This window comes from Onychostoma macrolepis, chromosome 24, assembly GCF_012432095.1.
Source record: "Onychostoma macrolepis isolate SWU-2019 chromosome 24, ASM1243209v1, whole genome shotgun sequence".
NCBI lineage: Eukaryota > Metazoa > Chordata > Actinopteri > Cypriniformes > Cyprinidae > Onychostoma > Onychostoma macrolepis.
This window is the reverse complement of record NC_081178.1, coordinates 4411159-4555337: the sequence shown is the minus strand read 5'-3', so window position 1 is coordinate 4555337 and position 144179 is coordinate 4411159. Positions and strand designations below refer to the sequence as shown.

At 34.4% G+C, this 144179-nt stretch overlaps 6 protein-coding genes and 2 long non-coding RNA genes across 18 annotated transcripts in view; 4 read left to right on the top strand and 4 right to left on the bottom strand.

Moving 5' to 3' along the window:
- LOC131532978 (uncharacterized) overlaps positions 1 to 6543 on the top strand; it is an 11422-nt gene extending 4879 nt beyond the window's left edge. For both annotated transcript variants that reach the window (XM_058764915.1, XM_058764914.1), the window contains exons 5-15: positions 524 to 658; positions 810 to 939; positions 1015 to 1143; positions 2274 to 2378; positions 2459 to 2622; positions 2781 to 2931; positions 3495 to 4217; positions 5397 to 5488; positions 5572 to 5686; positions 5762 to 5868; positions 5956 to 6543. In XM_058764915.1, the coding sequence (XP_058620898.1) occupies positions 524 to 658; positions 810 to 939; positions 1015 to 1143; positions 2274 to 2378; positions 2459 to 2622; positions 2781 to 2931; positions 3495 to 4217; positions 5397 to 5488; positions 5572 to 5686; positions 5762 to 5868; positions 5956 to 6159 (2055 nt within the window). In that variant the 3' untranslated portion in view covers positions 6160 to 6543. The remainder of the gene's footprint in view (positions 1 to 523; positions 659 to 809; positions 940 to 1014; positions 1144 to 2273; positions 2379 to 2458; positions 2623 to 2780; positions 2932 to 3494; positions 4218 to 5396; positions 5489 to 5571; positions 5687 to 5761; positions 5869 to 5955) is intronic.
- LOC131533029 (uncharacterized) lies at positions 4231 to 6079 on the bottom strand. Its single transcript, XR_009269029.1, has 3 exons — positions 5943 to 6079; positions 5418 to 5494; positions 4231 to 5179 (listed from the first exon to the last, which is right to left on the bottom strand). It is a non-coding gene; the product is annotated as an uncharacterized LOC131533029 (long non-coding RNA).
- Positions 6544 to 6634: 91 nt separating the features above from the next.
- On the top strand, positions 6635 to 10468 carry arf2b (ADP-ribosylation factor 2b). The gene is made up of 5 exons (XM_058765001.1): positions 6635 to 6758; positions 7619 to 7774; positions 8005 to 8115; positions 8210 to 8334; positions 9443 to 10468. The coding sequence occupies exons 2-5, from the start codon at positions 7627 to 7629 to the stop codon at positions 9602 to 9604; spliced, it is 546 nt and encodes a 181-aa protein (XP_058620984.1). The 5' UTR covers positions 6635 to 6758; positions 7619 to 7626; the 3' UTR covers positions 9605 to 10468.
- A 1321-nt stretch (positions 10469 to 11789) lies between these two features.
- On the top strand, positions 11790 to 21829 carry grb7 (growth factor receptor bound protein 7). Of its 2 annotated transcripts, none has more exons than XM_058764956.1 (15): positions 11790 to 12090; positions 14628 to 14775; positions 15525 to 15666; positions 15981 to 16137; positions 17219 to 17340; positions 17461 to 17535; positions 17617 to 17754; positions 17862 to 17972; positions 18682 to 18780; positions 18864 to 18944; positions 19084 to 19203; positions 19916 to 19973; positions 20073 to 20160; positions 20241 to 20334; positions 20415 to 21829. In XM_058764956.1, the coding sequence occupies exons 2-15, from the start codon at positions 14633 to 14635 to the stop codon at positions 20559 to 20561; spliced, it is 1575 nt and encodes a 524-aa protein (XP_058620939.1). In that variant the 5' UTR covers positions 11790 to 12090; positions 14628 to 14632; the 3' UTR covers positions 20562 to 21829. The 2 variants fall into 2 exon arrangements, with proteins under 2 accessions (XP_058620939.1, XP_058620938.1); XM_058764955.1 differs by having other exon boundaries at positions 11791 to 12090; positions 14631 to 14775.
- Positions 21830 to 24943: 3114 nt separating this feature from the next.
- On the top strand, positions 24944 to 89881 carry srcin1b (SRC kinase signaling inhibitor 1b). Of its 9 annotated transcripts, XR_009269014.1 has the most exons (23): positions 24944 to 25225; positions 47301 to 47541; positions 52386 to 52409; positions 58887 to 59088; positions 60630 to 60955; positions 62520 to 63298; positions 64537 to 64620; positions 64802 to 64842; positions 66420 to 66443; positions 67286 to 67446; positions 68546 to 68721; positions 68821 to 68951; positions 70444 to 70591; positions 70685 to 70905; positions 71516 to 71748; positions 72276 to 72564; positions 72694 to 72836; positions 74864 to 75040; positions 75280 to 75399; positions 78815 to 78958; positions 86910 to 86981; positions 87522 to 87638; positions 88827 to 89881. XR_009269014.1 is itself a non-coding variant. In XM_058764911.1 (22 exons), the coding sequence occupies exons 2-22, from the start codon at positions 47350 to 47352 to the stop codon at positions 87543 to 87545; spliced, it is 3711 nt and encodes a 1236-aa protein (XP_058620894.1). In that variant the 5' UTR covers positions 24944 to 25225; positions 47301 to 47349; the 3' UTR covers positions 87546 to 88057. The 9 variants fall into 9 exon arrangements, 6 of the variants coding, with proteins under 6 accessions (XP_058620894.1, XP_058620896.1, XP_058620890.1 ...); XR_009269015.1 differs by lacking the exon at positions 86910 to 86981; XR_009269013.1 differs by having other exon boundaries at positions 86910 to 87638.
- A 52-nt stretch (positions 89882 to 89933) lies between these two features.
- On the bottom strand, positions 89934 to 114279 carry fmnl1b (formin-like 1b). Its single transcript, XM_058764607.1, has 26 exons — positions 113735 to 114279; positions 106714 to 106797; positions 106213 to 106293; positions 106003 to 106076; positions 105133 to 105216; positions 104465 to 104587; positions 103533 to 103620; positions 103373 to 103449; positions 103196 to 103289; positions 101632 to 101706; positions 100687 to 100797; positions 100025 to 100174; positions 99502 to 99603; positions 99199 to 99433; positions 98307 to 98417; positions 98012 to 98136; positions 97116 to 97318; positions 96806 to 97040; positions 96161 to 96229; positions 96009 to 96089; positions 95364 to 95493; positions 94308 to 94471; positions 94118 to 94219; positions 92697 to 92795; positions 92499 to 92613; positions 89934 to 91177 (listed from the first exon to the last, which is right to left on the bottom strand). The coding sequence occupies exons 1-26, from the start codon at positions 113879 to 113881 to the stop codon at positions 91077 to 91079; spliced, it is 3060 nt and encodes a 1019-aa protein (XP_058620590.1). The 5' UTR covers positions 113882 to 114279; the 3' UTR covers positions 89934 to 91076.
- A 1450-nt stretch (positions 114280 to 115729) lies between these two features.
- LOC131533028 (uncharacterized) lies at positions 115730 to 116470 on the bottom strand. The gene is made up of 3 exons (XR_009269028.1): positions 116283 to 116470; positions 116024 to 116077; positions 115730 to 115884 (listed from the first exon to the last, which is right to left on the bottom strand). It is a non-coding gene; the product is annotated as an uncharacterized LOC131533028 (long non-coding RNA).
- Positions 116471 to 133399: 16929 nt separating this feature from the next.
- On the bottom strand, positions 133400 to 138830 carry LOC131533009 (uncharacterized). Its single transcript, XM_058764987.1, has 3 exons — positions 137775 to 138830; positions 134530 to 134609; positions 133400 to 134407 (listed from the first exon to the last, which is right to left on the bottom strand). The coding sequence occupies exons 2-3, from the start codon at positions 134542 to 134544 to the stop codon at positions 133493 to 133495; spliced, it is 930 nt and encodes a 309-aa protein (XP_058620970.1). The 5' UTR covers positions 134545 to 134609; positions 137775 to 138830; the 3' UTR covers positions 133400 to 133492.
- Positions 138831 to 144179: the final 5349 nt, after the last annotated feature.

Below are 144179 nucleotides of genomic sequence, written 5' to 3'. Positions count from 1 at the left end.
TTAATGTTTTATATATATATATATATATATATATATATATATATATATATGTGTGTGTGTGTGTGTGTGTGTGTGTGTGTGTGTGTGTGTGTGTGTGTGTGTATAAAATACATTTTGCATTTATTCAAAAAGTATTTTAAGACTGAAAATTCCAATTTCCCATTGTAGTATATTTGATAATACATTTCAGCATTTAAAGGTGTTTTCAATTTAAAAAAGCGGCACTGTTTACAGCTTATATTTAAAATACATTTTAGTCAGAAATAAATATATATATTTAAAAATGTAATATATATTTTCAAATAATTGTAATATCATCATTTTATTAATTATTATATCCATATTTTATTATTGGTGCATTCCTCACTCCGTGATCCAGTTTTAACAAAATTACAAAAAAAGGTTCTGATTTTATTTACTTATTTTTGGTAAATCTTAGGCAACTAAACTATTCTATTTTATGTATATATTTCCAATAAACTCATAATTTACTGCAGTTTTCATGGTGAACATCATTTCTTAGTTCCTCCAGGTCAAGAACTCAGAATATCGAGAGGGTCGTGAATATTCATTTCTCCGTCACATTCAAAACGGCTCATATGGAGACGTCTTCAGCATTCGGGACAAACAAACAGGATTTACATGTGCCGCCAAAAAGGTGAATATCCATTTCTTATCCAAATAATTAATAAGCCTAAATATTTCTGCATGCACATCTCTACATATTCTTGCATGCAAAGTTGTTGAAAGAAAACCTGTGACTCTCTGATTATTTCCTAACTGATCCAATGCATTGCTCTCTTGTGAAGATTCCCCTTTGTAGTTTTAGGTGGGAGGAAGTGGAAACGTGGAGCAGGATGGAGTCTCCTCGTGTCCTCCAGTTGTATGGGGCCGTGAGAGAAGGACCCAATGTGATTCTCTTCATGGACCTGAAAAGAGGTGATTGCTTCTACCAATGGATGCCTCAAAAAGAAAATCAAATCATATTTGAACCAATAAATTCTCTCTTTCCAGGTTCTTTAGCTCAGTTGCTGAGAGTGAAGGGTCGTCTGTCTGAAGAGCTGGCTCTGTATTATCATTCTCAGGTCCTGCAGGCTCTCCAGCACCTGCACAGCAGACACGTCGTACACCTGGATGTCAAAGGTCAGCGGCATGGTCATTGTCATGGATTTTCATCACAAAAAAAATCACTAATTGTGCCACGATATCATTTGTGTGTTGATATCTGTAAAATTTTTGACTGGAACAATATATAGATGTATAATATGTGTGTTTTCAAGAGTTTTGGTGCTCTTACCTTACCTTTGCCATGAAATGCTTACTTCAAATTGATAAATTTACTTGTAGCATTTAAACTGATTTTCATTTTTAATGTTTTATTTTTCATTTCGATAGCCCATACTGGAAAAAATACTTTCATTTATTTTTTTAAAATATATTTTAAACTACTAAAATGCAAATACAAAATATGATTATAATATGAGTACAATATATTAAAAATATATTGCTAATATAATATAAAATAATCATATTTATAAATATTTGTAATATATACATTTATATTTATAAATATATAAATAAAAACATTTCAATAGACATTTTTGGTACAGTTAGTTATATATTATCATATATTTTTGAGCAGCGTTTATTATCTTTATGTATTATGTTTTATTTAGTTTTATGTGTCAATTTTTATATTGTCTTAAATATTTATTTAAAAAACATTTTGCATTTACTCAAAATATATTTAAAGATGAGAAATGTCTTTTCTTGCCCATTATAGTACATTTTGTAATATAATTTGGCATTGCAAATAAAATTACAAATTGTAAATGAAAATATTTTATATTTGAAAAAGCTGTTTCCAACATATATTTCACATTTTGACCAGAAATACAATATTTTTTTTTTAAAAACATCATTTTAATATCGTAATATATATTTTTAAAGAATTCTAATATCGGCCATTTATTTATTATCAATTATTTATTGACTGTTGATTATATCCATGAGATTATTATCAATGCATCCGTCGCTCTGTGACCCAGTTTTAACAAAATTTCAAAACAACTGATCAAAACCAATTTCACACCTTTAAACAAGGGATTAAGATCAAAATTCAATCAAAAATAAAAATTCAATGTCCAAACTGCCACAATATATACATGTCGCATGCGTAATGTGTGTGTTTTCAAGAAACACCATTATTATGAATTATTTAATCACAAAAAAAAAACACTGATATCATTCATACGTTGATTTCATGTGTGTAGTTGACAACGTGTTGCTGTCTGAGGATGGCAGACAGTGTTTCCTCTGTGATTTTGGACTCTCTGAGACACTCAATCAGGGTGGATACAGCACCAAAACCTTCAGAGGTGCCTATACACACACACACACACACAGCATGCATGTCTACTATGAAGCGTGATTTATGGTGTGTGTGTGGTGTGTGCAGGGAACATTCTGCGTGGCACTGAGTCTCATATGCCGCCGGAGGTGGCGAGGGGTGATCCTCGCTCTGCTAAAGCTGACGTCTGGAGCAGCTGCTGTATGTTACTGCACATGCTCAACGGACACCAGCCCTGGACGCGATATTACCCTCATCCTCTCTATCTGAAGGTGAAGTGAGCGCACAGTCTGTGTGTGTCACTTTAGATACACTATCAGCCAGAAGTTTCCCACACCTCCTCATTCTTTATGAGGACTATTTTAAGGAATAGGACTGCTTTTGACTCTACTGTGTATGTCTACTGTATGAAATGTGTTCTGACTGTCAGATTGTGAGTGAGCCGCCTCCTTTATGGGAGATTCCATCTGACTGTGACCCGCTGACCTGTGATGTCATCAAAGGGGGACTGGTTAAGGAGCCGAGAGAGAGACATTCGGCATCAGAACTGCTTCAAAAGACTGTGAAAGCACTCAGAACAGGTGCAAACTGTTTTTGGATGGTTAAAAAATGTGATGAAATGTGTATAACATAAATAACACTTTACAATGCTATTTGAATGTTTGGGATTGGTACGTTTTTTTTTTAATATTTACATGAAAGAAGTTTCTTATGCTCAGCAAAGCTGCATTTATTTGATCAAAAATGCAGTAAAAACAGTAAAATTGTGAAATATTATTACAGTTTAAAATGACAGTTTTCTATTTGAATCCTATGATCAAAGCTGAATTTTCCAGTTTTCAGTATCACATGATCCTTCAGAAATCATTCTAATATGCTGATTTGCTGCTTAAGAAACTTTTCTTATTATTATTAATATTGAAAATAGTTCTGCTGCTTAATATTCTTTGGAAACCATGATCACTTTTTTTTTTTTTCAGAATTCTTTGATAAACAGAAAGTTCAGTTTAATTTGAAATAGAAATAATATGCAACATTATGACTTTACTGTCACTTTTGATCAATTTAATGCTTCCTTGCTGAATAAAATATTCATTTGAAAATCTTACTGACCCCAAACTCTTGATTTTGTGCATATATATAGTATGTGTGCTCTCTGGTCCTGAGGAATCAGCTAAACAGCATTCAGCATCTGCATTCGAGGACTGTCCGGATGTGAACCTGCATGAGACGCCTGTCCCATCCATCACGGAAACTCCAGTGAAAACAAGTCCTCCAGGCTTCCCAGAAGACCTCTCAGCACCCACAATCCACTGGGTGAGCACATGGAGGCAGACGGCACCAAACGAGGATGATTCTGACTCCACGGCGGAGGAGAGCGAGTGGGATGAAGATGCAGATATGAACAGACTAAGAAGAGACAAGATGAGCAGCTGGATGGACAGATACTGGGGTGAGGAGGAAAATAACGAGGAACAAAACTTTTCAGAAGATGACAGAGCGCTCGAATCTGATGAAGACACATCGCAGATCAGTGAAAATGTCAAAGTGACAGATCAAACGGTGGCTGAAGAAAGCAAAACTGATCATTTCACTGAAAAAAGAGTTGTGTTTGGGGGATGCGGTGAATATGACAGAAGTCTTTTAGAGGAATCAGAGAGCTGGGATGGAGAGATCCGAAGCGTTGTGGACGATGAAGAGGTGGAGAGTGATTTGGAGAGCCTTCGAGAGCTTGGCAGCGATTGGGCGCAGGAGTGGGAACCGTTTCTACAGCTCCAGACACTTTATCGCCCAGAAGAAGCTGAACTGCAGAGCGAAGACAGCTATTCGGAGTCTGAAGAAGAGTCGGTCATGCTGAGGGAGAGTGGTGAGTTGTTGTTTGTTGTGTGTGTGATTGATTTGATTCAAACTAAATATCTGTCCATTTCGTCTTTGATTTCTTTCTTCTATGCACTGAAATAAAGAATGTGAAATAAACAATGAAAGTGAATGTGGAAAAGCAGCAGTCCACATGACTTAAAAATAAAGGTTCTTTATTGACATCTATGGTTCCATGAAGAACCTTTAACTTTCATGGAACATTTCCATTGGACAAAATGTTTTTTATAGTAGGAAAAAGTTCTTCACACCTAGAAAAAATGTTCTTTTAAGAATGTTTCACTGAAAGGTTCCTTGGGGAACCAAAAATGGTTCTTCTACGGCATCACTGCAAAACCCCCCTTTTGGAATCTTTATTTTTTTAAAGTGTATATTCCAAGTCTTCTAAAGCCATACGACAGTGACTGATGTACATCCAAATGAAACACCAAAAAAAAAAAAGTTAGGGCGGGACTTGGTTTTATGCATTAGTTTTTCGATTGGATATCGAGATGGGGGCGTGGCAGTAAAAAATGAATTCAGTAGATTGTGGAGGGGCGGGGTTTAAGCAAACTAAATGATTGGAGAAATCCGTCATACATCACCAGCGGTGTGTAAATAATGTTATCTTAGTAACTCGAGGACCATGATTTTGCCACGTCGGATATGTTCATGGATCAACATCCTTGATCAACAACACTTAAAAATAAAGGTTCTATGGCATCTATGGTTCAACGAACAATCTTAAACATCCATGGAACATTTCCATTCCACAAAAGTTCTTTATAGTGTAAAAAAAGATTCTTTGGGTTTTTAAAAGTTCTTCACACTAAGAAAAAATGTTCTTTTAAGAACTGTTCAATAAAAGCTTCTTGTTGGAAGCTAAAATGGTTCTTCTATGGCACTGCTGTGAAAACTCCCTTTTGAAACCTTTATTTTGACTGTTCAGCATTTCCATTTACCAATCTGATTCTGTGGATAAGGAAAATAATAGGTTTAGGTGCTTGAATAGGTTCTTAATTTCCCTCAGTTTTTTTCCCACCAGGATTTTGCTTGTGATTTACATACACTTTTGCAGCATACTGTGTCTCAAACATTTTAGGAAATGCATCAAACAGCAAATGTAGCTTATACAGAGTTGCGTGAATGTCATGCACTTTTTATGCATTTTTTTTTTATTTCTCCACAGAACAAAAAGGCACAAGTTTACCTGATTCTCATGGACCTCAACCTTTCACCTGCACCATCTGCTGTGACTCTGAGCAAGACCTTAGTGATGAGGTAAACCTGCAGACAGAATCATGAGTTTTATGAAGGTTATTGTGCCAGAACATCAAATTACACCCAATGTTCTTGTTTTAAAGGACTCTGATGATTTAAGCTCGGGGGTCTTTTCCTCCTGTAGCACCGCAGATAATCAAAGCTTCAATGTGGATTGGTCAGTGTCAACTGATCAGACGCCTTCTTGCTACTTTGAAGGTAAGTTTCAACAGTATAGTAGTGTAATTTCAGGTGCTTATGTGTTTGTGAGTATTGATTTATGTATGTGTGCAGGTCTTGGCGTGGATATATGGGTTGAAGATGTAAGCGGAGAGAGTTTAAAGATCAGAGAGAGGCCACAGGTGAAAATCGGACACATTGCTGTGGGAATCAGTGAACAGGTGAGATTTCATAATTATACATAATTAAGATTCATGTAAGCAGAGAATAAACGGCGCATCAAAACAGCATTTACTTCTTTATCACAGATATCTTTGAGGACCTTCAGTTTGGCCACCCTAGACGGGCGGCTGGTGTCTCCGGACACAGAAGTGTGCGAGTCGGGCATGTGGTTGCAGTGCGTTCCTGCTCCTGACGGCAGTCCCAGCTGGGATTGGAGGGTCAGAGACGGAAAGCTGGAGCTGCAAGAATATGATGAACATTCAGATACCTGCTCAACAGTGGCACTCTAGCAAAAGTGACCATTACAAAGAAACATAACTGAGTTTTATACATCTCATTCCATTATTTTTGAGCTTTATGAGACCCACTTCATTAGTAACTTGTGTTTAATTTAATTTAAATTCTCTCAGTTTACTAAGCTTAATCATAATGTTTCGAATTGTACAGTAATTTTGATGCAAATGTACATTGTAAATTTGTTGTGTTGATAGTTTTGTTAGGAAGACAACACTGTTTATCTTCAATGCTATACATAATATACACTGTATAAATACTTTTATATAAAATCCATAAATATATTTTGTGCATGAAAACAAACGCTTATTTCAATGCTATGCAATGTAAACTAAGGCGTGTACAGTCACTACAATAAATCGGAAGTTGCTACTTCCTCATTTCCCAAATCCAACCGGATCTGTCGATCATTCTGATTGGATCTCACTCGTAGAAGGCGGGATTATGTATTGTTCTTCTAATCCGATTGGACCGTTGTTGGTGATGGGCGGGTCTTGCCAAGCCGGTGCGTTGAGTTGCGATATACGCCATTTTGCAGTGACAGCGGTGCGCAAAAGCAGTGGAGACAGAAAGCTCGAGAAGTCCCGGTTTAGAGGTAATTTTATTTCTCTGCCTTCATGATAAACATTCTCACTTGTTGACGGTTACGTTAAGCTCGTTAGTCATTTATTAAACCGTTTTCAAATGACAAAATCCGTCATTTGAAGTGCCAGCTGGCTGCTTTTATCTTGTATGTAGCTAGTCGGCTAATTTGCTAAGGTTCATTGGTTCATAAAATCTGATTATTTGAGAAAAACACAGCCTTACATTTCTCAAATATATGTTTTAGAACTTAAAAATGTCTGTAAGGCATCTTAAAGAATTGTTCGTGGTCAATGGTGTGTAGACAAAGCTAGCCATCCTGCTATTATGACAGAAGTTACATGCCAATTAAAATTTATTTTGAAAATTAACGTTAATCTTACTTTTATGTCGTGTAGTAAACTAATTAAACTTTGGATTAAATGTGAATGCCCTGCCGTTCTGATAGTATTTGTCCATTTTATTAGACGGTTATTTACAAAAACACTAAATGTGCCTTATATTTTATAATAAACAGACATTTAAATGACATAAAAAAAAATTTAAGTTAATTTGAAGTGTCTATCCCAGTATCCAAGACAGATAATGATGGTGTTTGTCCTTGTATACCTTGATTTGTAAAAAAAAAAAAGAAAAAAAAAAAGTTCTAGTATCAGACCATTTTATTCTTCCCGTGAACTTTTATGAAAATGTATGACTTTGTATATTTAAAAACGTTGCATTGTCATTACAAGGTCTTGTTTTCTAACCCAGCATTAAATAGGACTTTTGAATTGAAGTCAATGCACTGACATGCATGTAGTTCATGCATCTTATGTGCTGTATAACCTCTTTTTTAAATTGCTAATATGTTTTTAACTCTTATTTTTGCAGTGTAAAGCATGGGGAATGTCTTTGCGAACCTGTTTAAGGGTTTGTTTGGGAAGAAGGAGATGAGAATTCTCATGGTCGGTCTTGATGCCGCCGGTAAAACCACCATCCTGTACAAACTCAAGCTGGGAGAAATAGTTACCACCATTCCCACTATTGGTATGGCCGAAGACGTCATCTGTTATTTGTTTTTGTCAGTGTATGCTATCTTGAAAACACATTCAAACACTTTGTCAATCTGACTATCTCACGGTTTGACCTTGACTTGTGCATCACGGTGCACAAAAGTCTTTTGTTCAGACCATCTGCTGTGCTTTGCTGTATTTGTGTTGAATTTGTATCTGTAATGCCCAAGCTTTAAAGTTATTTTCATCTTGTGTGTGCTGCAGGTTTTAATGTAGAGACGGTAGAGTATAAGAATATCAGTTTCACAGTTTGGGATGTTGGTGGCCAAGACAAAATCAGACCTCTTTGGAGGCACTACTTCCAGAACACTCAAGGTATGAGAGCCAAAAACCATCAGGATGAATGTTTTGCAGTGTAAATGTTCAATGATTATTGTTGTAATGATTTTCCTGATGTTCCTGGTGCCAGGTCTGATCTTCGTAGTGGATAGTAATGACAGGGAACGAGTTAATGAAGCCAGAGAGGAATTGACGAGAATGTTAGCAGAAGACGAGTTGCGTGATGCTGTCCTTCTTGTTTTTGCAAACAAACAGGTGAGCATCACTTATCTGAGGTATCTTACCAACATTAAATGCAAATAATAAAAGTAACAGATAAATTGACTTGTTAACTTTAAAATGTAGAAGGAAATGTCTACATCAAAAGCAGTATGTGCAAACAAACTCTGCAGAATTTTGGCACAATTTGAATTGGTTTTAGACAGATGCCAACATGGATAGGTTGCATGACATGAAGGAAATATGACTCAGACCACAGGTTAACCCTCAGAGATCCAGAGCTGCAGAATAGCATAAATAAAGCAATAAAGTAATACCTGACTTTCACTAAGTATGGGTTAAACTACATAACAGTAGCTGACACTATGAAGTTTTGGTGGGAAAAATGCATATCATCATGCTAAAGTCAGCCAGATGATAGTATTCCTAACACTTTTGGAACAAGTTTATCTAATTACAAAGTACATTTTTCTATGTCTAGAGATGGGAACAGGGTATTAAATGGGAAAAGCCTGGAAATTTTAAACATGCATAAATGTGTGACCATTGTTTGGGCTGTGCATTAAGTGTCAAACATTTAATGAAGTATTAATGCTTGGGTTAAAGTGATATTTAATGTAAAATCCTGGTGTGCTTTTAACGGTCATAAAAACCCTACTCAATGCATGTTCTGCAAGATTCCCCTTTCTGACTTCCCCTTTCAAACATATTTTATTGGACTGTCCTTCTTTTAATGTATGTAGAAAACTATTTTATGATGTAAACTCACTTAGTTTAGTATAATTTTGCCAGAAAAAGTTTTGGAATTTTTATCATGTTAATGTCAAAAATCTTGTGTAATATAATTTGTTTGTTTGCTGATATTTATTGTATTTGTTATACTTGTATTTTTTAATCGTTTTTGCCATGAAAATAGCCTAAGATGCTGTCATGGCATTAAGTAAAAGTATACTACTTCTCACAGTCATAAAAAAAAAAAAATCAAGTTTTACTTCTTAAATATCCTGTTTCGCTTGAAGATGTCACGTTACATAAGTAAAATGGATTGTGAATGCCATTTCACGATGATTTTCTGTGACTGATGCGCATGTTGTCTGGCTGGTTCTGAATCTCTGCAATTTGATTTGTCTCTTGTTCATCACAGGACCTTCCCAATGCCATGAACGCAGCTGAGATCACAGACAAACTGGGCCTTCACGCCCTCCGTCATCGTAACTGGTACATCCAGGCCACCTGCGCCACCAGCGGAGACGGGCTCTACGAGGGGCTGGACTGGCTCTCCAATCAGCTAAAAAATCAGAAATGAGCTCGTCTACCGCCTCCAAATCTGTGTGTGTGTTGTCGTACGAATGGGTAGGTGTGCGTGATGTGTGCGTGTGTCTGAGAGAGCGAGACACACACAGCTACAGTACTGACCCAGACTTTGACTGAACTCAGTATCCCATGTTCCCCTCTTTTGTTTAGGTTTGGGCATTGCTGATTCAGACTGTGTTTGTGTGTGCATATGTGCATAGTTTATCTTTATTATGCACGTTAGCAAGAATGTATCGTTTCTGTGTGTTCATGTGTGTATGAAGGCTTCTCTGTCTGTTTGCTTGGTTTGGGAATGACCCTGGCGTGCCTTTTATACACACACATCTCCTCTTATCGTTCCACCTCACAAACTGTAATACGACTCATTGTTTTTGCTCCATACTGCACCACGCGTGGTTTTCACATGGCGAAGAAAGAACCAAGGTTGGCATAATGAACCTGCAATAACCTAGTATTCCATTATTACAGGCCTGCTAAATATACAACCTGTACAATTTTCCTTATAGCGTTTTAAATTGAGATTAAAAACCTGCCCTGTATCTTTAGGTAAAACTGTGTTGTAACCTGTATCAGGTCAGGATCGATTCGCTCAAATTCCCCCCAAAGCACCACTATCCTTGATCGTTCTTTTGAGTCATTTGAAAATCAGGCCGTTTTATTTTCGGCTCTTCAGCTCCATGTTTTAATTTGTGTCCGAATGTGGATAGTGGAGTGATGGGCAGATCTTTGGTTTCCTACTGTACACTACCTGTTTCCAGCCGCCACACAGACCCCAAGCACAATCACAGACTGCTGAACATTCCCCCTACCACCAAATTGTTGGATTTGATTTGAATTAAAAACATCATATATTACATGTTTCCTTATGTTCATTTCCTGTGTCCTGGAGAATCTTGTGGGTTGTAAAAATGGAAGGATTCCAAAGTCCAGAGTTGAGATTAATCCAGTGTTCTTAAAGATTATTTTGGATCAAAATAAAACACTAGCTTCAGTCAGTTTTGGGTCATATATGTATATATTAAGGGATTAATGTTTATTCTGCGCACACAAAAAAAAAAACATTTTAAATGGAGTATTCTTCTGCTCACCAAGACTGATTAAAAAACATAGTAAAAATAGTAAATTGTGAAATATTTTTTACAATTTAAATAACTGATTTCTATTTTAATATTATTTTAAAATGTAATTTATCACTGTAATCAAAACTGAATTTTCATCATTACTCCAGTCTTCAGTGTCACATGATCCTTCAGAAATCATTCTAATATGCTAATTTGCTGCTCAAGTAATATTTCTTCTTATTATAAATGTTAAAACTAATTATTGAGGAAAATGTGCCATGATTTCTCCAAAATACTTAAACCTGCAAGTGTTAATGCAATTAGTAAAGCTATACTGGGTATTATTCACAAATAGCTATAATAACTTTGATATTTTTCTGGGAAATATATGATGGTAAATGTTTATAAAGGAAAATATGAGTCCCCCCCTTAATCTGGTAAACCTGTGATTGAGAGATGCATATGAGAAAAAAGGTAAGGATTTATTTTGTAATTCAAAATAAGTTTTCTTCATAGCAGGTAAAATAAATTTGATATTGAAACTAATGTGTTGTTATAAAAAAATATAGCTGACTACAAATTATCGGTGTCTTTTTCTCAAAATTACAGCTGTGGGATCAGATGCTTACAGGTAAGCCACGACGAAATCTTGAAAATTGTTTTGCAGCATTGACATATTGTTAGTTTGTCAAAATAATAAGCAGGAAATATTACTAGTTGTTGCTCAATCATTGAACTTCCCTATGACTTGACACATTTACCGCTAATGTGGGGCAAGGTGTGTCATTAGACCATTTATTTTTTTCACATTTTATGGCCCCATGTTATAGATGTTTTGTTCTAACTTCAGTTGGCAACAGACATGCTTAAATATAATTAGTATTAACCTAATTTCTTCTTGTCTAATGGACAATTTAAAGGGATTATTTTGATTCCCCAAAATAAATATGTCATAATTTAAAAGCCTTCATGTCGTTCACATTTTTTTCGTCCATACAAATGTCAATGGAGTCCAAAACAACACTGGAACGACATGAGGGCGAGGGAATAATGACACAATGATCATTTTGGGGTGAACTGTCCTTTTAAAAAGTTTTAACACAATTGAAGCTCGAATATATGACCTATAAGCAGTCTGTTACGTATGAGTAGAAGCACATGGGCTGTTGTAGAAAAACGAGCATGAATGCTCCCTGTCTGTAAGCTGTAGGCGTGCACCTCCCTGCGCTTCTTACACCTGTGCATTCATGAGCTCCGCCCACGCGTCAGGTGTTTCAAACGAAACTCGGCTGAAGTAAAGAGGATGTTACTCATCCCGACAGGACTGGATGAAACACTCCACAAACACTCAAACTTCATCTTGTGTCACCTTATATCGATACCAGACATCAACAACAACTGGACTGTTTACATGCAGGTGAGCTCTATACATTTATATAGGCATAAACGGCATGACTTAAATTAAACTCCTACTTCAACATAGGCTATTACTAGAACTGAAACTGAACTGTCAACCGTAAGAGACTATTCATGATCTAAATGGACCCTGAGCTGTTCATACACCGTGTCCAAAGGTTAGTGTCAAGGAATAGCCTATGTTTTGTTTCATGAGTTTGAACTACACAGCTGCTATAACACGCTTCACAAAAATGACTGGTAAACAATACTTTGATATGCCATATAGCCTTGAATGATAGGGTTAATTCTGGTCAAAAACAATCATTTCAGTGTCAAACTGTCCTCCAAATTACGCAGTTCACTCTCTAATGGTGTTTATTTTTTAGTTAGTAAAATTGGCATAAATGTCTGTTTGTGAGCATCATCTATACATCTAGGATAGTGATTCCCAAATCTGCCTTGTTAAACTTGCATAAAATGGGTAAAATGTGTTCAATGTCATTATTTGAAAGAAACAAATGTAAAACAATAGCGTGTGTGCAAGCTTTATAATTATGTGTAGGCTTAGATGTGTCTGGTTACATGATTATATGTGCTAATTGGTCATTTTTATTTAATATTAGTGACTTAGTGCTGAATAATTTCAAGCATGACGTAAAGTCAAAGGGATAGTTCACTCAAAAATGAAAATTACCCCATGATTTACTCACCCTCAAGCATCCTAGGTGTATGTGACTTTCTTCTCTCGAAAACAATCAGTTATATTAAAAATAGATCCTGGCTCTTCCAAGCTTTATAATGGCAGTGAATGGTGGTTGAAATTTTGAAGCCCGAAAAAGTGCATCCATCCATCATAAAAAATACTCCACATGGCTCCGGGGGGGTTAATAAAAATCCATATTTAAAACTCCAGTGAGAATATGGTAGTCTTGCGAGAACCGCATTTTGTTTACAGCAAAGGAACACCAGACTCCTTTTGGCTTATATTGAAATCCTAGTTTTGTACTTCAAATTCGTGACCGGTGTTTTGTTTTGCACTCTCTGCATTCGTCACTTCTCATAGTAGCTTAACGCTAAGCCTATGTCCTACGCCATCCGCTGGAACGCCATGCACTCTCTCAAGAGCGGAAGCTAGAGATTACGGTTTATAAGGATATCTTTCTTACACAAGCACATCGATTCGCTTCAGAAGGCTTTTATTAACCCCCCTGGAGCCGTGTGGAGCACTTTTTATGATTGATGGATGCACTTTTTTGGGCTTCAAAGTCTCAATCACCATTCACTGCCATTATAAAGCTTAGAAGAGCCAGGACATTTTTAAAATATAACTCTAATTGTGTTTGTCTGAAAGAAGTCATATACACCTAGGATGACTTGGTAACTGGGTAATTTTAATTTTTGGGTGAGCTATTTCTTTAATAGTAACCCAAGAAAAAAAAAAGTTGGATAAAACCGCTCTAAAATATTGAGTATTGTTTGTTTCAGTAACGTTAGACTCAACAGCTGCTTTATTAAGTATTAAAAATATTAACCTATTTAATTTTGCATGCACTTTTAATTGATAAATGGCAGTTGTTCTCCTCGTTTGTTGATGCTGTATTATACTACACTTCTTTTTAAACATCGGTGATGAAACGACATCAAAGCAGAACAAACACAAGCTTATCATGCAGAAGACGAAGCGAGAGGTGCTCGACTGCTTGCACTTTCATTTCTCCAACCTGTTTGCGTGCCACTTTGACTACCATCACGTTTGGTTTGGGGTTGTGCTGTTTAGCCTGCAGCCTCTCTGAGCTGGTCGTTTCTTGATGCATGTGTAAGAGAAACCCACGAATGCATTTTCTCTTTGAGCATGAAAATGTGGTCTGTGTGGTTTACCCTCCTTGTTATTTGATGTAAGTAGAGCCCGCAGCCTTGTACAGGGACAATAGTGCTTTATTTGCAGAGAGTGACATCACCTTTTTAATTTGACAGGTGCAAGATAGTGTTTAAGTGCGTTAGGTACAGAAAAGAAAGGATCTGTGTTATTTGTTTGTGTAGTTTCATAAATATTAGAAAGTATGATTAGTTGATTGCACTTTGTGTGTTTAGCAGACAGACTTGCTGAAAAGTGTTGACATGCATTTGTTTATCATTTACTGTGTGTTTGTTGGTTTAAAAGGTGACTGGTTGAGTTTCACTGCCAGCTTCCTGGTTCACAAGTTTGTGCGATCAGACACAGTCAACATATGAGTGTCTAGTCAACAGATCTGTTTTCTTTAGCAACAGCGAATAAAAGATTAATAACAAAAGGTGTGACTGAAAGCCTGGTTTGGCACACGTCATTGTTTTCTTCTTGTTCTTGGCTGAAAATCAGGTTCTGCCGTGTTGAGTAAAATCTATTTTTGGGAAGGGAAACTTTGTTTGCACTTAAGAAAACAAATTTTGAGTATTGTTGCGACACGTGGATGGTGTAGAGTAGCAAATAGTTTGGTATACGAGTCACACCTGGAAGGTGTCAAAATAATATTTTACATCTGGCTTTTCCAAACGGAGCTTTTGTCTCGTGTCTCTCAGCAGTGATGGAGGTGGAAGTGTTTAGGAGGTCGATGATTGAGACCGTGTCCAGACGAGATTCTGTTTCTGTGAAATGTTCTCCAGCTTCCCAAAACCTTCAGATGTCAACACCTCGATCGATCCCTCTGACCATCAGAAACACCCACAGGTAACTCATGGCACTTGGTGCTTATTGTATTATTTGACTGTGGTTGAAAATTTGCTTAAAATACAAACTGGCCTGCAATGCAATGCAAAAAAAAAAAAGCTAGCAATGCTATAATTCTTTTACATAAATTAACTTATATTTTGCATAATAGTTTTATTTAATGAAATATTTTATTTTATATATTGTATACTATAGCAATAGTGTATAAACGGCTTTCAACAGTTCCAAGTTGTAGTTTTCTATATTTTATATACATTTTATTTCTTGAAATATAATTTTTTAATCTCTTTATTTTATTTTAAACCATAGCAATAGTGTGTAAACTACTTCAGACAGTTTCAAGTTGAGTTTAAAAATGTTATTTATATTTAAACATTGTTATTATGTTTTTAATGTATAATTTATTTAATATAAATTATTTTATTTTATTTTAAACTATAGTAACAGTGTATAAACAGCTTCAAAGAGTTCCCAGTTGAGTTTAAAAAGATGTTTATATTTTAAATACATAATTTATTGAATTCAATTAAATTAAATTTTTGTTTTATTGTGATGGTTTATTTATTAATGCATGTTCTAAAAATGTTTAGTGTTCATTATTTGATCAATTTTAGCAAATGTTCATCAAATCCTGCCTCACGTTTATTCTTGTTAAATATCCTGTTTCAGTCAGAAATATGTCAGATTATGGAAACAAAATATGTCTAAATATTCTTGACTTCTTATTTTTCCTTGTCTTGTGATTTTAGCATTCCAGCTAAAAAGGAGTTTCGAGCTTCATCTGCACCTTTGATTCCCAATCCGTTTCCGGAGCTCTGCAGCCCAACTCACTCCCCGGTGCTGACTGGATCTCTCGGCGGGAGGAATCCCCCCTCCAACAGCAGCACACACGTAAGCGTGCCTGGATGGTTTAAGCTTTGACACAAATGACAGACAGTTGCCTGTGGCACATTGAATTCTCAGTAGTTATAATAGGTGACAGACGCCATGACACGGCATCCTCGGGGGGGAAAACAAGCATGCATGTACACAAACACATCACAGGGCGTTGAGTTCATAGACTTGTCAATAAAAATACACAACACAAGCACATTCTTTGCCACTCAGAAAAGTTCATGACCTTAAACTAACAAAACAAACATGTAAAGTCTCATGCATCTTAGTTTCTGAATGATTTACGATCGGATTCTTGTGTGTTTTCGTAGGTGCTTCGGGTTTTTGGGGATGCCACACACAGTCGGTCAGTGTTGGTGACGTCTGGGACGACGGCACATGATGTCTGTAATATGTTAGCGCAGAACGCACACTGTACGGACGAGGAAAGCTGGGCTCTCATTGAACATCATTCTGCTTTACGCCTGGGTAAGACTTGGTGTTATTGCACTAAAACGCAATTGCTGATACACTTCTAATACTCTCCTGTGAATTACATCTTCCATAATGTAACTTACTAATACAAATACTTTCATAATGTGATGTAAAATCGCATACTTCACCTACAAAGGAAGTCTGATCGTAATAAGGTTTGTATTGGAAAACAGTGGGTTGCTGCTTTGCATTCACTTTGTTGTTTGCATGCACTTGATTTTGCACTGCAAAACAAGTTACTGTCTAGTGTTTTTGCTTTTGACAAATCGATAATGTAATTGCACATCCATGCCTCAAAAATCCACTAAATTTCATCTCAAATGCCACCTTGTTTGCGTAGAAATAATGCTAAGACAAAAGCTGACATGTCTCATTGTGCTTTTATAATAAGTGATTCTTTGCTGAAAGAAATCAGGCACAGGGGTGTTGTGGAAAATAGCATTGAAACGAACACAACCAACGTGTTATACAGGCTTTTACAGTAGCTCTAGTTGTGTTTATGACAGGTGCTGGATTGCACGAACCTTTGGTTTTGAGGAATGACAGTTTAATTAGTATTTAGCAACTTTTCATTAAACCTAGAGACATTTAATTTAATGTTTAACTGACTGTAGAATTTTTAATTTAAATTAATGTTAAATATAATTACTTTAAATTTAATTAAATTAAATTTATTTAAATTAAAAAAATAAAATTGTTATTCTATTTTAGTTCAATTTTAGTAAATGTATTTTTAATTTAGTTAAACCTAAAAAATGTAATTTAATTTAAATTTAATTAGAATTTAGTTCAATTTTATTTGAATTCCGTTTCAATTTAAATGAAATTAAACATTGTTTTTAATTGAAATAAACTTTAAAAATGTAAGTAATTTAAACTTTAATTGTTTTAAATTAAAGTAAGAAATTTTATTGATTTCATTTTAAAAATGAACCATATATATCTTCTTAATAAAAGCTTAAATCATGTCATCCTTTATGAACTATTTAGTTTAAAGACTGTAGGTAAGTGCTTTATGAGTCGGAGCATTTGCATTGGAACTTTTAAAACGTTTATGTTTTTTGTTTTTTTTCAGAGCGCTGTCTGGAAGACCATGAGCTTGTGGTGCAGGTTCAGTCATCCTGGCCTGTAGAGAGCGACACAAAGCTGATCTTCCGCAAAAACTATGCCAAGTACGAGTTCTTCAAAAAACCTGTGGTATGAAAACCTATTTGTATAGAAATGTTCACAATCCTTTTAACTTAAGTGATGTTACAACTAGCAAATGTAGACATTTTTAGTAATATTTTGTCTCTCTTTACCCCCCCTTTTATGCAGTTATTTTTCCCGGAGCACATGATCTCTGACAGCGCTGATGTCACTAAAGGCATAACATCATCAGAGCTGGTGCAGGTATGATGATCTACAGCTTTTAAAAACATAAAAATGGCAATTTTATTGTCTTCATAACACTAGTAAATGTCTGTCTTGTAGAATATGGTGAAGAGCGGTTCCTGTCCAGAGATTCAAGGCTTTCTCCATGTGAGAGAAGGCGGGAAAAAGTCTTGGAAGAAAGTCTATTTCGTTTTACGACGCTCTGGATTGTACTGCTCCAACAAAGGACAATCCAAGGTGCCACATACAAAACAAAAACACATTCATACTCACCCACAAAGTGCAAAGTGTGTATATACACATAAGCATACATATAAAATCTGGATGCGTATGTATGTTTGTAGGAACCTCGACACCTGCAGTTCGTTGGAGATCTGGAAGATCTGAATGTGTTCACTGTGTTCAATGGCCGTAAACTTTACGGGGCTCCGGGAGAGCATGTCTTCTGCATTAAGGTAGCCAATAGGAACAGAGTATCAGTGTTATTTTAGTATTAATTTTATCCTATTATAGTACTTATCAATGTTTTGAATTAATTTGTATTTTTATATTTTCGTTTTATTTATTTATTTTTAGTTTAAAAATATTTGTGCTTTTTATTATTTTCTTTTAATATTTGTATTTAGCTTGTTTAGTTTTAGTGTTTAGAATTTGTTTGTTTTTAATCTATTATATTATATTATAGCTTTATTTCCATTAATAAAAAAATGGCACAGCATCCATTAATCAAAGTAACTTGTGCTAAACCACAAAATATTTTTTATGAAAGTGATAAATACATTTTTAGTTATTTTGTCCTATTTATTAATGTTAATATATAATATATATATTTATTTGTATTTAGCTGTAATTTTTACCTTTAGTATTTCAAGTTTCAATTAGTTGTCAAGGCAACATTCTGATTTTATATTAGATTGTATTATATTAAATCAATATTTTATTAGTACTATATTTTAATTAACAAAAACTATTTTTAATAGTTTTAGTTACAATTTTAGTGACAATTTATAAAAGCAATTCATAATGCAATTTGGTTTTCTTTAAGTGTTAGAGTTGGTCTATAATAATTGTAATTTGCTTCACATAACAGCAATAGAAGTCTAGGGTATTTCCTCATTTAGACAGCTAAATGAACATGAATGTGTGTTTGTATATGTATGGTAGGCCTCAAAAGACAGGTTTCGCTGTCAGGATTTGAAGCTGATGTGTGCTGACAGTGAGCAGAGTCGTACGTGCTGGATCACAGCCTTCAGATTGTTTAAGGTACGTGAACACACACACACACACACACACGGACTCACTAAGAAAACTAGTTCCATCTGAAACCTGCAATGTGTGTGTTTTAGCATGGGAAACAGCTCCAGTGTAATTACCAGCTCTCCCAGTCCAGCGCCAGACTTCACAAACCATCACGACCCGACTCCAAGGTACAGAAAACATCTACAAGGCTTTAAAAAAAAAAAAAAAGTCCATACAACTTGTGCACTATATTCTGAAGTCACATGTTGGCCGTGTGTGGGGAACAGACTGTAAATGTAAGTTATTCACTGAGTTTCTCATCATCAGTATACAGACCGGGAGGAGTCGATGGTGGCCATGGATTTTTCAGGGAAGAGCGGCGGTCGAGTGATTCAGAATCCACATGAGGCCCAGAATGCAGAGCAGGAGGAAGGACACAACTGGCGGGTGTGTGTGCGTGTGTGTGTGTGTGTGTGTGTGTGTGTGTGCTCAAGAGAAACTATGAAATTAATTTTTAAACAGAATTCATGCTACACACACGTGTTGTTCAGATGTTTGGGTCTGTAAAATATTTTCATGTTTTTAAAAGAAGTCTCTTCTGTGCACCAAGGCTGCATTTATATAATCAAAAATACAGTAAAAGCGGTAATGTTTGAAATAATATTGCAGTTTAAAAAGAACAATATGATGTTAATAATAATATTTTAATAATTTTTTAAATGCTTTATATATTTTTGTGGAAACTGATAAAAAAAATGTTCAGGACTGTTTGAACAAAGTTTAAAAGAGCAGCATTTATTTGAAATAGAAATATTCTGTAACATTATAAATGTGTATATATATATATGTGTATACATATAATGTTATGTACATATTAAATATAAATATTATATACATTCTATATAAATGTATATAACATTTTTGAATTGTATATATTTAATTAAAATTAAATATAAAATTATATAAATTACATATAAAAATATAAGTATATAAATATGAATTATTTACATTAAAATAAAATATGAAAATTAAATAAATTATTTATGAATTATTAACAAATTGTTATCAAAGCATATTTTTTGGTAAAAAACAAACAAACAAGTTGATTGTTTACTCGGCTGTGTAGATATTTCTTTAATGGGGTGTTTTTGTGTTTCAGAAGAGAGAAGCGTTACGTCACAGTTTACCCACCAGCGGTCACGGGTCACAGCTGTCTGGTGAGTCTCACATCAACACTGGCATCATATAAAATATATTGTAATCATCAAGAAGCAAGCTCTCATTGCTAAAAGCTTTCTATATGTGTGTGTCTACAGCGGTTCATCGGGTTCAGCCGTGGTTCCATGGGGGCGTGTCTCGAACTGAAGCTCAAAGGCTATTGGAGGAGCAGGGTCAGGTGGATGGGTAAGAATCACCGGCTTTTTTGAGTATCATATACGTTTGCCGTGTACAGTTGTGTTTATATAGTTTTCTCCTGTCTGCAGGATGTTTTTGATCCGTGACAGTCAGCTTCACGCGCAGTGCTTTGTGTTGTCCTTGTGTTATAACCTGAAGACCAAACACTACCTCATCATTCCCGTGAGTCTTTTTCTTTCTCATAGTGTGTGTTTTACAGCAGGCATTACATGTTTCATCTTGACCTCTCTTTCTCTCTGTAGTTAGAGCAAGAAGATAAACAGTACTACACTATGGACGATGGCGTCACACTGTTTACAGATCTGCTGCAGTTGGTGGAGTTTCACCAGATCAACCGCGGCATCTTACCTGTGTGTCTCAAACACCCCTGCACTTGCATTGCACTCTAAACCTTCACCTATGACCTCTTCCTCAAAACTAGGACCTAAATGACCCAGCACCAGTCTACAGACCATTAAGGTTTTCATTTTACCACTCGCAGTGGATGTCAGGACATTCACAGTTTTCCATAATCCAAAAAAGCCTAAAAAAAAAAGACTATATTTCTGTACATAGTAATACTATTTATATTTTATATACCTCTAGCACACTTTAGAGCTCTTTAATATTCTAAAAAATGCTCTTAATAGTTATTTGACTATTTGTTTACAAGCTTCTATCCGGGAATGTTTCTATACCGGAAAGTGCACAATCATGTGGCAACTTCCTGCTATTCCTTCCTTCAACACTGGCTGGCGCACTGGTGCTCTGAATGCTTTACTGTCCAGGAATTCTTCATTTATGCAATAGTCATGCAGGGATACATTAATGCATATCTGAAGTTGCAGAAGGACGTGATTTCAATGTAGCAGATTTATTATTATTATTATTAATAATATATATTTTGTTCAACAATGTCTAATTTATGGGTGTTTTTTCATAATGCTGATGTTCAAGATAATTGAGACCAGTTTACGTTTGCTTTGTTTTATATTTTTTAGTTTACTCTATTTTATCGTTGTTTAATACTTGTTCTGGTTAACAGTTGTGTTTGGTTGTGTGTATGTAGTTTAAATCTGGCCAAATCCTCAAGTTGAAGTTGTAAATAAGTAAATGGAATGTTTGTTGTGTTAGATGTTCTCTCTCTCTCTCTCTCTCTCTCTCTCTCTGTGTGTCTGCTTGTTTTTTTTCTGCATTAAACTGTATTTGACTCTCAGCAGGACCATTTCTGGAGACAGACCGTCTGTGTGTGTGTGTCCGTATGCTTCAGTTAACTTGAGATCACAGTACATCAGTTGTCGGGTCTCTACTGTGTTGTTGCCATGGAGATTATTCCTTTAATATTCACGAGAGGTCATCAGTCCAGGCAGTAGTATATACTGTAGGGTATATATGCTGTGACTGATTTGCGTGACTCACTTTGAATCTGATTATTGAATGAGATGGTAATTTATTCAGATGTAAGTGAGGTGATCACCTCACCGTAGCTGTTGATAAATCATACATTAATCCTGTATTATAAGGGTAAATAAAGGAGACTGTGATCAGTCTCTGAGTCAGTGAAGGACGCTTCATTCATCCTGACAATAATAAATATCAATATAGTGTGAAATTGCAGAGTGTAATGAATTAATATGGAATCAGTTCTGTTTTCAACTGAGTAAAAAAGGAAAGAAGTTAGCTACATAACTGTTGTGAGCATGGATGAATGTTCAATATATTAATAAAAAAAATGCATTAATGTATACATTACTATTATAAATGTTTTATTATATACATTTTATTTCAATTTTATGCTGTAAATCATAACTGAATTAGCAATTATGTATCTATAAGTGTTTATAAATGTATTGTAGTTTATTCATTATTAATTATAATATTTAATTTAATGCTTTATTTTTTATTTAATTAAAAATCTGTCATTTTAATTATATAAAATATACATATTAGTGTTTTATTATATATAATTAATGTGTGTGTGTGTGTGTATATAGATAGATATAGAGAGAGATTTATCATAATATATACTTATAATCGTAATTCAATTTGTTTTTATAATTCATTAATTATATTACTAATTATATTTGTTAGATTTCCTAATTATAAATTAGTTTTATTTATATAAAATATTAATGTATAATTTATCTATACTATAAATAATTATAATATATAATTTCAAGGTGATCTAATCGAATAGCATAAAAACTGAATTTGCAATTATATATTTATTCATAAATCATATATTATGTCATATTTATTATGAGGGTAAATAAAGGAGACAGTGAGCTTTGGTTTTCAGTTATGTATATAATTTTTTTAATTTTTTCTTTTTTTATAGTGTTTATTTTAAGCATGGTCATTATATAGTTCAGTGTTGTTTTGGCTTGTGAATTTGTGTCCCTTTTTGTCTTCACCAGCTTGCCGTAGCTCCACCTTACCTACCGCAGACACTCAACCGGTCAGTCACCCCTCTAACTTATTTATAAGGAATGATTAATTTAAGATTGAACAATGTCCCCAAACCTGCATAAAAGCTTCATCTCCACCTTTCCAATACAGGCACATTTATCATACACACACATGAACACACTCCGACTGTACCTTACTGTGCTGTTTGCAAGGTGAAGCTCTGCTGGAACTAGACCACAGAAACACAGAACAACACATGAGGCTGCTCCAAATGGGTTCAGATCAGTTTCATTTGAGGAAGATCAGGAGTTCGATTCATTGTTGCAGTTAAAGCATAAATGTGCAAGTAATTCTGAGATCTTAGAATTATCTTACCTTCCAAAATAAAGTAAGCTTTAACTGAAATGAAATTGTCCTTAGTTCTGATCTATAGCCACACACTGCACAATGCCTTGAGTTGCATTAAATTTACACACATTTCCTGTAGTTTTAAGGATAAAATGAAATGCATTTTGATGTTAGATTTGAATGGATTGGCTTATCTCTTCTGAAGCTCAAATGACACATGACTCTGAGAGTTTAGTGTGACAGAAGTGGATTGAATTTCAGCTTCTGTTTCAGTACGTCTGTCCTGTCTGAAGTGCCATTGCTGATCAGTTCATTTTTACTTGATGACCAAGATAATACAGCAAATCAAATTTAAGATGAGCGTATCAACATTTATTACAATAAAGCACTTTCATTTGCTTTTACATTCTGATTTGTCTTAAAAAGTATTTAAGAATAAATATATTTTACATATATGCATGCTACTTAAAATATAATTTAATATTTATATAATATTAATAGTAAGTAAATATTAAAAGTATATATATAATGTGTATGTATGTATATTTACATCATATTTAATTTATATTATTAAATGTGTTATTTTATAAAAAAGTTTAAATTATTTAAAAATAAATATATTTTATATAAATATACTTTTTACACTTGCTTAGATTCGGTGGCATTTGTTTATTATAATGGTTTCATTTTTGTGTAGTGTCATTAGTTGATTAGAGAAATCACTGATTAACTGATAAATTAGAGAATATATTTATTTAAAGGGGTCATCGGATGCGACATGCACTTTTACAAGTTGCACATGCAGTGTGTGTACACAACCACCCTATAATAAAAATCCACCCAGTGTTTTTTTTTTAATCTACTAAAATCATTACCCTTTCACAAATCAAGCTGTTCTCAGCTTTTTGTCTGTGTGACGTCCCACTGACAGGCCCCTCCCACGATTGTTTGATTGACAGTAGCGTTTCAGCACAGACTGGACTGGTGTCTTACCTCAGACCCGCCCTGAGTGAGCTGTCATCAGTCCACCGTTGTTTCACCGCCAGAGCAGATGTAGACAAGAATGTCTCCTAATCGATTGAGGTGTTGTTGGATGTAATAATGAACATAGCAGATAGTCATTTACTCCTGACATCTGAGCCTCTGAAGACGCAGGTGATTATTTTTGTTTCTGAAGGGAATGCGCCCCCGATCTACCTAAATGCACTTATGTTCGCGCGAATCATTCGTGATCCAGCTTCACCTCCAGAAGAAGTGAGTATAAGGTTTTTTAATGAATCTTTGCAAATCGCTTTCCTAATAACGTGCTATTTGGCAAGTTTCACCATGAATACGGCTAAAGTTTACCTTCTCTCAGAGAACGGCTCGGAAGAGAGGGGCGGGGTCAGCAGAGCTCATTTGCATTTAAAGCGGTATGCAACAATATGGCTTGCTCTGAAAAGAGCTGTTTTTGACAGGGTAAAAATGGTGTTGTTTTACACTGCCATTGAGAAATTTTAACCAAAGTATGTTATAGACGTTTCATTAAGACCCTAAATAATCATATCAACTTATGGAAAATGGGCATCTGATGACTCCTTTAAATCTATTGATTAAAATAAATATATTTAGATAATGTTTATTAGTTGGCTTATATTGAAATATTATTTTTTTTAAATAAATATATTTTACATCAGTAATACTTTAGTATATGCATTTGCTTAGAGTCTGCGTTTTATTGCGTATATTCAATGACAAATTTTTGTGCAGTGCATCATTAATCAAGTGATTAATGAATCAGTTGATCATTATCTTTATTTCAATTCTCTCCTGGCTTAATTTTTCCCAAGCTGTATATGCAAATCAGCCTCTGTAGCTCATGTAGTGTTGCCATCCTGCAATTATCCCTCGTTTATTCCCTCTTCAACCCTCCCCCCTTTCTCCCTCATGATGGTTCAATCCATGAACCTGCTGGGCCAATGTGTAGAGTATCGGTTCACTGTACCTTTAAGAGGAGGGGTGGGGGGTGCTGCTGGTGGAGTGGGGGTTATATGAATATCAGATGAGCTCGGTTTGTGCCATGCGGACCTGCACACACACACACACACACGTTCACACACACAGTCGCTCACACACACCACGCTGGCCAGCAATAGGCTGGTGCAGTCGATTCCCAGTGAAGACACGGATCTGAGACAGAGGGAGAGATCAGGATGGGTGTTACAGGAGAAATGAAGGAGGACGAGGCTGCGTAAGACAGCGCTGAGAGATAAAGCGAGGGTGGGTGAGCAGAAGGGAGGAGAGGAGAGAGGAGAGGAGACAGCACCAGCCTCAGCAGGTATGTACCGTTGCATCACCGTTATCCTCAAGGATTGAAGAATCCCATCTATTCCCATCATGAAGCAGTTTGAATGTAAAATTGATCCTTTGGGAAGCCACAAACTGTTCTGGTTCCACACTGATAGATACTGAGAGCTTTGCGTCCACGTTTTCTTGAAGCTCCAGTTTTGATTGCATTTGAATCAATATTCATAAGGCACTTTTTATTCTAGTGTTCTAGAGTCGGAGGGACAGACAGGCAGAAAGAGAGAGACACAGGCAGATGCATGTCTTTTAATGCCTTGTAATGGAGAGCTATATGAACTCCTGTGAGTGTGTGAGCGAATGCCGTGGACCGATGGGATGTGGCGACTGTCTCTCCATCATTTCACGGACTGCAGAGAGAGTGAGACCGCTGGAGAGACAGACAAGAAGAAAGAGGGATCCAAGAGGGAAAGTCTGTCCTCTGCGGGAAAATGAGGAGCAATTTTGAGACAGGAAGGTGAAGGAACTTAGATGCTTTTGAGGTGGAAGCAGAGCTCTGGAAGTGTGCAGTATTTTTGAATTGAGAGGAAATATCTTTGAGATTAATCCATGAGATGGGAGGGAGAATTATATGATGGACTGAGAAAACAGGGAAGGGAAGAGATGTGACAGCAGAGGAGGTAGAGTGAGTGGAACGAGAATTGAGCCGTGGAGAAAGGGATGAATGGATGAAGAGAAGCCTGGGCTGATGTACCCATCAATCCATGATGAATCGCCAAATAATGTTGGGTTGCATAAACGCCCAACTGATCATTTATTGACTTTCGAGGCTCCTGTGCTGAATGAAGCACATATTGATCATTTCAAACCATAATGACAGTTGGTTCAATCGAAAATAAAATTACTTACCCTCATGTTGTTTTAAAACCTTCTTTGAGAAGAAATAACATTGTACCCCACTGACGTTGAATTGACAAAAACACTGAGATGTTTTTCAAAATATCTTCTTTTGTGTTCCACACAAGAACAAAGTCATACACGGTTTTGGAACGACATGAGTGTGAGTCAGGAGGCCTTTACAAGACACCATTTTCAACTAAAAACAAAACATTTGTATGCATTTTGGCCATTCGTTTACATGACAACGCATTTTTGGGGGTCTGAAAATGCTAACTTTTGAAAACGAGTGTCAAGTTTTTGAAAATGATACTGTTATCATCTTCATGCAAACTACGCAAATGAGAATTTGTGAAAACTTTTTAGTGACATCGCCATCTACTGGCCTGGCATGCATAATACAGCATTTTTAGTTGTTTTTGCTGGGATTTTATTTTGACAATGTCATCTGTACATGAAACTTTTCAAAAATGCAAAGAAAAAACGTTTCTGTTTTTAGTGCATCATTGTCATGTAAGCATACCCTTAAAGGATAGAACTTTAATTTTTAGTTGAACTGTTCCTTTAAAACTACAAGGAAGGAATTAGATGCATGTTTTTATCCAACTACACCATTGCTGAAAAGATTTGATTTGAATCATAGATGTATAAATCACTGGATGAGTGGGGAGAACAGAATCCATTCAGCCCTGCAGTGTTTCTATGTCTCTCACTTTTACTTTTAAAGTTGATTTAATTTAAAGTTGGCATGAAATGTAAATTCTAAATTAATCTAATGATCTTATTTTGAATGATTCATCCATGCTTCATGTAATTTTTATGTTGTAATTTTTAATCAAAATGTCATAACTGGGACTTCTGGTGAAACGGCAGACTTCTCTCTGGTGACATATGCTGACTCCAGTCATTTCAACTGCTTAAACCCCGCCCCTTTCTCACAATCGACTTCAAACTAGCCGCTGCCGCTGTCCAAATAACAAGCATAGGTAGAACCAAATCCCGTCCTACACTTTTTTTTCTTTTCTGATTCCAAATCCCTTTTACTCAGATGTACTTAACAATATGGAAAAAAAGATCTGTCCCTAACAAGATAAGTATGTTACATTCTCAGTGTTGCCACAAGGGGCACTACAACGAACATTTGTGCAAACACTCTTCTTCTACTAACTATTTTTTCTTTCAGGACATATAATGAAATATCGTTAGGTAAAAGCAGGTTAGTTAAAAGTTAGTACTGTTGACTTGGCTTTTAAATTCACATTCCGTTCCTGAATTTAAATTGAATTTGAATTTGGCTAGCAAACAGGATGCAGAATTTAAAATTTGGGGCGTGGAAATGTCGCCACAATAACAGACCGGTGCGTAAAACTCTTGGACATATTTTAAAGATTCTATGCCGCAAACTATATTTCTATTACTATTTTTCACGTACTTTTGAAAATCCAATGTTTAGTTGATCCTGATAAGCGCTCGTCATCACAGTTGTAAACACGACGACTTCTAATATGAGAGGGTTTGGCATCACGGCATCTTTGTTTCCTGGTGGAACGTTAAAGTACGCAACACACACGTCTCCTGGAAATCCTAACCAATCCGATGACGACTTCGAAACTCCTGAAGTGTTTCCAGCTAAGTGTGCCGTATGCATCAGACGTTCAGCCAGCGGTCCGTGACGTCTGAGGCTGAGACTACTGTGAAGTTGACTTAATAAAACAGAAATAATATTAGTCATAAACACTATAAGTTCAGAATGTGGATCCATAAAGGGGAAGCGTGTAACTGCAGCACCACCAGTGGCAACAAACAGAATTGCAAAATAATGATTATTTCCAAATAGGTTTCTGAAAGTTCACGCTCTTTGGGAAAACCAACCTACAAATGGCTTACTTGTTTTTGAATGATAAATTGGGATATGAGAAATGGTTTCAGCTTTACAATTGTACAATACAAAGCATTAAGATGCAGATATGTGGCAGAGGGTGATGATGGAAGTCTTGGTCGACTGCCATCATTAACATCTGTCTGAGTGTCCGGATTGTAATATTAGATCCTTAAATGCATTAAACCCCCAGAAGACTTTACAGCTCCATCCGTGTCTTTTCACATGATGCATGCCCATCACGTCATGGGAATGCAACACAAAAACACCAGTATTTGTAGTTTCTGGCCCCGCTGCTCCAAGCAAGTGTTTTCTTGTTTGATTTGTACGGTTTGATTGTACATCTCGTACCTCAGAGAGTCGTGTGGCGTCTGATGGTAACGCTTCACTCATCACAACATCGTCTGTGTCTCGATGGGACAGTGTGCGTTTGGTGCTTGAGATAAAGAGAGAAAGAAAAGTTGCGTGTGCATGACGGAGCAAAAAAGAAGAATAAGGTGGATATGTTGCTGTTGGGATGTCATGAACATCTGTCTCTCTGTCAATGAAGCTTCAAAAACTGAAGCTGGAAGTAGATTGAGATACCCAGAGGAGTAAGACTGAGTGTGTTTGAGAGAGAGAGAGACATAAAAGTGGACAGACAGAATAAGAAAGAGAAAGACCTGAAAGCTAAGAATGTAATTGTTTGTGGAAAAATGGATAAAAGATCTACAGAAAAGAAATATAGATGTCATATAGATGTCCCTGTTTTGCGGATTTTGGTGTGTTTTCCAACTTGGATTTGGAAATGTCTCTCTTTTACAGAATGTTCAAAACTCATACACTGCGGAAAAGCAAGCTAACAATGTTTGAATTTAAAATTTAAAAGTTATGTTTTAAAAAAGTTGTAGTGTATATAGTATATACAAAGTAAAATATGAAATACAATTAAAAAAGTTTTTTTTAATATGCTAAATAGTTTTATTTGTCTTATGTTCACATATTTATTTTGTTTTATTCATGTAAAGTCATAATTTTGTTATATTATAGTACTGTTATGATCTCTTTGCTGTTTGCAATGTTTACGATTTACTATTTTTCAAAATGTGATTTTTGGTGAAACCAGTTTGGTTTCAAATGTCATTATAGTTATTTTTATTTATTTTAAATTAATAAAATCAGCAGAGGACCTCGAGACAGCAATCAAACTCGGGTCGCCGCGAGCACAATTACGCATGAGGCTATTGCCACCGTCAAATATCATTATAATTATTAACGTCATTAGAATTATTAGTTAGAATAATATAATATAATGCAGCCTATAACAAAAAACTAAAATCTACAAAAATGTATTTTAATTCATAGATAAGTGAGATTTCAGTGCTGTGCAGAAGTTTGGGGTTGGTAAGATTTTTAAGATTTTTTCAAACATTTTTGAAGGCTTCATTTATTTGATCAAAAATAAAATATTTCAATTTAATTTAATTTGTATAGAAAGTTTAAAAGAACATTTTTTTTTAAATATAAATATTTTTTAACATTTACTGTCATTTTTGATCAATTTAAACGCATCCTTGCTGAATAAAAGTACACATACAGTTGTGCTCAAAATTATTCATACCCTTGGTAAAAAATCAAAGATAAAAAAAGAAGGCTGTGAAAATAAATCTGTATCATTAATCCTTTTGATCTTTTATTTTAAAAATTTTCATTGGAGAATAAAAATTTGAAATGAGAAAAAAATCTCATTATGAAATAAATGTTTTTCTCTAATACACAATGGCCACAATTAATCATACCCTTTTATTCAATACTTTTCGCAACCTCCTTTTTCCAAGATATCAGCTCTGAGTCTTCACCTATAATTCTTGATAAGTTTGGAGAACATTTGACAAGAGATCAGAGACCATTCCTTCATCCAGAATCACTCCAGACCCTTTAGATTCCCAGCTCCATGTTGGTGCTTCTTCTCTTCAGTTCACCCACTCATTTTCTATAGGGTTCAGGTCAGAGGACTGAGACAGCCATGGCAGAAACTTGGTTTTGTGCTCAGTGGCCCATTTTTGTTTTGATTTTGATGTTTGTTTGTGGATCATTGTCCTGTTGGAGGATCCAACCACAGCCCATTGTAAGATTTCTAGCATGGACAGTCAGTTTTAAATTTTTTATCTGTTGGTATTTGATAGAATCCTTGATGCCATGATGCCAAAAAGATATCCAGGATCTCTGGCAGAAAAATATGCCCACAACATTAAAAATACAGCAGTATATTTCATTGTACACATGTGGGATACATTTTTTTATCCCTGTGTGCACCAAACACATCTTGAGTGTTTGCTGCTAAAAAGCTCATTTTTTAGTTTCATCTGACCATAGAAGCCAGTCCCATTTGAAGTTCCAGTCGTGTCTGATAACTGAATATGCCGGAGTTTGTTTTTGGATGAAAGTGTTTTCTTTTCTAGAATTTTCTTGAAACCCTCCCAAACAACATGTGGTGATTTAGGTGCTGTTTGATCTTTTTTTTGAGGCTTTCTGACCCCGAGACTCAACTGTTTTCTGCAATTCAGCTGTGATCTGCAATTCAGATGCGTCTTTGGCCACTCAAACTCTTCCAGGCAGATTTGTAACATTTTCTGTTGATTGGAAAATTTTTAATTATTGCCCTGATGGAAATGGGAAGGTTGAATTTTTAATGCTTTAGCTCTTTTCTTACAGCCACTTTCTAATTTGTAAAACTTAACAATCTTTTGCTGCACAACAGAAATACATTCTTTGATTTTACTCATTGTGACGGATGATTAAGGGAATTTGGCCTTTGTTTCCCCTCATATTTATATTCCTGTGAAACAGGAAGCCATGGCTGGATAATTTCATGTTCATAATCACGCTGGTGTGATAAAAAATGCAAATATGAATGGGAATATACTTAAGAGATATTTCAATCATAAGAATTTTTTAGGGGTACCAATAATTGTGGCCATTGTGTACTAGAGAAAAATATTAATTTCATAATGTGATTTTCCCCCACTTTTACCTTTTTTTTTTTTTTTTTTTGCTTAAATTAAAGGTTAGATTTTTAAAAACATTTGAATGAAAGATCAAATGGATAAACAATGCAGAGTTATTTTCATAGCCTTCTTTGATCATATTTACCAAGGGTATGAATAATTTTGAGCACAACTGTATGTATATATATATATATATACACACACACACACAAACTATATTTATTTTATTAATTTATTAGCAATATGTATAGTTCCTTTTTTTTTTTTTTTTTACATTTATTTATATTACACTTATAATACATATTTTATGTATTGTAACTATTTATTTATTTACCTATTTATTTACATGTCATTTATTTGTATTTACAAACCTTGTAACCTTGCTGTTTACCATCTCTAGTATTCAGTATGTTTGATGAATGCATTAATACATTTGGCTGATGCTTTTATCTAACATGACGTGATTGCATCAGTGTGTGTATAGAAAAGACTGGCATGCTGGCAGAATGTGTATCTGAGATAAAGAGTGAAGTGCTTTCTAAATAGATCACTTAGCTGTGTATTTAAACGCACAAAAACACACACGTACACACAATACCTTGCAGGAAAAAGCCCTCTCCGCAGTGATTTTATTAGGTTGACACGCTCAAATTTTGCTCTTGCTGACCACAGCCTCTCTCTCTTTCTCTAATGCACACACTGTAAAGCTTCACACTTGATTTAGCACATTTGCAAGATACCATCCAGAACATACCAACCACACACACACACACACACACACACGCATACACCGAGCATCAGAAACATCATTCTAGAGCAGATGAGCTCTCTGCAGTGTTATCTAGTGCTGAGGTGACCGCGTGCGTCCCGCTGAAGAGATGGGAATTAAAGAGCCACTCACTCGCTCACTACTGAGGAAGGAAGAGGAGGGAGTCAGCTAAGGAGTAAATGAGTGCCAGGAGAGATGGGGTGGAAGAGTCTGATAGGAGAAGAGAGACAGGCTCTGTTACTGTGGGTCCCAGTAGACTGCATGGATTAGGAAGACAGGCGCATGTGCAGCGGCGTGGATAGATGGATTACAGTGATGCATTGACTCTCAGCGCACAGACGTGCTGCAATACTGCCTTTCTATAAGATAATACAGTACAGAATGACTGCACAACAGTGACTTCATACAATACACTGCACAATACAATACTGCACATGTGCAACTATCTATCTATCTATCTATCTATCTATCTATCTATCTATCTATCTATCTATCTATCTATCTATCTATCTATCTATCTATCTATCTATCTATCTATCTATCTATCTATCTATCTATCTATCATTCATTCGTTCATTCATTACTTCTATCATTCTATCTATCTATCTATCTATCTATCTATCTATCTATCTATCTATCTATCTATCTATCTATCTATCTATCTATCTATCTATCATTCTATCTATCTATCTATCTATCTATCTATCTATCTATCTATCTATCTATCTATCTATCTATCTATCTATCTATCTATCTATCTATCTATATCTATATCTATCATTCATTCGTTCATTCATTACTTCTATCATTCGATCTATCTATCTATCTATCTATCTATCTATCTATCTATCTATCTATCTATCTATCTATCTATCTATCTATCTATCTATCATTCTATCTATCTATCTATCTATCTATCTATCTATCTATCTATCTATCTATCTATCTATCTATCTATCTATCTATCTATCTATCTATCTATATCTATATCTATCATTCATTCGTTCATTCATTACTTCTATCATTCGATCTATCTATCTATCTATCTATCTATCTATCTATCTATCTATCTATCTATCTATCTATCTATCTATCTATCTATCTATCTATCTATCTATCTATCTATCTATCTATCTATCTATCATTCATTCCTTCTATCATTCGTTCTATCTATCTATCTATCTATCTATCTATCTATCTATCTATCTATCTATCTATCTATCTATCTATCTATCTATCTATCTATCTATCTGTCATTCGATCTATCTATCTATCTATCTATCTATCTATCTATCGCTCTATCTATCGCTCTATCGTTCTATCTATTATCTATCTATCATTCGTTCATTCTATCTATCTATCTATTCATCTATCTATCTATCTATCTATCTATCTATCTATCTATCTATCTATCTATCTATCTATCTATCTATCTATCGCTCTATCATTCTATCTATCGTTCTATCTATCATTCCATCTATTGTTCTATATATCTATCTTTCTATCTATCATTCCATCTATTGTTCTATCTATCTATCGCTCTATCTATCATCTATCATTCTATCTATCTATCTATCTATCTATCTATCTATCTATCTATCTATCTATCTATCTATCTATCTATCTATCTCATCTATCTATCTATCTATCTATCTATCTATCGCTCTATCTATCGCTCTATCTATCGCTCTATCATTCTATCTATCGTTCTATCTATCTATCATTCCATCTATTGTTCTATCTATCTATCTTTCTATCTATCATTCCATCTATTGTTCTATCTATCTATCGCTCTATCTATCATCTATCATTCTATCTATCATTCTATCTATTGTTCTATCTATCTATCGCTCTATCTATCATCTATCATTCCATCTATTGTTCTATCTATCTATCTGTCTTTCTATCTATCATTCCATCTATTGTTCTATCTATCTATCATTCCATGTTGTTTTGTTTATCTACAGTAGTATATCAAAGGACACAAACAGTTACAAACAGAAACACATTCCTGTATTTTCTTTATTTTGCTCTTTCTCTTGTTCTATAGGAAACAGTGATTGTTATGGCAGCTATGTTCAGTCTGCTCTGATCTGTCTGACCTTCATACTTTTAACAGCTTGTATCAGAACCCAGCGGACGGCTGAAGACTCTTGCTCAAGACTCTAGGTTGCAAACACAGGTGTTGTCGATCGGTTTCTCAGCCGAGGTGACAGAGGAACTGGAGAGGATCAGCGATCAGTCTGACCTTCTCACCTTGAGCATGACTGAGCACTGATGCTCCATAAGCCTCTCTGGATGAATAATGTCCGCTAAATGGCAAGTGACTGAATAAGACTTGATAAACCGAGAGCTGGCTTTAAAGTCGCGAGACTGAACGTTTTCAACCCGTTTATCTGACATCTCAGTTCCAAAATGTCATACCTGACTCAAGATTTACAACATGCAAATTAGTTCTATCTATCTATCTATCTATCTATCTATCTATCTATCTATCTATCTATCTATCTATCTATCTATCTATCTATCTATCTATCTATCTATCTATCTATCTATCTATCTATCTATCTATCTATCTATCTATCTAAAGTGCTATTAAGCTCTATTTCCTGCAGGGATGCTTTCACATTCATGAAACCACATTTCCCCTTAACAAATCTCACAGCACCTTTTCCTAGATAAAACAAATTCTTTCCAGCGTCTTTATACCTGCGTCTCTGGAGATTCAGCCCCACACCGAGCTATTGCTTCAAATGCTAAAACGTCTTGCTGTTGGTGAAGCAGTAAAATATGAAGTGATGAGATGTCAAGAGGAAGGAGAGTGTTTACAGTCTTTTGGGTTTTGGATCGTTCCATCACTCACTAAGGGTTCAGTTCGTAAAACAGACGTTTTAGTTGTGAGTAATTGTTAAGCTGTTGCTGATTGAACACCACTGCATAGCAACAGGCTAAAATTCACTCAGAACAGCTTAGACCAGTAAAAAAAACTGTGTAATACTCACGGTTACCAGTTTCTTCAAATGACTAACCTGAAGATTGATTAAGACATCAGCACTAGATATTCTTGATGAAAGTCTTAAGTGTGAAAGAGGACGGTTGGCTATTTATATTACACAAGCGTCGTACTTTCTTCTTTCTGAATATTTTGTTTTGTTCAGACAATTATCTGACACGACAGTTTCTCCTCCCGCGAGGCTTCGCATTCTTGTCAGAAAAGACAGTGCAGAGAGGAAGACAGCGACTCTCTTTCATTTTCACCCTGTCTCTCTCTCTCTCTCATTACTGTTTGGATTATGGATTTTCATATCAGGGCAGAGTTTCCTTTGAAGGCCCCTGCAGCGGTGCTGCTGTACAGTAAGTGGGTTGCGTGCTTCTCTTCTCCATCATCCTTTTCTCCTTTTCTCTCTCTCGTTCTCTCTTTTCCCGGACATTTTTGAAGTCGCTGGCTGTTAAACGCCTCTCGAGCCGTGCAAGTATTTTTAAACGCCTAGACGTCTTGCATATACCTCACACACACATGCTCAAAAAAAAAATAAAATAAAAAATCTCTTCATGCTTTGAGGTCATGATGTGGGCACTCAAATCTCTCCATTCAGACTTTCATATGATGTAGGACAGCTGCTGCCCTGCTTCTCTCTGTTTCTCGGTGTCTCCTTCTCTGTCTAGTAAAATGAGAACACAGGAGCGTGTTTTTGAGTGAGCAATAGTATCATTAGCACTGTTGCACTGGCATTTGAATTCTTCAAGTGGTAGGTGCTAAATGTCTCTGAGTGAGCAGTCATTGTCAGTCCACAAAGAACAAAATCATGTTTTTAAGGTACGATATTATGAACAATGGGATAATAATCACTGGGTTAGATTTTTCTCTGAGTTCTCTCGATCTGTCAAATAATTGGTATTTATTACTTTTAGGAAGAAATTCTGAGCAGAAGGTCTAAACTACACGTTTTTTTCTGCATAACTCTTCACAAAGACTGCTGCAACATGTTGAGTTCTTTCCCCCTGAACGACATGTATATAGAAATGAATTGTGTTTGGTAGCCTTTTTTCTTCTTCCTGAAATAGAAACTAAGCTGTTATTGAATTTCAAGATTGAGAGACAATGGCTCCGTGGGCTAATTATGACTTACTTTCTGTTCATTACGAGAACAATACTGGAATGCTAAATAGTTGCTAAAAAGCACTTTTAGAGCAAGAGACATGGTTATTATGAATTATAATGAACCGTAGAATGTGGTCCAAAGATCCATCAGGAAGTTATCATCCAGTTCCTGTCAGGATATTTCATGTTCATAGAGATATTTGGCTGGATATTTTTATGCTGAGTTGGATTTCATTCCTACCAAAAGTGAACCGTTTGCTTGCAGCGGAATCTTTTTTTTTTTTTTTTTGTAATTCCTTACTGGCCAAAGCTGTTCAGACTGAATTTCAGCAAGTCGCTTTGTGTTTGCTAGGGTGTTTCAGATGGTTCCTTCATCTAAAAACCCCGATTCAGAGTGTTGCAGAGTTGCAACTAAATCATTTTGAAAGTGAAATTCACTGCATTTCAACAAAGTTGTGTTATGCGACAACCTACTAGCTACGCAATAAGCAGTGTTGGGGAGCAACTAGTTACATGTACAGTAATGGCGTTATGTAATTTAGACAGGCCAGGGTCTACGGGGGTGCTAGAGGGTGCTAAGCAGCCTTAAACTAAATCAATAGCACCCTCAGATAAAGCTGCAATAATAAAGCATTTCATTGCAGATTTGGCAAACTATCTAGTGCGTTATGGTTTGTGCTCTGGAGATTGGTTTCTATTTCAACATGGTTTTGCAGCGTTGAGCAACGTAGCCAATCACAGACATATCTGTTGATTTCTTGAGTGCAACAGCCAATCAGAGGCATTTAAGTTAGAATCCACTTACCGCTCAAATCGCAGGAGTTTGTTCAGGTATCACGAATCATTTCATCATATCATCATCAACTGTTGACTTATATCAGAAATCTTCCAGTTTTGTGGACGTTTACACAAAGACCAGTCACAGTTATAATTATATAATATATTATAATTACAGTCCGGTGGCTATAATTACACAGGACATTGATAGGCCACTCAGCATTTGACCAGTGGATTTACAAAAAATCATTTCAATTTTAAGAAGTTTTTCTTAACATATCAACACTGCATCAACTACTGATAAACACGTTAATTTTCATTTGAATTATCATTCAGTGGGTTATTTAACCATGCGTTTCAAATGCGTTTTGTCTTTCAAATGCATTAAAATGCACAAATTCATGTTATTTCTTATTTACATGTAATGCAGGGATTCCCAAACTTTTTTGGTATATATTTGTAACCTTTTTAATATATTTTCTTTCTCTTTGTAATTATATTTCAATATGGTAAACGATTATCCTATTTAAGCTAGTGCTGTCAAACGATTAATCACGATAAATCGCATCCAAAATCAAAGTTTTTGTTTACATAATATATGTGTGTGCTGTATATATTTATTATGTATATATAAATACACACACATACAGTATATATTTAGAAAATATTTACATTCATATAATTTATATTATATATAAATATATTTAATATAAAACATAACTTGTGTCTATTTATATATACATAATAATTATATACAGTACACACACATATATTACGTAAACAAAAACTTTGATTTTGGATGCGATTTATCTCGATTAATCGCGATTAATCGCTTGACAGCACTATTTTAAATCAATGTGATAAACAAGTTAGGACTAAGTAGTCTGATTATATTATCTAAAATGTGTAATGTAATGGATTATGTTACTAACTACAGTTTTTGTCATGCAATTTGGAATCAGTAACGGATTACAATTGGCAAGTAATCTACGCAGCACTGGTCTCTATTCAGTCTTTTTTCAGCCAAAACTGCATTGATGGCTACAGGTTAATGTGCATGCATATTTAACCAGATTTGGTCTTCTGGACATGTTTGTGATTCTTTCACACAACATCTGTAACCCCATATGTTGGCTTTGACATCAATATGCATGCTGACGGTTTTACATGCATGCTTACAAATAAAAGCGTTGCAGTTGCTGCAGGCAGCCATTAAATCTGCTTTTCATTATCGCTAGATGACACTGAGGTCAGCGTAGCATGTTTTACCGCTGATGAACCATGCAGATAGGATGGTTATTCATTTAAGACACGTCCTCCGACACCCAGCGGTGCTCCTCACGAGGGGACTGACCCTGAGAACGGCTACATTAGTGTCAATCCTCAATCTCTGACCGTTTAGAGCCTCCTGTGGGCGGTCTGTCACAAGGTCAAAGGTTAAACAGAATCCCGTCTCCGCCGAGAGACTCCTGAGAGACAGAGGGAGAGATGTTAATTAAAACATAGTGGCGAGGGGTCAGATTTTGTGCCTCATTTAAATCTACTGGTGTGAAATCTTGGTCCGCTGACGGTTTTCGTGATACGGGTTTCTCCTCGTGGCAAAATTAATTAACATTCAGCCGTCGCCGCGATGATTTAATGCTCATACTTATAATTAGATAGTTTCCTCGTTATTTTCCCAAAGCAACATGCCTGTTCGGTGTGTGCGTAATAAGTTGTGCGCTGGATAACAAGCAGAACGAGTTGGAGTTTTATTCCACCTTCCACTTTAGCATGTCCCGCTGGTTTATCTGCTAACGCTGATTAGTATCTAATCAGACGTTCACCTTCCAGCAGGTGTTTCATGTACTCTGAAATATCAGCCTCAAGTTATGATTGCTTGTTCATTTCCTCCATGACATCATCATTTCGGTATCATGATATCTTTAATTTGGGCTCATGCATATCTTGTGCCCTAATTTCCTGTGAGGAACTTGTGAACTGCACTGAGTGATTTTCTTAGTATGTTTGTCTTGTTTTCCAGTACAAATATCTTTTAAACATTTTTAAACCAAGAAACGTACACTTGAGAAGCACAATGACATATTATCAAAATTATTATTAATAAACTGTACATATATATTATCAAAATGTTTATGCTTAAAAAAAACAAGAAAAATTTCAGCCAATGAGGTAAGAAAAATAAACAAATAAAGTTTGTTTATTTATTTCTTATTTAATTTTTTCTTGAATACTTTGATATTTGTACTGGAAAGCAAGATTCTTTTTAACAAAGTATTCTGACAAAAATGTGACCCTGGAGCACAAAACCAGTCTTAAGTGGCTGGGGTATATTTGTAGCAATAGCCAAAAATACATTGTATGGGTCAAAATTATTGATTTTTCTTTTATGCCAAAATCATTAGGATAATAAGTAAAGATCATGTTCCATGAAGATATTTTGTAAATTTCTACTGTAAATATATCAAAACTTCATTTTTGATTAGTAATATGCATTGCTAAGAACTTCATTTGGACAACTTTAAAGTTGATTTTCTCAATATTTAGATTTTTTTGCACCCTCAGATTCCAGATTAACAAATAGTTGTATCTCGGCCAAATATTGTCCGATCATAACAAACCATACATCAATGGAAAGCTTATTTATTCAGCTGATTTATGATGTCTCAATAAAAATAAAAATAAAAGACCCATATGACTGGTTTTGTGGTCCAGGGTCACAAATATGAAACAGCATACCATTTTTAACATTGATAATAATCAGAAATGTTTCCTGAGGTGCAAATCAGCATATTAGAATGATTTCTGAAGGATCATGTGACTCTGAAGACTGGAGTAATAATGCTGAAAATTCAGCTTTGCATCACTGAATAAATCAAATGTTTAAATATATTCAAATAGATAACAGTTATTTTAAATTGCAGTAATATTACTGTTTTTACTGTATTTTTTTTATCAAATAAATGCAGCCTTGGTGAGCATAAGAGACTTCTTTAAAAAAATATTTGAACATTTTACTGACTTTGAACAGTAGTGTAGAATCACATCTAATTGCACATGCTTTTTTGTACACTCTCAGAAATAAAGGTACAAAAGCTGTCACTGGGGCGGTACCTTTTCAAAAGGTACACTTTTGTACCTATTAGGTTAAAATATGTACACTTTAAGTACTAATATGCACCTTTAAGGTACCAAAATGGACCCTTTAGGTACAAACATGTACCTTTTGAAAAGGTACCACCCCAGTGACAGCTTTTGTACCTTTATTTTTGAGAGTGTAAATGAGGCCCTTAGACTTCATTTGCTAAAAACATTTTCCCCCTGATTCATGTGATTTCATCAGTTTCTCATCTGATGGTGGGAAATCCCTGCTAGTGGAGCCTGATAACAGATCATGAGATTCGCTGCTGGGGTGCAGATGTTATAACAGCATAGTAAATTGCTGTCAAACAGCGTTAGGCTTCTCATATGTTCTCTGATTTTCTTTCATTTTCATTCTCTGGTTAGGGGGTCTTTAGATGAACTTCTCTATTACTGTGTACTGCTGGACTGGTTATTGAAGTCCAGTGCAGTCCAGACTGCTTTATTAAACACCTGTAGATGATGGATCATCTCTTTTAGATTTCTGCATTATGATATCATATTATTAAACTCAGCATGAATAATCCTTATTATTGCATCTTTCTTTTGTTTCTTTCTTTCTTTCTCATCTCAGCCGGTTTGCTCACTCTATGGCACACAAATGGTGTGTACAGTGTCCATGACGGTGTTTAACAGCGAGGTCACCGTCACCATGAGTGATGACCTCTGTTGCGATGTCATAATCAGAAGCACTGGACACGCCCCCCGTACGGTCAAGGATTCTGAGGCATTTCTTATTACGCTCTGAGATTACAATCAGGCCTGAAACAGTACTAGAAAAGAAATCAAAACACATGGATCCATTTCTTATTCATTTAAATTTATTTTTATTTGTTTATATACTTTCCTTCAGTTAAATTAACAAGCAAGTTGCCTAAATAATTGATTTCTTATCCCCCCCCCCCCCAATTGATACAGTGTAGATTATTTCCAGAAATATTATATTTATATTATATAATAATATAATATAAATTATGTTATATAATATTATATTTTTATTCATTCACATAATTTCCTATCGTTAAATAAGCAAAATTGATTTCTTTAATGGTCATAGATGTATTATACAGATTATTTCCAGAAATATTATATCATTATTTGTTATATTTACTAACTTTTTATTCGTTTGTGTAATTTCTTACAGTTAAATGAATAAGCAAGTTGTCTAAATAATTGATTTCCTAAACTATTCATTAATGCAATATACAGATTATTTCCAAAAGTATTATATCATGCTATATCATAATTAATTGAATTGTTGTATTTACATATTTTATTTTTATTCATTTGTATAATTTCCTGCAGTTAAATTAATAATCACACTTGTCTAAATAATTGATTTCTTCATTTTTCACTTATGCAATGTACAGATTATTTCCAAAAGTATTATATTATATTCTTGTACATTTATTTTTTATATAATTTTATTTATTTATTATATTTAAGTTTTTATTCATTTATATAATTTCCTAAAGTTAAATGAATAAGAAATGTATTTAAATAAATGATTTCTTAATTTGAAATGCCACTTATATAAATTAGTATTTAATTATATATATGTATATTGTATTTAATAAATTAATAAATCATTTTCAATTTATGGACCACTTTGTATGAGCCCCAAAATCTTACCCGTGCTTCACTTTCTCCATTATTTTTCACCCAGCTTTCCTCATCTCTCATCTGTTTCTGACACTAAACGAAGGATCATTAATCCCCAGGCCACTTTACTGACTCCCCCAGGCGAGAATACCCAGAATTCCCCGACACTTGTGGCCGATCGTTCATATGTGCTTAGAAGCGTCCGAGGCGCCGGGGTCAAACACCTGTGTCTGTCTGAGGAGTGTTAAAATTGGGTAGTAATCAGTCTTTGTGCACTCTGTCACACACAAACACATGGACACATGGGTGATGATCACTAGTCAAGTTCATTTGTCATTATAGATGATTTCATGATAACCACACTGTAAAAAATAAGTGTATTTTTAACTGTAAAATTTTGTAAAAACGCTACTGAAAAAAACTGTTAATATGTTAACAGTGAGTTCCTGTACTATATACAGGGAAAAAATTTAAAAGATCTAACCAGACATTTCATGTAATTTTACAGTAAAATGCTGTTAATTGTACAGTTTTTAGAAGTAAAAATAACAAATCAATGTATAATTTACAGTCAAAAACTGTAAACTGATATTCCCAGAATTCCCTGCGTGACACTCCACATTTGAAAGTATTTTGTTTAAATAATCATGTTTTTTGTTATCAGTTATGTACATTTGGGCTTTATGTTACATCTTCTGTTGTTTAATGAAAGTTTATTGCATTATTTAAATATCACGTGTGTTACCACGATGGTGTTTTGTGTTTGCATGAATGACTCTAGTGCACCTTCTATATATTAGTATATACTTCTACTTGCGGCGAAGCTACCTGTGATGAGCTTTGATTCTTCATGTGGCTTTCTCTTTTATCACCTGCATTATTATGGTGGTTGTCAGTATGTTAAAGGTACAAAACAGATTTTAATAGCAGTGTGTGTTGTTTAATTTAGTGGTTTACATTCAAATTTCCCTGTTTGTAAATTACAGTTTTATACTGTAAATGTTACAGTTTTGTTCTGTAAATGTGTTTACAGTTTTTTCCTGTATTTTTTACAAAATTATTCTGACAACCACAGCTGCCAGAATTATTTTGTAAAAACTACGGAATTTTTTTTACAGTGCAAGGACAGAGAATAAGCAAAGAGAGAATAGAACTAATCTAGCTTTCTAATAAACCTGTCATTAGCCATACAAATATTGTTGGCTCCGGTTATGGCATCTGCTAAATGTAAAACTGCAAGCCCTGATTGGTTCTTTGAGGGCTCTGCTAGCTGCTGATTGGTTGTCACAACTGGTATTAAATGAGCCTAAAGGTTAAAGTGTGAAACTTTTTAATATTCTTAGAATGAATTTAAATGTTGTGCTGCTTTTAACTTTGCTTTTTTTGTTTTGTTTGAGAGGAATAACATGTCAAACTCTGTCTCAACCACTGCTGTGAATGTACGGCTACCAAAAATAATATTTTCTGAACATTGGCAGATGTTGGCAGGGCACAAGGGCTGATATAGGAAGCCTGTTTGGAAATAATTATTATCATTATGTTTGGTGCAGCTAGTGGCACAGAAATTACACACTTCAGCTTTGATGGAAGTTTCTGGTGGCCATCAAGGAGCAATTGTTCCTGTCAGTCCTGGAAGTTGTTTTTATAGTTATGATACACCTTAAAAAAACCTGCCCTCTTCTTGTCTTTGTCTGTTGCTAAAGTGGAAGTCTTTGTATCAGTTTCAGGTAAGAAATGTCTTGCTTTATGTATTATTTGTTTGCATTTATTTCACAATTACATTGCAAGTATCAATATTACGATTGCTTATATTTGGAGTTCTAAAAAAAACAAAATTATTAAAATATTATTATATCAAAAACACAACAACAACAAAAAGTGTTACTTTAACTGAAATAAAATTTATATAAAAATAATTTCAGATAGCTGTTAAGGCAACATTTCTCATTTTTATTTAGTTTATCTTGATCAATTTTAACCGTAATTCATTTCCTGCTGTTTATGCTACAGACATGAATCATACTTAACACTTCTACAGCATTTACTGCCTAATACTACAAGTGCCTTCTATAGCAGGTGTATTGTTTACTTGACTCCATCCCAGTTGTTGGTTTCTTCCAAGCAGTTCGCGTTATGAATAAATGATCTGTAATTAGCATTAAATGTTAAGTAGAGCTGTGTCTGGTTGTATTTTTGTATCACATTGCTTGTCACTGTCCTTGCCTTCTGGTGGGAAAAAGTGTGTTAGCCCAGCTGGGAAGACTGTTTACACACTGACAGACATGACTTGTGTCCCTAGAAAGTTCAATCATAGTGCTCTCAGCATCAGGCTATATATAATGAGATGGAAGTGTATTTTTGAGTGCTAACTTTTCTACTTAAGCTGTCTACTTCATGACGTTATTTGCAGCTTTTAGACATCATATCTCTTTAGAAGACTTGGGACATAGTGCACAAGTTGTATGGACTACTGTAAATGTACCTGAAAATGTTCTCAATTTGTTTTAACTTGTGGCTATGCTGATTTGTAATATTCAAATATAATTCCATGCTGCAAGAGACCCAGTCACGCTCTCATTGGTCAATTGCTGTAGTCTCCACCCACTTGTCCATCTCATTAATTACAGCTGCTCTGGTGTAGAGGAGGTTTAAAGCTCTTGTGGTAGATCAGCATATGATGGACTCTGTGAATATCTGTGGATTAATCCATTCCTCTCACTCTCTGAAACGCTTTCTCCATCTGTATTTCCTCCCAGCGGTATGCTAATATAATGTTTTCTCCTTTGATCTCCCATCTCTTCTGTGGGTTTTGTTGTTTTGGGCGTCTTTATTAGTTTGGGGCCTCTATTTTGGGTTCCTCGGTGAGTGTTGAGTCTCCACAACACCTATGAAAAACATTTTTCTTTCGAGTTGTTTTGTCGCCTGTTTTTGTGACCAGATTAATTTTTTTATTTAATTTTCTTAAGCTGCAAACTGGGGCAAAAAGGGAAGGTAATATTTTAGTATTTATTTATTAAATTTTGTTTGATTTATTTAGTAGCCTATTTATTTTCGTTTTATATATTTATGTATTTATTATTAATTGAATATGTTTTAATAAGGTTTAATAACAATTTTAATAAGTTAGTTTTAAGCTAGTTTGTTTACATTTTATTTTATTTGTTTATTTTAATTTTAGTTAGTTAGTTATTTATTTAATTAGTAGTTCATACATGTATTAATTTTTAATAGTGTTCACTTTTTTCAGTTAATTGTCTTTTAATTAATTAATGAATCAGTTTCGTTTTTAGTTATTTACTTTATTTTTTAGTTGTTTGCTATTTATTTATTTTTGTTTATTTGGTTAGTTATTTAATTAGTAATTTATTTTAGTGCTGGGCAAAAATAAAACATTTTGTGTACATAAAATATGTGTGTGTTCTGTGTATATTTACTTTTTATATATACTGTAAATACACACATGCATATATGTATTTAAGAAACATATGTTATGTTTATATATTAAATATATTATATTATTATTATAATATAAATATATACACGTAAATATTTTCAAAATGTGTGTGTGTGTCTTTATATACACAATAAATATACACAGTACACACACACACACATATTATATAAACAAAAATCATGATTAATTGTTGCCGACCACTACTTTATTAATATATTTATTATTATCATCATTATTATTATTATTTTTAAATTTCAGTTAATCACCTCTTTTTTGGGGGGCAGTGCATAGTCCTCTGGTGTTAAAATAAAATGATATATTATTCCTTATTATTATTATCGCAAATAATTTTGTTGCTCTGTGTTCCTATTTTTTATTAGTTGCACTCACATTAGCTGTGTGTTAATGAAATGCAAAAATTAGCAAAATGCATCTCTCTTCGGTTGTATAATGATTTTCTGTGTGCATTCTCAGCTTAATCGTGGTATTGTGAGCGAGTCCAGAGTCTGTCGGCTGTGTGTTTCTCAGTTTGACAGGTCAGACAGCATTAGTGTTAGTTGACATGTGCTAGAGCTCACCGTGTTATATATCCTCCAGCAAAACACACGGATCATTCTTCGATCAGCACACGGTTGCCAGGCATCTGTATGACAACCTGCCTGTTTTATCATGTTCAACCTTTATCACATCATCAGGCAATTTCCGTCCCACCATCTCGCCATCTTATCTACATCCCTGATTTCCTCATCCCTCCTTTAACACGTCAGTTTTCCCTCCCGTTGGGTTTGAGAGATAGGACTGTGTCGTACATTGCTGTGTGAAGACATCGGGGTTTAACTGTATGTGAATGTCACGTCTTTACTCTCACTTTGCACGGTTGCTTCGTATATTACTGGATCAGCTTTCTCAAACATTTTAGCTATAATAATATTCACTAATGGAAGGAATATTATTATTGCTTCTTCTTCAGGTTAGTGATTTTCTCAAACGCTGCTACATGATGCTGCTACAACACGAATGGACATGTAGTAATTATAATATTCGAAATTTCAAAGAGGGAACCTTTTGACTTTTGGGGTGGATTTTCTTTGCTTACCTGGCAACAACACAGCAATATTCTAAAAACCCTTAGAACCTTAGCAAATGCTGGCATGTTTTGCATAGGTAATTTCTATTTATGATCTATACTTACATGACAAGATACACAGCTGATTTTTTTTTTCTAAAACTTAAATTATAAAACAGTTTAGTTTTGTTTGATTAATAAAATCTGATTGTACCTGTAAATGGCTGTACTAATATTTTAAATCGGCTTTTATTTTTATATTTTCAGTTTTATTTTAGTTTTAGCAGTTTTATGTGCTTTTTGTTATTTTTATGTATTTATTTATTTTTAGTACTTCAGTTTAAACTTATTTTATTTCAGGTAGTTGCCAAGCCATTTAATTTAATTTTTTTCTTTTTTAATAGTTTCACCACTGTTTTCAGTTAATTGAGTCTTTTTTTTTTTTTTTTGATAGTACATTTACATAGTTCTGTGATGGTAAAATTATTTATTAATTTATTATTATTAATTTTAGTGCTGGGCAATGATTAATCGCGATTAATTGCATCCAAAATAAAGGTTTTTGTGTACATAATATATGTGTGTGTACTGTGTATATTTATTATGTATATATAAATGTACACACATGCATGTATATATTTAAGAAAAACTTTGTTTATATATTAAATATATATTACACTTAAATATATAAATTACACATGTAAATATTTTCTAATTATATACTGTATGTGTGTGTCTTATACATAATAAATATACACAGTTCACACACATATATTATGTAAACAAAAACTTTTGGTTTTGAATGCGATTAATCACGATTAATTGTTGCCCAGCACTAATTTATCACTACTATTATTATTAAATATTATTTTGTTGCTCTATGCTAAAAAAAATAGTTTTTGTATCTAATATTTAATTTATTGCAATTTTAATTTTAATTTAATTATTTCTTTATTTTAGTTTTTACATTTTATTTCAGCTTTATTGCAATTAATGAAAATTATTTGTAGTTAACAATAATAACACATCTCTGAATCCAAGTTTACTTCTGCAAAGCGTGAGCTATGAAAAGTGTGTGTGTGTGATAGTAAAGCATGTGCTTACAACTATACAGTAAGCCAGTACACCGAAACTAGGACATACTACAACATCATCAAATTAGTCTTGGAAACACATCAGAGAAACCAGTCCTCATTTGTAGCACAAGGGGTTGTGAGTAATATTAGCATAAAAACATTCACAATACAAAATACATCGAAAATAACATACCATCCAGTCACTTTAGACATCATATTTTACAATACATTGACTTAGGAAGCTCTAATCCTAATCTTGTGAACCGTTTAGTATGGTATACTGTATATCGAACTGCTTCATCCAACATACCAGATATCCAGCTCTTGACCTTTTGCTTTCCACTGTTTCCTGTCCACAGGTTTGTGAGGGAGAACTAGAAGAAAATCTGGCGAGATAAAGTGCTTGTGATGTTGCGTGGGGATGATGCTGAATATCAGCGCCGCTATCACACTCTGGGCAGCAACACACGCCGCCTCTCCAACCCCGACATGGAGGCCTATGCTAAGCTCCACAAGAGCGGCGACATGGAGCATCAGAGAAACAAATACCCTCCGCAGCACGCCGCCACGCTGGTCAACACCAACTGCGCACGACAGCAGGTAACACACGCGGGACTGTCTGTGTGTGCTTGTTGAGCCTTGGTGAATGTATGGGAGGTGTAGGATTGAATCAGGGCCCATTTTGTCCCAATTCCACCCAGCTTAGAATTAATATTCTAAAAAATGCTGTTCTATATTTATGTTCTAACATTATTATGTTTAAATATTGAAAAGGCCTTTGATGAGTGTTTTTCTGCCTGTCATGGTTTTTGTTCTCCGTTTTTTGTGTTCCTCTTCTGTCTGTCATACTTCCTCCCACCTCTAATTATCTCTTTCATCATCCTCCTCCTCTTTGCAGTCATTCTTCGTGAGTGGTGGCTCTTGATAAGTCAACCATATATATATATATATATATATATATATATATTACATTATACTTTTTTTTTTTGACCTGGACTTGTAAGCAAGCACATAGTAACCTGTTACTTTATTTATATACTATTTTTATTAATATTTTTGAATTAGCTTTTAATTTTATATTTTCAGTTTTAGTTTAATTTGAATAATTTCATGTGCTTTTTGTCAGTTTTATTATTTAAAAAAAATAAAATTTAATATAGTTTTAAATTGATTTTCATTTCAGTTTTTGTTAGTAATTATTAATTATTAGTTGCAAGGCAACATTTTAAAAAAATCATCTAATATATATTTAATTTTATTTTTGCATTATTTCAATTAACAAAATTGTTTTAAACAATTTTAAGGTTCCCAGTTAATGTTCAATGAAATTTCACAGACAAAATCCAGTCATTATTTAAGTTAGTAATTAAACTTACAGTTAGTTACCAAAGCAATTAAAAAAAAATTTACTTAGTTTTAGTTTTTCATCTAATATTTACATATTATTTCAGGAATATTTCAATTAACAAAAATGCTTTTAATAGCTTCAATGTGCTGTCACATAACATTTACTGTTATTTGGCGAAATTTTGTGGACAAAACTGCCGGTCCAATAGGAGTTTCACATTAGGGTGAAAAAATTGAGAAATTTGGCTTATTTTCAAGTTTCCACACCTTTAGTTTTAGTTAAACATTAACAACATTCTAAAATACCTTGGAAACCGCATAGCAACACCCTGGCAACCACCCACAACAGTCTAACATCGTGACTGTGCAACTTTCAAATGCGCAATCACTGAAATTCTCACTAGGAAACGTACAAATCTAGCTATTATTTGCAGCTGTGTGCAAATCCATATTGTCATTTGCTCTTTTCTTTTAGCCATTCCTCTCTCTCTCTAATGATCAATCCCCTCTTTCTTTTTCCTCTTGGAAACTCTCCATCCTTCCTTGTATTTGCTGTGTGTATTTGCCCGTCTGGCTGCATCCGTCGTCTCAAAACACCACTGGAATGAGAAAGAGAGAGGGGAGTCTACCGTTACCATGGTAACCGAGCTCATGTAGGGAAATCAATGATATCACATAGCTAGCTGGCATACAGGGGACTGAGATCCAAAGAGAGGAAGAGCGTTGAAGGACAGAGATGTTCGCATTTCACTTCCATAAAGTGACGTATCTCCGCGTGAAATGGGAGGAAATGTAGGGCGGGACTTGGATTTGTTCTTCAGGAGCTGATTGGATCTTGCAATGCGAGCATTATGAATCCGAATGTGAGTTTTCAGTGGATTCTGGGGGTTTGTTCTCCTCCTCAAAAAGCACACTTTTGAGGATTTTTGTCCGGGACGTGGAGGCTGAAGGTCAAGTTCACCCTCCAGAGTATCTCCACGTATGCCAATGGTAACGATCTTAAAATCTGCTGTTGATTGGTTTTATTGCTTTTTACATTTAATGTTAACAGGTGTTAAATTACTGTATTAATATTGGCAAGATTTCAGAAAGGCTGCATTACCTACAACAGTAAAATAAAACTGACTAAATAGCAGCATTTAACCATCAGATGAACTTGTTTCACAGGCAATTATGGTGAGAGGTTTCTGTTGGAAAACGTGCACTGAATCGTGACGTTCACAATGAGACCAGGAGTGTGTGTTGATGTAAATGGGGTCCATAGTGATTTCATGTCAACTGTTAGCTTCAGGATGCAGAGAGAGAGACAAAATAAGGAAGTTATTACAGTCCATAGATGGAGAAACAGCAGATGAGGAGAGGAGAACTAGAAGGAGAAAGCCGGCCGACAATCGAGCTGATTAATTGGTGTCATACCTCATACCTTCTTCAGTCTGTGAGGACATGCGAAATCCACAGTGAACAGACAGAGAGAGACTGACAGCTTGATGGTATGATTGAGGATGTAATCAGGTGCAAATAGTGTGTGTGTGTGCGTGTGTGTGAACTGGCTGAATATATGGATGCTCTCAACCTGAAAGCATGACCATTCACATATTGTACCATTTTACTTCTGTATTTTGACATACTTCAGAATGAAAAAGAGTATTCAACAGGATTTTTTGCAAGCAACATCTTTCCATCCATTTTATGATTTTATTTGATTTTATTTTATTAACCATAGCAATAGTTTAAAACCGTTCCAATCAGTTCCAAGTTCAATGTAAAGATGTAACTATTTATTTTGTTTTAAAAATAATTTTAATTTAATTTAATTTAGTAATTAATTTAATTTAATAATTGTTGTTATTGTTATTTTTAGGCTTTTTGACATTTTTTCCATCTAGAACAATGTGCACTGATGAATCATTCGCAGTAAAATCAGGAATGTGTTTTAAAGGAAAGTGGAAAAGGTTTTTGAGCATTTTCAAGCAAATTTTACTTCTGTATTTTAACATACTTTTAAAAGAAACAATATTCAAGATTTTTTTTAAAACAGCCATCCATGCATTCTCTATTTTATTTATTTATTTTTTAAACTTTTTGATTACCTACTGCACAGTTATAGTTCATAAACAGATCCAAACAGTTCCAAGTTGAATTTAAATATGCAATTCTATTTTTATTTGTTACATAATTGATAATAATAATAAAAACTATTATTAATATTTTGTGGCAATCTAGAATAGCATGCACAGATCAGCAACGTTTTACGAAAGTGAATGGGGACAATTTTGATTTCATGTTGAATTTCATGTATGCTAAATTGTAGCGATGTTGTAGATGTCTGTGTCGTCATAGCAACAGTGTAGGTGGTTGTATGACATGCAAGTATAGAAGCAGGTGTGGCCTGCCGCAGTGTCTGAGTGTGTGTGTGTGTGTGTGTGTGTGTGTGTGTAAGAAACACACACACACACACACACACACACACACACAAGAGAATAATGCCTGTGTGAGAGAGACATAAACAATGAGAGGCAGAGAGAAATACTGTATGATGAGAGGCAGGTGGGCTTGCTTGTCATGCAGGTCAGGGTGGGTCTTCATCTAATCTCTGGTCTTCCTCATATACTGAACTAATGTTACTGTAACTAAAGCCCTTCTGCTGCTGTATGTGTGTGTGTTCGGACGTGTGAATTAAGTGGCTTTTGTGTTATGCTCTGATGCACACACTTCTGCTGGTCCTAGCGATTAGCTAAATAGTATCTCAAAACATAGTGAGCCACTTACCTACAGTAGACAGCATTTTAAGGCATGTTTGAACATTTAATTAGAACAATTGAACATGTCTGGGCAAAATTGTTTTGTAGGCAGTGTTTTGAGATTCACCAATATGAGAACTCAAAGAAGCACTTATGTTACCTTCTCAGGCAGTATCTGGAGGTATCAAGGGTTGCATAACATCCAATCTATTAAGATATCTACTAAGAAGCAGAGATTTGCCCTTCCTATCACTGCCAATGATATCTTACCATCCTGTGTGTGTGTGTGTGTGTGATGGTTGATTGAATGGATTGTGGCATTTAAGACAGTAAAAATACTTGCAAATTTTTATGTTCGACTTATGGTTTTATTTCTATAGATAAATAAGACTTTGAAAGTATTAAATATTTGCTTGGTTCTCTCTAAAGCTGACATTTCTAGATCAGAAAATTGATGTTGTGGTGCCTTAAAAGCCTGAACCTAACCCTTCATACAAAAATGCTGTGTTAAGCCAATGGCCTTTGGTTAAGAATATGCTTCGAATGCTTTTCTATTGGCTTAACAGCACCTGTAATTTACTGAATAGAGTTCAAGTATACTTTTTCTGTTCTATCCTGATTTTTTTTTCTTCCATAGGTGAGATAACTTCTGTTCAGATTTTTAGGGTTGTTATACTTTTTTAAATAAGTCTCTTATACTAACCAAGGCTGCATTGTTTTTGAGCAAAAAGACAGTAAACACACTAATATTGTGCAATATTAATATGATCAATTTAAAATGTTTATATGTGTCACGTGACTTTCAGAAATCATTAAAATATGCTGATATGCTGCTCAAGAAACATTTTTATTTATTATCAATTTTTGCATTTTTTTCACAGTTCTTTTATGAATAAAAAGTTCTGAATTTATTTGACAGATATCTTTTGCAGCATTATAAATGTCGTTGCTGTCACTTTTGATCAATTTAATCATCAAATAAAAGCATTAATTTCTTAAAAAAAAAAAAAAACAGCCAATCTCCCGGCAATTCGTTCAAATTTGACGAGGTGGCTAATTTGTATGAATTCGTACGACTTCACTCGTACAAATTCATACAATTTTTGCTAAATCATACGTATTTTACGAGTCGTATGTATTTGTACGAATGACCTACACCTAACCCCGAGTGAGGTCATACGAATTAGCCATCTCGTAAAATACGTAAGAATTGGTCGTGAGATAGTGTTGAGAAATAAAACAAACAAAAAAAAACTTACTGACCCCCAAACTTTTGAATGTTAGTATATGTTTAAATGGATATAAACCTGCACAACTCATGACTCTTTCCCTTCTGTCTCTCTCTTATTCTTTTAGCAGCCACATTACTGGAGTTTTAAGGTAAGACGTCTCTTCCTCTCCAGATGTTTGTGCATGCATGTTTATCTGTGTGTCTGTGTGGCTTTAATGATCCTCTAGGAAAACTTCAGATGCAAAACACCACAATACATCCACACGGTGCAATCAAACTAACAATGCATGAGACAAGAAAAGGCACTGAATGAATGAAATGTATGAATACATTAGCTGATAATGGTCTATTGTATAAATGGTGAAACGCTGCTTTTGCATAATGCCTCACAGGGAGCAACATTTAACATTAAAGTGCGCACAAAGCGTTCTGAAGGTGCATAATCCAGCTGCTCTGTAGGAGCATTTATTATGAAAACTATAAGGTGAATAATTTATTTATAGCCTCCATGAATTTCCTGGAAATCCACCTTCAAGACAAACTCCTACACAAGGTTCCAGTGCAATGACTCACCTCCATTGTAAATGCAGCCTACGACATCGCAGTCATCGAGGGACTTCTGCAGGTCTTCAAGATGTGAGACGTGAGAGCACGTATCTGTATCCCCTAGGGGTGATCAGGACACCTATCTTTGGCACCCGGGACAATGCTGGAACTCCTCCAGAGCTGAGATACCTTTCACAGGATCAAGAGAGAGAGCGAACAGGTGTTGAAGAACCCCACGGTGCATCCTGAGGCTGATTTGGTCAAGCTGTGCGCGGCCTTAATCGTCTTCTTTAACTCCCTGGAGAGCTGAACGTGACAAACCTGCGATCTGAAGTGTTACTGAAATCCTTTTGAGCAAGGAACTTGCCCTCAGCTTTTCTTCTGGCCTGCTCTGTTCTTGCATGTTGTATAAGTCGAAAACCATGAACATTTCCTAGTTTGGTGGTCAAAACATCATTGAAATATTACTTGTTGTTATATGAATTATAAAATGCAGACAGTACTTTTTTTTTTTTTTTAATTGTTTTGGATTCCATATATAACCTACCTAATATTATAATAAATAATTGTATGATGTATACTGACCCTTACTGGTTTTAATACTATTCGCCAAAAATAATAGTAATAGTAAATAATAACCAAATAGCAAACAGATCAAAACATATCACAAAATTATGAATTTACAAAAATAAAATATGAAAACATATGATAAATATTTAATATTTTTGTAGCCTATTTCATATTTTCGTTTTCACAAACTGTAATTAACACCATTTAAAAACAAAACAAAAAAACGTTTCAAATGTTACGTGTTGCATTTTAGACTTATTTTTGAGCTCAAAAGTATAGGTTTCTGCAAATGTAGATTTTTCAAGTGCCCATTTAGTTGATATTACTTTTTATTTATTCACTGACAGGAACTTTCTAGAATGTTTAACATTGTTCGCAAAACCATCCAGCATCATGTTTGGCCCATATTATATGCTACAAACAAACAGTATTACTTTCATTTAACATGAATAGTTAGTGATTATATCATTACCTTGAAGCTTGAAACCGATAACCATGTCTTTTGATAATTGATGATAATAGTGCTCTGCTCCAGGGTTGCCAGGTCTGCATAACAAAACAAGCCCATCTGCCACTCAAAACTAGTCCAATCGCATTCCGGGGGAAATTTGGTTAACAAAATCGCTATCAGTAAAAAAGAAAAAAAAAAGAAGAAGAAAAAGAAAAAGGAGGCAACAGTGTGAAAGTAGCCCAGCTGCGTGGAAAACCGTTGACTTGGCAACCCTCTAGTTAGTTCTTCATGGCTGAATTGGCGCCAATCTCGCAGCGTCCTCTGTTGGTAAAAATAATCAACACATTTGCTTTGGTAAGCAGTGCAGGTTTTTTTTTTTTTTTTTTTGCAATGTATTGTTATGAACATACTGTAAAATGAGGACATTTCCAAAGACAGGAAACTAAAACCGCCTGGTTAACCTAGATTGGAAGCTCTGTGTGGATGTGGAAATGCACGGCTCGCTTTGGTTAAATTGGCCCCAGGTGTACCGATGAGCTCACGGCACGCTGGACTACAAGAGAACCGTCCAATGCGCAGAAACAGTACTTTATTGCTGTTGGATTTGCTCACACGCATATATTAGGTCTGAATATTAATAATGGATATCAATAATGAATAGATTATGTGAAAAATTCAGCAATTTATAATTAGTTGCCATTTAGACACTTCATACTGGGCGATTAAAAATGCATTTATAGCTGGGACAGTTCTGCCCTGAAGCGTCCTGGAGTTAAGTGTCTCGCTCAAGGAGCCAGTCATCGGGCCTCGACAGATTGCACTGTTGATCCCTGAATCCCTCTTCTCTAAATTGTTTCCTGTCCTCAAGTGTCCAATCCTGTTAAAGGTAAAAATCCCATAAAATATTTTCAAAAGGAGCCAGTGTTAGTCGGGGTTGCTTTAACCTGTAAGATACACTACTGTTAAAAGATTTTTATTTTTATTTTTTTAAATGTCTCTTATGCTCTAAAAAGTCTCTTATGGTCACTTAGGCTGCATTTATTTGATTTTTTTTTTAACTGTAAAAATATGAAATATTATTAGGTAATTTAAAATATCTTATTTATATTTGAGTAGGTTTTAAAATGTAATTTATTCCTGTGATGCAAAGCTGAATTTTCAGCATCATTACTCCAGTCTTCAGCATCACACGATCCTTCAGAAATCATTCTAACATGCTGATTTGCTGCTCAAGAAACATTTCTGATTATTATCATTGCTGAAAACAGTTGCGTTAATGCGCTGCTTAGTAGTTTTGGGGAAAACATTATACTACTTCAGGATTTTTTTCATGAATAGAAAAAGTTTATTTTAGAATAAGGACATCTTGCATAAAACATTTTTGCAACAATGTGAGAGTCTGAATAGTCAGTTTGGATAAATGTAATTCATCCTGAATAGTATATGTGAGCATTATGGGTGATAATTGGAGCGTGACAAAGTTTTTCAGTCTTTTTGTTTCTTTTGCTCTCAGTAAATAATAAATAATGCTAAATAAATAAAGAATTGCTTTGTTGTGGAGCTTGCTATAAACTTAAAACGTTAGCTAAAATATAATTTTAAAAAAATGTGAATTTAATTCAAATGTAATATAATATAAAACTGAAAAAAAGGCTTGTGATGTGTAATACTTTTATTCCAGAAGAATGCATTGCATTTATCAAGTGACAGCAAAGATATTTATGAAAAATTTCTGTTGCATACAAATGTTTTTGTTTTGAAGCTTTGTCATGCAGGAAGAAATTATTTTAAATATATATTAACATTATTGTAATGTTTCACTGTTTTTACTGTTTTTTTTTTTTTTTTTAATCCAATAAATGTAGCCTTGGTGAGCATAAGAGACTTCTTTAAAAATATCTTTATATTAAATCAAGTCTCTGCTAGTGCTGTGTGTCATTGCCCAAGATGTCAGTCCTGGATTAACATTTTTCTCCTCTGATCAATCGATTAGCAGCCTTTGACCGAGGTGAAGAATTTTGCATCTGTATGACAGCTGGATCAATATTACAAGGACTGAGTTCCTCGACTTCCCACTGGATGCTGTCTGTGAATCTCTGTTTCCAGGAAGAGTGGAGCCGTGGACCTCAGTGCACACTCGGATCAGTGTGACGCACCAGAGCTGTAACTGTCTGTGTGAGGTGTTCTCACTGAACCGCACGAGTGACACTACACGGAGCTGTCACTGACAACAAACCACTCCAGTCAGAGGAGACTCATGGAAGATGCAGGCAGTCATGACGGGTTAAGAGAGGCTAGATGACTGCACCTGGAGAGCCATCTCGTTTTTGTCAAGAGCACATACTCTCAAATACTCTCAACGACATTGACATTTCATGTCCATTTAATGAGATACGCTTTTTATTGTCTTGACAGGACTCTGTGTGTGTCAGGGTTATTATAATTAAATAAAACTTAAATTAAAACTGTAAAAATGTATTTAAAATTGTTGTTACACTGTAAAAAGTGATAAGTTGATAGCTTAAAAAAATTGAGGAAACCTGTTGCCTTAAAATTTTTAAGTAAATTATCATTTTAAAAAATAAGTTAAGTGAATTGTCAAGTTCACTTAACTTTAAAAAAAAAAAAAGATTATTTACTTAAAAAAATTGAGGAAACCCGTTGCCTTAAAATTATTAAGTAAATAATAATAAAAAATAAGTTATGTGAATTGTCAAGTTCACTTACTTAAAAAAAGTTTTTTTAAATTATTTACTTAATAATTTTAAGGCAACGGGTTTCCTCATTTTTTTTAAGTTAAGTCAACTTATCACTTTTTACAGTGTACTTGAAATAAAATAAACTTTAACTGAAATAAAATATTTAAAAACGTCTTAAACTTATTTTATTTCAGCTTGTTGCCAAGGCAGTATTTCTCAGTTTCATGTAGGTTAACTTGATGCATGAACATAACTGAAACTAAAACTGAAATAAAAATTAATAAAAACTTCATAGAAATGAAAAAACTAATAAAAATAACAATTATGTGTTAGGGGAGAAAAAAAAAGAAAATTAATTTTGTTACTTTAAAAAAATTAATTTTCACTAAAATAAAATAAAATATAAAAAATTCCAGCAAATTGCCAAATCAATATTTCTCATTTCAACATTTTTCAAGTTCAACGAGATGTAGTAAAATAACCAAAACTGAAATACAAATTAATAAAAAATATATAAAACAAACAAACAAAATTACTATAGGCTAATAAAAAACTGAATTATAATTACCGAAAAAAAAAACATAAAAATGTAAAAAATAGACTTTAACCAAAATTAAATTAAATTAAAAATAAAAAGCCTTACAATATTTTATCTCGGTTACAACATTTTCAAATGTCATTTAGTTTATCTTGACACTAAAATAACTCAAACAGAAATACAAATTAATAAAAATTATATAGATAAAAAAACAAAACAGGGTTATTATAATTAAGGTTCAGGGTTATTATAATTAACTAAAAAACACATAAAAGTGTTATAAATCGATTCTAACTGAAATAAAATAAAATATAAAAAAATTCTATTTCAGCTACAACATTTTTCATTGTTATTTAGTTTATCTTGATACTAAAATAACTAAAACTGAAATATAGTGAATAAAAACTATACAGACATTTTAAAAATAAAAACTAATAAAAATGACAGAACCAAACAACACAAAATTAAAATGAATACATATAGTATATAAAAATAACTAAGTCTAAATATTAATAAAAACTATGTATCTCGGTGATACCAAAATAAATGTGTGTGTGTGTGTGTGTGTGTGTGTATTTATATAACCCAGTAACAATAAATTTACACAAATTTACACTTTACACACTTGCTTGTTGTTGTCAAGTCAATAGCAAAGCTCCCTCTCTGGCCACACAAACTCACAGCCACACTTCTCAATCAATAAGCACTGTCGTGTTGATGCTGTCATGCTAATTAATGTATTTATTAAAGGGCCCACAGAGACAGATGCCAGAATCAATGATGCTTCGATTCTCACTAGATATCTGCATCCAACTGCAATATATTGCCAAACTATTCACTTTATTTGGTTTGCAATTAATGTTTTAAACTTACAGCACATTCCTGATTACATCTCTCACTAGAACGGTATTCCAGGACTGTTAACACCAGTGGAATTTGGCATGGAGGGGCACAGCTGCAAACATCTGTCCTGTCCGTCAAGCCTAGATGCATTCTGATTGGCTAGAATGCATGTCAATCAAAACGTATTAGCCAATCAGAGGTGCAGTGTGGTCAGGTTAAGAACAATTCTTAAGGTTGCAAACTTTTTCTTTTACACACTGCCACATCTCTGACATCCACATGTGCTGTACTGAGATTTAAAGAAAGCAGATATTGGTGTGAGTAGAAAAATTTCCCTTTGTAAAAATTGAGTGTTTGCATGTAGTTTTTCCTTTCACTTTTTACAGTGTAATGATGCTGAAAATTCAGCTTTGATCACAGGAATAAATTACATTTTAAACTATCAAATAAAAAAAAAAACATTTAATTTAAAATGAAATATTTCACAATACTACCATTTTTAGTATATATATATTTTTTTTTATCAAATAGCTGCATCCTTCATGCATCAGATGGCATCAGACATCAGATTTTTTAACAATAGTGTAACACTTTAAATGAAAAGCTAAATTGAAAAATCGGATGTCTAATGTGGTTTGTCTTCTTTTGCTTCAGCGACAGCAGCAGTCGAGCTCACATGATCATGTTATCAGCATGATTTGAGAATGTTTTAGCTTGCATAGGTTTCCTTTCACCACTTTGGACACGGACACGGACACACACACACACACAACACGCACGCACGCACATCTTAATTTTCCCCAGGCGCTCTTTTGCCTTCCCATCACAGAGGTTTCATTACCCTTGCAAAACTGCGACTTCTGCAATACGGGCAATTAGAGAGCGTTCCCTCCCTCCCTCACACCCTCACACACACACACACACACACACACACACACTGATCCGTCTGTCTCTGTCTGTCTCCGTCGGTCTCCTGCAGGCGCGGACTCCACGCGGCGCTGCGGGGCTGCAGCAGCAGTCGCTGGGCGAGCAGGTAGGAGGGCGACTGTGTTATGCGTCTGCGGAGAGTTTGGAAAGCATGGCCGACGCTGAGCTGCCGCTGGGCTTCAGTCGCTCCAACATCCTCAGACAGAGTCTTCCTCTGGCACGATCGCCCAGCCAGGCTAAACTGAGAGCGCCAGGTATGACACTTCAACACTTCTGTAGCATTTTATTTCCACTTTTATTGTTAGTCAAGCTTTCGTGCACCATTTCATTCATTTAGACCGTTTTGCCCTCTCTATCTGACCTGGCTTTGTTGCTCATGAAGCTTTTATACTTGTACTGTATATATATATAAATAACCTCTGTTTTGATTGGCTAACCTCCGTATTGGGCTTAGATTACAATCCTCAGGAAGGACCATGATGCTAAATACTGAAGCTAGCTTTTGGCATGTAAATATTGGTATGTTCATGTGCTCAAAACGTACATTTTAACAAGTGTTATAAATCGGATGATATTAGAGTTTTTATTTATACAGATTTATTTAATTGTGTGTGTGTGTGTGTGTATATATATATATATATATATATATATATATATATATATATATATATATATATAAAATTCAATTCCATAATTTAATAAATCTATTTTGCTCTGTTGCTCTGCCATTTAACACTTATTTAATTGTGATTAAATACTTACCTTATTTAATACTTACTTGCTATTAATTAAATAATATTAAATACTTACTATTAAATATTTAATACTTAAGTAAATACCTTTTTATTCCATGTTCATAATTTTACGGAAGTTTAGGGTTCTAAGAAGTCATTTACGCTCTCCATGACTGCATTTATTTGATCAAAAATACAATAAAAACAGAAATATTGTGAAATATTATTCTCATTTCAAATAACAGATTTCTATCTGAATATATTTTAAAATGTAATTTATTCTTGTGATGTAAAGCTGAATTTTCAGCATCATTACTGTAGTCTTCAATGTCAAATGATCCTTAAGAAATCATTCTAATATGCTGATTTGCTGCTCAAGAAGCATTTATTATTATTATCAATGTTGAAAACTGATTTCTGCTTAATATTTTGTAGAAACGGCGATTTTCTGGATTCTTTGATGAATAGGAAGTTCAAAAGAACAGCATTTATTTGAAAAAGAAAAATATATTTTTTAAATTATAAATATTCATACTGTCACTTTTGATCAATTTAATGCATCTTTGCTGAATAAAATTATTAATATATATATATAGAAATTTGCCATACAATTTAAATGCATCAACATTTTATACATTCCTGTAGCTCAAAGCTTAGATTATTGTGCTAGCAACATCAGCGTCATGGGTTTGATTCCCAGAGAGTGCATGAACTGATAAAAATGTGTACTTTGAATGCAGTGTAAGTGAAGCATATACATAAATATAGATTTATTTCCCTGCATGAGTCAATTTTGCAGCTTAATTTCAATGAATGTTCTGGGTGAATCAGGGAGGGAGTTTTTACACTCTTAGCAGTTACGCAACCATTCAGACTGAGTCTGACTAAATCAATTATATACAGTTAGTTCTGGTTCACAAATTTGATTGGACAAGCAGTGTTCAATATTTTGTATAGCTGCAAGAGAATGTTTCACTGTTTGTATCACTCCACTTTTATACCATTTTACTGTTGTATTGCATATCAAATATCAACTAAATCAATTTTTTTTTTCTTTCTAGCGGTGCTGTTCTTGCAGTTCGGTGACGAGACGCGGCGGGTGCACATCACTCATGAGCTGACCAGCATGGAGACGCTTCACGCACTCATCGTGCACATGTTCCCTCAGAAACTGACGATGGGCGCGTTGCGTTCGCCCGGCACGGCTCTGCTCATCAAGGACGAGGCACGCAACATCTTCTATGAGCTGGAGGACCCTCGTGACATCCACGACCGGTGTCTCATCAAGATTTACTGTAGAGAGGCTCCGATACGAGACCCACACTACAGTGCTCAACACACGGCCCACCCCGTACACCACGCACACATCGCCAACGGAGACCTGCGGGTGAGTCAACACACCTGGTTAAAACCGCTAGCAGTGTAACACACATTTAATCAGCTATTTTATGTCAAATAAAACTGAATGTCATTAAATAATAGCAAAAAAGAAACATAACTATTGTTTTATTCCAATTTTTAAATAATTATTCATAAATTGTTGAAATTAATAATAATAAAATAATAATCGGATGGATTATGCTCTCTTGTTTTTCACTTTAAATTGTACAGTACATTGAATAAAATATAATTTTACTGTTTTACTGTAAAAGTGCATGCATTATCATTTTAGATATACATTTCCTCCTAAATTATAATTTATACAAAGATAATTAAGATAATGGAATAAGATATGCTTTTTCCATAAAATAAAATTTTTACACACTTTTACAGTAAAATAACATTTTGTTAAATATAATGTCAATTCACATCATTATATATCTGTAATTGTGTGTGTGTGTGTGTGTGTGTGTGTATATATATATATATATATATATATATATATATATATATATATATATATATATATATATATTAATTCACTATAAATTGTAAGGTGTTCATACTTTTATATATTATACATAAAACATAATTTTACTAATGTTTTACTGTAAAAGTACATGCATTGTCATTTTAGATATGCTTTTTTCCATAAATTATAATTTGTACAAAGATAATTCATGCTTTTTATCTTACAATAACATTTGTACACTATTTTCAGTAAAATAACCATTTTTAAATATAATAAAAATTTACTAAAAAGTAAGGTGATTCATATTTTTTTACCTTAAAAACTAAATAATGTGTATTTTCTTGTATGCTTGAAATTTATGAAATATTATGTTTTTCTCCTGTTACATAAGAACTTATACTACCAATCAAAAGTTTGGGTTCAGTAAGATGTTTTTTATTTATTTATTTGGAAATAAATGGATATTTTAATTCAACAAGGATGCATTAAATTGATAAAAAATATTTAATGTTACAAAGATTTCTGTTTCAAATGAATGCTGTTCTTTTGAACCTTCTGTTGATTAAAGAATTTAGAAAATATCTCATGGTTTCCACAAAAATAAGAAGCAGCACATGTTTTCAACATTGATAATAATAAATGTTTCTTGAGCAGCAAATTAGCATATTAGACACTGAAGACAGGAGTAATGATGCTGAAAATTCAGCTTTTATCACAGGAAATAAATAACTTTTTAAAATATATTCATATAGAAAACAGTTATGTTAATAATTTTTCACAATATTTCAGTTTTTACTGTATTTTTGATCAAATAAATGTAGCCTTTTATTTAAAAAGAGTATTTTCTAAAACGTTTAAATTGTTGTGTACAGTTAAACTATTTCCAGGCTTTAAGAATTTTTACGTTGTTTTTCTACTAGATGATAATAATGAAGAACACATCCTATCCCTTCCTCAAATCTATATTGTGTGTGTAAATGTCAGAAAACATGCAATAGCGCGGTTCTGTTCTTATATTATGAATCTTTCTTGTCATATGTCATGTGCATTTAACTTCTCCCGACTTCTTCCTCTCTCCCGTTCTCTCTGTCTCCTCCAGAGAGAGCTGGTGTACACCTCGAGGGAATCGTCTCCCACACGACGTTTAAACACACTCCCGTCTTCCTCTTCTCCCTCTGGATCTCCGTCACGCTCGCAATCGCGTCTTTCTTACACGGGTGGGCGTCCTTCCTCTTACGCCGGACCCCATCCGTCGCCTCAGCTCCACCCCTATCAGCAACACCACGCCCACCCTGGAGGCCACGCTCCCCAGCAGTCTGGCCACACCCACCCTGCATTTTGCCCCTCCCCAAGTGCCATTCTAGAACGGCGTGATGTGAAACCGGACGAGGAAATTGCATCGTCCTCGAAAAGCGTGGTGTTGCTAAAAAACGAAGCGATATACGCAGACCCTTATTCGCTAGTCCAGGATCCTCGGCTCAGCGTGGCTTCGCCGCAGGCTATGGCGTACCGCCGTGGATCTGTGCGCTCTATTGGTGGCTACCCCGCCGCGGCATTGCAATGTGAGCTCGAGGGCGCCCTCTACAGGCCTGGTGGTCCTATATACGCAGATCCATATGCTACGATGGGTTTCCGCACCTTACCTCCAGCCTCGCCTCAAAAACTGTCTGATGGCAGGGATCCGTATGGGAGCCACCCGGGACGAGGGTCCCCTGGGAGACATGGGTTTCGTAAAGATGGCACTGTGTACATAGAGAGTCCCAAGAATCGTCCAGGAGGGCCACCTCTGGAGCAGATATGCATGCTTGGGGGCCCCGGAGGAGATGGAGGGCCGATGCCAGTGTACGGCTCAACATTACCTGGTAACGAAGAGACCAGGTGAGACCAGGTTTTCTCTCCTTAAAGGGATAGTTCACCCAAAAATGAAAATTCTGTCATCATTTACTCACCCTCATGCTGTTCCAAACCTGTTTCTTTCTTCCGTTGAGCACAAAAGAAGATATTTTGAAGAATGTTGGTAACCAAAAAGTTGACGGTAGCCATTGACTTTTGACATATTTTTCTCCATTCTATGGAAGTCAATAGCTACTGTGAACTGTTTGGTTACTCACATTCTTCAAAATATCATTTTTTTGAAGAAGATAGAAACTTGTAGGTAAGTGATGACAGAATTTTTTCAAAAGTTTTATGAGAACAAATGCAGTTTTTTTCAGGGGACTTCAAAAGTTTTGCAAGAGAACTCAAAAGCATTGAAATATAGTTTTTCTTCCCACTGCATGTTATTTCCATCACAAAAGATTTCTGAGCAAATGCAAATATTTTGGGGGGAACGCAAAACTCAAAAGTTTTTTACGAGAGAACTTAAAAATTTTGTGAATGAAGTCCAAATTTTTGTATAGTTTTTCGTATGCATGAATATATATATATATATATATATATATATATATATATATATATATATATATATATATATATATATATATATATATATATATATATATATATATATATAATATTATATTTAATATATTATTATTTAATATTTATTATTTAATATTATATATTTTTAATTATTTATTATAATTTATAAATGTTATTTTAGATATTTTATTTAATATTTATTTAATTTATTTATTTCAATTATGTATTATAATCAATAAGAAATATGATATTATTATTTTAATCACATATTTATTTAATATATTTTGTAATAATTTATTATGAATAAATCTGACATTTTATTTATTATTATTTATATGTATTTAAGGGCTGTCAACGATTAATCGCGATTAATCGCATCCAAGTAAAAGTTTGTTTACATAATGTATGTATGTGTACTGTGTATATTTATTATGTGTATATATAAATAAATATGCATTTAAGAATTTTTTTTAATTTTTAGATAAAATATTTATATTTATATATTATTAATATTATATATTATTAATAACCTTTATTTTTGTTATCGTTTGACAGTCCTAATTTTTATTATATATAGTATTTTTTTTTGTATTATGAGAGAATGTACACATTCTCTGCATTTTTTTGGATGAACACTAAAAGTTTTGGGAGAGCATGTTGTTTGTATGTGTTTAATGGTATTTTGTGTTTTTTAGAGAGCGGATGGAGGCCATGGAGAAGCAGATAGCCAGTTTAACCGGACTGGTTCAGAGTGTTTTGACCCGAGGACCAGACAGCCCGTAAGAAATCTCAGCTTCAGTCCAGTTCTACTGAATATCACTATTAAACCTGAAACTTTTGAATGACTTTTGGATCTCTCAACATTCATTTTAATGTTATTTTTAACAATGCACATCCATGCAACTTATATTAGCATGTAAATGGAGTTTGTCCTTCCTGTTTCCTGTATTTGTCTTGCAGTGAGAAAGCAGAAACAGCGAGCGACTGCTCTGCACCAGAGAGTGAGTACCATACGGTTTAAGTGTGTTTGAATGTAGCTTAAGCATTTCTGGGAAATATTGTTAAAAACGTTTCAAATATGAAGACATTTTATTACACGCACTACAGATAGTCACATTTAAAAACCTAGTTGATGGAAAAAGCTTTAAATACACCCTTTCTGACAGATATATAATAAAAATGTAATGACAAATTGTGTTGTCACCTGTAGTTTTGTCCGCATTATTTAGAAACTACCATACTAACAAACACAATCAAAATGAGTACAATTAAACATAGGCCCATGAAATTAATGCTTGAACATATTAATACATGAGGTTAATAAAATAATCTTATTGATATGAAGAGGTGACGGTGATGTTCCAACAAAGCCTGAACTGTTTGTGCTTCAGAATAGCTGTTTCTAAGCTAATTATGTTCACAAGAACAATTAAGTGATGCAGAGTAGGCGTATCAATTAACAGGTCATTAAATGAGTGAATCATGCATGCTGATAATAAGACACGACTGTGTGCCGCACTGAAGGATGTTTGTCTAAATGATAGAACAGGCAGGCCAAGTCCTCGAGGACCGCAGTATGATCTTAAAATGAAGCTCATTTGATTTGGTTTACATTAGCTAATGTTTGTTTGTGTTTACGGCTGTAGTCCATGACTGAGTTCATGATTTGAGTGTCAGTAATGTAAATTAACATGAACAGAATTCTTGCTAATGCCGCAGACACATCACAATGCGCTAATTCATGTAAGATGTGCATGTTAATAAGCTATTATATTATATTATATTATATTATATTATATTATATTATATTATATTATATTATATTATATTATATTATATTATATTATATTATGTTAAATTATATATATATATATATATATATATATAATATATGGATATATATGGATATTTTATTTGAATATTTAATATTTATATTTAGATATTTTATTATAATTTATGATACATCTGATAAATTATTTGTATTATTATTATTATTATTATTATTTTTTTATTTGGTTGAATTTTATTTATTGTTATTTATAGTTGATTAATCTCACATAATAAAAAAATAAATAAATTATTTGATGACATATATATAAAACTTATTTTTATAGTCATTATTTAGGATTTATATTAATAATGTATTTATAATTTATCATTATTATTTTAAATATATTACTTCAAATAATATTATTTAGATTAATATATTATTAATATTATTTCAAAGTTATTTTTTAAAATGTGTATGTAATTTTATCTTTGTTTTGCCAACTTATAATTTATAATAAATAAGATTATATATATATATATATATATATATATATATATTTATTTATTTATTTTTCTATTGATTATTTAATATTTATTTTCATTATTTATGCATTATAATTTAATATAATAATTATTATTTTGAATGATATGTTTTAATATTTAATATTTTATTTATTATAATTTATAGTGATACATTTTCCATTATTATTTTATAATATGTGTATTTACTTATTTATTTATTATAATTTCTTGTGCACTAGTATGTATTATTTTGGGGACAGTTAACTGGTGATATTTTATATTTCAGCTGGAAGGTTTAGAAAACAAAAAGGTATATTACTTTATGTGTGGTTGTCTGTCACTTTCTCGGTTTCCCTTACGTGTGTTGCATTACAGATTGTGTTGCATTGCGATTTGTGCATTGCAATTTTGCGTCAGGAGTGTGTACAGAATGTTTGTATTGAGGGATCTCAGATCCTGGAGTTTGAAAACCGTCTGTTTATGTATATACAGTGTCTATAAGAAGAATTCACATCCTTTGACTTTTGCATTTAATTAATTTGATATGTGTTATTGAAGATTGCAGAGCACTTTGTGTTGATAAATGGCAAAATCCTGAGTTAAGTACATAATGATTAATGTAGCACGAAAAGTCGAATGAGGAGTTCGCTTTTATAGGCACTGGATATATGTGTCTGTCCTATGGATTCTTCCCGAATGTTTTTGTTGTATGGAAATTCCCACTAACACTTGAATGTCAGTGTACTAGAATGTTTTGTCTTCCTTTTCCAGTTCTTAAAAGGACCTAATAAGGACATCAGAGTCTGTTTCTGAGATTCTAACAGTGTGAATGTATATGCAAACATAAGGGTCTGAATTCGAATGTATGTTGCATGAATATACAACGTACTGTAGATGTACTGAGTTGTGTTGGGCTTGTTTTTGGATGTGACTCACAATGTACGAATCAAGACAGAATCAGAAGCCTTTTGTTGTTCTTTTGTGGTTGATATGGAAATGAGACATTTTCAGAAAGATTTAAATAGATTAGCAGAATGACTAACAGGCTTATGGATAATCAGATTTCACTATTACGCATTTTAAATGAAATTGCATGTGTTTTTATATGAGTTAAATGTTTTATGTATGACTTCTGCTCCTGTGGATTGTTAGTGTCGTCGCCGTCTGCTCCTTTGGCCCTCATGCCGCCTCCGCCAACTGCAGCATCTCAGCCAATAGCAATGTCCCGTTTCCAAATGCAGCTGCACCTGACTGACCTGCAGCAGCACACAGCTGAACTGCGCAAACAGCTGACACAACTGCGTCAGTTACAGGTGTGTGTGTGTGTGTGTGTGTGTGTGTGTGTGTGTGTGTGCGTTCGTAAGCCTCTAAAAGTAAGTTCTAAAAACATCTGTGTATTTATATACAGTAGATATATATTATGATGTATATCAATTCTGATATTATATTGTAATTTTTATTTGAAATTTATAATAAATAAAACAATTTATAAGATATATTTGTTTACATATTTATTTTAATATTTATTATATAATATTTGTATTTATTTTAATCATTTATGTATTATAATGATATGGCATATTAATAATAATAATAATAATAATAATAATAATATATTTTATTCATTATATATTACATTGTATTTTTATTCCATTTTAATGATGTGTGTTTGTGCATATATATATATATATGAGAATATATTTTCATATAGTTAAATTTATTATAAATTTAAAATAAATAATTACAAATAATTTATAATAAATAAATAAACAAATATCTATGTATTATAATATGACATTATAATAATGTTACATTATTTAAATATGTATGTTAATTTATAAAATATATGTATATATTATATAGAATTTACATAGTATATTAAATATAATGTATAATTAATAAATATGAGAGATTATTTCTTCTTATATTATAATATTTATTTTATTTATTATACAGTATATTGTTTATTTATTATCATTTATTGAGTATTATTTTGGGAACAGTTAACTGGTAATATTTTAAATTTCAGCTGGAAGGTTTATAAAACAACTAAATTATATTCCTTTTTTTTTTTCTTTTTGCTGTGTATTTAATCTTGTGCACATGTGGGAATGAAAAAATATTGCTTGATGAATAGCAAAACTTCTAACTTGGGGTAAAATGATTATAAATAATGCCTTAAAGAAACAAGTCATTTTATTCACACAAAGCTATGAAATGGCTTCAGAAGACTAGGGAAATAACACATAAATAATACATTTTTATGTTTTTGGAGCTTGACAGCCAATTGCATGGGAAATGTGTACTGTGTGAAAAACATAATTACATTTTAATGTATCTATTATTTCAGTTCATATCTAACAATATTGTATTCATATATCCAGGTCATATATCCATCTGTGTGTCTTACAGTTGCAGAATCAGGACTCTGTTCAGGCGTTACTGAGGCAGACGGAGTCTGATTTGGGGATGTGTCTGATCGAGGCGTCTCGCACGCAAGAAGATCCATTACAGCGTCAGCGTCTTCTCGTTGAGGAGGAGAGGCTACGCTATCTTAATGAAGAAGAACTTATTATACAACAGCTACAGTGAGCTAAAGCACTTACGCCTCTAAATGAGAACACATGCTGAAAAACAGTAACGCATTAGATTTGTGTTGGATGATATGTGTTCCCTTGTGTTTCCAGCGATCTCGAGCGCTCAGTGGAGGAGATGAAGACGGGGGCGGGGCTTAACCATCACCTGGTGACCGAACAGGAAATAGAACAGAAGAGTCTGGAGCTCAGGAGACTCGGAGAGACCGTCACAGACCTCAAGAGTGAGTGAATGATAACACAGTATACCATTAATGATTATTTTAAAACTTTTAAGGAGTGATTATTTAAAATAAATAAATAAATAGATAATAATAATAATCCATCATCAGATGATAGTTTGTTTGTTTGTTTGTTTACACAAAATTTGTAATGTACAGTTGTAATGAACAACTTCTCTAAAAAAGAACAGGCTAATTAGAGTCATTCATTCGGGATTCAGATTGCACTAGTTGAGCTGTATACGTTTTTGATTCACTAAAAAGAAACGTTCATGAGTCAGACTATAATGATTGTGTTGTATGTTTGTGATTCACTATAAAGGGCTGGCTCATACAAGTCATTCGTTCAAGAGTCAGATTACACTGGTTGTGCTGTACTCTGTTTTTGATTCATTTAAAAAGAACCGACTCATAAGAGTCATTCTTTCAGGAATTGGACTATACTTGTTGTACTGTATGTTTTTGATTCTCTGAAAAGAGCCGAATCCTAAGAGTCATTTTTTATGAGTCGAACTATACTGGTTGTGTTGTATGTTCTTGATTCACAAAAAAGAACCGACTTACAAGATTTATTAGCTCAGGAATCAGACCTCACTGAATGTGCTGTATGATTTTAGATTCACTAAAATGAACTGGCTTCTAAAAGTCATTAATGGGAATGGAATGGGACTAAACTTGTGCTGTATGTTTTTGATTCATTAAAAAGAACCGATTAATAAGAGTCATTCTTTCAGGAATCGGGCTACACTTGTTGTGCTGTTTGTTTTTGATTCTCTAAAAAGAGCCGACTCCTAAGAGTCATTTGTTCATGAGTCGAACAATACTGGTTGTGCTGTATGGTTTTGATTCACTAAAAAGAACCAACGTACGAGAGTCATTAGTTCAGGAATCAGACTTCACTGATAATGCTGTATGTTTTTTGTTTTTTCTACCTATTTTTGATTCACTAAACAGAACTGACTCATAAGAGTCATTCCTTCAGCAGTCGAACTACACTGGTTGAGCTGAATGGGTTTGATTCGCTAAAAGATCCAGATCTTAAAAATGATTAATTCAGGAGTTGAAATAAGTTGCACTGTGTTCTTCTGATTCACTAAAAAGAGCCAGCTTATAAGTATCATTCTTTTAGGAGTTGGATTACACTGGTTGTGTAATCCAAAAATCATATTATTATATGTTTTGATTCACTAAAAAGAATCATCTCATTAGAGACATTTGTTTAGGAATCAAACTGCTTTGGTTATGCGATTATAAATTTGATTAACTACAAAAGGGCCTCATGAGACTCATTCACTCTTTATTGGACTACATTGGTCTTGCTCTGTAATCATTACACAGTAGCGATGTTGCACCTTTGCTCAGTACATAAATTGTGCATAGTTGTTTTGTGCAGTGTTCTGTAGGCAACATGTTTTTTTTTTTTGGAAAATGTGGAAATCTGTAATTCAACTATAAGCTAATTCTATGTGTTTTGTTCTAAAATGTATGTGTTTAGATCAGTTCCCCACTTTACAAAGTAAGATGCGTGTGGTGTTGAGGGTGGAGGTGGAAGCCGTCAAGTTTTTGAAAGAGGAACCGCTAAGACTGGAGGCCCTGTTGAAACGCTGCAGAAACATCACCAATACACTCACTCTACTACGAAGGTAACGCACACAAACACGTAAACATTCACTCCTGTTCGGATACGTTCTCTAGTGCCATGCCTAAAGCAGTCCTCAGTGTGTGTTTGTGTACAGGCAGGTATCAGAAGGTGTGTGGAGGACACCCGAGGACTTCAGTAGTTCAGTTTCCAGCGCGAGTGACGCTGACTTCAGCAGGAGCTCTGATCTAGATATTCTCAACAGCCCTTCTCTAAATCTGCCCGACCTCGGGGGCACCTTATCGGCCACTGCCACTCTTTCTGCCTCCCTTGGCACTCATACCACAAATCCTGGCCTGACGAGTGCGTCTAGTATAGGTAAACACCAGTTTTACATTCTATTTGACGTGTTGATTTATTTAAGGAGTAGTTCACCTAAAAATGAAAATTTACTCACCCTCAGGTGAGTTGATGAGTTTGTTTCTTCATCAGAACAGATTTGGAGAAATGTAGCATTACATCACTTGCTCACCAGTGGATGCTCTGCAGTGAATGGGTGCCGTCAGAACGAGAGTCCAAACAGCTGATAAAAACATCACAATAATCCACACCACTCCAGTCCATCAATTATTATTATTTGTTTCTTACAAACATGCAGCTTTTCTCTTCATAAGATGTTAATTGATGGACTGGAGTGGTGTGGATTATTGTGATGTTTTTATCAGCTGTTTGGACTCTCATTCTGACGGCACCCATTCACTGCAGAGGATCCACTGGTGAGCAAGTGATGTAATTCTGCATTTTTCCAAATCTGTTCTGATGAAGAAACAAACTCATCTACATCTTGAATGGCCTAAGGATGAGTAAATTTACAGCACATTTTAATGATGAACTATTCCTTTAACTGATATATTTACAGAATAAGCTTTGGGAACATTTATTGGTTGATGCACGCTGGATAACTGATTCATTGATTTATTGATTTTAGGAGGCACCACTAGTCTATCTAACATGCTCGGCTCCACCGTTGGTGCCAGTATGAGCAGCGGTGGTTTTCCTGGCAGCACCACGCTGGGTAACTGGCTGGCTGGAGCCGGGGTAACAGATCCCATCATGTCTGAACTGGACGGCACCTCCACAGGTCCAATAAAGACCAGCGGCTTGGAAGATCTGCCTGCACGCAGAGAATCTGACAAAGGAGTGTCCGTGGAGGTCCGACTGGTAATGAACACACTTAATTTTCATATTTGTGTTTTCATGGATGTCAGAAAGAATGTGAATATTTACCAAAGGCTGGCAAACAAGTGTTTTTGAGGGTTTAAATACAAAAAATATAATTTTATTAAATTAGTAGTTTATATTTAATAGTTAATAGTTTACAGTATATAGTTAAGGCTCTTGCTTGTACATTATTATTAATAACAACAACAACAATAATAATAAAAATAATTTATTATAAAAATATATGGTGTACAATATTATAAATCTTTTAAGGTTGGACTGTTTTTTTTTTATGGTGATTTCCAGACCTGAAAGTTTTAAAAGTACTATAAATATAATCAAATTAATGTAACTTTTTCTTTTACATTAATATTGCAATTTTATAAGGTTTGAATCATTTTGTTAACTTTAGTCTTTTCCTCTCTCCAAAACCCGGCACTCTAAAAACATGCATCACATCCCTGGTTGAGATTTATTTAAAGTTTGGGAACCTCTGCGTGATAACACATGTGGGTGTGTGTCTTTAGGCTGCAGAGCGAGACTGGGAGGAGAAGAGAGCCAGTTTGACTCAGTTCAGCGCTCAAGACATCAATCGTCTGCTGGAGGAAACTCAAGCTGAGCTGATGAAGGCCATTCCAGATCTGGACTTCGCCGCCAAGCAGATCACGAAACCGGCTGTACCGCCAAAACCCCAGATGTCCTCCCTCCCAGCGCCCGGCTCAACATCCTCCACTCCTAGCTTAACACCTGAACATCAGCCCAGCAAAACCCCACCAAAACCACCCAGCAAAGACGGCATCCCACGCAGGGGATCAGGTTAGGTTACGCTATCATTGCGCCAAGAACTACGGAAACTGCCTTGTGATTTTGGCTATATTGTTTTATGATTTGACTGATCATTAGACAAATTAATAGGTTTATTGATTGATTTGATTGATTGATCAGGGGAGTTGACAGTGCCACGGTATCGTACAGAGAAGCCGTCCAAGTCTCCACCCCCTCCTCCTCCGCGACGGAGTTTCCCATCAGGCCTTGGGCTCACGACCAACAGCAGTGGAGAAGTCATCACCATAAACAAGAGTGTGAAGGTGAACCACAATTTTCAAAAGCTAAGCATTTTTGTAAAAAGCCTTATTTCTATTGAATGTTAGTTGACGATGTCTTTACATTTTTCAGGCATGTTAAGGGCATGCTGTTGATTATTTGTACCAAATTTTGTGTGGATACATTTAAAGCATTTAAAAAATAAAATAGTTTGCAACAAATTTCAAAATGGCTCACAGGCAACATTCATCCAATTCTGGCAAAATTTGTATCAATAGATTCAACATGACGCAAAGAACACAAAAAGCTCATGAAGTTATGAGCAAAAATAGCCATTTTTGGAACTCATGACCTGTAGGATTTGCTGGTCCCTAATTTGGCTCTGACCCTCAGATTATAGTGCTAATGAAGTGTGCCAAGTTTTGTTTCAATAGATCAAATTTTGTCAAGATATAGCATCTATTCTCTTCTATATATGAAGAGTTCATTTGCAAAAACCGATAACTCAGAAATCGCGGGGGTTTTTTTCTTGCGCATTCCAAGTAATATCAATCAAACTGCAGTTGGGTTGTTTTGATTAAAATTTGATTTGTTTGTTCACTGAAAGTGTTTTTTTTTTTTTTAACATAATAAAAGTTTGTTTTATAGCAAAAGCAGATAACTCCTCATTTCATGTTTTAGAGTTTAAAAACACTCGTTTAATCTTTGTAATCTCCTCAGATGATAATGTAGATGCCTGACAAACGTTACACGCAATAGCTACACGGAGCTTTTCCCTCACCATTGTAACGCGCTTCTGCAGTAAAACATGAACTCGTGATGCCTTGAAAGTGGACAATACCGGCTTTTTTGACAAAACGTGTTTAGGGTTTGCGCTATATGTGGAGAATAATGCACGGCAATCAGCTCTTTTTTTTTAAAGTGGGGTTTATCGGTTTTTGCAAATGAACTCTATATATCCTAATTTTAGGTCAAAATCATTAGACTCACATCATCATAACTTTTGAACACTGATCTCAAGATCTGTAGTTGGTGCTGTTCCCAAATTTGGCATGTACCCTCAGATCATGGTGCTGATGAAGTGTGCCAAGTTTTGTTTCAATAGATCTAAGTTTTGCCAAGATATAGCGTCTATTCCATCTATACATTTTAATTGTGGGTCAAAAATCACTAGACTCACATCATCATTACTTTTTAACACTGTTTTCAAGACCTGTAGTTGGTGCTGTTCCCAAATTTGGCATGTATCCTCAGATCATGGTGCTAATGAAATGTGCCAAGTTTTGTTTCAATAGACCATTGTTTTCCAAGATATAGCATCTATTTCCTTCTAGCCTATATATTCTAATTTTGTGTAAGAAATTAATAGATTCACGTCATCATAACTTTTGAACACTGATCTCAAGACCTGTAGTTGGCGCTGTTCCCAAATTTGGCATGTACCCTCACATCATGGTGCTGATGAAGTGTGCCAAGTTTTGTTTCAATAGATCTAAGTTTTGCCAAGATATAGCGTCTATTCCATCTATACATTTTAATTGTGGGTCAAAAATCACTAGACTCACATCATCATAACTTTTTAACATTGATCTCATGACCTGTAGTTGGTGTTGTTCCCAAATTTGGCATGTACCCTCAGATCATGGTGCTGATGAAGTGTGCCAACTTTCATTTTGATAGATTGAAGTTTTGCCAAGATATAGCATGTATTCTTTTCTATATATTCAAATTTTTGGTCACAATGATTAGATTTACGTCATCATAACTTGTGAACAAAAAGGAATATCAAAACTCTGTTCAGTCATTTCTGCTTGGTAAACTTATCATCTGAACCAGTTTGGTGATAATTGAACCATATTTCAAGGAGCAGTAGCTTAGTAGCAAATTCAAATGCTTTTGTTATAAGCAGTTACAAAGTAATTAAAATGTACTTTGCACTTGTTTGGCTGTTAAATGTAAATTAAAGCTTTATTTCCTTTGCTGCAACTGTTAATATTTCTTGTGCTTCATATCTTGCTGTGCCTGCAGATGTTTATTAGGTTGCACTTTCATACACGTCTTATTTTTGTAGAAGATGGAGAACAGAGAGGAAGCTGAAGTACCGACTCAATCCCAGACGCCTCCCGTCAAACTGAGACGTCCGTCGACCTCCGACGGGCCCCGACCGTCATCCACACCTCCGGTCATCGCTGCTTCTGGGATGAAGGAAGATGAGGATGAAGATGAGAAGATAATGGCAGAGCTGGAGGTAAAAAGCTGAGATACAGCTGTTATTCTTATCACCATGTAGTGTGTGTATCTACATATAGAATGACATTGAGGTTCATTAACTAATTCCTGATTGGTCTGTTATTCAGTAAATGGACAAGAAAGCATTTTTTTGCTTTGCCAAAATTTTAATACAGCAGATTTGGAAATAATGTGTTGTTCATTTTCCTCCAAACCTAAACATGTCAATGCACTAATCCAAACACACCAACACGACAGGCGTTTCAGAGAGCCCCAGTGAGACTGAGGGTCACTGCTGAGGCCCAAAGCCCTGCTGAGGTCACTCCTAACAATGTTGACAGGGCAGGCCAGTGGATCAGCAACTCTCTGTGGAGAGAGGTAACGTGTTAACTGCCAGTCCTTCCTCTCAGGCCTCCCTATAACGTCTGGCATTGAGGTTTTTCCTGAACCTTACTAATGCACTCTGACACAAAACCTATTAATCTGTCATCTCTTGAAGTCTTTAACCAGCTGTGCTACTGCATGATATGAGCCGGCTTGAATGAGGGCTGGTATTGAAACCCGGCTATAAAAACACATTGTGAACTAAACATGCTTTTCTAACCTTTTTAAGTGTTTCTTAACTTGTTATACGTGATATGTGAAAGTCTGTTTCCACCTCAGAGATTTTATAGTTTCTAAAAAATGGCTAAAATTTTCTAAAATATTTTTTTTTCTTTATAATATAATGTAATATAATACAATAATAAATAAAATATTATTATTGTGTAGCATTTAATTTCTTAACATTTAATTGCTTTATTTAATAATATATTATATTTGATATATTTTATATTATTATAATATTATATAATATAATAAAAGCAATTAAGCAATTAAATATTATACATATGTTATTATTAAATAAACATTAAGTTGAATATTAGTAATTAATTAATTTAGTTTAATATTATATTATATTACTATTAAGTATTAAGCCATTAAATACTGTATAATGATCATATTTACAGTAATAATAATTATAATTGATTTGTAATTAATAATGTAGTAATTATACATTTAATTCTAAATAATTATGAATATTATAAATATACACTTATAAATATACATTATGAAATGATTCAGTATTAAAACATTTTCTCAAAATTGCAAATGTATCTCTTAATTTCTTTAATTAATAATATATTATAGAATATTAAGCAATACAATTTTACATGATCTAATATGTGTTATTATTATTATTATTAATAATTTTATGTTTCACAATGTGACTATTTCTTAATTTGAACTTTCTCACAATTCATTTTATTTTTACTCTTAGGTGAAAATGAGCTTCCACACTTAATACTGGTGGGGTCAACACACTGGGAGTTTAAGATATCTCTCATAATTTTTTATGCAAAGTCACACATTTCTTCAAAGCAAGCAAAAAAAAAAGCTTAATATGTTTAAAAAAAAATAGCAACTCTGTAACAGCAAAATGTACATGCAAATAATTATTATATCTGTCATTTTTGACATTCTGACAAAAGACAGTTCACTTGTTTTCTTTTGAAGCTAAGCTGTTGGAATAAACAGCGTTATATCAGTCAAGGTCATCTCTTCTCTCTCTCTATCTTTTGTTATGTCAAGCTGTGCCTCTTCTGCACAGTGACAGTAATGTTGTGACACTGTGGTAACAAATCAATTTTAACAAGCTTAAAGTCTTTAAAGCAAAACCTTCAAGAGCCAGTAACAAACAGACAACACAAAAAACATGTCAGCTACTGCGGTCTAAATGAACTCCTGACTTTACCCGCTCATCAGTCTCGACAGCATTTCTTAACTATGTACTTGCCTCATTTTCACCTGTTCAGTTTACTGTATCGACAAGCCATTCATTACAGGAAACCATAGCGAAATTGACCAGTGAATTCAGGATGTCTGAAGAAGAAAACTGGTCGTTATCATTTGAGATATCTGGACAGCCTGTGTGTGTGTGTGTGTGTGTGTGTATCTTGACAGCCTGCAGAGATGTATTGTGATGAGTACTACTAATGTCTCACAATGAAAGAAGTGTGAAAGAGTTGCTAATATCAGCTTCCTCGCACACATGCAGGGTGTCAGTCAACACTACTGCTGCATGCTGCTCTGTAGAGATTCCCTGTGTCTCTTTCTTTCATTCAATTAGTGTTTCTATTTCTGTTTCATGGCTCTGATCCAAAACCTAGCGAACTGCGTCTCTGTCTACATATGCAGCAACCGAACCGGACTGTAATGGATCATGACGCTAAGCTAACGGCATAATTTGTAGTACAGACAAATATACATGAAATGGTGTCATTTCAATTAGACAGATTTATTGTCTTTTGATTTTCAGTGCTGAATAAATTTGTATTTTATTTTGTATTATTGTAACCCAGCTGCCATTAAAATCGGGGAAAATATCCCATAGACTTACAATAACATAATGTAACACATATTTTATAATGTGTTTAAGAAAAAAAAAAAAAATTCTTAAATGCTTTATTTAATAGTATTATCTAATATTAAATAAATCAATTAAGTATTTATCTATTAATAATTATAATTTATTTAATAATAATAATAAACAATATTAATAAATGACTACTATTGTTAATAATATTTACACTATTAATAATAACATACCACATATAACATTATTATTATTATTTCTCACATTGTAAATAATTGTTTTTGTTTCTTATTAAATAATATTATATAATAACAAAGCAACTAAGAATTAAGCAGTATTACTGAGTGTCTGTTATTATTATTATTATTATTATTTAATCATTTATTACTGTTAGATATTATTTCTCACATGGTAACTAAATTTTTCTATTTCTTATATAATATAATATTGAATAAAGCAATTGAGTGTTAAGCAATTAATAATAATAATAATAATAATAATAGTCAATATTAATAATAATAAATTAATTACACATTGTAACTAACTGTTCTTTCTTTTTAATTTCTTATTAAATATATAGCATATACTATTTGATTATAACTATTATAAGTATTAAGCAGTATTACTAAGTATTATTATTATTATTAATAATAACAGCAATAATAATAATAACAATTAATATTATTAATAATAAATGAATGAATTATTACTATTAAATTATTACTATATTATTATTATTAGTAGTAGTATGTCTCACCTTGTAACTATATTTCTTATTATATAATATTGAATAAAGCAATTGAATATTAAGCTATTAATCAGTCAATATTAATAACAATAAATGAATTATTGCTATCCAGTTAATAATAATATTTGCATTTTTTTCTCACATTTCACATATTTTTATGTCTTATTATATAATATTATATAATAAAGCGATTAAAATACAATTTTATATAATAATAATAATAATAATAATAACAACTTTTTATTAATAGTAAATATTAATGCTAATGCTAATAATAATAATTATTATTTATATGGACTTCCATTCTACTAACAGCTTACAAATTGGGTCAAGACATTGGAGATTTTTGATATCTAAAAGTGACATGTTTCCTTCCTTAAAGCAATCAAAATTATAATCCAACTCTCACATATTCTTCAGAAAATTGTGTACAACAGCCTTCATTCTCATCAGGAGCAGAGATGCTGGGCAGCTCACTGGGTTTTGGAGCAGAGCTTTCATTGTGACGCTCTTCTTCCAACAAACGTGAATTATTCAAACTCAGTCCCACGACTTAAACAAACACGGTCATTTTCCTACCCAGCCCAGCCTGCTGTTGTTTATTCACGTTTGTTGTCTCTGGTTCTCAGCCTGTAGGCACTCCTCCGGGCTCCGCCAAACTGGTGCAGCCATCTGCCGCGTCCCGTCTGCGGCACCTGCAGCAGAGCAGCCTGGAGCGCCGCAGCAGGAAACAGCAGGAGGAATTCCCAAAGCTCCAGCAGGGTCAGCAGCAGGTATTCCACTTCTAACAATAGCTGCGCCCTGCTATCGGCCGACTGACGCTCGCTCTCGCTGACTTTACCTCTTCTCTGCGCTAAACGGCACGAGTCAAACTCATCCGTCGACTCCAATGACTGTAACACTTGCAGCCGAGCACGCACTTCCATATAAGCTGCTACGTCTCCCAGTTGCTGCACAGATGTTATGGTTTCCACTGTGCGATGGGGTTCAGTATGCACAAGTCCTCTGATTTCCCCGTATGCTCACAGATTATGTATTTTTCTCTTCCATGCTACATGAACTATTCTTCCAGAACAACAAAACAGCACAATATAGTGTATCACAATGCCAGGGAACAATGCCAAAAGACAGTCGCTAAATTTCTCTCTTGATTTGTAGCTTGTTTCTACTCTAGGAGGAAAAAAAATAGACATTTAGGCCTGAAATTTATGTTACGCAAGTACACAGATGCGAAGGCAGTGTTCTCATACGCTATCATTCAAAGCTTTGGGGTTGGTTAACATGAAAAGTCTCTTTTGCTCACCAAGACTGCATTTATTTGATCAAAAATACCAAAAAAATTGTAATATTGTGAAATATTATTAGAAATTAAAATAGCGGTTTTCTGTTTGAATATGTTTTAAAATGTAATTTATCCTTGTGATGCAAAGTTGAATTTTCAGCATCTTTACTCCAGTCTTCAGTGTCACATGATCCTTCAGAAATCATTCTAATATGCTGATTTGCTGCTCAAGAAGCATTTCTTATTATTATCAATGTTGAAAACAGTTGTGCTGTTTCATATTTTTTTGGAAACTGTAATATGTTTCTGTTTTCAGGATTATTTTGTAAATAGAAAGTTCAATAGAACTGCATTTCTTGACTTAGAAATCGTTTGTAAAATAAGAAGTTTCTTTGCAGTCACTTTTGATCAATTTAATGTATCCTTGATGAATAAATGTTTTAATTTGGTTAAAAAAAAAAAAAAAGGACCTCAAAATTTTTAAACTGTAGATTATTTTTCAGGCCTTAATGTCCTTAAATATTTCAGAGACTAATTAAGACTAATGAAGTCCTAATGATGCCAGCTAATCGGCAAACTGAAGTCCCTGTCCTTGTGCCATCTTTGAGTTTTCTTTTCAGTCTCTTTCACTCTGTCTATTATCTTCAAGTAACTATATTGGTCTGAAGCACTACATTTTGATGAGTACTCAAGCTGTCAGATCCCAGCCGAAAGAAGCTTTTGTGCTGTGCCTTCACTGTACTTATGACAGGACAGGTCAAGGTGAGATGGCATACGTGACCTAGATACTTTATGACATTGTCACTGTGATGCTTTAATGTGTCACAACTTTTGAAAGATCGGTTGGAAAAGAGAAGGAATTGGAGATGAGACATGCGCTTTGATCATGGTCAGGTTTTGCTAGCTACCAACCTGGAAAAAAGGCATTTATTGTAGAATATGTTGAAGTGAACATGAAATTACTTTTTTCATTTTACTTTCCTAATCTGACATATTTATGGGGGGAAAACGGTTGAGATTCTATCCATAGGAGTTGATTGGATTGTAAAAAGTGGGTCGCTCTATAGCAGAATAAGGGCAAAAAAATATTTTTTGGGAATAATATATACTAAATCATGGACAAAAGAACCAGGAATGAGTATTAAGAAAGTAAATAAGGTAAATTTAGATTTTATTTTATGCTTATTTTACACAAAACAGTTAAAATAGTCTATTAAAAGACTAGGGATGTGTATTAGGAGAGTAAATAGGGTGAATTTAGATTTTATTTAATGCTTATTTCAGATATAACGGCTAAACTGTGGACAAAAAGACCAGGAATGTGTTTTAAGAAGGTAAATAGGGTGATATTTTTATTTCACTTTATGCTTATTTGACACAAAATGGCTAAATCGTGGGTTAAAAGACCAGGAATGTTTATTAAGAAAGTTAATAGGGTGAACTTTGGTTTTACTTTATGCTTATTTCACACAAAACGGCTAAACCATGAAGAAACAGCTGAATCAAAATGGGTAAATCATGGATAAAATGATTAGAAATGTGTTTTTAAAAAGTAAATTAGGTCAGTTTTGATTTCACTTTACGCTTATAAACAGCTTCTCATTTAAAATCACTTAACGTTAAGAGGACCATTTAATCAAATAATGTACAGAAGAGTGAAGAAGAAAGGTAAGACTGCAGTGTTCCTGTGATGTTGCACAGTCTCTATCTATCAGGGCAACTCGCAAAGTCAGCGCTCCCCAAAATCCATCCCGAAAGAATGAGAGGAGAGAGATTGCGTGCAAACCCTGAGGGAGGGAAGTAAAAAATTGGGTGGAAAGACAGAGAAAAGGAAGAGATAAGACGGCGAGGTTTGGTTCCTCTCCTCCATCTTCTGCTGTCCTCTCTCTCTCAGTCCTGCAGGGTTAATCGACAGACTATTAGCTCAGTGTAAGCTCAGAGTTAGCCGGCCCGCTGCAGACTGTCTGATGCACTCCAGGGGCAAATTAATGTCTCCAAAATGAAACTAGTGAATCTTTTAATTGGCAGTGACATGACTGCAAGATAAGATGTTTTACAGACAAGCCAGTTAAAGGAACAGATTACTTAAAAAGGACATTGTCATGGATGTCGGGGATGACTTCCTTTCTTTTGTTGCGGAAGAAAGGAGATATTTGTAAAAATGTTTGAGCTGCAGTTTTGAAGGTGATTTTTATTGCCAGGCTCCAAAAAGGAAAAACTATGGGAGCCCATGGAATAAAAAAAAAAAAAAAAATTAAAATTAAAAAAGGTAATTGCAACTTTATATCTCACCATTCTGACTTTTCGCTCGCAATTCTGAAAAAAAAAAAATAAAAAATAATTAAAAATTGTGAGATACTCATTTTTGAGTTGTGAGATTTTTTTTTGTTTTAATTGGGTGGTGAAAACCAAAAAAAAAAAAAATAATAATAATAAATTTAGGAGACTTAAACTCAGAAACTCAAAAAAAAACAAACAGAATTTCAACAGAATTTCAAAAACTAAATAATAACTAATAATAAACAATAAACAGAATTTAGAGAAAAACATCAGAATTGGGATGTAAACTCAGAATTCATAGAAAAACATTCCAAATTGCAAGAATTAAACTCAGAATTCAGAGAAAAACATCAGAATTGTGAGATGTGAACTCAGAACTTGGAGAAAAAAAAATTCAAAATTGTGACGTGAACTCAGAATTCAGAGAAAACATCAGAATTGTGAGATGTAAACTCAGAATTTGGATTTAAACTTAGAATTTAAACTCAGAATTTAAATGTAAAAATTCAAAACTGCAAGATTTAAACTCAGAATTCATATAAAAAAATTCAAATTTGCAAGTTAACTCAATTAAAAAAAAAAAATCAGAATTGTAAGATTTAAACTCAGAAATCATAGAAAAAAATTCAAATTGAAAGATTTAAAATCAGAATTCAGAGAAAATTGTCAGATTTCCTTGAAATTGTGAGGAAAAAGTCTGAATTTTTACCTTTTCTTTTAATGTATTATGTGGAGGAAACATACTTCCATATAAAACAGCTCCATAACAGCACTATAAATGTAGAAACAAGTAAAGAGATTTGAATGAGGGCGAGTAAATGGCGGGTTTTGTCTGTGGCTGCATGGATTTCTGTCCGTGTTGTTGTTGTCAGGGATTCCTGTCTGTCACCGAGTGTTTCTGAGGCACAGACTGAGAGGATTAAACAGACAATCACCGTGGCAACCGTGGAATGAGGCAAGCAGCCCGTCTATAGCAACCAGTGGAGACTGTGATACCTGCATTCCCACACATTTAGAAACTACTGCTGCTGCTCACTTGGTCAGATTTAATTCGGCTAAATAACTGTGTTTGTGGTTATGTTCACAATGGAATACTAGCATGCATACTGCGTTCTTGTAGCTCAAACAGCACGGCATTACAAACACCAAGGTGGGTTTGATTCCCAGGGAATGCAGGAAATGATAAGAAAGTGTAGAATTATTTGGATAAAGCATAAATGCAGAAGCATAAATGTAGTATACTGTATGCTGACTATACTTATGCATTAACCTGAATTCAAAACTCAGACAAGAAAACCAAAATATTATTCTAAAAAGTCACAGCTGATAACACTTGTTTATTAGTCAAGATGAGCGCATTACATAACGGGACATAGAATTGTATGCAGCAAGAATTGTGTCATTTACAGTAGCCAGTGTTATTTAGTACTGTTTATATGAATATAGAATTTAATAATATTTTGAATGAGCTTTTACTATTTTATATTCAGTTTTAATTTAAAATTATTTAACATTTTTGTAATTTTGTTGTGCTTTTTTCAGCTTTTTTTCTATTCGGCTTTAATTTTTTATTTTAGTACTTCAGTATATTTTCAAACTTTTTTAATTTCAGTTATAATGCAATGCAATATATCTCTTAAAACAAAAAACAAGAATTTTTTTTCATCTAATAATTTTTTTTTGTTATTTTTGTTTTCATTTAAGTTGAGTTTTAGTCATTTTAGTACTTCAATTTATTATTAAACTTTTTAAAATTTTATTTCAGCCTATTGGGTTTAATTAATTTTTTTTAAAATTTTAGTTTAGTTTTAGTCACTTTAGTACTTCAGTTTATAATTAAACTATTTTTTATTTATATGAGCCTTTAATGTCTCTATTTTTAGTTTAGTTTTAGTAATTGTAGTACTTCAACTTATTTAATTTTGTATTTAATTTATTTTATATTCAGACAGAAAGATTTTTAATAGGGTAAGTTATAGAACACTACTTCCATTTGCAAACGTACCCTACTGTATGCTACAGTAACGTCAGTCTTTAAACTCCCCAGAAACCTTGTGAATTCAGCTCATGCACTTTACACAGTGTTCAAGCAGTGTTTGTGATAAACAGCACGTCTGTAAGTGAGCTGGAAGTGTGCAATTGATAGTACTCTGTCTATTTGCTTTAAACTAGATATACCGTATTGTCCCGAATATAAGATGACCCTGATTATAAGACGACCCCCCTTTTTCCAGATGTACCTTTTGTTAAAAGGCTTTTTGAAAACCAAATCTTTTTTTTTTTTTCTCTCTCTGTAAAACACATTTTTTCTTAAATTATTTTCAAATTGCATATTTTTCCTATTTTAATTTTTGTTTTGAAAGTATGGTAAATACTGGTAAAATGTACCAACAATGACATTGAAAAATATACACTTTTTGATATACCACTGAAATAACAGGTAGCCCATCTGAATTATATAACATTTAGGCTATCCACCTCATAGTAGCCTACCAAAATTTTATTATCAGTAGAAGTTAAATCTTATTGTAGTCTTCAAATCTGGGTACTGTCTTATGTTTTAAAATCACTTACACAGGAAGTTTGTTCTCATCAGACTAACATGACAGTCACGACTCATGCCGCTGTAAGTGTTTTCACTCACGTTCTTTACAGCACACATTACATTACATATTTCATGGCACACTCGTTTTATGCATTTTTGGCGCCACCTATTGTTGTGGGTGTATTATTGACATGTCAAAGTCTAGACCCCAAATATAAGACGACCGCGTTTTTTTCAGATATATTTCAAAAAAAAAACATCGTCTTATATTCGGGTCAATACGGTACTAACTCAATTAGTTTTGTCGCAGCTAGTGAGTGATTAAAGACGCTACTAAAACAGCATTACTGTACAAGCCAGAGTCTTTTCTCTAAAGGCACGTTCACATTAGTAATACCCTTCTGGAAGGGCCTCTAATCTTCCCTCGACTGTGCGCGCTCTCAGGCAGCTGTCTTGATTAGCGCCGACAGCAGATCAGTCTCGTCTGTGTGCTTCACTGCAGTCTCAGCAACAACAGGACACAGTTCCCAGTCATCAGTCAATGCCCAACAACTCCGGCTTTGTTCCCAGGCAAAGATCTGGCTAATTTGGCACAGCACCGAGTGCGGCAGGCCGTCATCTCCCGGAAAGAGTCTTCGCTCGGGCTTAATGGGAGGTCTGTGCCATGAATCGGACAACAGACTGTCTGGACGCTCGCTCTGCTGACCATTTTGGCTCGGCGAGGGCAAACACAGAAGGCTGTGAAGATTCAGTGTTTGAAGGGATTATTTATTCTTGAAAGGTCAAATTGTTTGCTAGCCCTGAGTGAGAGATGTTGGAACTGGGAGTGTTTGTGTGTCGTTTTCTGGGCCTCTTTCAGCGGTTTGTTTGCGTCCCGGGGGTGTTGAAGGACTTTGCTGTAGATGTTTAATAAGGTGAATGAAATCGTGCTTGTAGAGACGCTCTCAGCGCTGCGTTCGCTGAGTGTCCTTAAACAAACTGAGCGCTGTGGGAAGCAGCGAGGTGGAAAAATGATTCAGCCTGATTTTCTGAGCGGAGTCTTTTGAGCTTAGCTTGCTCGTTTGTTAGTCAATACTTTATCTACATACTCAGAAGTGTTTTTGAAAGAAGTCTATGCTCACTGAGGCTGCATTTCTTTGATAAAAATAATGTAAAAACAGTACTATTGTGAAATATTATTACCATTAAAAATAACCATTTTCAATAGCAAATTAGCAATATATGTTAAAATGTAATTTATTCCTGTAATCGAAGCTGAATTTTCAGCATCATTACTCCAGTCTTCAGTGTCACATGATCCTTCAACAATCATTCTAATATTGTGCTCAGTTATTACCAATTACCGTATTACAAGTTCTTAATATTATCAGTGTTGAAAAATCAGTTTTTACATTTACATTTACATTTATGCATTTAGCAGACGCTTTTATCCAAAGCGACTTACATTGCATTCAAGTTATAGTTTTTACATTTTATCAGCTCTTGCTTTCCCTGGGAATCGAACCCATGATCTTGGTGTTGCTAGCGCCATGCTCTACTATATGAGCTACAGCAAAAATGTTTTTGCTGTTTATATATATATATAGATTTTTTTTTCCCCCCTTTGAATGGAAATTTCAAAAGAACAGCATTTATTTGAAATAGATTTTTTGCAACATTTTTTGCAACATTATAAATGGCTACTGTCAATTGTGATTATTTTAATGATTCATTTACCCCAACAGTTTTTCATTATTGATAATAAATGTTTCATGAGCAGCAAATCAGCATATTAGAATGATTTCTGAAGGATCATGTGACACTGAAGACTGGAGTAATGATGCTGAAAATTCAGCTTTGATCACAGAAATAAATTACATTTTAAAATATATTCAAATAGAATACAGTTATTTTTAAATTCTAATAATATTTCAGAATTTTTGTTTTTTAATTCCAAACTTTATTCCAAACTTTTCTGACAAATTTTTATTTTATCAGAGTAAAATACAAGGCTTTCCAGCACAGTGCCACAAGAAATAGCTTGCTTGCTTTTGCGGTTGCAGCTAGTTTAAGAACTTAAATTAGAATGATTTCAGGTTTTTGCCACCTTCCTCCATTTCCTATCATCAGCCTCGGTAGGTGGGTAAATTTAGGTACATTTTCACATAGTTAATATCTCTCTGCCCTTCACCAGACAATATTTTAAATCAAAATCCGAATATTAACATGATCACAGATGGTGAATCTGCCTCTTTATCACCCTATACCTGACACACAGATATATCTCTTACTTCATATCAAGCAGTGTTATTTTAGTATTATTTATATATTAATTATGAATATTTAGTTTTAGCTTTTATTTTTATATTTTATGTTTTCATGTTAGTTTTAGTTATTTTTTTATGTGCTTGTCATTTTATGACAAGGTTCAGCTTATTTTCCAAGCCTACATTTCAAATTTTCTTGCAATATTTATATTTTATTTGATTTCAGTTTTATTTCAATTGACACATTTTTAATAGTTTTAGCGTATATTTTTAGTTTAAAGTCCATTATGTTCGGTTTTAGACCTTTTCTTTGGCTGAAAAACCATTTAGCTACTTTGAATTGATAATCTCAAAACCATGCCTGTTTTAAGGTTGACTATCGCATTAACTCTGAGGAAAGACTGTCTCCTGGTGGCCATTGTATGTATAACAAAAGGAGGAAGGTAAAGGCACTAGTTTCTCTCAGGCTATGCATTGCTAAATGTTTAGTGGGCACATTAGAAATGACAATGTACTGATTATTCTTTCTTTTCTCTTCTCTTATCCACTCACCTGTCCTAACTTGCTTGTATTTTATCCCAAGTCCATCCTTTCCTGACCTCTTCTTCTCATGCTGAGGTTATAATAGCCCAGCACCTGTATTTTTGACACATATATTGTTAAGACTAGCCCCTATCTATTCCTGCTGTCATGCATTTTTCCTTTACAAGTAAATATAGTTATAACACTTGTTGAAAAGTAAATAAATAGGATTTTAATTCTGTTTAGGATTATGATTAAGAATTTAATTGACTTTAAACTATTGTATGAGTCTGATTTCATAGAGGAAGGAAATATATTTTCCTTTTCTGCCTCACGGCCTCAGATTGTCTTAGCATTGCCAATCAATTTTTTGTAGCGGCATGTTGACTATCAGCCTCCAAGTACTGCCCTGAGTGGTCCTACATGCCCCCCCTTTACCCTGAGATCTGATCCTGTCTAAGGTGAACGCTTCATGGCGACGATGACCCTAGAAACCAGGGGAAGCACAGGTGACCTCTGAGCCTAAATCATCTCCCAGCTAAAGCACAACACCTCAGTACTGAAGAGCTCTGACGAAGGTACGAGTCTAATTGTAATTTCATAGTAAAGCTGGTCGATGGATGCAAATAGCAGCCAGTATATGTACACTGAATAAACAATGTAAATTATATATGGTATATAAAATATAAAGCGGTTACAATCTCCTATGTAAACAAACTTGTGGCAATATATTTGAAAATATTTTAGGGTGAATCTCATTAAAACATGCAAAGATCACATATCACTGCAGCATTTTAAAATAAAAATGCATTTTTCAAAAAGAAAAAGTTTATTTTTCTTTTTAGGACTAGTGAGATGCCAATTTAGCATAATTGACCCAAAAATTACTAAAATGCATCCTCATTCATTCGTTCATTTATTTATTTATACATACATAGTACTCTCTCTCTCTCTCTCTATATATATATATATATATATATATATATATATATATATATATATATATATATATATATATATATATATATATATATATATATATATAAATTTATTTATTAATATATCATTGATTTGTTTTTAAATATACATGTAATATACATTTTAGTTCATACATTTTTTTAATTTAACAGTAATTCACATAGCAAGTTAATAATAAATACAGTAAATAATAAATATAGTAAATGCATATTTAATACAATTAGCAATTTAAGTAATTATATTGCATTGAAGTAATGAGAATTGAGTGGAAATTGTGCTTAATTCTCATTACTTCAATGCAATATAATTACTTAAATTAAAAAAGTGCTTAATTGGCATGAAGATTGTCTGTAAGCAAAATATAATTGATAATTTCTTATTTTGAGGTGACATATGACTGGGAAATGTTTTGACAGGTTTTACGAGATTCGCCCTTTAGCTGATATGTAGTTTGGGTCAGTTTTATATAGAAAATTTGAAATAATCTTGACTTTCTGTAAAGAAAATTCAACAAGAAAATATCTGCAGCACAACTAAATAATTACCTTCAGAGTTAAACAGTAAAAGCAACTGACAAATAATTGGTAAATATTTATCTAGTATAAGCTAGATATTTTATATAAGATTAGCTTTTGTATTTTTATACTAAAAAAGGGAGAATGTGTTAAGATTAGATGGCGTGAGGTACATGCCTTATCCAAATTCATACTGTATGACTTGTTGAAATGAAGAATGAAGCCTGGGATCTATTATGTGAATCGAATCAATTTTCTATGTGTTTCCCCCAGTGGATCTGAAGTGTGAGAGCGGCTTTCATTTCAAAGCATATATTTTGTTACGTAACATTTGACAGCACATTACACTGTACGTGTGAAGCACTTTGTGTCACTGGGACGTATTAGCAACGTATGATAAATAACCAGTTGGCGGTGAATAATAAACTGCTATCGACTGTTGAGATCAATATTCTCATTCATATTTAATGGATCCCCAAGGGTTTGCAAACAACTGCCCCACTGCCATTGTTTTTCCCATTTTCTGCTAAGAAATATATATATATATAGCTACAGTATATACAAGACGCTGTAGTTTGGTTTGGTGGTCGTGTCCATCAGATCCCTGATACATACCTCATAACGTTCTTTTTCGTGTCTTAAAATGACTTCATTGAAGTAGAATAGACCCAAACTCTGATGTGACACACGTCCGAGCACCATATGCTGTGTTAAAACACTGAGAAACGTCCAAAATATATGTACAGAGAAACTGTGGAACTGTATATAAACTGTATGATCATGGATATGTTCATTTAGGGTATTTTTTGTAAGCTTTTTTTTTCTACCAAAAGCGTTTGAGAGATCTGAACTGCATGTAGATATCCTCTCAAAGTCTGCATGCAGAATCCTCTCTCTGTAAGTTCTGTTTACAAGTGTAAGATAGATGGATTTCTGTATTAATAAAGAGATTTTTTTTTAATAAATATAGTTGTATGTGAGTAGACGGGTCAATCGGATCCTATTCACTGTTGTCTGATCTGTAACAAACCATTCAAGCATTCCAAACCTCTGAATTTAACATGTCCAAAAAAAGAAAAGAAAAACATTTTTCATTAATGCTACATATAGAATGTATATAAATCTATCGACGACGACGACTTGTGATAAAACAATAACAGTGTGAATGCAATGTTGACCAATAGAAATATATCTATATGGAAATGTTATAATGCAAAATTTGTTTTAATGTTGAAAAAAAAACCTTGTCTGGTTGTGTATGTACAAGAGACTGTTGGTTTTGAATGTTCTTGTGCTGTTTTTGTGACTATTAAAGTGAATATCTTCTACTACAGTCTTGTGCGCTAATTGTAATTACAGAAATGCTGTACTTTTTTTTTGTAATTGTAAATGCCATTTTTTTATCCAGTATAAAATCTTTATTATGTCATATGCAGAAAGAAAGAAAAACTGATTCGTATGAAAAAAATAAATATACACGTACTAGACAACGCTAGTTTTCAGTAGTTGGTGTACAGTAAACATTTCAAGAGTACATGTGAAGATCAATACAGTGTCAAAATGAAGCTGAAAATCTCACGAAACCAGTCAGGAATATGCCGTATTTGACCTAAACATAATTTTCTTATAATAAGGATTTACTGTTAATTTTTTTATTATTTTTTATGTCAAATTCTTTCTTTTTTTTACATTTTGGGGCGAAATATGAAATATACAAACACGTTTGAAATCTTCAAATTTCTTAAATATTTTTGTACATTTTGGTGCAAAGTATGAAATATGCAAGCACATTCAAATTCTTCAAATTTCTTTTTTTTCCCCCTTTTAATTTTGGGGTGAAATATGAAATATACAACCACATGTTCAGATACTTCAAATTTCTTAATTATAAATATACAAACAAATGTTCAAATTCTTCAAATTTCTTTTTTTCTTTTAATTTTGGGGTGAAATATGAAGAATACAAGCATGTTTTCAATTTTTTTTTCAATTTCTTTTTTTCCCCTTTAATTTTGATTCAGAGTATTAAATATACAAGCATGTTCAAATTCTTCACATTTATTACTTTTTTAAAATTTTGGGATGAGATATGAAATATACAAACATGTTCAGATTCTTCAAATTTCTGAATTTTTTCTTTTAATTTTTTTCTTTTTGCTGCTAAATATGAAATGCATAAACATGTTCAAATGCTTATTTTATTTTAATTTAATTTTTTTGGTAAAATATAAAATATACAAGCACACTCAATTTTTTCTTTTTCCTTTTAATTTTGGGGCAAATTATGAAAGCATATTAAAAAAACGTTATTTTTTAATATTATTCTTTTAATTTTGGAGCAAAATATGAAATATACAAGGCAAGCACACATTCTTGAAAGGTTTCTTGAGATTGACCATGAAGTTGTTTAGTTAGTTAGTTTATTTGTATAATTTAGATACAAATAGCTTAATGTCGCCGTTTAAATATTTCTTGTAAACTGTTTTTGGCTTCATGTGTAATGTGGGTTGAGCTGTGAGTGTTTCACAGAGAGATGTCGGAGGACACGGGAAGCTGTTGAGCTGGTTTCCATTTGGCGCTTCGTCTTCCTCCATCTGCTCTGATGTACGGCTGGTTCCTCAAATCTACACACACACACACACACACACACGCGCAGACAGACAGACAGTCAGAAACCCCCTGATGAAGATATCTGAAGGTTTTTGAGCTTTTCACAAACTTGAAAGAAAGGGAAACATCAGAGATCTACACGGAGGAACTGAGGGAGGTGCTTGCAGGAAGCTGAGTGTTACAGAAGAGCATAAGTAGATGAAGAGTGATACCTTCAGAGACAGAAGAGAGGAAATGAGAGACAATTATAAAGCAGAAGTCCCATCGCAGAAACCCGAATCACAGAGCAGACGAGACGAGCGCTTCCCAGAACGAGCCGTAAACGGCACCGCCTGCAGAGCTGAGAAACGTCAGAGGAAAGAACTAAATACACAATATAGATAATAGAATATCAGAATGAAAAAAAGAGTGAATGAAATAACAGACAAAATGATTGAAGAAAGAATTAGAATAGGCAAAGAATCCCAAGAAGCACTAGGAGGAACGAAGAACACCAGGAGTGTTCTGGCCTAATTGAATTTTATATCAATGTACAGTTAGGCTAATGGACTAGAAATACATTTCAATGTATATGTAGTGTATGAATATTATATTTTTACATTTCTAATATTTTTAGAAATATTTCTGATATTTTTACAGTATAAATGAGTCAAAATAAAAATAAATACAGTATATTTTATATTTATAGTTAATAAATACTATATATTTACATTTATAATGTTTAAAAAATATAAATAAAAACAATATAAATGGGTCTTTATACAAACAATAAAATAAATACATTTCAATATATTGATTATACATGCATATTAAATTATAATATAAATGAATCTATACAAATGTATAATATGTAAATATATTTCAACATATTTATAGTTTATAAATACATTTACATTTTTATTATTTATTTGTATAGTATAAATGGGTCTTTATACTAATATTTTTGTATAAATTATTTTTCAATATATTTATATTACATGTTATGTATAAATAGACATTTATACTATTTATATGTATTTATACTTTTTCTGCTCATCATTAGAGTACTGTACATAAAACTATGGCTGCCAATAGAATGAAATAATTGTCATAATTTCTGGCCATTCTTTAGAAAGCAGAATGTCAAATTTAGTCACTTGTAATTATTTTAATTGATGTAATTTAACTCATTTATATTATATTTGATCTTGTTTTTTCCCTGAACAGAGGTATGCATTGGCTTTTATTTGCACCATTTATAATACAACCCCTAACAATGGTAAAAATCACATGTTTATTATAATATTGAAAGTTAGGGCGTTGGTTTTGTGTCCTGTAAGTCTAGCTCAGCCTGACCTGTGATGATGTCCTCGATGGCTCCGTCTTTGCCCTCTCTCACGAGGGGCATCATCTGCCTGCGCTTCAGCTCTGCGATCAGATCCACCTGAGGGAAGCGTGGCATCGCCGGCATCTGAACACATCAACAAACCCGTGAGCCCTTGATACTTCACTTCCTGTTCTCAGGTATTTCTGTCTCTGTCTGTCGCACATTACCCTATTAGTCACTGCAGTGTTCACAGAGATGTGTAAATCTGTGCCGAAATCAGTCTCAGAGATGTTCTTCTTCCGCTGTTTGTTCTCCTGTTCGGCCAGCTACAGAGAAAGAGAGACTCATCCATCAGTCAACATGCTGGAGGAACGACTGGAAAACAATATTTGTGCAAAGCAGCATGCCAAGTTACATACTGTCTATATAAAAGGATTGGTGTTAAAAATAGTATGCTAGAGGTGCCTGGGTGGGGTCTTTTGTTGAAGTCACTTTTGTTGAAGTTACTTCTATAAGATACTTTAGTATTATTTATATATGAAGAGTTCATTTGCAAAAACAGATTTTTCAAAAATCATGTTTTTTTGTTTTTTTTCATTGTGCATTCCAATTAATCTCAAACAAAACTGCAGTTGGGTTATTTTGATTAGGTAAAAAATAACTAAAAATACTAGCTAACTAACACAATAAAAGCATGAAAACAATAAAAACATGATTTTTGAAATTAATCTGTAATATTCTTATAGTATTTATTAAGATTTTGAATAAGCTTATATTATTTATTTCAGTTTTCATTTTAAATTTTGATGTTGCCTTTTTATCAGTTTTATAATTTTATAATGCCTTATTTTATAATTTATTTGGAATTTATGATTTGTTTATTTGTAATTTAAAAAAATCAGTTTATTGCATTTGTAATTCTCTAATTTTGTTTTTCATTTAATATTTATATTTTATTTTTAAGTTTTAGCCATTTTCTTATGTATTCTTTATTTAGTTATTTTTAGTAGTAGTAGTATTTAAATATTTATAATTTGCTTTAATTTTTTTTTTAATTTAGTTTAGTAATTTTAGTACTTAAATCTAACATTTATAATTTCTTTCATTTCAGCTTTACTGTGATTACTGGAAACTATTTTAATAGGTTTTGTTTTAGTTAACAACCCTAGCATATGTTGGGCTAAATATACATAGATTATTACAAATACAGATTTTAAATCAAGACTATTAATTTGTATATTGTTAAAACCAGAACCAGTACAATTAAAATAATAAAATCTCAATCTGAATGCATTAGCTATATGGTGATATGGTATAAGGTTTTGAAACAAACAGAACTAATTTATCAGATCATTTCATGTAGGGTTAATGCACTGTAAAAATAAATAAATAAATAAATTGTAAATAAAACCATAATTATGGAGTAAATTTTATAATATCATTAATTTCCACTTAAAATTTTAATTCAGTGTGTTACTTGCCATTTCTTTGTAATTATTTGTGAAATTCATTTGCAATTTCTGAGTGAAACTTGGTGCAAAATAATTCTTACACCTAATTTTTTCTGCGTGTCTTTGTGATTTTAATCTCTCATTACCAGTATGATATATGCTGATGTGATACGAGCACTAGGTAATAATTTCATCACCTTATATGCTTTAATAAACCTGGCAAAAACAGGGAAGAACACAGAAGGAGATGTGGATTTGGGATCCTCTCCGAAATACTCCAGCACTGAGTGATACACCTCCTGTTGAGACACACAGATCCAGTCATGTAGAAGCTATTATTCACTGCTGTTCAGAAATGATTTCACACAGAACTGAACTCATCTCCACCTCTGCAGTTTTGCTGTCTTTGACCACAGAGTCCAGCAGACTGCCGTTATTGGACATGAAGTTTGTGAGGACAGCGCTGTCTTTCTGCTGGAGATATTCCTTGCGAACCACCTCCATTCCCTTCTCCAGAGACCGAACATCTACAAGGATGCTGTCCAGAGAGACTGAGAGAAACATGCAGGTCAGTGTATAAATATACAACTTTCATTTAGCAGATTTGGGATTTGAACTTACAACCTTTAGGTTACCAGCCTGGAATTTTTAGCTAACATGTTTTTAAAAAACCAAGAAGGAAAAAAACAGTAAGCAGAAAATGTTTTGGCAACTCTATTTTCAGGTGGGCCTGTTTCATGCATTTCTATGAGCCCAGCTATTATTTTATTTTATTTTATTTTTTTTATTTTATTTTATTTTATTTTATTTTATTTTATTTTATTTTATTTTATTTTATTTTATTTTATTTTATTTTATTTTATTTTATTTTATTTTATTTTATTTTTTTTATTTTATTTTATGGTAACACTTTACAATAAGGTTCATTAGTTAATGTATTAACTAACATGAACTAACCATGAGCAATACATTTGTTACTGTATTTACTAATCTTCGCTAACCTTAGTTAATAAAAATACAGATGTTCATTGTTAGTTCATGTTAGTTCACAGTGCATTACCTAATGTTAACAAGATTTTAATAATGTATTATTAAATGTTGAAATTAACATTAACAAAGATTAATAAACGCTGTATAAGTGCAGTTCATTATTAGTTCATGTTAACTAATGTAGTTAACTAATGAACCTTATTGTAAAGTGTTATTTTATTTTATTTTATTTTATTTTATTTTATTTTATTTTATTTTATTTTATTTTATTTTATTTTATTTTATTTTATTTTATTTTATTTTATTTTATTTTTTTTTTTAAAGTTACAAATAAAATAAATGAAAATATATTACACTTTTAAAAAATATTTTAGAAATAATTAAAAAATATGCACACTTAGAGTTGTGGTAGTGGTGAGTTGATGTGAATGTGTGTTCATATACAACGCTCACCCAGTGCAGCTTTATCCAGGCAGTGTAGTTCAGTGTGAAAGTTGTGCAGTTGAGGATATTTTTCTTGTATGATGCTGACGATGAAATGCAGGAGTGTAAGTTTTCGATCTGTGGACTTCATGTCTAGAAGCTGAGAGCAAAAATGTGAGAGATGCGCGATAAATTGACAAAGATTCTGCCAAATGCATAAATGAAAATATTTGATGTTCATTTATACATTTCATGTGTAAGTCAAAAATGCTATTTAATTTAACTGAATAAGCTTGCATGACATACATGTCCAAAAAATACAATTAAACAAAAGCAAATGAGACATGCATTTATTTTACCCTATATATATATAAGTTGTAAATAAAGATTATTGGACTATTTTTTTTCTTACAAGAAAATACTATTTCAGGTTTTTTAGCTACTTCAAAATATCACAGTGTTTTACTTGCAGTTTCTTTGTCATTTGTCAAATTTACTAGGGCTTTCTGAGTGAAAACTGTTTTATAGCAAATCCTACTACATTTGTTTCAGTGTATAAACACAATGTGAATCATCTATTGAAAAGATAGATATTTGAAGTGACACTGATCAACTATAACTGTAAATCTGTTTCACATTCCAAAATCTCATTTTTGTAAAGATGTTTTGTCTCACCAGGTCCAGACTTTGGAGTCGAAATCCATATGCCGATCCTCTCTTCTCACTGTTCATGTAATTCCCAAACGCAAGAATGATCTAGAAAAAGAAAAAAGATCAGCTTTCACTGCAGAAGCCATTTTATGCAGATGAAAAGTGATTCTCTTTACCTCTAGAATCTTCTTGAGTTTGCTGGAGGATTTGATTGACATGGACGCAGCGATGATGGCATTTAATTGCTGTAAAATAAGACCAGAATTTTTTTTTTTTTACATTTGAATTTTATGTTAAATTCAAGTATGCATCCTCCTAATATCACAGTGCCTTTCAAGGAAAGTCTGTTCACCAAATCCTATCTAAATGAATGGGGACATCCTGAAATCTCACAATTAAATTATATATTTCAAATCAGCAACAAAATCCGAAATGAACTGCCCCATGAATGTTGTCCCTTATGCTTAAATAGCATTGAAAAAGCTTATTTTTTTCAGGCTAGACCGAGCTTCAAACAGCAGCTGCGGTGACGCAATGACTTTACCAATCAGCGATTGGCTGTTTTATTCAGAAGGCGGAACTATTCCGCCATATTGCGCATTGCTGTTTCTCCCATTCATAAGTAATAGAAGTGAACCGTTGTTGTGCCCAATTTTGACCCCCGCCGGATTATGACCCCCCTGGTATTGGTAGGTTTAGGGTTAGGTGTGGGGGAGGGGTTAGGATTAGGCAATCAGGTAGCGATTTCAAAGAGAGGGGGTAATAATTTGGCAGGGGTCGAAAATGGGCACAACACCGTCTTTGCTAATATATTTACTGACAGGCTTTAACAGCAGGATGCTCTCGCTGAAGTTGCCCATGAAGGTCAGCGTGCTGATTCTCTGCGACAGACGCGGGATTTTGCTGAAGGCCACCACGAATCGGTCCTCCTCCGACAGCTCCAGCAGGGGGCGTCCTTCACGCTCGTATTTCTCAATCAACCTCAGCTCATAATCAGACGGGATGAAACGCTCCAGCAGCTCCAGAAAATCTGAGTTTAGCAAATCAAGATTATACCTGCACACAGAGAGTTTTGGGATTAGTTTTATACATGCAAATTTTGGTTGTATCAAAATTGTCTGTTGTACACACGATTGGATCGCAGTGCAGATCTGCGCGGTGCTCATGCCTCCTTTGCGCAGCGTGATGGCGAGGTTTTTGGCCCTGTTGGGCTCCAGTAGTGTGATTTTACTGGATGCTTTATGAGCCACTTTCACCTTCAGAGTGCCGACATCAACAGGAGCAGACTGAGCTTTAGTTTTAAACAACTCCTCAAAGACGTCCATATTCAACTCCTTCAGACAGAGCAAAGACAGCTTTAGTTTTTCAAATAAACTCTGATGATAAATGTTGAGCTAATTCTTACCACTTAAGACTATTTCTAATTGCTATTTTTTTTTACATTAAAATAGCATGTATTAATGTTTAAAACAAGAATTATGTATTTTTTTTTAAATATTGTATATAAAAAAAAAAGACATGAATATTAAAAACAAAATTAAATTTCATTTGAAAATGTTTTATAATAAAGCAAATGTTTATAACAACTTTATTTTCAGGAGACCCTATTTCATGCACTTCCAAAAACTACCCCTAGGTAGGTTAGCTTTTTTAAAATTATTATTATTAAAGTAAAATTTATAAATATTAAAACAGGTGGCCCTGTTTCATGCATTCCTGCATTCATGCATTGTTTTTGAGAATATTTTCTATATAAATATATTTTATATTTCAAGAAAAACGCAACAAATGTTTCTAACAACTCTATTTTCAGGTAGCCCTGTTTCATGCATTTACATAAAAAAAATATAAAAATTAATAATAATTAAATCAAAATTAAGAATTAATTAATATTAAACATTTTATATAAAAAAATATTTTATAAATAATTAAACAATATATTTCAAGCAGAAAAAAGCCCAAAGCAGCAAAGGTGCCTCTATTTCATACATTTCACAATAAGTTGAGTTAAAACACACAGAACTGACCCCGAGCACACTTTCGTCATCCAGCTCTGTGAAGACGGTGCCGGCCACCTGTTCCTCCATCAGAGCCTGCCAGTTAAGCAGTGGCATGCGATACTTGGTCTTGATTGGCTTCTTACCTTTTACACCTTACACACACGCAAACACACACACACACACACACACACACACACACACACACACAGAGGGAAGAAGCAAATCTTTCAGTGTAATGTGCACAGCTTCACTTTTCATTCAAAATCATTCCAACATCTTATAGTTTTGTTGTACAGTACGTGACTGTCATCATTTCTCTCACCTGTCTTTACAGTTCCTGTCCTTCCAGGCACAGGTGAAGGGGGTGGGGCTACACTCATAGGGGGCGGAGGAGGAGGTGGTGGAGGGGCGGGGACAGGAGGAGGGGCGGAGACTGTGTCACAGGTGAAGCCTTTATTTCTGTTGTACTATTATCTTGGGGTTAAAAGAGAAGATAGTTGTTTTTTTTGTTTTTTTTAAATTAGCAGAAAGATAGTATTCATGGAAATATTCATATTAGCATATATATATATAAAATATATAAAACTGTACAAAGAAGTGGTTGTTCACTTGTTTTGCTTCAGGACCCATATTATATTATATTATATTATAACTTCATAAAATTCATTAATTAGGTTAACTTTTGTCTAACTGTAGTTTAGTATTACTGAACAACTATTATAGTTTTTGTTAATATTTTGAATTAGTTTTTATTTTTACATTTTCTCTTTTCATTTTAATTTTAGTTTAAAAATGTTTTTAGTTAGCTTTTGTCATTTTATTTAGTTTTTGTCATTTTTATTGGTTGTGTTTTTTATTCTTTATGGTAATTTTTTATTTCAGTTTTAGTTTTAGTTATTTTAGTACATCAAGTTAAACTAAATGAAAATGTTTAAATGTTTACATTACAAATTATTTTTTAAATTATTTATTTATTATTATTTATATTTATATTTATTTTATTGTATTGTTTTAGTTTTAGTTAACGATAAAAACCCCGTTTGGAAAGATTAAACAAATTTGAACAGATTACACTCTGAAAATGATACAAAAGTATAGAACGTTTTTATCTAAAAAAAAAAAAGAATAATTAGAATTATATAGAAATTATAAAGAAATTGATGTAAGTGATGATGTAATTGTAACACTGGTTATATGTATTTTTGTATCTTCACCTGTTGTGTTAGCGGCTGGCATAATGTGTAATTCCAGAGAGCCGGATTCGGATCTGTCCATGCGGATCAGTCCTCGATCCACCAGAACCTGGACCATCTTCTCCAGCTCGGTCAGAGCTTTAGCGGAGCGCTGTCTGTCTCTCTCTCGCTCCTGTTCCTTCTCAATGTGTGTCTCTCTCTCTTTCTCCTTCTGCTGCAGCTGAGCGAGCTGAGCCTGTGTCTCCTTCACACTGTCCTGAAAACACACACATCAAAGCTTCACAGCCTGGAAACAGGAGTAAAATTAAGTGTGTGTATGTTTACCTTCAGAAGTTCCACCTCTTTCCTACTCTGTATGAGTTGTTTCTCGAGTTCAGACGTCTTCTCCACAGCTTCACTCTCACACTGCTGCAGTCTATTGTTTAACTGATATACACAACATACACTGAGTGCTTTCATATGATTTAGTGTGTATATTTATTTATTTACATAAATAAATATGATGTGCATTATGTGGCATTAAACCAACATAGAATTAAACCAAAGTGCAAAGTACAGGATAGACAGATAGACAGATAGATAGATAGATAGATAGATAGATAGATAGATAGATAGATAGATAGATAGATAGATAGATAGAATTGAATAAATAATAATAATAATAGAAAATAGAATTTATTACATTCAATGCATTATTATTATTATGTAATTATTATATATAATGCATATTGTTTTTATTGTTGTTGTTAAACAGCAGATATATATGTGCTTGAAAACATTTATATCAGAACTATATTAGGACCGATTTCTATCAATATAGGTTGCAGTAATGGTGTGTGTGTGTTACCTGTGCGTTTTGTTCTTGTAGCTCCTCTAGATGTTCCATTATTGTGTTTTTGGCCTCGGCGTCCTCTAGCATCGCTCCAATGTCAAACACATTATCCAGATACGCTTGAATCTGCACCTGCAGCCTCTCACTCTCAGTGACAGTTAACTTCTACACGCACACACACACACACACACACACACACACACAAAACAATTCAGACTGCATTTTAAGCTGCATTTATTTGATCAAAAACAGTAAAAACAGTAAGATTGTGAAGCATTCTTAAAATTTAAATAAACTGTTCTCTATGTGATTACAAAATGTAATTTATTCCTGTGATCAGAGTTGAATTGTCAGCATCATTACTCCAGTCTTCAGAGTCACATGATCCTTCAGAAATCAGTCTAATATGCTGATTTGCTGCTCAAGAAACATTTCTTACTATTATCAATGTTAAAACAGTTGTGCTGCTAAAACCACGATACATTTTTAGGACACTCTGATGACTAGACTGTTCAAAAGAACAGCATTTATTTGAAATAAAAATCTTTTGTAACATTATAAATGTCTTTAGTGTCACTTTTGATCAATTTAATGCATCCTTGCTGAATAAAAGTATGAATGTCTTTCATTCTTTCAAAAAAAAAAAAAGCACAAAACATTAAACAGTAGTTGCTCACCTCCAGATAGCTGTCTATTCCCAGTTGTGTAAACTCATACTGTAAATACACTCGGAAGTTCATGTTCTCCACTGAGTGCACTACAATGTTGATAAACTGCATACAAGCCACCTAGAGGTGACAAGGGGGAAATATATTGATCAGTTTTCCTCACACTGATGATCCTTCATTAAAAGGTCAATAACAACAGGATAAACCTTAATCTATGTCTGGAATTCCAATGCATTATGTATATGTGACCCTGGACCACAAAACCAGTCTTAAGTCGCTGGGGTATATTTGTAGCAATAGCCAAAAATACATTGTATGGGTCAAAATTATCCATTTTTCTTTTATGCCAAAAATCATTAGGATATTAAATAAAGATCATGTTTCATGAAGATATTTTGTAAATTTCTTACCATAAATATATCAAAACTTCATTTTTGATTAGTTATATGCATTGCTAAGAACTTCATTTGGACAACTTTAAAGGTGATTTTCTAATTTATTTTTTATTTTTTTGCACCCTCAGATTCCAGATTTACAAATAGTTGTATCTCGGCCAAATATTGTCCGATCATAACAAACCATACATCAATGGAAAGCTTATTTATTCAGCTTTCAGATAATGTATAAATCTCAATTTTGAAAAATTGACACAAGACTGGTTTTGTGGTCCAGGGTCACATATTATTTACGCATGTGGTGTTAATATGGTGAATTTGTGAGAAAAGTACTAAAATACATATTTTAATCATATGATTATAAATACATATATACTTTCTGCTTGTCCTAAAGTGGAAAAGTTCTCAAGAATGACTGATAAATGAAGTCAATGTACAAATGGGCCATAAATGTAGATGTCTGTCATGCTCCTTTATCCTTTTTGTTGAGCTAAATACTGTACAAGAATCTGATAAAACATGAAAATGAATACATATGAAGCATTTTATATGTCCTCACCATGAAATCAATGTTGTTGTCATCATTTCTGAAATACTCCATGAGTTTCTCGAATCTGTCTTTCTCTCCACACACCTGCATGAACATACAGACACATTCACAGCTTCCTCAGAGACGAGTGTTTACTGTTTTTGAGTTTACTGTACGCTGCTTTGGAAGTACTTGAGCATTTTACTACATAACAAGACCTTCAGTCCTATTTGATTCCACAGGATCATTTATCATCTGAAAATATTCCATCTATTATCTGTATCTAATTATTAGCTCTTGCTACAGGAAGGCCGTGTTACATTTTTATGCAAAGCATGTGGATTCACAGAAACAATAAGGACATATGGATGGGAAATCCCTAAGCAGATTAGGTCTATATTTGTTTAGGTTTTAGCTGTAGTTTGCGTAGTCCTTTCTTCTGTCACTGATATGCATCTGAATCATCACCCACACAAATGTCTTTGTCACAAACACACAGACTTTTAGAATGCGTGAGGTTGCGAGCTGATCATGTGTCCCGTGTGTGTGTCTTTATAAAGGCAATGATCTAGTTTTGTCATGTCTGTCGCTCTCAGTGCAGACGGGTGTAACAGCTGATATCACAGTATGAGCTTCAGGTTTCTTGAGTTTAACAGCAGATCAGACACTTGAATCTCAACACGTGTCTGTGTTCATTCAGCGTCTGAGAGAATTACTGAAGAGTTTGGGTTAGGTCTTTTATCCTTGAAATTAGGCTATTTTCTGATTAAATGTAAATATTTTTCACATATTATATTATAATATATAGAATTACTCATATATGTGATCCTACAAAGTATTTGGACAGTTAAGTCACACTTGTGTGACAATGTATGAATAAATGAATTTTATTTTTTTTAAGAATTAAGAAATATATTTGGAGTTATTATGTCTGATTATATTTAGTCTTGGTATTATATCTGATTATATTTTATTAAAACAAACATTTTTCTTTTTCTTATTTTTATAATACATATGTATTATAAAATAATATTTGTATTATAATATTTTTATTATTATTGATTGTTATTATTATTATATGTATTATATGTTTTGGTAGATTATTTTTGATAAAATTTTATTAAAACAAACTTTATTATTTAAAAATAATTATTTATTATTTTTGATTATACTATCATTTGGTATATTTGATCATAGTTTATTTTTAACTTTTAACTTTTAACTTTTATTATTTTTATGACATTTAATATAATATTTTTCCTTTTTTCATATTATATTATTTTTTATTATATTATGATTTGGTATATTTGATTGTATTTTATTAAGACAAACTTATAGTATTTTTAAATACATATTTAATATAACAATATTTGTCTTTTATTCTTTTGAGAACATTTTTGATTTCACTATGTTAGATTTTTTTGTTGTTGTTGTTGTTGTTTTTTCTTTGATTAAGACATATTTCTTGTTGTTTTTTTCTCTCCACAGAGTTGTATTGTACACAATGAGACCAAGGAGACACATTGAAGGTGGAGAGATGATGATAAGAAGAGTGAGATGGATGAACAGAGAAAGAAGGCTAGTCTTTTCTTACATCTTTGAAATTATTAAAGGCTGCAATAATAATTTCGTGACCTCCTCGAACCAAACAGACAGCAGCAAGGAGCTCCAGAACCAGAGCTTTAGTCCTAAACATGAACACACATGTATGTAAGTACAATAGTGTAGAAACAAAACATTCAAAACACACACACATGCATTGTCTTCTCACCTGGCATTCTTGTTGTTGAGACTCAGGGTGATTTCATTGACACAGTTGGGATGAGCCATCACCTGATTGAACCCTAACTAACACACACACAGACACATTAGTCAAGAGAAGGGATGAGACGAGACGAGACGAGATGAGAGGAGCAAGAGATGAAAAGTACCTGATAGTTCATGATGGCACGGAGGCACATGATGCAGAGGTGCAGGTGGTTCTTCTGGCTGAGCAGACGCGAATATCGCAGAGCTTTCCTGAGCAAAGAAGTCATATTTATAAATATTTGTATTAAATATTTATATATATTTTTAAATATTATATATATATATATATATATATATATATTTTTTTTTTTTTTATGTTATTTGGGATTATATTTAATTCAAATATTTTAACATCTTTTTTGTATTTTTATTTATTTATTTACTGCGGATTTAATAGCATAATATTTTTCTTTTGTATATTTTTTTCTTTTATTATTATATTATGTAAAGATCGATCATGTGAAACCAGCTCACACATGTTCATTGTGATATAGATATTTATGTTTACATATACAGTAAATTCTGAATGAAGAAATGATTTGGTTTAAATAGGAAAAAAAGTCAATATTTTATAGATAAACTAATTAATTAAAAGCAGAACTACGATCTGGAAATCTCAAAATCATTAATAGTAAAAGTACTGTATGTGGCAGAGATGCACACAAACAAATTTTCTGTAACAGGAATGCAGTTGATCCTGATAGAAGTGATTGGATTGGGTGTGTTTGTGTGTGTGTGTTTGATCGCGTGTTTTGATCTCAAAATACATTGCAGACATATTTGTGTGTTTTGCATGTGTGCATGTTGTTGTGTGTGATTGGGTTTGTGTATGTGTGTTTCTTTTTGTAGATTTTATTGTCTGTGTGTGTGAAACTGGATATAGTAAAGTAGAAGTTATGTTCTATATATAATTATTTGTGAATGAGATGGAAACATGTTTTCTTCTTCAGTTCAGGACCAAAGAACTTCACAACAAATGACATTTAGATATAAAAATTGCTTAAATAAGAAACAAAATGTATAATTTCAGAGTGGTTTGTACTCCATAACTGACCTTGTGGTGAAGGGGCGTCCTGAGCGTGGGGAATTGTGGGTAGGGGAGTTTGTCGCACTGGTGGTCAAATCTTCCACAGATTTCTCTTCAAAGCTTCCATTATCAGAGCTGTCCGTGTCATGTCTGTAAAACACAGTAAGCATCTGTCTTATGATTGCATGATAATTAAACAGCACAACTTTTCAACACTAATAATAAGAAGAAATTAGCTGCAAATCAGCATATTTGAATGATTTCTGAAGGATCATGTGACACTGAAGACTGGAGTAATGATGCTGAAAATTCAGCTTTAAATCACAGGAATAAATTACATTTTACAATCTATTAAAATAGACAACAGCCTTTTTTCAATTGTAATAATATTTCAGAATATTACTGTTTTATTGTATTTTTAAACAAATAAATACAGCCTTGGAGATCAAATTCTACTAAAATCATCAAAAAGTTGTTTGACCGCCATAAGGTGTTGCTTTGTTGTTGTTTTGTTTGTTTGTTGCTCAGATTGAATATAATAGCAGTGTTACTTACTGGCATCAGAGGCCTGGTTTCTGACATGGGATGGTCAGAGCATGTTCTCTTCCCAGACGCCTTGTCACATTAAGAATTTAGGTTCCTCTATTGTGTCTTGGACAATGTTTGTGTGTGTATGTGTGTGTGTGTGTACATACGTGACTGCACGTTGAGCAAAAGAGAGGTAGTCCACAAGCACGTCTAAACCCTTGTTTTCTTCATTTAGAAACTCCTCAGCCCACCTAAACAGAGAGAACAATACAATGAAGAGCAAAAGGAGCACAATTGAGAGTAATTACAGTCCAGTGTCAACACAGATGTTTCCAGACTTCCAGGTTTCAGAAACCTGCATTTAAAGAAATAGTTCACCCAAAAATGAAAATTTAGCTGAAAAGATGCAGACGTGTTTGTTTCTTCGTGGGAACAGATTTGGAGAAATGAAAATTACATCACTTGCTCACCAACGGATCCTCTGTAGTGAATGGGTGCCGTCAGAATGAGAGTCCATAATCCATAATAATGCTTACTGCAGTGAAAAATCCATCCTTTCACATCAAAATCCACCAACATATTTGTTTTATGCTGTTTTCACTGGTAAATGATGCTCTGTGATTTGTGCATTCGGTAATCTGTGCATATTTCTCTTCTGATTCAGACAAGGCTGTTTTCGGCAGACAAAATGGATGGAGAAAACAATATTATGGATAAAGGACTCATATTTTATCCAGAAACAGTGGTTTGAAGTTAAAAGCTTCATAATGATAGATTTGAGGCATGTGGATTATTTGGGGAATTTTATCAGCTGTTTGGACTCTCATTCTGACGGCATCCATTCACTGCAGAGGATCCACTGGTGAGCAAGTGATATAATGCAAAATTTCTCTGATGAAGAAACAAATTCATATACATTATTCCTTTAATGTGATGAACTTTAAGTTTAAAAGGGTGTCTATTAATTTATTATGTATAATAATCAGGCCAGTAACATGCATTGTCAATAATATTGCATGTCATGTGATGGCTCTTACCCGATGTGATTGGTGCGCAAAGAGATCTCCAACTCTCTCAGAACTTGTGTGGATTCTTGAACTCGCCTTTTAAACTACAAATCACACGCATATAATTTTATTAATTACAATAATTTACATATTTCAGTTTAATAATAACTGGACAAGCTCTGTATCTCACTCTCAGATTTAGACACACACACATATACAGGCTCAAACATATATATGTACCTTTCTGCCTCCTCCCTGCTCTAATACACTCTTAAGTTTCTGAATGTATTCTGACGGAGGATTCTTCACCTGGAACCGCTCCTGACGAGAGAAACCAGAAGAAATAGTGATCTTGGCTTTAAAGGGGATTTATTCTGCACTTTTTTCTTTTCTCCTGAAGTCCACATATACAGTTAGTCACATTTCCTGCTTCATAAGCAGTTAAAAAAAATTTTTTTTCATAAACATTTTCCAACCTCATGATCTTTAATGTTGCTGTACCTTTAAAACTTTGATGTGTAAATGACCCCTGGTATGATTGCTAACCACTTGCTGAATATTTATTTATTTACTTATTTTTAATTTTTTTTTTATTTCTGTGGTCATATTGTAAGCAAGGACAATTGTGCTTTTCATTATATGTCCCATTTAAAGGTGTGTTATGTGGTTTGGGTAGTAAACAGTAACAGCTTTACGGTAAATGAAAAAGTGAATGTTTTTATGCGTTTGCTCTAAACTCACCTGGTCACAAACTAACTCCCATTTCTTCTCGTTGTCATACTGACAGAGCAGCTTCACTTTATCAGGTGGAAGATTCATGGAATTCTACAATCACAGAGCAAGAGACAAATCATACACCTTTTTGTAAGTCTGAATTCATTTATAGTAATTCTTCAGAGCCATTAGTTCTATTCCACAACTCTTAAAAACTCTTAAAAATTATTTTTTACAGTACTTTGGGGTTCAGCAAATAACTTTATTGCAAACCATTATTCGTGGTTGAATTTATTAGAGAGTAAAAAATGAAACACTGCCTTTCAAAAGTTTGGGGTCAGCAATATTTTTTCAAGTTTATATCAAATATACAATAATATACATCAATATATATCAATGATATATATCAAATATACAATAAAAACATTAATATTGTGTTATATTATTACAATTAAAAATAGCTGTTTTCTATGTGAATATAATGTAATTTATTCCTGTGATCAAAGCTGAATTTTCAGCATCGTTACTCCAGTCTTCAGTGTCACATGATCCTTCAGGAATTACTCTAATATGCTGATTTGATGCTCAAAAACATTTAGCACAGTTGAAAATGATTGTCCTGTTTAATATTTTTGTTAAAACTTACACATTTTTTTCTCAGAATTCTTTGACAAAAATACAGTTAAAAAAAACTACATTAGAAAATTTGAAATTTGAAAATTTTGTAACATTTTCAATGTATCTGCTGTCACTTTTGATCAGTTTAACGTGTCTGTGCTGAAGAAAAGTATTAATATCTTTTCACAAAAAAAACAACACCCTGCCAAACACCCATAGCTATTGCAGTGTTTAAATGCAGTTATTGTGGCACCAGTCACACGTTACACTTGTTTGCAGATGGTCACATATGAACTGATGAGTAAGCGGCTGCGTCTTGTGAGCCGGTTTACGAGCAGCGGAGAGATCACATGTATAATGAGGTATGCTGACTCTTAGAATGCCCTTTCTGAACCGGCAGATTAGTGCTGTGTGAATGTCCTGTTGCTATGACAATCTCCTAAATTATTTATGAACAGCATGAGTGTTTGCATTTGTGTTGCACACACACACACACACACACACACACTGTTATGGCCCTACAGAATTACCTCATCAGTGACTCATCTGAGCATCGGATGATACAGAACACACAGTGTGTGCACGCTGCATGTAAATCCCATAAAACATTATGAAAATCATATTCAAGGTCATCATCCATTCTCTCATGCTTGCCAAGGCTGCATTTACTTGATCAAAAATACAGTAAACACAGTAATATTGTGACATAAGCTTTCAATTTAAAAAAATATATTTATAGTTTACACTATTCCTACGTCATCGGCTGGAACGCCACTCTCGTGAATGTGTGTACGACAGTTAGCGGAAGCTGGAGATTACGTTTATAAAGTTTTAAATGAGGATATCTTTCTTACACAAATGCATCGATTCGCTTCAGAAGGCCTTTATTAACCCCCCGGAGCCGTGTGGAGTATTTTTTATGATGGACGGATGCACTTTTTTGGGCTTCAAAATCTCAACCACCATTCACTGCCATTATAAATCTTGGAAGAGACAGGACATTTTTTAATATAACTCTGATTGTATTTTTCTGAAAGAAGAAAGTCTACACCTAGGATGCTTGAGGGTGAGTAAATCATGGGTAATTTTCATTTTTGTGTGAACTATCCCTTTAAGTTTAATACTTAGGAATAGTGGTTTGTTTAAATCTCTGACTATGAGCAACATTAAGCAAACACCACAGATTAAATCATTATTTTCGTCCCCTGTGATAATTTTTCCTCATGGAGAACGTCCCTGGGAGGTATTTTGGGAAATTTCATCCTCATATTTCCACATGCCCTACTGTTTTTTTTTTTTTTTTTTTCAGGTTTTTTTTTTTCTTAAAAAGTGGTTTTACTTTCTACATACAGCTGGTGAGGTCCTTTGACAGAATGAAACAGAATGTTTTGCTGTGAAAGATGAAGGGAATTCTCAGTATTTGTTTTGTGTCTGACTCCTCGGCTGTATCTCTCAGCTGATAGCTCAGGAATGTTATCATTTGTTTTGGGAACATTGCAAAAGATCTCAATGAACTCTAGCCTTTATTTGACCCGCCTGTAACCCCAGACTGACCAAAGACTCAAGAACTGTATACTAAAAAGCCAAAGCAAATACAATTAACAGTCTAAATATCTATATCTATACACATCAGACCTATAAAATCATGTTTTCTGTGAAAAGTGAAAAGGAAAACCTTTGTACCTCTTGTATGAAAATAATCAGAAGTAGACGAAACATCATATGTGAACGTATAGGCATTTATAATGTTACAAAAGATCTCTATTTTAAATAAAAGCTGTTCTTCTTGACTTTCTATTCATCAAAGAATCTTGAATCCTCAGTTTCCACAAAAATATGAAGCAAAAACTGTTTTCAACATTGATAATCAGAAATGTTTCTTGAGCAGCAAATCAGCATATTAGACTGATTTCTGAAGGATCATGTGACACTGAAGACTGGAGTAATGATGCTGAAAATTCAGCATTGCATCACAAGAATAAATTACATTTTAAAATATATTCAAATAGAAAACAGTTATTTTAAATAGTAATAACATTTCACAATTGTACTATTTTTATTGAATTTCTGATCAAATCAATGCAGCCTTGATTAGCAGAAAATAACACACATGTACCGACCCCAAACTTGTGAGCTGTAGAGTATGTGACATGTAAAACTACATGTTTTGACTATTGCTGTCATTTCATTTTTTTGCGCATATTGAATTACAGTTCTTCACTAAGTATGGCACATTAGCATGGCACAGTGTCCTAATTTGCAAAACAGGTCAATGGAAGAAAAAAACAGCAATCTGCAGAAATATTGCTTTAGGGCAAACACACACACACAGACACACACGCACACACACACACACACACACACACACACACACACACACACACACACACACACACACACACACAGTCTCTCTCAAACAGTCTTCCTTTATGGAATACCTGCAGTGCAGACAACTCCATTATAGTTGATTATAATTGTCAAGATGATAATTGTCGGGTTGCATCTGTCGTGTAGACAGTGTTATCTTTGCATGTTTTAATTCAGATCTCATAGTTTCTTTTGTCTTTATAATAGCTGACCCTTTCTACTCGTGAAATAAGGACAATGAGGCTGGAGAAAAAATAGAATCAAGGACAAAACACTTCCAAGTCTTTAACCATCATTGATTGCTTGATTTTTTTCTCCCGTTTCTGAACACATCATCTGCCCTTTCCTTGTCCTTTCTATATGTTCTATCCCTGAAAACAGTTAAACAGTTTTCAGGACAAGTTCAGCTAACATAACTTCACACACTCAAAATGTTTATATGCAGGTATGTACACCAATAATTTATGCGTCGATGATCAATGCAGCAATGCAGCATATACTGCAGTACACGTGCAGAGAGTAATGCACATGTTTATTCAGAGCCATCATATCACGTTACCTTCAGCAGAATTATGCTAGAAGAGTATACTGTTTTCAGCTTATCATATTTGAGTTTTTTTGTATATTTGTAAGCCGAATCAGGTACTTTTAATAATCACCTCAAGGATTTTGTAATATATTTATTTAATTAAAATTATATTTTTAAGGCACTTAAATAAGGGTTATTAACTAAAACTGAAACTAAAATTAAAAGCATTAAAAAAATATTATTATTTAATTTATTATTATTTATTTCAGCTAGTTGTCAAAGCAACATTTTTCTCACATTATTTTAATTTAACCTGATGTACTAGAATGTCTAAACTTAAACTTGAAATAACAATGAATAAAACAATACATATATATATATATATATATTTTTTTTTCATTAAAAGTTTATATATATATATATATATATATATATATATATATATTCTTTAATGAAAATTAAAATGTAAAAATTACAGATAGAAAAAGAATGAAAAGAGAAAAATGAAAGAAACTATATATATATATATTTTTTTTTTCATTTTCATTAAAAGTAATATATATATATTACTTTTAATGAAAATGAAAACATAAAATGAAAGATTCAAAATAATAAAAACAATAACAGCATCTTAGTGATTCTAAAATAACTCTGCTCATCATAAATTAGATGCAGATGATACTGGTAGATAAAGCACATTAAAAACATGCATAATTTCTTTATTTTGCGCCTCATAAGAGCTCAGCTTGATGTTGTTGTTTTCAACCATCAGCCTAGTTTTTATGACTAATTTCTGCAGTAATAATTATATTGAAATACATTCAGAGCTGACTTTGATTCATTGTATCTCATAGATTTTTGTCCTGAGTGTTTCTGGATCAGCTGAAGGCTGGTCTACAGCTGAAAATGGATGGTTTGTCCTTTCGGTAAGTGGCCACATGCAAAATATCAATAACTGAACGGGCCATTTGTATAATTACAGGCCTGTCGTTTTCGCAGATGTTTTGTGCTCCTTCCCTTTGCAAGGCGATGTAGAAAGCATCAGCTTAAGTGTTTTAAAAGCTATAACACATGCACGTGTGAGCAAAGACAAAACTATTGCTTTTAAATTCAGCCTCACAAAGAAAAGAATTCAGATTTCTCTGTAAATGTGTATTTGCATGAGTTTGTGTGTATATGCCCACTGTTATGCAAGACTTGTTTATCCAGTTTTTAATTGAATACTTGTAACTTTTACTAAACAAGCTCACAGGTAATTGCACTGAAGCTTTGCCATGTAATGTTTACATTTTGTACCCGACTAGGTGTGTTTTTAAGTGATTGCTCTTTTAATTGTGTGTTTTATCACAAACACGCTGCTGGTGCTGCTTGCATTATTTGCATTCTATTTCCATTATACAAACAGCATGTCGCAAACTCTCTCTTTCTGCATAGGCATTGTAGATGGCGACTGGATAAAATGAAACTGTTTGAGTTGGATGGAGGGCCTGCATGTGCACTTTAATACTAGATGGCCTTTCACTGCTGTATGATGGGAAAGTGTGGAGTGCTTATCTGATATAGGAACAGCATTAGGGATATTGGCAGAGTAAATTAATTAACATGGAATAAATTACATCTGACTTTACCAACAAGCACTAGAGCCAGACTTATTTAAGTTACATAAATAGTAAAACACTGGCTAAATATTAATTTTAAACACAGGTACTTGTGTAATGTGGACTGTTGGATTTGGTCTTTTTAGATTGGAAACCGCCATGTAAAATACACTACTGTGAATCTGGTTCACAGTTTTTTTGGAATTAGTTTAACTAGTTGATATGTAGGTTATTCCAGGCCTTAACTATAACTGGCCAACAGGGCTGGATAATTTTTATGCTGATATGATGTATTATTTATTGTGGTAAGGTGTGTGGAGTTATATAATCATAATTCTTTTAACCGACATGTTTATTAAAACCCTTACAACATTATTTTCCCATACAGTAGGACACAAATGAAGATGTTAATGGCTAATATGTGATTCCACAAGGACCACAACTGTCAAGAAGATTTTCAGTCAATAATGACTTAAATTTCAGTCTGCTCCTCACATAAAGCTATTGTATATTGTAAATATGGTGCGTATGGACTACTTTAAAGGTATATTTCTCTCAAAAATTAAAATTTGCTGTAAATTCACTCACCCTATCCAAGATGTAGATGAGTTTGTTTCTTCATCAGAACATATTTGGAGAGATTTAACATTGCATCATTTGCAGTGAATGGGTGCCGTCAGAATGAGAGTCCAAACAGCTGATAAAAACATCACAATAATCCACAAGTAACCCACACCACTCCAGTCCATCAGTTAACATCTTGTGGAGTGAAAAGCTGTGTGTTTGTAACAAACAAACACATAATTTGAACATTTTTAACTTCAAACTGTTACTTTCGGCTAAAATATGAGCCCATAATAACGCTTCCTCCAGTGAAAAAATCCATCCCCTGTTGTCCTCTCCCATAAAAACCCAACAACATATTTGTCTAGATCTTTTTTGGTCTGTTTTCTCTTGTAAACGGTGCTTGATCTGTGCATATTTCTCTCCTGATTCAGCTTTTTGCATCACAAGTCATTAATTGATGGTCTAGAGTGGTATGAAATTGAACGGTTTGAAGCTAAAACATCATGAAGAGAGATTTGAGATGTGGATTATTGTGATGTTTTTATTAGCTGTTTGGACTCTCATTCTGACGGCACCCATTCACTGCAGAGGATCCATTGGTGAACAAGTGAGCAAATCTGTTCAGATGAAGAAACAAACTCATATACATCTTGAATGTCCTGAGGGTGTGTAAATTTTCCCTAAATTTTCATCTTTGGGTAAAAGATATGATGCTTTTAAGCAAGAAGGCCATACCAGTTAAGAATGGTGTAACGGTGAATAAACATCAGAATTGTAATCTTTGGATTAACTACCCATACTACTTTAAACTAAAATGGGATTAAGCAGCCACACACTCACATACTGTACACTCATCATAAATGAGATGCAGATGATACAAGTAGATAAAGCACATGAAAAACACCTAATGACGCATAAAAGTCTCCCAGCTGCACAATTACAGCCTAGCTGATGCACAACACCCATACTCGGGGAGATTTGACAGATTTCACAAACATGCATATGAATGCAATCACCTGAGTACACATTCCATCACAGTCTTCAGCCTAACGTGGTACAACTAGCTGTATTATGCCATTCAGACGGGCTGTGCTGTTTCAATTTCCAGTCATGTGAAAGTCCTATCTGTGTTCATTTGATAATATCCTCTGCTTTTGCATGCAAAGAGATGCATATCACGGTGCATATCAAACATATTTATAATTTCTGCAGTGGAGCATCTCAGCTTCAACCCCACATACAGTACTGTACTTGAACACGCTGTTTCTCTACATTCCAAATCAGCAAAACACTTAAAAATTAAATGACATATTGGAACTGAACCCCCTTTTAGTCTGCTGCATTATGGGATATTTTGTCATGTACATACCAACACCATGGTGAACCTCTCCTCTAATTCATCCTCAGGTGGTAGGGGCAGTTTAGGGGCCGGTGGCTGTTTCTGCCCATAAGTGCTGAGGGGCCGTTTGACGTCCCGTCCGGGTGACATATCCAGACTTCCAGCTGCGTTCCCCATGGCTGTATGCGGAGTTACACGCAGGGGTACACATATACAGTCCAGATAATCTAGATGTTGCTCAGTGAAGTACAACTACAACTTTACACTTGCTGACTGATTCTAAACACTTGAGTTCTTGTTTAGTCCCAGTGTAGCAGTTTAATGGTGGGAAACTTTGGAAACACAGATAAAATCCAGCTTGAATCCTATAGAGTTTGGTTCTATTAAATCCATAAAAGGTTGTGGTTTTCATATAGTTGCTGACTTGTTCAGGTTCTTTAAGTCTTCTGATGGCGTTGTCCATTTGCAGTAGGCAAAACCTACAAGTTGTGTATACAGAACGAAAAATGACACCAGTAGGCAAGGCTGTTGTCTATTCGGATGTGTCTTAGTCGTCTTCTGGTCTCTGCGACATCTCTCTGCTCCATCCTGGAGTGAGTAGTTCAGGTAGGGAGGAGAAGAGTGAGTGATGTGAGAGAGCAGGCGGGGACTGGGAAGCTCCTGGGTCCTAGTGCTGATCTGTAGACTTTTCTCAGTGTGTGTGTGTCTTATATGAACACCTGATACTGACTCAGATGTCCATGCACCTACAACCGGAGTCTCGAGTTACTTGTTGGTGTTTGTTGCTAGGATGCTAAAGATAACCAAATTACACCACACACTCTTTCTGAATGACTTCAGACTTGTGAAAATAGTTGTAACTGAGAATCTATAGTGCCACAAATACAAAACAAATACAAATAATAAATAAAAATAAAACTTATATATATATATATATATATATATATATATAATTGTAATTATAATTATTTGGGTTTGGGGTTGATACGATTTTTTGTTTTATATTTCTGAAATAATGAGTCCCTTATGTGCAACAAAAACAGTAATATTGTGAAATATTATTACAATTTCAAATAACTTTTTTATGTTTCAGTATATTTTAAAATGTAATTTATTCCTATGATGTAAAGCTGAATTTTCAGCATCATTACTCCAGTCTTCAGTGTCACATGGTCCTTAAGAAATCATTCTAATTTGCTAATTTGCTGATCAAAACAAACAAACAAAAAATATTTTTTTTTATTAATATCAATGTTGGAAACAGAAGGTCAATTTGATTTGTTTGAAGAATAAAAGTAGTATTTTCTTAAAATATAATTTATACACACACACACACACACATACACACACATATATATATGTATACTGTATATATATATATATATATATATATATAGTTTTAAAAAAAATCTTTGATGGATTTACTAGAGAGTGCAGTATAATTATGTCCCTGCAGTGTTCATTTGCAATGCAAATGGCAGCAACCATAGTAGATGTAACAGCCTCAGCAGACACAGCTGTTCCTTTACACTGCATCTGAGTATTCATACTAAATATGTTCATTTAAACATATCTTTGTATTATGCTGTAGGGTGCTTTGAATAGAAGTGTTTGTTATATGACTACATAGGCTTACTTACTATAATATGTTTTATTATTCATCTTGTTGTTTAAAGACCAACCTTTTTATGAATGCCGAAATGTACATACAAATAGTTATTTCTTTTTAAAAAAAAAATAGATTAAAAGTTTAAAAGAGTAAAAAGGTTACACAGTAGCCCCTGCAAATTAATACGCTCAGCAATTGCGCCACCTACTGGTTTAAAAATGTACTCCCTGCTCATTTTCTCTATTGCAATATTCTTTATTGGCTGGACGGAATTTGAGATGGGAAAATCATGAAGTGTTTTTATTAACAGTTTACATAGTGTTACATTAACGGTATTACAGTAGTAGTATTAATATTACATGAAAATTACAATAAGAAAACAATGTTTTAAAATAAAACTGTAAAAGAAATAAAACTTAACACTTATATTACATAAAATAAATGATCGCTGTAAATCGACATGTGAGTGTGCATATCAAGATTTACAAACGGGGCAGATGTAACTTCTGTGTTTCCTTGAGCGTTGGACACAGTTGCAATGGAACCAACGTGGGCACACATCACAGCCAATCTAAACATGTTGACAAACAAATTTTGAAGTCAAGCATAGGTATTTCTGTAATTCATTAAAACAATACTTAAATGAACATTGCCACCTTCAATTAATACGGAAATGTGATAAAAGAAATCATTGTTTTTAGAATGCTTACCCAGTTAGTCAATTTTTGACCACTGCTTCTTTCCCCATACAGATGGCACAGGTTCTTAAGGTTAGCAAGTCAAATATCATGCCAAGGCAGAATAAACAGAGTTATCATAAGACAAGTTCTTAAAACATCACAAGTATATTTATAAGCAAATAAATCACATTTTTACAAACACTGATAAATGTTTAGGGTACCAAAGAATGAATGAATATTTGAAATATTTTAATGTAATTTGAAACAAGCACTAGTCTCTAAAACTTACCAGTGTTCTGCAGGAGACAAGCAGCTATATTCATTCTTAGGGCAGCCACACTTTTTTCAGATGTGGAAAACTGAAGCGGCTCATCATTTAAGAAGCATTTTTCTGCAAACTAAAAAAGAACAGTGATTATGTAGGCCTAATTGAGAATGATATGGTTGTAATGTAAACAATGTGTTATTACAAGAAGTTACAACAATGGGTTCCTATATAATAAAAAATAGTTATTTTGCAATAAAGGTTGTATTTAATGGACAGCAGGCTGAATGTCTTTCCTCCAAATTACCTGTTCAGCTAAATGAAATTTTACATTATCCAACACATTGTCAACAGCTGTTGTAACAAAAAAATTGTAACAGGGATTGCCAAGGGGTTGTCAAATTTGTTCAAATTAATTATCCGCAAAATGACAATTTTGCGTAACTTACATTGTCAGCAGTAACACTCTTCCTAAAATCTCCTAGTGTTCTTTTTCAATGGAAGTCACCATTAATTTCAATAGTTTTATATATACAGTGAGGAAAATAAGTATTTGAACACCCTGCTATTTTGCAAGTTCTCCCACTTAGAAATCATGGAGGGGTCTGAAATTGTCATCGTAGGTGCATGTCCACTGTGAGAGACATAATCTAAAAAAAAAAATCCAGAAATCACAACGTATGATTTTTTAACTATTTATTTGTACGATACAGCTGCAAATAAGTATTTGAACACCTGTCTATCAGCTAGAATTCTGACCCTCAAACTGCCTTTAAAATGTCCACCTCCACTCCATTTATTATCCTAAATTAGATGCACCTGTTTGAGGTCGTTAGCTGCATAAAGACACCTGTCCACCCCATACAATCAGTAAGAATCCAACTACTAACATGGCCAAGACCAAAGAGCTGTCCAAAGACACCAGAGACAAAATTGTACACCTCCACAAGGCTGGAAAGGGCTACGGGGAAATTGCCAAGCAGCTTGGTGAAAAAAGGTCCACTGTTGGAGCAATCATTAGAAAATGGAAGAAGCTAAACATGACTGTCAATCTCCCTCGGACTGGGGCTCCATGCGAGATCTCACCTCGTGGGGTCTCAATGATCCTAAGAAAGGTGAGAAATCAGCCCAGAACTACACGGGAGGAGCTGGTCAATGACCTGAAAAGAGCTGGGACCACTGTTTCCAAGGTTACTGTTGGTAATACACTAAGACGTCATGGTTTGAAATCATGCATGGCACGGAAGGTTCCCCTGCTTAAACCAGCACATGTCCAGGCCCGACTTAAGTTTGCCAATGACCATTTGGATGATCCAGAGGAGTCATGGGAGAAAGTCATGTGGTCAGATGAGACCAAAATAGAACTTTTTGGTCATAATTCCACTAAACGTGTTTGGAGGAAGAAGAATGAGGAGTACCATCCCAAGAACACCATCCCTACTGTGAAGCATGGGGTGGTAGCATCATGATTTGGGGTGTTTTTCTGCACATGGGACAGGGCGACTGCACTGTATTAAGGAGAGGATGACCGGGGCCATGTATTGCGAGATTTTGGGGAACAACCTCCTTCCCTCAGTTAGAGCATTGAAGATGGGTCGAGGCTGGGTCTTCCAACATGACAATGACCCGAAGCACACAGCCAGGATAACCAAGGAGTGGCTCTGTAAGAAGCATATCAAGGTTCTGGCGTGGCCGAGCCAGTCTCCAGACCTAAACCCAATAGAGAATCTTTGGAGGAGCTCAAACTCCGTGTTTCTCAGCGACAGGCCAGAAACCTGACTGATCTAGAGAAGATCTGTGTGGAGGAGGCCAAAATCCCTCCTGCAGTGTGTGCAAACCTGGTGAAAAACTACAGGAAACGTTTGACCTCTGTAATTGCAAACAAAGGCTACTGTACCAAATATTAACATTGATTTTCTCAGGTGTTCAAATACTTATTTGCAGCTGTATCATACAAATAAATAGTTAAAAATCATACATTGTGATTTCTGGATTTTTTTTAGATTATGTCTCTCACAGTGGACATGCACCTACGATGACAATTTCAGACCCCTCCATGATTTCTAAGTGGGAGAACTTGCAAAATAGCAGGGTGTTCAAATACTTATTTTCCTCACTGTATATTTAAAAAACAAAAAAAACAGGGTCATTATTATCAATTTACCATTCAGGATGACCATCTCCATTAATGTTTACTTCTGGTGTTACACTAAGGATATATGGCATTATGATCCATTTAACTTACTTTCAGGAAAAAAAAAAGGCCCACAGGAACTGCCATCCTGTTGGCATTGGCATGAGTATGGTAGTTCGTCTCTGACCCAGCAAACGGTTTGACCCAAAAATCCTACAACTCTGAAGGCTTTGTCACGCCCCTTTGGACCATGCCTGAACTTTCAGAGGACAAAATGAAAAGCAAGAGCAAGAAAATAATCAAGGCCTTCTTTGAACGATCATGGCAGGCCATAAAACGGGCTTTCACAGGCTGCCTTTGCCACAAAGTTTCAGAGTGAAGGATCTGAGGATAGAACCCTGTGTGTGTGTTGCTTCAAGAGAACAACCATACATTTGTGTTGTTTTACTTTCTTTCATAATAATTTATTCTTTCTTGATTAGTTCATTCTATAATAATTTATAATTTAATCATTTTTAGATAAGAGAATGTCTCCATTTCAAGGTTTTTAACATCACAGGACAATGTTGTGAAGCAGTAATTCTCCATTGCTGTTGATTGTGGAGATAACAGGTGTCAGGGATTTGTGCTGGTCAGACGACGCCTGAGCATTGAAACAGATGCAACTAAGATTATTCAATAAACTCTGCTTTTAACATCATCACTTTTGTCTCTTACTTCTGCTCTTCTCTGGCTTTCTCAGTCAACCTCTTGGCTGATAGAAGACTGTTAATACAGTTTTGGGTACCAGACAAGACTTGCTGTTAACGGGTTTTGGGTAGCCTATTAGACAACTTTCGCAACTTGTTCAAATACAAGAAGAAGAAGAAAAAAAAGATATTTTTTGAAAGGATCTGGTATTTGATCTGATCTAACAAAAGTTTTACATATAGTCTAATGAAACCATTTAAACTACTTCAACTTATCTGTAACTCATGAAATATATATTAGCATCTAAACTGAGAGAAGTTCTCGTTTATTTGGAATTTTCACTTATGCGAACTAAACTAACTGAGGGCAAATAGAGCACTGCATTCTGTGCCCCCTTTAAAAAATAAAAATAGTGCTTTCTTTTTGAACATAAATTACAACAAACATCTTGCAATAAATACAAATAAAAGAAGCAATGAAAAAGACAAACTTCGCGCCAGAACAATCATTCCTCAGTACTCTGAGCTACCATCGTTTCAAATACAAAAATTGCAAACATAAATAAATCACAATAGTGTAAATAGAATCTATCGCTAAGAAAATATGCTATTTTCACTAGTGTAAATAGAATCCATTGCCATTTGCAATATAATGCAATAATAACGCAAATAGAATGCATTTGTAATGCAAACAGCCACTGCCAAAATCAAATTCTAAACTATCAGCCATTTCAACTGGAAGGTGAAGGCTGTGGTATTTTATCCTCTAGAGGGAGCCTCAGGATAAGGAATCTTCTAAGTCTAGTCCTAGTCTTTTTTCAGTTTTATTGAAATATTTATTAAGGAGATTAATCGAAATAATAGCACAAAAGGTGTACTTACAGTTTGTGTGTTAAAAGCTAGTGGATCAGCCATGTACGAGTTCAAAGGCGGATACAGCACGATTTGAAAATAAATATTTTCATTTCACTTTTTTAAACATCCAAGTACTTAAATTTTCAACACTACAAATTAGTCTCTATTTAGTCAAACAAAGTGCCCTCTTGGGGTGGGGAAGGGGATCCCAAATGGTAGAACACAGCAATGCTACGGTCATTGGTTTGACTCCCAGGGAAAGCAAGTACTGATGAGATGTGAACTTTGATTGCAATGTAAGTTGCTTTGGATAAAAGTTTTTGATAAATGTATATTGCTATGGGTCTATATGTAAAACCACAATTTTTTTTGTTACTGTAAACTGCATTCATGAATATACAAAAGATAAAAACAAACTGTACTATTAGTATAATAATTAAATTTTATATAAAGTATCTACCTTCTCTAAGAGTAAAACAAAAGTGTTACATGTTCATTTGTGCTCTGTTAGATGGCAGCTGCTGAGACCACCGGACTCTCTTCCAATTCAACAAGCCACGAGGATGATGTGTCTCTCAACTGCAGCATAATAAACAAAGGATTGTCCGTTCCTTGCATGAGCGCCGCTGATGTGGAAGCTTGTAATGAAATGTTTCAATCACATTTAGGTCCATTGATGTTCAGAAATGGAGAGATCTTGAGACAGTCTGAGATCTTGAGCTGGAATGAATTGCAGTTAACAAGAGAGCCAGTATGCTTGATCAAACTGAAAGGAGAAAACAAAATCAAGTCCTGCTATGGAGTCTACTTGGGGAATGATTACACCTTGACTGCCTGTCATACATTTGAGTTCGCTCGTCTATATGACGCCTATGTTTTCTTCCCCACCACAGACTTTGTTCTGATTTATGAGGCAGAACTTCCCAAAGAACAGCACATGTTTCATGACAAAGATCAGTGCCTTGTGAAGTTACTCGGGCAAACAGATGTTTTGGGAAAAGGTTTACTTGAAAGCATTTGCGCACCCGGTAGGAATGAGAAATTATATTTCTACACATTTAATTGTTACGGTGTTGCTTGCTAATAAAGCGCACGACGAAGGAGTATCCACAAAACAGAGTCTTTTAAAGTGAAGTGACATGTGGCCAAGTATGGTAACCATGGAATTTGTGGTCTGCATTTAACCCATCCAAAGTGCACACACACCCAGAGAAGTGGGCAGCCATTTGTGCTGCAGCACCCAGGGAGCAGTTGGGGGCTCAGTGCCTCGCTCAAGGGCACCTCAGTCAGGGTATTGAAGGTGGAAGGAGCGCTGTACATTCACTCCCCCCACCTACAATTCCTGCCAGACCTGAGACTCAAACCCGTGACCTCTGGGTTACGAAGCTGACTCCCTAACCATTAGGCCACGACTGGCCTAACGTGCTTATGAAATGTTTGTCCATCAAAAAATAGTATAACTTTGTAATTTCACATTTTTTATCAAATTTCCTAGTGTTCTACTTTAGAAAATGGGGTTACGAAAAATGGGACAGTACTTCAGTCAGTCAAAAATGTGTGTATATCTATAAATTTAAATGTCTGATGTTCATATTTAGCTCCACGTATGTCATAAAATATATCAAAATCATAGTTCTTGTTCGAGAGCTACCTCTGCTACTCATATTTTTTAATGGAAAATTATAGAAATGATCATTCTAAATGTGATTTACACTGTGACTACAAATAAACAGAAACAGACATGACTGTATAAGTATGTCCTCTTTCATTTGTGATATAACGGTAAATAGGCGTACGACTTTATTTCTGTGTGACTAATTTTCAGTCCTGACCAATTAATTCAATATGATCAATGTATCACTTTGTAAAACTGGTAAAACATGATGCTTTTGGATTTAAATCTTTAAGTAAACAACAAAAAATGCTGGAGGCTGCAATTGGTTCTCTACACCTGATCCAGATATAAGGACAGCCCCCAACGATTTGTGATTGTGTAGCTCATGGCCATTGCTCTATAGACGTTGTTGTTATATTTAGTCTTGAATTTACCAGTGAGATTGTGAGTGTTTTGTGATTCTGATTTGTGATATTTCTTGTTAACTTGACCCATGCCTGATTGACTAAGATTCTGATTCTGTATTTGAACTACTTGCTACGAACTTCTGTGTATCTCCTGTAAATATTCTTGTATATACCTTGGCCAAATTAAGGGATGTAGGGAGTTTGACGGCATTTTATTTTGCACGTCTTTTCACACTGTTTGGTTTAGGAAGTTAAAGTTAGGTACTTTTTAACTGTATTTTGCTTTCTTTATTTTTGTAGAGGTTTAAAAAAACATTTTGTTTTGTTTGTTATATTGGCCTTGTCTGCCCCTGACACTAAACCCTTGTTAAAAATAAAACTCTTATTATTTGGCATCTCTCTGGTAGTGAGGGGTGAAATCAGGGGGTGTAAACATTTGCCTAGGATGATTGGAGGGAAATTGTTCATATTTTACATCTGGGAAATAAAGAATAATTGATGACGGGCCGCTGAATTATTAGAATATAATGCACATCTGAGGTGGTGATGCGGCCACAATGCGAAGTGTGCATTATTTGGTGTGCATTATTTTCTAATAATTCAACAGACTGGAGTCAATTATTCCACTTATACTATGGTTACCACACCTGAAATATTGTTCTGTTGATGGATCTACAGTTTTCAGTGCATTTCTGTTTTTGTCGTATAAGTGAAATATTGTTTTTTTTATGTGAAATTTCAGTAGAAGCTGTGAATTAAAAATGTTGTAATTACAGTGTACATTCACTTTATCTAGTGACAGCATATTAACTGAAGTTTCTCCACAAAATAGTTAAAATATTGAATGATAAAACATGTGTTGATGTTGAGATGGTATGGCCTGAAGAGAGAGCATGATGTAGATTCAGAAGTCAGAAAGAGCTTTATTACCAAGTATGTTTACACACATAAGGAATTTGACTTGACAACAGCCCACATAGCAATTTTTCTCTGGCCCAACTCCGGCCCACACAATCAGCTTTTGCTTGGCCCACATACCGCAATGACTTACGGTCCTAGTGTGTACCTAGTCCCTGAATTGGGCCAGTTATGGCCCATGTGTGGCCCTTGTCTGGAATCCAGACCTGGTCCACACGAGGACCATAATTCATTGCGGTATGTGGGCCAAGCAAAAGCTGATTGTGTGGGCCAGAGCTGGGCCAGAGAAAAATTGCTATGTGGGACCATACCTGTATGACCATAGCTGGCCCTATTCTGGCCCAGACAGCAACATAGTGTTGGCCCAGATCCTATTGTGTACCAGGTCTGGATTCCAGATAAGGGCCACACATGGGCCATAACTGGCCCAAGTCTCAGAAAAGTTAATTACCCATAACTGGCCCTGAATTGGGCCAGTTCTGGCCCATGTGTGGCCCTTGTCTGGAATCCAGACCTGGTACACACTAGGACCGTAAGTCATTGCGGTATGTGGGCCAAGCAATGACCATAGCTGGCCCTGTTCTGGTCCTGTTCGCTGGACCAGATGGGTTCCACATGTCAGCCTCAACAAAACCATAACCAAGCCACTTGATACAGACCCCTCCCAGATGAATAGTCACAACAACGACAATATTCTGAACAAATATTTAATCATGTTTAATCAGCAAACCAAGTTGAATGAATCTCACATCTAACATACAGTATTGTCAGTTCACACTTTCACAAAAACTATAAAAACATGCTTATTTGTTTTGCTTGGTCAGTGTGTTCACCCTGTTGGAGTATGGCAGTGTGAATTGGCTTTTAGGTGCTTTGGAATACAAAACAAAAAACAGTAAAATAAATATATATTTGTTTAATGTTCACACAATTAACACAAAATTCTTAAATAAGGTAGGTTCTCTATTTTTGCAGTATTCAAGTGTTCATGTCCCTGAATAATATCTGTATGAACCTAAGTCTGAAGAGTACACATATCTAGTAGACAGCAATCCTTGTGAGTGAGAAGTCTGGTGTGGAGGCTGGATCTGGAACCGACTTCTGTCCAGGTTATCCGTCTTCACGAACTGCCCTGAAATACAATTCAAACAAACAATGTAGTGTGAGGCTCTTACATTCACAATGCTCATTTTGGCTTTGGTGGTGAAGTGTGCAGAAAATTCTGCTGGACTGAAATTTAGTATTTGGTGAACAGTCTTCAAGAGTGAAAATAATATTTTAAGTTTTAAGTATCTTTCAGGCTCGCGTGAGGTTTCCACGAGCAACAAAGTCTGCTTGAACAAAAATTACACATTTAAAGTTTAGAAAATAATATACAGAGCGTTACAGTTTGAAGAGAGGTGCGTTCACAGTACTGGTTCTGTCTTACCGTTATTAATTTTAATTTCAAAGAACTTTTTTATTATCATCTGTGTCTTTTTTTTAATTATGATTGACCCCTCTGTAGGTTGTTGTGTATGAAGTGTCCTCAGAGCAGAGTTAAACAAGATGGCCTTGTAGGACATACAGGAACCCAGACAGCAACATAGTGTCGGCCCAGATCCGGCCCACATCTGGCCCGCTGAAATCCATGCGGGCCAGATGTGGGCCGGATCTGGGCCGACACTGCTTGCTGTCTGGGAAATATTTGATATTTATTTGATATTTTTTTAAATATTCGACAAACTTTTGAATGTTTGAGGTTTTACTTACTCAGATGGTTCATGGTGCTTTGGAGATGTTCTTCGACAGGAGATCTGTTCCGCTCCAGCTCTGCAGCACAGCCATCAGCATGGAAGAATAGGAACAATATGTCACATAGCCAACAAAATGTAGTATATAATGTCAGGATTATTAGAAATCAACAAACTACAGCAGAGGTGAAATGCAATAATAATAATATACAAAACATACAAAAAATCTTAAGATACCAGAATTCATATTTTTAGGTTTTACAGATGCATGATGATATAGTTGAAATATATTGTGAAAAATTCATATAAAGTTATTTAATAAGATTTCTCAGATCACCTGTGTTTCCTGTATCTCTGTCAGCAGCTCTCATTACAAATTTTCTTGTAACTTCCCCTGTTTTAGGTATTTTTTTCTGACGCTCCTGAAATCACAGTACAATTGATCAATATTTGTTTGCAATGAAAGTTCAAAATGTGTTTGAAATAGTTTCAGCCCATTAGTTCATGTAAGTGACGTCACCGATTGACCCCACAGTGCAGACTTTTAGGTTAAATTAATTAGCTTATAGTGACTTCCATTTATCTATTGACAAAGTATCAGCAAAACATTTACAAAACTATCAAAGCCGCTCATCTACACATAAAAGGTGCTTAAAAGCTCAAACGTTCATTAATAAGAGCTCAAATGTATAAGTTACCTTACCTTTAATTTTTAGCCTCTAGTGTTATAGTTCACGGTTGTGAGACACTATACCACTCCTGTAAAGTAAAGATTCAACAGAAACGTGTCAGTAACATGTAAGAAAGTGCCAGGAACAGTTGTATGTATTATTTGTGTAACTTTAGGGACTAAACTTACCTGAAAGCAGTGAAAACAGCAGAGAGACAGCCTCTCACTACTTGTCAGCTGAGTGAGTTGACGCCCTGTTACCATGGTAACCTCCTCCGCTTCAGTTTAAATGCGATTTGAATGCTCAACGCGCGCGCTCATTGGCTCATTTGGTTATTTTCAAAACAGCAGCTTTTTCTATGCGGTTTGGCCGTTCGTCCTCACGCAAGCGCTGCACCATGTCACTGAAACCGAACACTTTGAAAACTCCTGCTAAGGTGAAGATTTAAAAAAACTCCGGTTGCAGTGTTATCATGCAACGTTAGACAGCAAAACCAGAGTTTTTGGCTTGTGACGTCAGAGCCTGCGCTGTTATCTCCGCCTACTTGAAACTTTGTCAGGCTTCTGATTGGCCAACATGGCCTAAAACACATCAAAGTTACGCATTTACATAAATAGTACAAAAGTCAAATAAAATGTCCTGAAATTTCATCATGTATTGTTTAGTAGGCCTACATCAAACTGTAAATTGAATGAGAATATGAAAGCAGTGAATGCAAAACATTGTTTGAAGTCAGTGTATATAATTAAAACAACAGGATATACTATTCTATAATATAACATATAATATAATATAATATCATATGAGGCATGAATATAATTTCACATATAAACACAATTAAACACAATATGAGCTTTATGTTATGCATTTAAAAAATATATTTTCAAAATGTATTTCAATATATTTAACAGTGTTTCACATATATGTGAATATATTACCTTTCTGTATGGGAAAACATTGGGATTTTAGTCAAAAATATTTGAAATGGATTTGAAATGTGGGTCAAGATCGGCAATACTTATGTGGCCCACATATCTATATTTGACATCTGGGCCAAATACTACATTTGACATCTGGCCCATGTCTTGTGTGCCGTCTTAAACCCGGTACCACCTCTGCCAAACCCGGGCCATGTTTGGCCCACATGTTGTATGCCAGTGACGGATGAATGGCAGATGAATATATGAATATATATATATATAAAACAACAGAATATATTATTCTATAATATACTATATAATATCATATATTATATAATATCATATGAGGCATGAATATAATTTTGCATACAAGTAAACACATAATAACACACAACATGAGCTTCATGTTATGCATTTTAAAAATATATTTTCAAAATATATTTAACAGTTTCACATTTATGTGAATATATTACCTTTCTGTATGGGAAAACATTGGCATTTTACTCAAAAATATTTGAAATGGATTTTAAATATGGGTCAAGATCGGCAATACTTATGTGGCCCACATATCTGTATTTGACATCTGGGCCAAATACTGCATTTGACATCTGGCACATGTCTTGTGTGCCGTCTTAAACCCTGTACCATCTCTGCCAAACCCGGGCCATGTTTGGCCCACATGCTGTATGCCAGTGCCGGATGAATGCCAGCTGTGCCAGATGCATGCCAAATCTGGGCCAAATTTGTTTGCTGACTGGGAGGAGCTTCCAGTGCATAAGAAAGTACAGACAGACATACATGATGCAGGCATACATAGGAATAACACAGCACAGATGGAATATAACACTAATATAAGAAAAACAGAAAAGAAAAAAAATGCACTATATACAGAAGTAGAAATATAGAAAAAATTGAATTGTTTAAATGAATCTACAGAAATGTTATTTTCAAGAGAGCAGTTACAAATGTACAAATTTCGGACTTTATGTATAAATATGTCAGTTACGATGACAATGTATGGTCATGAATGTTTTAATTGTTCAGGCTGAATATAGCCTGTAGGAAAAAACAGTTCTTGTGCCTGGCTGTTCTGGTGGTCGATGCTCTGTAGCGCCGACCAGAAGGCAACAGTTCGAAGAGAGAGTGGGCTGGGTGTGTGTGCGGGGTCCAAAGTGATTTTCTTAGCCCTTTTCCTCACTCTGGAGATGTAAAGATCTTGGAGGTTGGGCAGAGGGGCACTAATAATTCCCTTTAACATCTGATACAAGATACACCACCACTTCAGTCTGAATCATCAACAGAGGTTTGATTGTTTAGGGCCGGACAACAGAAAAATCCAGTCTTAAGAATGAAGTAGATGCTGTAGAGCATGTTCAAGCAAGATGGATATGCTTTTAGTAATGTTGTGTGTTCTAACAGCTGTTTGTAATCTGTTTTGGATGCGTATCCTTTCTTTGAATTTGTGATACCTCTATATATTCCCACACAGTTTTTGGATCTCAAACTGAAAACAGGATCGCCGCTTTCACCTGGCTGACCTACCGTGGACATCAGAAACGCATTTCTTTGGCTTTTCTCATTCATGGCAGAGGAATCAGTGATATCTTTGCATGTATGCATTTGAAGATTCCCCTGGCTATCAAATGTGTAGAAATATAAATCCTCGTTCTTACCGGGTGCGCAAATGCAGTCAAGTAAACCTTTACCCAAAGCATTGCTAGTGCTGTGTTTTTAATCATTTAAAACTTTCAAATAAACAAACAAACATAAATTGTCACGAAGAATGTTTTAAAACACAGTTGTGAGAACACCGGCTAGGTGCTAGTCATCGTTTTAACCACCAGATGACGTTAAAGTACCATGCGATGAAATCTTAACAGTAATCTATGGCAAGCCGTTTTGACTTTTATTTATTCTCAGGATATGACTTCGTGATATCAACAATTCAGTTCTTACTAGTTAAAATGTTAATTCTTGATATCAGGAATTAGATTTCCACTAGTAACAATGGCTATTTTTGATATCAGAAATTGCATTTCCACTAGTAACAATGTTAATTCTTGATATCAACAATTGTATTTTCACTAGTTAAAATGCTAATTGTTTATATCAAGAATTAAATTACAGATATCAACAATTTAATTCTTGATATCAACAATTGTATTTTCACTAGTTAAATGTCACCATAGGCTGCCATTCAAAATCAATTGTTGATATCAAGAATTAACTTCTTACTAGTTGAAATTCCAATTTCACATATCAGAAATACAATTCTTACTAGTAAAAATGTTTATTCTTGATATCAACAATCTAATTTTTGATATCAACAATTTAGTTCTTGATATCAACAATTTAATTGTCACTAGTGACAATGTTCATTTCTGATATCTGAAAATGTATTTCTGATATCAACAATTGAATTCTTGATATCAACAATTGAATTCTTGATATCAAGAATAGACATTTTTACTAGTAAGAATTGTATTTCTGATATCAAGAATTAAATTGTTACTAGTAAGAAATTAATTCTTGATATCAACAATTGATTTTGAATGGCAGCCTATGGTGACATTTAACTAGTGAAAATACAATTACAGATATCAACAATTTAATTCTTGATATCAACAATTTAATTCTTGATATCAACAATTTAATTCTTGATATCAACAATTAACATTGTTACTAGTGGAAATCTAATTCCTGATATCAAGAATTAACATTTTAACTAGTGAAAATTGAATTGTTGATATCAAGAAGTCATATCCTGAGATTGAATAAAAGTTAAAACGGCTTGCCATAGTAATCAACCTTTTTGCCATAGAATTGACAGCCTCATTTGTCAGAGCTTCGTTTGACCGTCACTAGGGGGCGCTAGATAATTTAACTTTCCTTTCCATTCAGCACAACCAGAGCTTCACCTGGAGGGCACAAGTAGGGCTCGCTGCAGTCCACAAGATCCAGGGGGCGTGGTTGGAAAACAAAAAAACTAAATTTTAAACAAAAATAAAGCAAATCATTTACCTTGTCCGGGTTCGAGCGTTCAGGTATTCTTGTAGGAGAGCAAGTCGACGAAGCTGGAAAACTGAGATCTCCATTAATTGCTCTGATTCTTATAAGTGTACATTGCAGGTAATTTAAAATTTGCACTTTTGTTGTTTTTTGGTTGTTTTTCTCCTACAAACCCATAGGGGGCACTAAAACGACATCTGCTATATCTATCTAAGAGACAATTGCCATTAGACTTGTGGTAGTTTTCTACTACCATAACTAATATATAGACACAGACACACACACACACACACACTATATATATATATAGTTGAAGGAAATTTGTTCCTTAGCATTGAACATTAAGTGGCATTGAACAATGTATAGTCAAGATATTAACAACGTGAAAATGTATTACTATTTGAAATTGGGGAGACCGGGGAGTGTTGCAACACGGTCAGTTTGACAAGTCAGAAAAGAGCTGTGGTCATGTCATCAATATCATACGCTCCATTCACATTTTTTTATGTTACAGAAGAAGTGGCATGTGAATGTGAGCAACATTGTAGATTTTATGACCAAAAAACTGATTTTCAGGAAAGAAACCAATATTTTTCATTAAGATTATTTTTTGCCTTGCAATCATTGTGTTGTAGATACAATCTTTTGACTTTACCTAAAGTAGCTGTTTCTCTAGTTTAATTTGATACTTTGCATTCATACTAACTTAAACCCCACATGCTAAAACAGTTAGCTATGTTTTGGCTGTTTGGGTGGGGACAGTTGTAACAGTTCATTAAAAATGTTACAACCAACTCTTAATGTTTACAATGAGTCCAGTTATCGGTAACACTTTACAATAAGGTTCATTAGTTAACAACATTAGTAAACATGAACTAAGAATGAACAATACTTCTACAGCATTTATCAATCTTAGTTAATGTTAATTTCAGCATTTACTACTGCATTATTAAAATCACAAGTTGTGTTTGTTAACATTAGTTAATGCACTGTGAACTAACATGAATAAACAATGGACAATTGTATTTTCATTAACTAACATTAACAAAGATTAATAAAGATGAATAAATAGTGTAATAAATGCATTGTTCATTGTTTGTTCATGTTAGTTAATACATTAACTCATGTTAACAAATGACACCTTATTGTAAAGTGTTACCCAGTTATCCAATCACATCCTCTATTGAGGCAAAGTCATGTGAGGTTTTTGTTGCACATCAAGGGATTTATGTAAAATGTGCTTCCGTTCATAGTTTATGCGCATACCTTTTTATTGGACAAAAACACTATCCGCCTCAAATGAGCACATATGTTTTTTTGTGCACAATTTTAGAATTTCTGCGCATCTTGACATTTCCATCCAGCATTCCAAAATTCACATAAAAATAGGTAGATGGCAACACGGCTAGTGACTGAACAATTATGCGACAGGAACATAGTACACACACACACACACACACACACACTCACACAAACACACACAGCAATTGTTTTTGTGCTAAATTTAAAAGGAATACAATACGTTTTTTGTCACTTTAAATGGTTCACTTTATTCAAAACTGATTATTTTTTGTTCCTCAATAAAGTTCTTGCATAAATTGGCAGTGTGGGTCTTATTTCAGCAAATTACTTCCCACTGTTACATCTGTCCCAAGCCTGTGTTACAACTCACCCCAGTAGTGGGGTAGGTTGTAACAACGGAACTCTTTGTATTTGACATTAACTCACACAATCTGTGATTATGCAGTACACATCCGAGTGAGATTTATTTGTAGTAGACAAATGTGGCTACGATATATCAAAGTTTGAGAGATCTAGCACAAACAACCACTGAGTTACTGATGCTCAAACAAAAAGTGTTACTATCATACCCGGTCTCCCCTATATATATTTATAGAAATATTACTATTAGAAAATGTTTAGAACTTCTTCAACTACTTCAAAGAGTTTTAATCAATAACTAAATACCATTACCAAGGTACAGACATTGTAATGTATGCTTATACTCATTGTGTTTCCCCGCTGCGCTGACACTGTAGCTCAACTTTAGCCTGAGCACTGGCTCCCCAATGACAAATCTCAATCTGTGTGAGAGAGAGGCAGGGCAAGTACAAACGAGCAGTGAGTGTTCCTTTGCCTAGAGCTTGGGGAATTTAGACAGTGTAGTAAGTAACACTCAGAATGTGTTTTTTAGTCATGCTCCATTCCTTTGACGCAGAAAAACAAGGCGGTCAAACAAACACACAGAGGGTGCGGCGTACGCTGCTCTAGGCTTACTACGTAGAAAATCAGCTGCGTGCTGTAGTAGCCTTGAAGAGATTCCACTGGACTTCATTTGGACTATTCTCAAAGAGAGCAACATACGCGTTTAACAAATAACGTTTGAAAGGAAAGTCTGGTGTTTGACGGACTTCTGCATCCGGTGACTGCATATACTAACTAAGGTTAGCTGACTCCATAAACTAAAGTTAAGGTCTTGAATGATAAAATGAGCTAATGCTGATTCTTTAAATTACTGTTGACTTCTTATCAAATAATTACCATTATGTGAGATGTATTTAATTGGTCTTGTTAGATAAAGAATAGTGAATGATGTATGTAGTAATTTGCCATGCGGAAGTGTACAATTTCAACAAAAGAAAATAAATACTTTAAAAAATGTGGAATATTCTGATGTTTTTTTTTTTCAAAACTATTACAAATCTTTCATAATACATCAGTATTTTTATTGGTAAAACACAGTAATAAAAAACAAAACAAAACAAAAAAATATAGGCTATATATAGGCTTATGAAAAAGATTGGTATTTAGATTGAAAATAACTCTTTTCCCCGGTATCAGTTTTAAAGTAATTTTAACAGCACAACATTGTATAAACTTTTCCAAGCTTCTTTACAAATGATGTTTTTTTCATGAATTCGCAATAAAATATTTTTGGTGATGACGCACATAGAATACGGAGAACATTCGAGAACGTGCTGGAATCTCTGGCTCATGAGCTCAAACACTGAAGCATAAAAATAAAGGACTAAACCCGGTGTATAAACTTTTCCAACTTTCTTTTCAATATGTATCCCCCGCCACGAATTCGCAATAAAACATTTTTGGCGAAAATTTGGCCTAATGGGCTTCACCCACATCTGAACACTTTACACATAAAACACAACAAGAGTTGTGTTTCTGTTTTCATCGTATGTGAAATGTTGGTTGTTTGATGTGAAATTTCAGTAAAGATATGAATTGGAAATGTTATAATTACAGTGTACATTTACTGTCTCTATAACAGCAGCATATTAACTTAAGTTACTCAATAAACTAAAGTTAAAGTATTGAACTTTTATTTTAGTGGTTTTTATATCATTGTGTGTCTTTGATGTTTAAATTATACAAATTATGTAGTAATCTGTTACATGTGTACATGTGTTACTGTGTACATGAATAAAAATATTACAAATATTTTTTACTGATTATATTTTTCTCTAAAGCTATTGCCAGTCTGTGGTATTACAATAATACATATATAGGCCTATTGTAAAACAGAGGATATGTTATTAAAAACTTGTATTTGGAAATGTTTACATTGAAAATTAAAGACATCTTTTATGGCAAAGAAAGAAGATATTTCATTGTCTTTTCTACAGTATCAATTTTGCAGTAATGTGTTAATGTGAACACCACACTGTATACGTATTTCCAACATCAAACTGGTTGCTTATTTTATTCTGTAAATAAAATAAATTTATCAATTCTATTTGGTACCTATGCACCAAAAGTAATTTTTATGTTTATTCATAAAAAAAAAATAAAATAAAAAAAAATCAGCTCCATATATATGTCTTGTGTTTTCCATCTATTTATTTTATTTATTTATTTATTTTATGACAACAATCATCTATCCAATACAGAGAATGTCAGAATGTTTGGGAATATTTACACAATTTCATACATAAGTTAAAAAAAAAACTGAACATTTTAAAACAGAGTAAAACAAGGTTTGAAGCTGTGTTGTCAGAAAGACATTGTGCCTTTGGTCAGAGCTGTCGAGGAGGAGCAACTGCAGCACCTACGGTACACCGCCACGTCACTTTAGTGCGAGTTTTTTGGCATACGTCAGCATGACATCAGAACACATTGCAGCGCACTCAGACACATTTCTAACAGCACACATCTCACAGGGATCACCGGTGATGGGTTCAGTACAGATTTTGCATATTTTTAAAGAGCCTAAAGAGAGGGTATGATGTGGATTCCCTTTAACATTTGAGGCCAGATACACCACCACTTCATTCTGAATCATCAGCAGAGGTTTGATTGTTCAGGGCCCGCCAACAGAAAAATCCAGTCTTAAGAATGGAGTAGATGCTGTAGAGCATGTTCAAGCAAGATGGATTTGCGTTTAGTAATGTTGTGTGTTCTAACAGCTGTTTGGAATCTATTTTTGAGGCACATCCTTTCTTTGACTTTGTGATACCTCTATATATTCCCACACATCTTTTAGATCTCAAACTGAAAACAGGATTGCCACTTTCGCCTGGCTGACCTGCCGTGGACATCAGAAGCTCATTTCTTTGGCTTTTCTCATTCATGGCGGAGGGATGAGTGATATCTTTGCATGTGTGCACTTGGCGATTCCCCTGGCTATCAAATGTGTAGAAATATAAATCCTCGTTCTTACCGGGTGCACAAATGCGGTTGAGTAAACCTTTACCCAAAACATCTGTTTGCCCGAGTAATTTAACAAGGCACTGATCTTTGTCATGAAACATGTGCTGTTCTTTGGGAAGTTCTGCCTCATAAATCAGAACAAAGTCTGTGGTGGGGAAGAAAACATAGGCGTCATATAGACGAGCGAACTCAAATGTATGACAGGCAGTCAAGGTGTAATCATTCCCCAAGTAGACTCCATAGCAGGACTTGATTTTGTTTTCTCGTTTCAGTTTGATCAAGCATACTGGCTCTCTTGTTAAGCGCAATTCATTCCAGCTCAAGATCTCAGACTGTCTGAAGATCTCTCCGTTTGTGAACAACAGTGGACCTGGATGTGAATTTAACATTTCAATGCAAGCTTCCACATCAGCGGCGCTCATGCAAGGAACGGACAATCCTTCGTTTGTTATGCTGCAGTTGAGAGACACATCATCCTCGTGGCTTGATGAATTGGAAGAGGGACCAGTGGTCTCAACAGCTACAAACACAGTCTGAAACACAGAATACGCATATGAACATGTAACACTTATTTGTCTCTCTGAGAGATGGTAGGTACTTTGATACTATGTATAAAAGCATTTATTATACTCATAACTGTACAGTTTGTTTTTACCTGTTGCATATTCATGAATGCAGTTTTCGTATGCGTGTCCTTTTGAACCTTCTCAACTTAGTTGTTTGATGATCAATGGTCTGAAATACACAGAAATGTATTTACACAGCTAAATTAATCAATTAATGTCATGTAATGTAGATGAAGGCTAGTGCTTTAATATTTGATCATTTTATTAACAAACAAATTAAGTTGTGGATTTACATATCGACCCTTATTATTATCGACCCGACTTTTATTCAAAGGGACTTACATGGCATTCAAGGTACACATTCTGTCAGTTCTTGCTTCCCCTGTGAATCAAACCTCATGACCCAGACAATGCTAGCGCTGTGCTCTGTAGTTTGAGACCCTCCTCCCCACCTTAATAGGGTACTTTATCTAACTTTCAATTTGAGTAAAGGCTAAATTTGACCCCAGTTTCAAAGACAAGCCTTAAAGGATGCATGCGTCGGGGTACTCTCATGAACTCACAGCGAAGACTGACACGGAAGAGAAGTCACTGAATAAAGTTATATTTGTTTTCTTTCTGCACAAAAAGTATAGCTTCATAAAATTAAGGTTGAACCACTGATGTCACATGGACTATTTTAACACTACCTTTCTGGGCCGTGAACGTGGAAGTTGCATTGCTGTCTTTGCAGAGACAGAAAGCTCTCGGATTTCTTCCAAAATATCCGAATTTGTGCTAATTTGGGCTTCAGTTTGACTATTCTCAAAGAGAACAACTTACATACCTGTTTAACAAAGAACGTTTCAGGCTGAGCTTTTCAAAAGAATAATAAAACAATATTAATAATATTAATATAGAATAATCTAAAAATGTTTGATGGACTCAAACACCTAAGTGGGGGTGGTGATGGCATAATAATTATTGTGGGCTGGCATTTACAAGAGAGACATATTGCTAGCAATTTGAAATTGCTTTTTTAAAATGAAGTCAAAGAGGTATGATGGGAGCGGGAAAGATCTGCAAGCCGGGACTCAAACACAGGACGCACGAAGCGCAACGGTAGGCTATCACAGGTAAGCACTGTGCCCACGAGACTATCAGCGACAGCGCACATCGTCACTGAATTATGTACATATGTATCACAGAGCCAAGGTCTCTGCAGGAAAGTCATGGGAGTTATCAGATCGGTGGGCGAGGCCAAAACAGAGGGGCGTTTCGACCATGTTACCTGGATTGGCTGACGTCATAGTGACGGGTAGGTTTAGGGGTGGGGCCAGGTAAGAGGGATCAGGTGTGTTCGACTTCATGCGGCGCCATGGAAACCGATCGGCGGCTGACTTGAAGAAGTGCATGCCGGTTAGAAAATTTGTCCGACTTGAACCGGCGCCGACGTCACGTCACTGTCACGTGTGGCATCAAAGTACCGCGAGAGCGTTTCGAGAGCAGCCGGCAGCTCGCGCAGTTTCTCCAGAGCGACTGCGGGAGCGCTGATGAACACACAGCTGTTTCACGATTGGCCAAATTCACCACATGACAACAATGACGTGTGTTTCTAACATCTTCGATTCCAATACAGCTCACAAATATTATTTTACTAGGAAAATATCACAATCGTGTGAAAAAATGGAAGCTAAGCCAAACTTTGAACATTTTATAAAAAGAGATTAAACAAATGGTACTACTACATTAGATAAAATTAAGAACAAAAAAGCCAGAAAGACCTATGAAGCTTTTTGTTACTTTAAATTGTTGTAATTTTACCCCTGGCATGAATTGTTTCACTTTACATATTCTTATGAATGTTTATTTGTTTTTATACTTGTTGTGAGTTGTATATGCTTGTACAAACCTTTGTATAATTTTTGCATAATAATAAAAAAATACTGCCCACAAATCTGTTTTAGAACAGTAAAAGCTTTTTACTGTATAGTCACAATGTTATAATGAGTCACATTTAATAATAAAAAAACACTGATAAAGGCTTATTAGTATTTAAATAGTACATATTTATGTTGAACTTTATTCTTGAACAGATGGCACTGTATTAAGCAGTATATAAAAAGTGTTTCTGTTGCTCATGAAACCATTTCTGAAACATCTGTACATTTGACAAATATTGCATGTTATTAGGCTTGTTTGATTTGAGCAAAATCTGCGCAGAACCGATCACCGGTGATCACCGCGAGATGCATGCCGGTTAGAGAAGTGTCCGAGTTACGTCCGCCTTGCTCTGATGTCATGCTGACGTGTGCCAAAAAACTCTCGCGACGGCGAGGCGGCTGTGTCTGATTGAGCAGTCGCGCGCAGTTGCTCTCCACCGACTGCGCTGATCAAAAGCATGATGGGAAACGACTGACCGACGACACAGCTTAATGATCGAGAGCATTGAGAAGTGAGCATTGAGCACAGACAACCTTGATGCTGCATTCTCTTCTAAAATGTTTTATTTTTTAAATCTGATTACATGCGATTATATATCTAAATTATGCATGATTATTCCCAAACACTATAGTGCGATCTCTGTGTGAGATATGTGATTGTTGTCATATTTTCTATAAAAATCTAAAATACATGTTTGAATTAAAATAAAAATGGATGATAAATACGCCTTTCGTTTGGAATTAAATAGCAAGCACTTTGAGTGTCTTGTTAATCATATTTATATTCATATAAAAGCAACAGGACTGAAATTATATCATGTTTATCAGCAGCACAGTGAGAATAACGCGATATCAGCCTTTGATCTCGTAGGTATCGGTTCCACTTCGAGAGGGCAGAACTGTCCGTCTTGACTGCACTTATTTCACTCCTCCCCTCACTGCAGCCGCCTACTCTCGCCTACATTTCAGGCGAGGCGCATCTCAAACAAGCCTATTCGCTTCATCTGTGATAAGAGTATCCAAACACCGCGAGAGCATCACTACCGGGAGCAGAACGTGTCCGACTTGACATCTCCGCTTTCAATTCCGCCCCCGACTGCAAGCGGCTACTCTCGCCGATAGGTCTGTGCGGCGCTGCATGAAGTCGAACACACCTATCATTTGAGACGGCGCTGACAGTGCGCCTACAACAGCACATGCGCGAGGTGGATGTTGAGAGCGCGCAAGTCAAGTTGGTGGTACTGCGCATGTGTCGAGCTCGTCCTCCGCATTCATCCACGGCGAGTATACTTTGAAAACAGCGCAGACGCGGCTGTGCGCGAGACGGAATGGACCGCGGAAAGTGAAGTATACCCGGCCAAGAGAGCAGACGGATCCTAAAGCACTTAATAATGGTAAAGTAAACAACTTACCTTGTCCGGATTTGCACTTGTATTCCAGTCCAGAAATCCAGAGATCCAGCCCGTCACACTGAGGTGAAACACTTGCAAGGGATACTTATAAGAAGACATGATGCCAAATTCTCGGCAATCTGAAATTGCTGTTGCGGGACTCGGGATGTCCGAAGCGCACACTTATGCCTTGCCCGCGAGAATGCAGTTGACTCGATGTTGTGCTGTTCATTCATGTTGAACCACGGATGTCCAAAGTGCACATGTCGATAAAGCACACTTTCGTCTTGCGGTGCCATCCGCGAGGATACCATCGAGCCGATGTCGAGCTGTCGAGCTGTTTATTCATGTTGAATCACAGACCGCTCACAGGAATGACATGACATCGGTCTTGAAGCGAAATGACATGACATCCCATTTGAAGCGAATTGGAAGTTCGCGAGCTGGGACTCGAACTCCAGTTGCCCGATGAGTATCGGCATTCCATGTCGGCGCGCTGTCCACTAGGCTATCCACCTCGAAGCGGTTGGCTGTGAGTTCTGATATACTTATGTATATCTCTAGCGCCCCTAGCGGGGAACCACTGAAATTTCCGAACGTTAGTAACATGAAGCCGGTTTCACTGAAATCACGTGACTTTGGCAGTCGTTTGATACGCTCTCTAAATCACTGGTTCAAAACAAATGATTAGTGCCCCCTCAGATTTCTGAGTCAAGTGGATTTTGAATGCAGCTTCCAAAAGACAAAAAAATAGCCGAATAATATTTTTTATATACACCGGCGTGATTAGAACATTCAGTGCGGCACAGCATCAGTTGCTTCGCGCTTTGGCTGGCGCTGAGCCAGAGACAGACGCGTTTTTACAGCGCTGCACCTTGTAACCAATCACACACGATTCTGTTGAGTTTATGAATGCAAAGACCAATCAGAGGCGTTAAGAGGAGTCATCGCTGAAATGTTTTGTTCAGTGCGCGCGCTCGCTGCAGGAATTCTACTCTCTGACCATTCTCTAATCAGAAACAACCAAAGTGCAGCTGACATATATATATTCTATTAACAATGATATAAAAGTAATGTCTAAGAAAGTTTAGACCAATCTTTTACTGTGAAGTGCCTACTCTGTTTGCAAATACCTGCTCAAACATGTTTATAATAAGCTTAACAATAATAATTTAGTTTCTCAGTTATAAAATGTTGTTTTTGTATTGTATGATAATACATGCAAAGCTTGTGTGCATCTATGTTATGAAATCACGTGGGCAATATTGGTGATTGCTAATGTAATAATATAGTTTCTCCTGATGAGCCTATCAACATGCTCACTAATTTATTTAATTTATTCATTAATTTTAGTGTGTGTGTGTGTGGGGGTGCTTTATTTATTTTGAATAGTAACAATATGTAGGCCTATATATTATAATAAATATAATGTACTGTTTTTGCTGTACTTTGGTTCAAAGAAATGCCGGCTTGATGAGCTGAAGACACTTCTTATAAAAAAACAAAAAAACATTACAAATCTTACTGTTTAAATAATTTGACTGGTAATGTATGTATTGTCACCATGTTTGCTTTGTCTTTGCCCGTTCATTGTGTTGCTCACGTCTGTTTTGTGTTTTCTCATGCAGTTTCTGCTGTCTCCTGTTTTCCTGGGTTCCAGTTTCCTGCCACTGTTTTGGATATTTTGGATAATGCACCCACAATGTCTTGACTCTTCTGTTGTTTATTTGTTTGTTTGTTCCTAATAAACTGTTTAACTGCACTCGCAAGTGAATCTCAAGTTATTTTATGTGATAGTTATATGTATACACATTTCTTTTTTCCTCACATTCTTTCTTGTAACTCTTCTCTCAGTCACACACCTGACTGAATGGCTCATTATGGAGCTCATTATGCGGGCCTTTGTCTTCTCAGGTGTGAGTCACAACCTCTCGCATAGAGCCTTTCCACTCAAAAAGTGACTTAGAAAATTTAAATCAATATATTGTTTTCTCTGAATGAGTGAGTTAGATTATTTTCAGATAATTTTGAAGCAAATATTCTAGGCTACAAGATCCAGTTCTCAAAAGTCTTGTGAACAAATGTTCTGTATGTGTTTTATGGCCTTATTTCAGTTACTTTAAAATTTTAGTTTTTGTCTAACCACGCATAAACGTTGTTTTCTCAAAAACACAATCATGTACGTACATGCTGCTCACATATTATTGTAGCCCAGTTTGTGCTGAATACAGTGTTTTTAGACTTTAGCCATTAAAATGTTTATAAGCAACTGAAAAAAGCACAAATGTCAGGGCATGTCAAAACTTCTCCAGGGCCCCAAAACACCCTCACACCCCAGAGGGTTAAAATTTGCACTTTTGTTGTTTTTTGGTTGTTTTTCTCCTACAAACCCATAGGGGGCACTAAAACGACATCTGCCATATCTATCTGAGAGACAATTGCCATTAGACTTGTGGTAGTTTTCTGCTACCATAACTAATATATAGACACACACACACACACACACACACACACACACACACTATATATATATATATAGTTGAAGGAAATTTGTACCTTAGCATTGAACATTAAGTGGCATTGAACAATGTATAGTCAAGATATTAACAACGTGAAAATGTATTATTATTTGAAATTGGGGAGACCGGGGAGTGTTGCAACACGGTCAGTTTGACAAGTCAGAAAAGAGCTGTGGTCATGTCATCAATATCATACACTCCATTCACATTTTTTTATGTTACAGAAGAAGTGGCATGTGAATGTGAGCAACATTGTAGATTTTATGACCAAAAAACTGATTTTCAGGAAAGAAACCAATATTTTTCATTAAGATTATTTTTTGCCTTGCAATCATTGTGTTGTAGATACAATCTTTTGACTTTACCTAAAGTAGCTGTTTCTCTAGTTTAATTTGATACTTTGCATTCATACTAACTTAAACCCCACATGCTAAAACAGTTAGCTATGTTTTGGCTGTTTGGGGTGGGGACAGTTGTAACAGTTCATTAAAAATGTTACAACCAACTCTTAATGTTTACAATGAGTCCAGTTATCGGTAACACTTTACAATAAGGTTCATTAGTTAACAACATTAGTAAACATGAACTAAGAATGAACAATACTTCTACAGCATTTATCAATCTTAGTTAATGTTAATTTCAGCATTTACTACTGCATTATTAAAATCACAAGTTGTGTTTGTTAACATTAGTTAATGCACTGTGAACTAACATGAATAAACAATGGACAATTGTATTTTCATTAACTAACATTAACAAAGATTAATAAAGATGAATAAATAGTGTAATAAATGCATTGTTCATTGTTTGTTCATGTTAGTTAATACATTAACTCATGTTAACAAATGACACCTTATTGTAAAGTGTTACCCAGTTATCCAATCACATCCTCTATTGAGGCAAAGTCATGTGAGGTTTTTGTTGCACATCAAGGGATTTATGTAAAATGTGCTTCCATCATAGTTTATGCGCATACCTTTTTATTGGACAAAAACACTATCCGCCTCAAATGAGCACATATGTTTTTTTTAAATTTTAGAATTTCTGCGCATCTTGACATTTCCATCCAGCATTCCAAAATTCACATAAAAATAGGTAGATGGCAACACAGCTAGTGACTGAACAATTATGCGACAGGAACACAGTACACACACACACACACACACACACACACACACACACACACACTCACACAAACACACCGGCAATTGTTTTTGTGCTAAATTTAAAAGGAATACAATAAGTTTTTTGTCACTTTAAATGGTTCACTTTATTCAAAACTGATTATTTTTTGTTCCTCAATAAAGTTCTTGCATAAATTGGCAGTGTGGGTCTTATTTCAGCAAATTACTTCCCACTGTTACATCTGTCCCCAGCCTGTGTTACAACTCACCCCAGTAGTGGGGTAGGTTGTAACAACGGAACTCTTTGTATTTGACATTAACTCACACAATCTGTGATTATGCAGTACACATCCAAATGAGATTTATTTGTAGTAGACAAATGTGGCTACGATATATCAAAGTTTGAGAGATCTAGCACAAACAACCACTGAGTTACTGATGCTCAAACAAAAAGTGTTACTATCATACCCGGTCTCCCCTATATATATTTATAGAAATATTACTATTAGAAAATGTTTAGAACTTCTTCAACTACTTCAAAGAGTTTTAATCAATAACTAAATACCATTACCAAGGTACAGACATTGTAATGTATGCTTATACTCATTGTGTTTCCCCGCTGCGCTGACACTGTAGCTCAACTTTAGCCTGAGCACTGGCTCCCCAATGACAAATCTCAATCTGTGTGAGAGAGAGGCAGGGCAAGTACAAACGAGCAGTGAGTGTTCCTTTGCCTAGAGCTTGGGGAATTTAGACAGTGTAGTAAGTAACACTCAGAATGTGTTTTTTAGTCATGCTCCATTCCTTTGACGCAGAAAAACAAGGCGGTCAAACAAACACACAGAGGGTGCGGCGACGCTGCTCTAGGCTTACTACGTAGAAAATCAGCTGCGTGCTGTAGTAGCCTTGAAGAGATTCCACTGGACTTCATTTGGACTATTCTCAAAGAGAGCAACATACGCGTTTAACAAATAACGTTTGAAAGGAAAGTCTGGTGTTTGACGGACTTCTGCATCCGGTGACTGCATATACTAACTAAGGTTAGCTGACTCCATAAACTAAAGTTAAGGTCTTGAATGATAAAATGAGCTAATGCTGATTCTTTAAATTACTGTTGACTTCTTATCAAATAATTACCATTATGTGAGATTTGGTTTGGTGAGATAAAGAATGACTATCTGTGCTGTTGAGTGAATGATGTATGTAGTAATTTTCCATGCGGAAGTGTGAATTTTCAACTAAAAAAGAAAATAAATACATTAAAAGTGTGGAATATTTCTGACTCTGTATTTTTCTTCAAAACTATTACAAATCTTTCATAATACACCAGTATTTTTATTGTTAAAACACAGTAGACATATACTAAAAAGATTGGTATTTACGTTGAAAATGTAATGTGAAGATATCATTTATGGTAAAAAAAAAAATAAAACATTTACTCTTTTCCCCTGTATCAGTTTTAAAGTCATTTTAACTGCACAAAATTGTATAAACCTTTCCAAGCTTCTTTACAACTTTAGCTTTTCATAACTCGCAAAAAGCAGTTTGGTGATGACGCAGATAGAATACGGAGAACATTCGAGAACGTGCTGGAATCTCTGGCTCATGAGCTCAAACACTGAAGCATAAAAATAAAGGACTAAACCCCGGTGTATAAACTTTTCCAACTTTCTTTTCAATATGTATCCCCCCCGCCACGAATTCGCAATAAAACATTTTTGGCGAAAATTTGGCCTAATGGGCTTCACCCACATCTGAACACTTTACATGTAAAACGTATGTGAAATGTTGGTTTTTTCATGTGATATTTCAGTAGAAGTTATAAATTTGAAATGTTATAATTACAGTGTACATTTACTGTATCTAGTAAAAGCATATTAACTTAAGTTACTCCATAAACTAAAGTTAAAGTATTGAACTTTTATTTTAGTGGTTTTTACATCATTGTGTGTCTTTGATGCTTATATTACACAAATTATGTGGTAATTTGTTCCATGTGTACATGTGTTACTGTGTACATGAATAAAAATATTACAAATATTTTTTACTGATTATATTTTTCTCTAAAGCTATTGCCAGTCTGTGGTATTACAATAATACATATATAGGCCTATTGTAAAACAGAGGATATGTTATTAAAAACTTGTATTTGGAAATGTTTACATTGAAAATTAAAGACATCTTTTATGGCAAAGAAAGAAGATATTTCATTGTCTTTTCTACAGTGTCAGTTTTGCAGTAATGTGTTAATGTGAACACCACACTGTATACGTATTTCCAACATGAAAGGCTATTTGGTACCTATGTACCAAAAGTAATTATGTTTGTCCAAAACATCTGTAAAAAATCAGTTCCACATACATGTCTTGTGTTTTTTATTTTATTTTTTATGACAAAAATCATCTATACAATACAGGGAATGTCAGAATGTTTGGAAATATTTACACAATTTCATACACATCAGTTAAAAAAACAACTGAACATTTTAGAACAGAATAAAACATGGTTTTAAGCTGTCGCCATAAAGACATTTCCCATTGTGCCTTTGGTCAGAGCTGTCGAGGAGGAGCAACTGCAGCACCTACGGTACACCGCCACGTCACTTTAGTGCGAGTTTTTTGGCATACGTCAGCATGACATCAGAACACATTGCAGCGCACTCAGACACATTTCTAACAGCACACATCTCACAGGGATCACCGGTGATGGGTTCAGTACAGATTTTGCATATTTTTAAAGAGCCTAAAGAGAGGGTATGATGTGGATTCCCTTTAACATTTGAG

Excerpts from the sequence above, each read along its gene's own strand:
- arf2b (XM_058765001.1), top strand. The coding sequence starts at position 7,627 with ATGGGGAATGTCTTTGCGAACCTGTTTAAGGGTTTGTTTGGGAAGAAG. Across the intron at positions 7,775-8,004 it reads TACCACCATTCCCACTATTG|GTTTTAATGTAGAGACGGTA; the intron begins GTATGGCCGAAG and ends TGTGTGCTGCAG. Across the intron at positions 8,335-9,442 it reads TTGTTTTTGCAAACAAACAG|GACCTTCCCAATGCCATGAA; the intron begins GTGAGCATCACT and ends TGTTCATCACAG.
- grb7 (XM_058764956.1), top strand. The coding sequence starts at position 14,633 with ATGGAGGTGGAAGTGTTTAGGAGGTCGATGATTGAGACCGTGTCCAGA. Across the intron at positions 17,755-17,861 it reads CCAACAAAGGACAATCCAAG|GAACCTCGACACCTGCAGTT; the intron begins GTGCCACATACA and ends GTATGTTTGTAG. Across the intron at positions 18,945-19,083 it reads CATCACGACCCGACTCCAAG|TATACAGACCGGGAGGAGTC; the intron begins GTACAGAAAACA and ends TCTCATCATCAG.
- srcin1b (XM_058764907.1), top strand. The coding sequence starts at position 47,350 with ATGTTGCGTGGGGATGATGCTGAATATCAGCGCCGCTATCACACTCTG. Across the intron at positions 52,410-58,886 it reads CACATTACTGGAGTTTTAAG|GCGCGGACTCCACGCGGCGC; the intron begins GTAAGACGTCTC and ends GGTCTCCTGCAG. Across the intron at positions 70,906-71,515 it reads GACGAGTGCGTCTAGTATAG|GAGGCACCACTAGTCTATCT; the intron begins GTAAACACCAGT and ends TATTGATTTTAG.
- fmnl1b (XM_058764607.1), bottom strand. The coding sequence starts at position 113,881 with ATGGGGAACGCAGCTGGAAGTCTGGATATGTCACCCGGACGGGACGTC. Across the intron at positions 101,707-103,195 it reads CCTTTAATAATTTCAAAGAT|GTGTGTGGAGAGAAAGACAG; the intron begins GTAAGAAAAGAC and ends ATGTTCATGCAG. Across the intron at positions 98,137-98,306 it reads GACAGGAACTGTAAAGACAG|GTGTAAAAGGTAAGAAGCCA; the intron begins GTGAGAGAAATG and ends CGTGTGTGTAAG.